Below are 144,179 nucleotides of genomic sequence, written 5' to 3' on the forward strand. Positions count from 1 at the left end.
CAGTGGAGCACCTTCTCTCACAGGCTGCTCCAGCTCCGCTGTCATAGGGACAGATACAAAAAATCTTTCCTGCCACATGCCATCACACTGTACAATAACAAATAATAACCTGGTTCATTACATACTGTCTATGCACTTTATGTGTTTTTATGCACACTGTTCATTGCACCTTATTTGTTTCATAGCACCAACATTTTTATACTGTATGTTCATATTTATTCTGCACTGAAATTCTATTCTACTCCTTCTTAGACACTTTATATTTTATTGTATTTTTGTATTTTATTGCTTGAAGTATGCCTAGGTTGTTATTTTTACTTAATTGTGTTGTTATTGTCTCTGTGTGTAATGCTGCTGCTACACTGTAATTTCCCAGCTTGGGATAAATAAAGTATATCTATCTATCTATCTATCTATCTATCTATCTATCTATCTATCTATCTATCTATCTATCTATCTATCTATCTATCTATCTATCTATCTATCTATCTATCTATCTATTTAGTAGAGGGGTTAAACGATATTCTAACTACCTGTATGTATCCCCCCCCCCCCCCCCCCCCCCCCCATTAGGGGCGGGGCCCCCTCAGGTCTGATCCTAGATTCGCCCCTGACATCTGTGGAGGAGGCGTGTCCTGTTTGCTTATAGGGGCGTGAAATGTTCTTTATATGTGTCCTCCCTGTCGAGATTAAACCCTCTCCGTCTGCTGAAGCATTACGGTAAGGTTGCATATATATTTCTCTGTGTATTAAATGTCCTAGCTGTGCTGTTTCCCTGTGCTACTTTAGCTACGTGCCTCTTTGCTAACTTCACTTTAGCAGTGCGAACTTAGCATGCACTGCGCTTTCCTCCTGCATATTATTCTGCAGAGATAATATCTGAAACTGTTGCTTGCTGTGATTCCTGTTGTGCTTGCAGGTGCCCTGAGTGACAATGGCCCAGTCAATCCTCGACACCATGCCCGGAGCCTCCACAGGGACCGTGGTGGTCTCAGATCATCTGAACTACTGGGGTGGGAAGCGAGTGAAGCCCCGCCAGGAGATAAACAAAGAGCCCGTGTTTGAACCTGCCACGGGTAAATACAGCATATAAAAGTTTTTAACTCCTTATGTCCACATTTGTAAAAAAAAAAAAAAAAAAAAATGTTTTAGCCCAGTTAAAAGGTCACATCTGTGCAGCGGGGTCACATGAGGATAAGCTGTTATGCAACAGATACTCCCCCAGATTCTTCTGTAGTAGGTGGAGTAACTTTGGGATTTAAACTAATGCAGTGGTGGAAAAAGTAGTCTGATAAAATAATAATAATTCCACTGTTAAAATACTCCAATACAAGTAAAAGCCCTGCATTCAAAAAATAAATAAAGCATACTATTATTTTTTTAATTACCTTATTTATTGATTCCACATATCAATATTCCATCAACATTTTTTAACAATATATTAATTGAGTTTTGTTTTACAAAATTGACACAGGTCACAAGAAAAATATAAAACAAGCAAACATACAAGAACATGGCGGCCAAAGGTAGCATAATTTAAGAACAAGAGTCCTTGAGGATCCATTCAAAAATCGTGATAGGGTTGTCACAATACTAAAATTTTCAACTCGATAAAAATATTCGAGACTCGATACTATTTTTGATACCACAAGGAAAAAACAAAGACCCCAAAATTTGACAGAAATATTTTTATGAATATGAAAAATGCAACATATAAAAGTTAACAGAACCACAGGTTAAATATTTATAATAAAAAAACAGTTGTGCAAAAAGAAACTGCAACTATGATAACAAGCTTCAGGTCTGAGGTAGTGCAAAAAATAAATAAATACAATAACAATTACAACAATATTTTCGGCTGTGTGTGTTGCTGTTTGGTTGCAGGTCGACTTTTCTCTGCTTCATTCTGGGACTTCAAGAGAGAAAATAACACTTTTCAGTCACCAACATTTATGTAAACTTCTTAACTCTATGCTTATGGATACTGACACTGTGTCAATTAACAATTACTTTTGAAAATGAGTATCGTATCAGGATACAACGTTTTAGTATCAATACTTTTTTGAGTATCGATACTTTTGACAACCCTACTGGAGATGCATGGTTTTCACTGGACTGGAAGAGTACGTTAAACTTTAAAAGCAAATAAAGGTGTCAGACAAATGTAGTGAAGTAAAAAAGAACAATTATTTCCACATGCAATATATTAGATTAGAAGTCTAAAAGTAGCACAAATAGTAATACTCTAGGAAAGTACACAAAGAGTGCATTAAGTGTATGTTTATGTTGTAGCCAGTCTATAACCTGTCGATCCTGTTCCTGCAGGCCGTGTCTTGTGTCAGATGGTTCCCTGTGGGGCGGAGGAAGTGGACGAGGCCATCGAGAGTGCCCGTGCTGCCTACCTGATATGGAGCAAGATGGCGGGCATGGAGAGGGCTCGGGTGATGTTAGAGGCTGCCCGTATTATCAGGGTGAGAGGGTCAGGCTGTGTCAAAACCATCGAGTCTGGAAACCAGCCCGGTTTATTTCAGTGTTGCGCAACATAAATTGGAGCAGACTGCTGCAAGAATGCAGTTAGCCACTAGTTATTCATTAAAAGCACAAAGATGCCCTCTCCGTCTACTGCTGGCCTACATTTGCACAAAATAATCCTTTTGTGTGTCTTTGTGGCCTCTTCGGGGTTAGGATTTCAAACTCAATTTGTCACTGTCTGGTATAATCTTAACCCATAAGAACCCATGGTGCCACCCGTGTAACAAACACTTTAAGTCTTCTATAATCTCCCATTTTCAGCTTTATGCTTCACATTAACTCATTAAATCCCTAAGCGACGTGTACTCAACACCCTGGTGTGGTGGTCATGTGACTTTGACAAGAAGTGACATTAAGGTAAATAAAGAAAAATAAAAAAAATAAAGAGTAGATATTTACAACACCAGTTGTTGTTAACGTTGATTTCTGATAGTTAATAGGTAGTGGGAGGGTTATTGTGTGGCCATACATATATGCTGATAAGTATTTATAAGTGCTTGTATATATGTGTGGATATTTCAGGGGGGTAAAAAGGGTGTGTTGCAAGTGTGTCTGACTATGTCAAACGTTCATATGAAGTCGCTTTAGCAGTAACAGTGTTTCAGTTTAGATAGTCACATGTTAACTGGTAATTTTGACGGTGCATGAAAGTTATCTATCGTGAAATTTAACTTGTCTGGTGCAAATTATTGCATTCAGCTTTAAAACAGATATTTTTTTTTTTTTTCTGTCAAAGTTTGCATTTCCTTTTTTTCTTTCATTCTGATTAAAACAGGAAAGAAGGGAGAAGATTGCAAAGCTGGAAGTGATCAACAATGGAAAGACCATCACTGAAGCCCTGGTGGATATTGATATTGCCTGGCAGTGCATTGAATACTATGCTGGTCTGGCTGGTACACTTGCAGGTGGGTCCACTCACACCTTTTTGTGATTTTCCAAAAGTTCCAAATCTTAGTGTTGTTGTGGTGTTTAAAACGTGCATGGTGTTTCATTGATTAAAGGCCAGCACGTCCAGCTTCCTGGTGGAGCTTTTGCCTACACCAGGAGGGAGCCCCTCGGTGTGTGTGCGGGAATCGGTGCCTGGAATTACCCCTTTCAGATCGCATCATGGAAATCTGCTCCTGCTCTGGCATGTGGTGAGTGTGTAACATTATTATAAGATGTGAGATGATTATTTCTGCATTTTTGTCCAGCAGTCATGTGGCTCTTGAACATCTCTGTAGTCCAGGGGTCTCAAACTCAAATTGCATGGCGGCCACTGGAGGCAGTATCAAACTGACCAAAAAAAAAGACACAAAATTACTAAAAAAAGACACAAAATTACTAAAAAAGGCACAAAATTATTTTAAAAAGACACAAAATTACTAAAAAAGACACAGAATTACCAAAAAAGACATAGAATTACCAAAAAAGACACAAAATTACTTGAAAAAAACACAAAATGAAAAAAAAAGACACAAAATGACCCAAAAACGACACAAAATTACCAAAGAAGACACAAAATGACAGGAAAGACACAAAATTACAAAAAAGACACAAAATCACCAAAAGAAAAACACTAAATTACTTGGAAAAAGACACAAAATGACCAAAAAAATACACAGAATCACTAAAAAAGACACACAATTATTTTAAAAAAGACACAAAATTACTAAAAAAGAAACAAAATGACCAAAAAAAGACACAAAATTACCAAAAAAAGTAATTAAAGGGGCCTTTCTCACACAACACGGTAAATTGCCATTCATATAAAACTCACATTAAACTTTCATATCAAGGTGAGGGCCACAAAATATCGTCACAAGGGCCACAATTGGCCCGCGGGCTGCGAGTTTGAGACCCCTGCTGTAGACCATAACTTGCAGTGTTACAACCCGGTTGTGTTTAGGGAACGCCATGGTGTTTAAGCCTTCTCCGATGACTCCTGTGACTGCCGTCATCCTGGCTGAGATTTACAAAGAGGCGGGGGCTCCTGATGGGCTCTTCAGTGTGGTACAAGGCGGAGCAGAGACCGGCAGCTTGCTCTGCCATCACCCCAAGGTGGCCAAAGTCTCTTTCACTGGCAGTGTCCCGACAGGCAAAAAGGTACAGAGAGAATGCAATGATTTTCAACATAACGTTATTTAACTTAAATTTAAAAAAAACATTAAGTCGGATATCTAAAATGTTTGTTTTTTTTAACTTTCAAAACATAATCATGCTCTATTTAGAATTTTTAATGTTGCAAATGTGAACACAGGTTGAAAATGTAACATATAAGAGATAAAATTAGGATAATATCTAGTTCTATATTTTTATACTAAATATGATTGACATTATCATCAAACAAAAACTGACATGTAGTTTCAAGGGAAGTTGACAGCAGGGTATGAGAATGTTTGGTTTTTAAGTTATCACAACTCTCAACACTCAGAACTCTCAACACCCACACAGGATAAATTAATTAAAAAGTGCAGTAAAACGGACATCTGCAATATAATTGATATGTGCAAAACATACAGTCTACCTCATTTATAAATTATAGCATTTTCAGTAGCCATTTATTTATTTTTATACTTATTTATTAGGCTACATCACATGTCCTTGTTCTTGTTTTTGTCCTTGTTTAGCTCTCGGTATTTTTAAATGTTTAGTCATGTTGTTTTGTGTTATGATTGTCTTACTATGCACCTTGTGCAGTGGCACTTTCATTTTCATTGTATAGTTGCCTATATAATTACAATAAAGGCTATTTGATTTGATTTGATTTGACATCAGGAACAAATGGTGCTCCACTGCTTTTGTGGACTCCAGGGGGTTAAGTGGTTTATACAGGCAGAATGAAAAGGAGCCCAAACCGACAAGAGCCCAAACTCCAAAGGGTTAACTGTTCTGAGAGGCTTCAGTTGTCCCTGTAACTCCTGCTGTGTTTTCTTTGCCCTCAGGTTATGGAAATGTCTGCAAAGACTGTGAAGCAGGTGACTCTGGAGCTCGGAGGGAAATCTCCCCTCCTGATCTTCAAAGACTGTGAGCTGGAAAACGCAGTGAAGGGAGCACTCATGGCAAACTTCCTGACACAGGGACAGGTGGGTGATTCTCCTGAAGCCACTCTAAGTTATATCTGTGAAGATTATAAGGACATACTTTATTAACCCTTTGACGCACAACATATTGACCCCCCTTCTAATGCACAACATGGGTCAAAAATGACCCGCATTCATTTCCATGTTATTTAATGCTTGCTGTGTGTTTCTGTGCTCTATCTTTTGATATCAACTTATTTTATGATTGAATATTCCAAGTATTCTTTAAATATCTTGTTTTTGATAACAACATATCATTATTTCCATTTAGCCTCTCATACTTTATGAAGAAAAAAGGTTTTGTATTATAACATAGCTAACTACTTGGCTAAGTAGTTTGCTAAACTAACAACTTAGCCAAGAAGTTAGCTAAGTAGTTAGCTTAGCAAAGCTACTTAGCTAAGTACTTAGCCAAGAAGTTAGAGAAGTATTTAGCTTAGCAAGATACTTAGCCAAGAAGTTAGCTAAGTAGTTAGCTTAGCAAACTACTTAACTAAATACTTATGTGTTGTGCATTCATGAAGACCCATGTTGTGCATTAGAAGAGTAGTGACACAAAGGGATTTTATTCAAAAATGAGTAAAGGAAAACATAAAATTAGGATGTATGTGATCATAAACAAACTCTGACAGTTTAAAATATCTCTGTGTGTTGTATAGGTTTGCTGCAATGGCACCAGAGTCTATGTGCAGAGAGAGATTATGCCCCAGTTCCTGGAACAAGTGGTGAAGAGGACTAAGGCCATCCCAGTGGGTGACCCCATGTTGGACGGCACTCGAATGGGAGCATTGATCAGCAAGCCACAGCTGGAGAAGGTCCTGGGATTTGTCAATCAGGCCAAACAACAGGTGTGTTTTTTTTATTCTGCAACCATTAGATTAGAGTAACCTGAAATGATCCCTGTGGAACAATGGGGCAACTGAGGATAGGCATTTATCAGAGAGTGAATCAGCTGCGGTAGCACCAGCAGTACTTTCACTGGACCTCAAAGCAGTTATATGAAGTTTAATTACACTTATCTTAGTTCTCATAAAAGCTTTTCACACCACATAGCCTGAGGATGAGGGAGCAGTTACCCTGGGGCTAGGAAAGTTTTAATAAACCAGGGTTTATATAGGCCAGGGGCTATATTATAAGATTATATAAGACAATATATTATATAAACTATAAGATTCACAATGTACTTGTTACTAGCCTGGGTTAAATGTTAGTTTGAACCAAAGTTATTATAGTTAACGAAAACTAAAATTGAAAAAACATTTTCCTTAACTGAAATAAAAAGTTTTTTTAAAAAAAGGATAACTAACTGAAACTGTATTTTGTGGTTACAAAAGTAACTAAAATTATTGTGAAAATGTCCTTAGTTTTCTTCCTTGTCAACTTTTTTCATACGTAAACCTTTTTGGTTGATATGAAATCTATTTTATCTATTTGGTTTTATGACATAATAAACTTATTGGGGCTGAGATGGATAAGACAAAGGAAATAAAGGCAACATTTATTTTGACATTTTTGAATCTGGCACCCAACAAATACCCCATTACAAAAAATCTAAAACTAACACTAAAACTAATAAAAACTAAACTAAAACTAAACATTTTCCAAAAAATAAAAACTAATTAAAACTAACTGAATTTGAAAACAAAAAATCACAACGAAATTAAAACTAAAACTAATGAAAAATTAAAAACTATTATAACCTTGTCACGAACCAGCAGCTATTTGGTTGGAGCTAAATAAATAGATTTCATATCAACCAAAAAGGTTTATGAATGAAAAAATTGACAAAGACGAAATTGAAGGACATTTTCACTATTATCTTAGTTAGTTTTGTAACTACACAATACAGTTTCAGTTAGTTATCGTTTTTTTTTTAAACATATTTTTATTTCGGTTAACGAAAATGTTTTTTTCAATTCTAGTTTTATTTATTTGGTTAGTTTTTGTTAACTATAATAACCTTGCTCTGGAGAGCTAATAATGATAATAGTAAAATAAATAATCCATTTTATATAGATAGATAGATAGATAGATATTCATTCTTTATTCATCCCAAGCTGGGAAATTACAGTGAAGCAGCAGCATTACACAGAGACAATAACAACGCAATTAAATAAAAAGAACAACCTAGGCATATTCAGGCAATAAAATGCAATAAAAATAAAAATGTCTAAAGAAGGAGTATTGATTGTGGTGCAGAATAAAATATAAATATACAGTATAAAAATAAAGGTGCTGTGAAACAAATAATGTGCAGTGAAAAGTGTGCATAAAAAAGTTTGTAACAAACTTAAAATTTTAAACAAAATCTCAAAATGCTATAGAGAGCTATAGTTATTTGACTGCTGTCTGTTTTATCCAGGGAGCTAAAGTGCTTTGTGGAGGAGAGCCTCTTGTCCCCAGTGACCCCAAATTGAAAGGAGGCTACTTTATGTCACCCTGTGTACTCGGTAAGTCTTCCTGTATTCTCTCCAGGAGTCCCTCAATTGTTCATACTCCAGCTACTGATCTACACCATCACATAACCAGTTTTTTACACCTTTTGTGTCCCAGCCAAGGTTATAATAGCTTTGGATTTTTCATTAGCTTTAGTTTTTATTTCATTGTGAATTTTTGTTTTCAAATTCAGTTCGTTTTAATTCGTTTGCTGAGTTTGCTAGTTTTAGTTTAGTTTTTAGTTTTTGAAAATGCTTCGTTTTAGTTTAGTTTTCATTAGTTTTAGTTTTTTTGTAATGGGCTGTGTTGGGTGCAAGATTCAAAGAGGTGCAGTGTTTCCCCTACATATATTCTGCGGTGGTGCGCTGCTGCTGCTGCTGCTTGATTTTCAGCGCTGCCGCAAAAAAAAGTGATTTGTAACATCATGGTTGAATTGAAGACTTACGGCCAACAAGGTGTCATTACGGTAATTTCACTTGCGCTTCTACCACAAATCAGGAATACACACACTCAGCGGCGGATAAATAGAAACACTGGATCATGTATGAAAAATGGGGAAAAAAAGACGAAAACTAAGGGCATTTTCACTATAATTTTAGTTAGTTTTGTAACCACACAATACAGTTTGTTAGTTATCATTTTTTTTATTTTTTATTTCAGTTAAGTTTCAATTCTAGTTTTCGTTATTTCGTTAGTTTTCGTGAACTATATGAACCCCGGTCCCAGCATATGTTACATCCAGTCCTTTGTCTCCCGACACAGATAACTGCAGAGACGACATGACCTGTGTGAAGGAGGAGATTTTCGGCCCCGTCATGTCTGTGCTGCCTTTCGACACAGAAGAGGAAGTGATCAAGAGAGCCAACAACACCACCTTTGGATTGGCCTCTGGAGTCTTCACCAGGTCAGTTTGTCATTGCTCAGCGTTCTGTTGCAACCACTGATTCACAATGCTGACGGTTTGCTTTTGAAGATAATGAGGGTGTTGCATTCCACTGGCCGCCGGTCACAATGCGGACAATAAAATTTTGCAATTACAAAGTGGAGTTCATTGCACAATAGTAGTCTCTTTGTTTTCAGGGCAGTTGAAGCTGCTTTTTAAGCATTTGTGTGGTCAACTTGCATACAAACTATTGACTTTTTTGTTGTGATTTCCATTAAAAAAACGGTTGGTTTCCTCTTCCTCTGCAGAGACATTTCCCGAGCCCATCGTGTGGCTGCGAACCTGGAGGCAGGGACCTGCTTCATCAACAACTACAACATCAGCCCCGTGGAAGTGCCTTTTGGAGGATACAAGAACTCAGGTAAGCTGTTTTAAGGTAAAAAATGGTCAGTATTACCACTTTTGTCATTGTAAATGCAAAGGAAATCAATTCATAGCAACAAGTGATATGAGTTTTCTTTACTGAATGAAAGTAAATATAAATATAATATATAAAACATTTTTCTGCTCATGCGTCTTAGTGTTACAGCATCTTCTCTTTTATTTATTTATTTGCTACTATTTATTAGTCTCATTTACTTCTAAACTGCCTCTTTGCTGTTGCTGTTCCTTATATATTTTACTTTTATTATTGCTAAAATTGTGTAGGGTTCCATATATATCTATATTTTTTTTTCCATTTTTGTGTGAAGCACATTGAATTGCTACATGTATGAAATGCGCTATACAAATAAAAATGTTATATATATAATTTTTTTTTTATCATGCTCTACTTTTTAATTATGTATTTATTGTTTTCATCTTTTTTATCTAGCTTTTTTACTTTTTATTGTTATTATTTACTTTTGTTTTTTATTTTATCTTACCTTACTTTATTTTTTAATTTATTTTATCTAATTCATTTCTAACCTGCCTCCAGTGTTTCCTCACTGCTCCCTGTTGAGGTGGAGCTTCCTTAGTTTGTGCTTTGTTTTTAATGGGATGGTTGGATGGAGGGTGTTTGCTTGTTTCTATGTTTTCTTCTTATTATTATTATTATTATTCGTGCAGTGCCCGTAGGAAGTACTGTAAGTATTCGTATAGTGGGAGATTAAGTAGATTGATCATTGATATTCGCTGGAAACTATTTGAATATTATTGGAAAATCAAACCTTGTAGCGCACTTTAAATCTCTAAAAGATAGGTAGGCTAATTAGACTTACAGATGAGATGAGTCAGGGTGGAAATCCAGAGTGAATTCTGTTACTGACCAGATGTAGGCCTATCACACAATGGGGCGGAGCTCCCCTGAAAGGCGGCCGATCGGAAACAGTGCAATGCCGCCACACGTCCTACGTAAATAATGATATTTTGAAAAATGAATTCAAAATTCTTCAAAATCGAGGATGCACACCTTCGTGCCATGAGCAAGACACATACGAGATCTGAGGTCGAACGGTCAGAGAGATATGAACTAGACACACACGCACACACACACACACATTCTTGTACTTCTATCTTTGTCAGGGCCCTCATTGGAACAGTGAATTCCCTTGCAAGGTTATAATAGTTTTGGATTTTTCATTAGTTTTGGTTTTAATTTTGTTGTGAATTTTTGTTTTCAAATTCAGTTAGTTTTAGTTATTCTTTAGAGTGGATTTGCTAGTTTTAGTTTAGTATTTCTTTTTTTGAAATGCTTTAGTTTTTGTTAGTTTTAGTTTTTTTGTAATGGGGTATTTGTTGGGTGGGAGATTAAAAGAGGTCACAGTAAATTGTGTCTTTATTTCCTTTGTCTGATCCATCTTCATTATGTATGAAAAAAGTTGAAAATGGAGGAAATCTGAAATCTCAAAAAAGCCTTAAAAGAAGTGAGAACCGGCCGAAATGTCCTCACTTTGTAAAAATGTCCTCACTCTGTTGGTTAAAAACGTGTTCCGGTCCTCACTATGTAGGAAGTACAAGAACACATACACAGACACACACACACACACAGATGCTTCTTGTTTTTATAGTTTTATAGCACTTTGTGTTACATTTCTCGTATGAAAAGTGCTATACAAATAAAGTCTGATTGAAAGTAGGTTGAATCCTTAAAATCGACACAGTCTGTTTACATGATCTCTACTGTGTGTGTGTGTGTGTGTGTGTGTGTGTGTGTGTGTTTTCCAGGCTTTGGCAGAGAGAACGGCCAGGTGACTATCGAGTACTACTCCCAGCTGAAGACCGTGGTTGTAGAAATGGGCGACGTCGACAGCCTCTTCTAAACTCTTCTCACTGAGTTTGCACTGCTTTGCCTTAAATGTTTTTCCCCCAGACAGGAGTACACACAGAATGTTCTTCTTTGCACATGTTTGCATTAAACCTGTGTGCTTGGAGAGACAAGAATGAAAAAATGCCCATGTAAGAACTGAATAAGTGGACCAGTTCACAATAATCTGTCTTTGCCCAACAAGTGGACCTACTTTAGTATTAACCAAATAAATAAACAAACACAAACCTTGATGTCAGTCTAATAGCCGCCTTATTAAAAAGAACACATGCTCGTTGTTGTGTGTGAACTGTGAATCAGCATTAATTGGTACCAGATTTTTATTCTTTATGCTGCTTTACTAACATCTTTTTATCATAATAAACTCCTTTAGATACAGAGTCTCTGTTCCTGGTTGCTTCTGTATAAAATGTTAATTAAGAAAAAAGTCCCTAGCATGTATAAGAATCATCACATTTTTTTATTTTTTTTTACAAATATTCAATAGCTAATTCCACTAATGCATTTCACCTTTTACATTGTAACTAATGCTTGGTGAAGGTGCAGATATAGAACAGCTTATCAGTATTGGACAACTATTCTGCCCTACAAAGCCTAACTGCAGTAACTACATTTTTGGTTGAAATTGAGTGATAACTAAAAAAAAAAAATGGAACTCCTTGATGTCTGTTTTTTCTTGTGACAAAATTTTAGATTTCAATTTTGCTTTATTTCAGCGGAATAATGATATAAAAACCACAAAATCCAACTCAAAACTGAGCAGTAATTGCATTTACCATGGTCTGCTTTGGGTATATATACTAATTTAAACATAAAAATAATAGAAATTTTAAGTTTATTTGATAGGGAAATTAATATAATAATTATAATGTCAAAAAATGTGCAAATATTTGAATAGAGTTGTTAAACACTTAAATACACTGATAAAATAAAATAAGAACTGATAAAATGTTTATAGAACAAAAACAAAATATAAAAGCTGAAAGAAAACAACATTGTAGTTACTGAACTCTGTTTCTGCATTACTATTGAAAGCTTTTACAGCAAAACCAGAGTGTATAGCAACTACATTTTGGGGTCAAAGGTCAAATAAATCAGCATAAAAATTACATCATCAATACATAGAACTACTTAGAAATAAGTGTCATATCGCTTACCTACCTATAACCCATTTGGCTGGCCAGTAAAAAAACTGAGAAAAACTTTAAAGCAGTTTTTCTCAGTTTTACCTTTTGCGTAGTTACTGCAGTTAGACTTTGTAGGGCAGTTTTGCTTAAGAACAATTATTTCCTGCCCTGATTTCTCCTGATAATACTTGGGTCAATTAACCCTCTGGAGTCTCCAAAAGCTCCAAATCATGACTTCTTCATCACATCCAGACTAGAAAACAAAGCAGCGTGGAGCCCTACTGTAAATTTACCTCTAAAGTTCTGGCTGTAAACTCCATGAGGCCAGTTTCAGTTTGATGATGATTTACCAAGTAAAACTGGAGACAAGGTCAAATATATTTAGTTCAGAATGATCGAACTGGATGTAACCCTCTTATATGTTATATTTGCAACATTTCAAATTCTTTATTGAGCATGATAGTGTTTTGAAGTAAAAAAAAAGATTCAAAATCACATTTTATGTTGGACTAAAGGACTAAAAAAATACGCAAAATGACTCAAAAAAAGAAACAAAAAGACATAAATGACCAAAAATGACACAAAATTACTTAAAAAGACATGAAAAGACAGCTTTTATCCCTGCCCAAAACAAGGTTACACACACAGATCTGTGGGATATAAATCATCACTATCACACATTCACCCTTCCATAGTCCCAATCCAAGTGGGGTTTCAAAATCAATCAAATCAAATCAATCAAAGTTACTTTATTTATCCCCAAGAGGAAAATCAGTTAGTCTGTTAGCTCTTGAAGAATTAGACAGCCTGATGGTCTGGGGTCAGAGGAAATTGTAACTAGTCAGAGAGAGTGATATCGTAAAAATGTAATCAACACTAGAGCCATAAAACAATAAACCCCAACACATCTATTTCAAAGAGAAACACAAAAACTCTTTACTCCATTCCAGCTGTGTGACCATGCAATGTGAATGCAATCAGATGGTGTTTTACATGTGAGACATTTTCCCATTATAATTACCATCAATGTACTAACAATACATCATTATAATTTTGGGCATGAGTTTGACATTGGTTCTATGTCATTAAGCATTTATTTATCATCACTAATGAGCTGGCAAATATAAGGTGCTGCTCTAGTATCGTGGTATTATGAATCCAATTCAATCCACTTTATTTATATAGCACAATTTTAGCAAGCACAAGGTTTCCAAAGTGCTGCACAATAATAAATAGATAACACAATACAAAGAAATGTAGAAAACAATAGAACGGTAAAATACAATAAGATAAAATAAATTATAAATAGAATACAATAAAATAAAATAAATAAAATGTACTGCCAAAATAAAATATGCATGTATACAAATAAAAACATAAGATCATAAAATAGACACTCTAGGTGGTGTTAAAAAGTTAAAATGAGACAGTGAGGAGGCCTGTCTAATGTGCAGCGGCAATTCGTTCCAAAGTTTTGGATTAAATTAATATTTCACTTAAATATTGCAGTTGAAAAGCCGTGTACAGTATCATTGTCGCCCCCCTTGGTCCAAACCTTGTTAATTATTTTCAGTGCTGTCAGCAGAGGTTTGATGCACATATGTGTCAGTTCATTTACAGTTATTGTTTCAAATGCATATGGTCATTGATGCTACAAATTGGCAAGATCTCTGTGTGAAAATGCCACATTTATTTGAAAAATATAAGTCTAAAAAAGGTAATTAGTCTGAATTAGTCTCAAATACAGTGGACTAAAACATTATAATGTAGTGGAGTAGAAGTATGAGGTTGCATGAAATAAATGTACACTTGTACGTAAATGTACGTAATCAAATTCCGCCAGTGCATTTTAGGTAATTTGTTTATTTCCATGCAGTGAAAAGAAAAGCAGCGTTTCTTCACAAATTCAAAAACAATGTATGCTTTTATTTTATCAACGTGAACCGGAAGTGTTTCGGTCTTCACTGCTATTTAGTATTTTTCTTTCGGCTTGTAGTTCCACAATGCAGGTAATGTTTAAATGCTCATATATTGTTATTTTTAGTATAATACTTCGGTATAGTATCCATTAATATTAGCATTAATCATTTTCGTGGTGTACGCTTGTATATGTCACTGCTTGTTTACGTATTTGTTAAGGTAGCCTGCTAAAGTAGCAGCTAGCTAACGTTAGCTCACTAATGTTAGGTCATTGTAGCAGTTAAACTAAACTAACGTTAGCTAGTTTCAACTTTTAAAATGAAGTCAATGCAAAAGTGAACTAACAATAATTACTTATCATTGCATAAAAGTTCTGCTACCAACATATTGTCGTCCAGGTTGTTAAGTGTCTTCTTTTTGTGTGTATTTGGTATTTTTGTTTATTTAGACAGTGCTTTCCTTTTTAAAATCTCTTCCAGCAACGAGAAGAAAAGCAGCTAGAAGCGGCGGTGGATTCTCTTATTTCTCGGGTAGCACACGTCAAAAACGCTCTTCACAGTTTCATTTATAAGTTGGAAAATGAATACGAGCGATTGACATGGTAAGTAAAGTATTTGAGTAAACAGTAGCTTGTTCGAATTTGTATTTACATAGCCAACAAAATAACACTTTTATGAGATGGTTGACATTTAGTGTTGTGTAAAGTGTTGAAGCTTTAGGCAATTTTATTGTATTTGAATGAGGTTATTATCCACATTCTAGATAAGATATGACTTTATTTTTCCCCGCAGTAGGGGTAATTTAGTTGTCACAGCAGCTCAAGGTACAGGCACATAGATATAGAAGACAGAATAAAGAATATAAAAAAGAATACATATAGATACATTCTATGCACATTATATACATGCTTTTCTGCTATTTGGCATTTATTATTATATATTTTTTGTCTTTGTTTGTGTTCCTTTAGCATGTTAAATAGGTTAAATAGGTTGTTGCATGTAGTAGTATGAATATCAATGAATGAATGTATTTAACTATATAAGCAGTATATGAGACATATAATATAGAAAAAATACTGAAGGCCTAATGTGGTCTAATTGTCTATGGGGTAGCTTAAACATCCATCCCTGAACAAATCTTCAATCTGTTTCTCTGATCAAAATATCAAGTTAAGATTGAATTATGTTATATTGAATTAACAATAACTCAATGATCGTTAGGGCCCGAGCAGGTCAAGATTGAAAATGAAAAACATGATACATTTAAAAATATTACCCATTTTTAAAAATTAACATTAAAAAAAAATTCACTTAAAAGTTTATTAGGTAGTTAAAATGAGCTGAGTGGAGTCATTTCACAGTGTGGTATTAGTACTTTTACTGAGGTAAAGGATCTGAATACTTCTTCCACCACTGTCCTTTTTACTTTACTTCTTTTTTTTAAACTTTTTTTAAAAACTTTTTTAAACTTTTTTTAAAATTTCAGGTCGAGTACTGCGGCCCCGCTGTTTACTGCACATGCGCGGCCTCCCAGCGCCTAGGTGGCACTGTGGTGACAGTCTAATTTCATATTTGGTACCGTGGCCACACTATAACACTGGCCACACAAGCCAGCACACACCCCGACGGCAGCATGCCCCGACACGCGTGTACTGCGAGGGCCCATTCAATACTGCTTGCAGTCCTAGTTTAGTTTGGAACGCTCCAATTACACTTAAATCTGAAACGTTTTACATATTGTTGTATCTGCCTGTGTGATGGAGGGTAGTGAGATGCTGCACATATATAAAAAAAATAGTTTCTAAATAAATATGTTTGCGCATAGACTGGTCACTCGATTACATTATCTACTCCACAGAAGCAATGAAGTGAAACAACACATTTTACACGTTTCTTTCATGTTTTATCATCAAAATGTGCAGATTTCATTTTTAAATAGCCTCTTTGTGGAGTTTTTTCCCTCTCTGATGGTTTGTGTTTGTGTCCTTCAGGCCTTCTGTTTTGGACAACTTTGCTCTGCTGTCCGGTCAGCTGAATACTATCAACAAACTGCTCAAGAACGAGAAGACACCATCCTTTCGGAACCAGGTTATAATACCGCTACTCCTGTCTCCAGACCGAGATGAGGATTTAGCGGTGAGTAGCAAAGCCTCTAACTGATCTTCAGCTTCTGTGATTCCTTTTTAAACAAAACAGTTTCCGAACTGTCAATTTATATGCTCTGCTCGTTCTTTCTTAGAAACTCACAGAGCAGCGCGTCCCAGTGTTCAGCCATGAGATTGTACCAGACTACTTGCGGACCAAGCCTGACCCAGAGGTGGAGGAGCAGGAGAAACAGCTGAGTACAGAGGCAGCTCGGATTGGCCCAGAGGTGGCACAGGTCAGTTCGTTATTGCATGGACTAAGTGGATCATTGCTGCTTTACGGTATATTCACACCAGAATTAAAGCACATTTTTCGCCCGGCCGATTGTGTACGAAGTCAAAGTTAAGACGCATTTAGAATTTGGTTATGTGTCAGCCAGCTTGATTGATGTGAATTCTGCAAGGAAGTCTCTGCAAGTCAGCATTGAGAATCTCCTAGATAGTACACTGCCCTACAAAGTCTAACTGCAGTAACTACGCAAAAGGTGAAACTTAACTTTAAAACTTTTTAGTCTTAATATAATTTTATCTCACTTATTTACTTAATCACTATCTAGATAATACTTTCCCTTTCAAATAAACTTATAATTTCTATTATTTTTATGTTTAAATTAGTATATATATACGTGGTAAGTGCAATTACTGCTTTGGTTTTGAGTTGGATTTTGTGGTTTTTATATAATTATTTCTCTGAAATAAAGCAAAATTGAAATCTAAAACTTTGTTACAAGATAAAACAGACATCAGGGAGTTCATTTTTAGTTATAACTCAATTTTGACCAAAAATGTAGTTACTGCAGCTTTTGTAGGGCAGTAAAGCTCTTATCAATCCAAACTCTGTTTAAAAAAAACAAGCATTTTAAAAGTGGACTGCTTGTCAGTCTTCTGGACTGAGCTGAGAAAGCATGAATTCAGACATTTTACACAACGGCATCATGAGTTTGTTTTCTTCAGCATACCTTTGATCTGTTTTTGCCAAATCTGTTTATTTTGGCTATCTATTGGCTATGGTTTATCTATTGTCCTATTCTTCATTCAGAAATCAAGCATTCTAAAAGTTGTTTTGTCGTCTTGCAAATCAGACTTTTTACACATTTACATCATGTTGTTATTTCGACATTCTTTTGATCTATTTATTGCAGATAAAACACAGCAGAATCTGTTTATTTTGAGTTCATAGTGCGAACTACGCATGTGTTGTAGAAGGCAGTGAAATTCACTGTCCTGTGTGAACCTCAGATTAATCCAGACATGGTGGTGTATCTGGTACAACAAGTACAGAGAAGCTGTAGTGCAGGGGTCTCAAACTCAAATTACCTGGGAGTAAGTATTAAAATGACCAAAAAAAGACAGAAATGACTGAAAAAAAACGAAATTACCAAAAAAGACACAAAATCATTTTTTTTTTAAAAGACACAAAATTACTCAAAAAAGACACAAAATTATTAAAAAAGACACAAAATTACCAAAAAAAGTAATTAAAGGGACCTTCCACACACAACACCGTAAAGTGCCATTCATATAAAACTCACATTAAACTTTCATATCAAAGTGGGGGCCACAAAATATTGTCACGAGGGCCGCAAGTTTGAGACCCATGTTGTAGTGGTTATTTAGTTAATGATTGTTCGTAAGAAATGATGCCTTTGTTCACACCGGTGCGTCAGTTTTTTAAATAAGACAATAAGCACAAATGGGATCCTGCAGTCAAACTTTTGCAAATAGGTGAAAATCCGCTTTGCATCTGGTGTGAACGCACAATTACTCATACAGTATCTAAAAATAACAGGAAGTTTTACTGCGCTAAAATGTAGAGCAATCATTTTCTGTACATTGCTTCCAGCTGTAGAGTATTTTGCATTGTTTAAGCTCCTCTGGTTATGTTTTCATCAACAGAAACAGATCCAGACGTTGAATAAACTGTGTTCCAATCTGCTAGAGAAGCTCAACAATCCTCGTGATGACAGAGATGCAGAAAGTGCAGGTATGTTTTACTTTGTCTGTCCAGGTAATTCATCTCTTGTACATTTAAATGTGCTGAAAAGAGTTCTTTTCTCCAGCAATACGACAGAACAAACCATCTTTCAACCCCGCTGACACTAACGCACTGGTTGGAGCCGTTGCATTCGGAAAGGGGCTTTCCAAATGTCGGCCTCCGGGTCCAGTGGCCCCTGGACATCCAGGTCAAGGGCCAATGATGAGTGGAGGCCCGACCTTACAGCAGGTCACCATTGGTGGCGGTTCAAGCCAGCAAGCAGGTATGGGAGGACCTGTGCCTCCACAGCAGCAGGGGCAGCCAGGTAGGAGACCTGGAGAGCTGGGTTAGTATTTCAACATTTGTTGAATTTTTAAAATCCATTTGTACTGATGTTAACGTCTTGCTGCTCTTCATCTCCCTCTGTCTGTTTGTACTGTATTGATGCTCAAATGTATCTGTTTTGGGTTTGAGGTGTCCAGGATCCTTTTCTTTAATAGGCTACACATAATGTCTATTCATTCATTCTGTTTGAACTTGGTATTTCTGCATGGTTTCAGAAAAAGATGATGACATCATAAATTGATCACAGACATTCAAAGATGTATTAAAATAACGCAATAGAAGCTTCGAACATTAAATAAAAATACATTCTGTAGCCCAATACTTTATTTATATGCAAAATAATTGAATACAATGTGCAGGTTAAATGATACATTCTTTAATGATTACACCGTGCTTTCACTCACAACATAATTTAAACTGTTATTGGAAAGTAAGAGCTGAGAAGATTGATCTAATGTAGATAATGTATGCCATTCAGTCTGGGTCAAGGTAAATGTTTGTGACTTCCTGTGTAGGTGGTAGTACTGCTGGAAACCAGATGAGATAAAAATGAATCTCAAATAAACCTTAATATTTGGGGCTAATGCTTTTTTTTCAATACTGAATGACATATTTGAAAAAAACTAACCTAGCCCTTATGAGCACATCTCTGATAAACACATATTCGAAGTAGTGTTTGCAGAGAAACTCAGTTCACTGATTTGTCAGTTAACCCTCTGGAGTCTCCAAAAGCTCCAAAGCATGACTTCTTCATGACATCCAGACTAGAAAACAAAGCAGCGTGGAGCCCTACTGTAAATTTACCTCTAAAGTTCTGGCTGTAAACTCCATGAGGCCAGTTTCAGTTTGATGATGATATACCAAGTAAAACTGGAGACAAGCTCAAATATATTTAGTATAAAATTATAGAAATGGATGTAACCCTCTTATATGTTATTGAATTGATTGTTGTTGTAATTGTTTAATGAGCATGATAGTGTTTTGAAAGTAAAAAAAAGATTCAAAATCACATTTTAATGTTTGACTAAAGGATTAAAAAAGACACAAAATGACCAAAAAAGACACAAAATGACCAAAAAAGACACAAAATGACCAAAGAAAGACACAAAATGACAAAAAAAAAACCACAGAAGAACACACAAAATGACACAAAAAAAACACAAAATCGCCAAAAAAAGATACAAAATAACTAAAAAAAGGCACAACAAAAGACACAAAATGACCAAAAAAGACACACAAGGGATACAAAATGACCAAAAAAGACAAAAAATTACAAAAAAAATACACAAAATGACCAAAATTGTTATGCTAAACACACAAGACACAAATAAAATACAGTCACACTAGAATAAAAACCAGAGTTGGATGACAGGATCACACACAATTACAAGATTACATTTATGTTGGTTTTTCTTTGTTTCTTTTTGGTTCAAAATGTTGATAAAAAATATTTTATTATTAGGTCATATAGGTGAAGTTGTGCTGAAAAAATATATACCAACATGGCATTTGAACATTTTTTAAGTGGTGTATACAGGCAGGATGAAAATTATTAAAAAATGGACAAATTGCCCAAGACTCTATAGAGTTAAAGCAGCTCATCAATTTGTTGTCAATATCATACGTGTTTCTTAAACCGATGACAGCCCCGTATCTAACCACACCCTTTTATATGTGCTGATTTCTGAGTACACATGTAAAACATTGTAACCAAACATTGATTCTCTCCTTTATTTCTTTTTTCCACAGGAAAAATGCCAAGCAGCATCAAGACAAACATCAAATCTGCATCTGGTTCAATGCATCCTTACAACCGATGAGCTCCTTCTTTTCTAAGTGTTCACTCAACATTTGTTACGTTTCAGAGACTCACCTACAGCAATAACAACATTCATACCTTTGTAACCCATTGTTTTCATGGAATGGGCCAACTTCTACATTCTATAAAATGTTATATATTTGTGATTTTTGATTTTGATACATCATCTGAGCCACTAGATGGCAGTGTGTCATCATTTATGGGGTGATCATGGCTTGTATTTTGAACTGTGCTATTGACTCTTTTTCAATAAAAGATCTGTTAAAAGAACTGTTTGGTTGTATGATGAATGCATTTTTAATCAGAACTTTGTTTTTATTCTGTGTGTGATTTTGTTAGTGAAAGGTAATAATCCTGCAAATTTAACAATGTATTCAGGCTTTTAAAAAAATCTAAAACAAGTAAACTGTGTGACATTGCTTTGCCAGTAGCTTATTTATTCATTTATTCGTTTATTTAACAGGGACAGTGCATGGCTCTCAGCCGTACCAGAATTAGCTACTAGCTAAATTTCATCTGTAGTCCCTGGGCAGGAACAAATGACATAAATCTAACACAAACAAACAAGCCTTTCAAACAGCAACAACAAAGTTTCACACTCTTAAACCACAATACAAAACAGGTCAACAGCAAGAGTAAAGTCACAGTATTAAGACACAATACAAAACAATGTTAAAATACAACACCTAACTCTGTGGAGTCTTGGGCTATTTTGTCCATCATTTTGATATCTTTTTTGTGTATTTTTTTGGTCATTTTGTGTCTGTTGTGTTTTTTTAGTTATTTTGTGTCTTTTTGGTCATTCTGTCTTCTCATTTTGTGTCTTTTTTAGACTTTGTGTGTCTTCTTTTTTTTTTTTTTTTTCTTACATTTTGTGTCCTTTTTTTTGTCTTTTTGTGTCTTTTATTAGTCATTTTGTGTCTTTTTAGTCCTTCAGAAAGAAATGTTAAGGAGGTGCATGATTGAGTGGATTTAAGCCATGATTTTATTTTAGATTTAAAACCAACGAATGTGCTGATGTCTCTGATCTCATTTGGTACTGAGTTCCAATAATTAGTGGCTCTTCTAGATAGGGTTGTCACGATACTAAAATTTTCAACTCGATACCAATACTCAGGAAAATATTCGATACTCGATACCATTTTCGATACCACAAGGATAAAAACAAAGACCCCAAAATTTAACAGAAATATTTTTATTAAAAAGAAAAATGCAACATGTAAAAATGAACAGAACCACAGGTTAAATATTTATAATAAAAAAACAGTTGTGCAAAAAGAAACTGCAACTATGATAAAAAGCTTCAGGTCTGAGGTAGTGCACAAAATAAATAAATACAATAAACAAAAACAATTAGAACTTAGATACTTTTAAAAATGAGTATCGTATCCGGATACAACGTTTTAGTATCAATACTTTTTTGAGTATCGATACTTTTGACAACCCTACTTCTAGATCAGGTGGTGTTTCCACAGAAATGTTCTGTCAAAACCGACCTTGTTGTAATTGAACATCACTTGTGTTACGTGTCTTGACACGGACGGGACCTCCACCCATCAAATGACCATCCCAACATTTCAGACACGCACCATGATCTGATGTCTGCTCTGTATTTCCTTCTTCTCTTGCTGCTCTTTGCCCATTTTGCTGCAGTACTAAAGGTGAGAATAATGAGGGTGGACGTTGCTCTGTGTGGCCTGATAATGTCAAAGTGTTTAAGGGGCCAAATGAGGAAGTATCGGTGCTGACGTGTGAGGGGGGCCTCTCTCCACGCCGGCTCCCTCTGTCCACTCCAATCCCTGTCCTGCTGCACAGCACAGTGACCGTGCTGCTGTCACAGCATGCGGGCCCATGGCTGACCTACATACACCCTCTGTCCCCAAACAGGCAGACGTCTCGCTGTGTCAGCCACCGTGGTCAGACGCTCTGCTGAGACAGCTCAAAGCTGCACAAGGTCACACTTGCGTCCACAGATGAGAACTAAATTACAAACAAATACTGAGCAGGCAGCATCCTGCGAACCTCAGAAAGCACCTTTAGCGTGGTTTTCTGGCAAACTTTTGACTCTGAGGCTGTTAACCTAATTTTATTTCCTTTCTTCTAAGATGAGATGTTTCAAATTCCAATGATCTGCAAGGGATATTAAATGAAAATGTAACATTTAAGGTACAATTTTTTTTGCATGTTAGATTTTTTAATTTACCTGTAGGCTTCTAACAGTAGCCTTTATGTGCATTTTGGGGGGGGAAAGTGTATTTATTAGAGTGTGGTTTTTTTGCCATAGAGGGGCATTTTGACATGTCTAAGTAGGAAATGAATAATAATCAAATGAATGATGGCTAAATCCCATTTAGCGGCTTCAACTTCAGGGTCCTGGGTACATAATAAAGTTTGGAAAATTATTAAATCTTTGATGCACAACATGGGTCTAAAGTGACCCGATATGTATGAGTTTTTATGTTCTATATCTTTGCAAATTATTTTCATCATTCAGTTTTCCAGGTTTTCCTCAATTAGTTTGTTTTTGATCATCATACATCCTAATTTTATGTTTTCCTTTATTATTATTTTTAAATAAAATCCCTTTTTGTGTCACTACCCTTCAAATGCACAGCATGGGTGAAAAATGACCCATATCCATTTTTTTTTAGCTAAGTAGCTTGCTAAGCTAACTACTTAGCTAACTTCTTGGCTAAGTAGCTTGCTAAGCTAACTACTTAGCTAACTTCTTGGCTAAGTAGTTAGCTTAGCAAGCTACTTAACTATGTAATAATATAAAAACGTTTTTTCTTCATAAAGTATGAGAGGCAAAATGGAAATAATGACCTGCTGTTATCAAAAACAAGATATTTAAACCATACTTGGAATATTCAATCATAAAAGAAGTTGATATCAAAAGATAGAGCACAGACGCACACTCAGCATTAAATAACATGGGGAATGAATGCGGGTCATTTTTGTCCATTGTTGTGCATTAGAATGGGGGTCAATATGTTGTGCATCAAAGGGTTAATTTAAACCATTTCTAGATGGTTGGGAATGTTAGGAAAATGCTTGAATTTGAACCTGGCAAAATGTTTCCAACATAATCTTGTGTTGTATCTACACAATCACATATAAACCAATAAAACACCATACCAGATGAGCTAAGCTAGCTAAAAGCTAAATAAGTCATCAGTTTATTCCTTAAACAGTTGGTAAAGTAACATATTAATATGCATAGATTACTGTAGATTGTGATGTGAGTCTTGGCACTTTTGGTTTAGCCTTGAAAGTGATTGAAGTATTTGAATGTTCCTCCTAAAAAGCTGAACACTGTCATCATGTTGTGAAACATGTAGCCTGTCAGTGCAAAGTGAGAAATCCCAACACCTGGTGGAATTTACAGTGTGAAATAATTTACAGCCTGTCTAAAGTTTTAGAATTGACTATGTTGCATTTTTTTAATGACAGATTATCTGAACTAATCACTTTGTTTAAATCATCGTTTTATTTAGGAAATGTATACACAACATGCAAACGTAGTTGTGCACTGAATAACATATCCCTTTATCATAAAAAACAAAACAAAATAATAAAAAAACAAAAGGTAGGCTAAAGCTGTATTACTATTGAAACAGCTCAATGTATGAAAAAAAAAACAGTGCCTTTTAAAAAAAACAAATTTTATTGATTTCTATCAAAACAAAAACATAAACAACATATAAGTGCTCTCTATATTCACAAAGATATCGCAACAGATAGGAAAATAAACCACCATCCAAACCAAAATGACTTCAAGTACCTCACGACTGACCTCACAAACAAACAAATAAATAAATAAAAGTAAGAAAAGCAGCAATAAAAGAAAAGGGAGAAGAAAAAAGAAAAGAAAAATAAGGGTCTCAGTCTCAGTCACCCCCAGCTGTCATATCGAAGTAAAATTAGAAATTATACAAATACACAAGACAATAACAGGGTGGATGACGCTACTAAGAATGAATTATGAATTAATTAAATGAAAAATAGATAAGATAAAGAGTAAAATTAAATTTCATATACCTAAATAAATTAAATGAAACAATCAGTACAACTTATGTATATATATATATGATTACATATATATATATATATATATATATATATATACATATCCAAACACATACACATACATATACATACACACACATTTATCCACAAATACACATATACATACATATATACACATACATAGTACAACAGTGCCTTTAAAAATATGTAAACATCATAAACATCTCATGTGTACACATACGTATACTGTATATATATATATATATATACATACTTTACTTATACGTTGTTATAGTGTGTATACGTGTATATATATATATATATATATATATATATACACGTATACACACTATAACAACGTATATATATATATATATATATATATACACGTATACACACTATATATACACGTATACACACTATAACAACGTATAAGTAAAGTATATCCTCAGAAATTACATATGTGTAGAAATTTACCATAAACATGTAACAACAATATACTTTCTGTGTAGAAAAATATACTTGCTTTTGATTTGAGTGCATACTTTTACTAACACATGAATACACACATATACACAGAGAAAATATTTGTGTAGGAGTGATGTGACGTCCAGTGGTGTGGAAGCATTTCACTGCAATTCTGAGGTAATTAGCCCAAAAAAATAAATTAATAATTAATCAGATTAAACAAATCATCATCGCACACTTCTTTAAGAGTTCTTACTTTACTGACACTATGATTGAGATCTTTTGAAGTTCGCTGGACGTTTTTTACATGTTCCTTTAATGTTCTGTTGAGTTTCCGGCGTCCTTTAATAAATATTAATGACATGGGCAATAAAGAAAACATTGATTTTCTGATCATCCTTTAAGAACACACTGTAGATGCAGGCAGTGATTTAAATTGCTCTCCACATATCGTAATGTTACACTATCAGTGCCATGACACTGCTGTCACAGCCACATCTGAGCCTCATGACAGTTGTGTCTCTTCTCCATTATGCAATTAGAATATTAATTTACTCCTTGTCATAGAACTAGCATGGTGCATCTGGATCTAAGCCTCAGTGGAATATATTTGGTCAAAATTGAGTAAAGACCACAATCAGACTTTTTTTTTTTTTTTACTTTTATTTAGAAATAATTAATTCATAATAATTATTTTATGAAAAGTGTTCATTACAAGAACTACAAACGTGTGAATAACCAAACCAGAGAGGGACTGTCTATGTCGTCCTAACCCTAGCCCCACCCCAACTCTGACTCTGGCTGAGGGAATATAGGGCCTAATTTGGATGTAAAAAATTATAGCGTCAAGTTTTTGCAGAGGTTTTTCAAATTTTGCAGTTTGTATTAAGCATTTTTAATGCAATATTTTGTCTTTAATTTTTTGTATGTTTCTTTTTTGCGTTTTTTTTAATGTGTATTTTATGTGTGTTTTTTTGTCATTTTTTGAGTGTTTTTTGTAAAAAAAAAAAAAAAAGAAAAGAAAAAGAAGATGTGTTTTCGGTATGTTTTGTGTGTTTTGAGTGGGCTTTTTTTTGTAAAAAAAAAAAGAGAAACATAATAAACAGGTCATTTTGGTGAGGTTGTGCTGAAAACAATACCAACATGGCATGGTGAACACCTTTTAAGTCGTTTATACAGGCAGACTGAAAAGTAGTCAAAAAACCAACAAAATAGTCCCAAACTCCAAAGGGTTAATAATCTGCTTTATTTGAAGGTTTCACAACGACTCTATGTGTTCACACAGACCATGAGGGGTCAGCAGTGTTTCACTGTTGTGAGGCTGCACCGACCTGCCACAGGCTCATTCTGTACAAAACACACACACACACACACACACACACACACACACACACACACACACACACACACACACACAAAAACAGATTTTTCCTAAACCACCTCAGTTTTGAATATTAATTTTAATATTAATTTGAATCCATAAATCAAGATTGTGTTTGTGTGAGATAGAGAGAGATGATATAGTCACACCCAGTGCATTCAGTGTGAGTGTGAGCCGCGCGGTACATACTGGATAATGGGAAAACTCAATATGACAGCTGCCTCCTAAATTACACTATACAGTATATAGCAGGGTACACAGAGCAGGGGGAACTGGGCAGTTTTTACCAGACATAAATCCATCTTGACAACATAATCAGCATTGCTATCTTATGAAAAGACAGGATTTCCCTCTAAAGCGACACACTGCAGTGACCAAATGTGTCAAATGACTTCATGTCCAGAAATGCAGGGAAAACATTTAAGAAGATGAAAACACAGACACAAACTCAAAACAAATTAGCTCACAGCTGCATGAGAATCGACATGAATGCTCGTACTTTTGTTGTCGGACGTGAGTGCGATAATTATTGCAACAGCAGTGTATCTGAATGTCCTTGATCATCAGCGCAAAAATATTGTTTTTGTTTCATTTTTGATTCATGTTTTGCAGAGATAACTTTCTTTAATAAGAGCGTCTCCTGGCACAGTTTTAAAGGTTTAATTGAAGAACGCGATAAGGTCCATATCTTGCTCATTATGGAAGCTTTAGGCAAATATAAAGAACCAGTTTACAGCCTTAAACTCCCACACCCCAAATGCTCAAATTTACTGCAGATTCTAATTCAAATGTTCCACGGTTGAAACAACTTGAAAGGCTACGATGACGCACGCTGATCTGTGAAATCTTTTCCAAATGTCTTCTTTATGAAAGTTGGGATCAGAGGAATTCATTAAAGATCTGTGGGTGGCATAGGCAATACGAGACTGAAGCTTTCCAGTGGCAAGTCTTTGCCAAACTGAAATGTTTCCAAATCTGAAATCTGCAACACTGACTGAAACACACCCACAGTCACTAATCACTTGACCCTATTCCTGCTATTTTATGAGATCCATCAGTGGAGAAGAAGACTTGCTTCATCTTGTTAATGCAGAGGGTTTCTTTGAGACAAAGCCTCTCCATTAAGTCGTGCCCTCAGACCTCAGACCTTGCATCGTCTGCTTCAGTAGCCCTTCCCTCAGGCACATGTGTGTGTAGCCTCGGTGAGTGAGTGAGTGTGTGTGTGTGTATCATGCTGGCAGGCGTTGACATAACTGATGCACATTATGCGTTATGTATAAGGCCGGCCTTAATATGAGCCTTGTTATTGTCATTGATATAATGTGAGCCCTGAGCACCACTGTAAGTGCCACATGTATTGTGGTCTGGTTGAGGATGATTGATATGAAACTCCAGTGATGAGAAGGCTAAGATGTACCAAAGCAACAAACATGAGGTCGACGGAGACGGAAGCCTACTGCTTTGATTTCTTCTGTCATATGAAAGTGAGAGGTCTGAAGTTTGCTTTTGTGTTTTTGGCCAAAATTGTAATTTTAAAATCTAAAATCTGGACAGAAGTATAAAATATTTGGCTTATTTGATGCACATTTTTTCACAAAATTAGATCAATCAGAAAGCATGTACTGCTGTTTTTTATCCATAGCAGTGCAGCATGTTGTTGTTTGTGATCTGAGTGAACTTATAATTTATCATTTTTATGTTTAAATGAGTATATATATCCAAAGCAGACCGTGATAAGTGCAATTACTGCTTGATTTTAAGTTGGATTTTGTGGTTTTTACATCATTATTTGTCTGAAATAAAGCAAAATTGAGATCTAAAACTTTGTCAAAAGATAAAACAGACATCAAGGGGTTTATTTTTAGTTATAACTCAATTTCGACCAAAAATGTAGCTACTGCAGTTAGGCTTTATAGGGCAGTATAGACCCCAAGTATGTCAGGATATTGTATATACAAAATTATGCAAAGTTAAGCCATTTTGGCGATTTTTAAAGCGGCCATGTGACCTCTGATGTCATGCTATCTCAATAAAAAAATAGGCTCTCTGGGTTCCAAGTCCCCTCTTTACATACATGCCTACTTTTTGCTGTAAACATGCACTTTAAGGCAAAAAACACATCATTTTTCTCATTTAGTGCAAATTTGGTATTTCCGCCTGCAATATATGATTTTTGACAGATTGAGGTAATCAGAAACAAGCTGCAAACATTTGCAACATTGGCATTAATTTGGAGTCATGTATATATATATATATATATATATATATATATATATATGGGTCTGAAAAGTGAAGCCAATGTGGAAGTGCCTAAAACCTGCGTTATTTTTAATTGACAGCAGGGGGCGGCTCCACTGGCTGCAAAAAAGAAGTCAGTTTGTTTAGAAGTCTATGAGAAAATGACCCTACTTCTCATTTATGAAATACCTCTGTTAACATTGTCATAATGAGTTTATGGTCTAAATCACTAGTTTCAAGTCTTCATGAATACAGCATGACGGTGTTTATTTAGTAAATGATGATGATGTTTGGTGTTTTTCAAAGTAGATCAATCAGAAATCACATACTGCTGTTTTAGCCTGTTGTTGTGTGTGCTCTGAGTGAATCTATTAGAAGGGCCCTGATAGCTGTGGGCCCCCTGTCTCCAAATTGACTGCTTAAAAGGAGTGGACGTAGCTTCTGGGTCTGAAAAGTGAAGCCAATATGGAAACTGCATTCTTTTTAATCGACAACAAGGGGCGACTCCATTGACTGCAAAAGTTTTGTCAGTTTGTATAGAACCCTATGACCCTACTTCTCACTGATTAAATACCTCTGTAAACATTCTCATAATGAGTCTATGGTCTCAATCACCTTGCAGTGATGTCTTGCAATGCAGCATGATGTTGTTTATTTAGTAAATGATGGTCCCATTTAGAGTAAAATCGGTGATAAAGCAGGGTATGCATTAGGGCGGGGCTTACTTGTCAATCAGGCGTAGCCATGTGTATCCATGGCACTGTGTACATTTAAATAGCACTGAACTTTTGGTTTGTTTTCGCTTTCTTTTCTGTTTCTGTTGTTTTCATCTTACAACGTTGGGCCTTTCGCAGTGTGTTTTCGGTTTTTGAAAGTTAATTGTAACATTTTGGTCTTCTAAAAATATCTTGTTCAGCATTCGGCTGTACTAAAAGACAAGGAGTCAGCTGTTAATGTTTTCCTTTTAGGTTTGGGCTAAAAATCTACTTGGTCATAGCCTGAAAACCGGACAAATCTACTGCGTTCATTTAGCAAATTGGCTTGGCTTGGCTTAAAAGAAGTGCTTTTTTAACATAAACATGAACTTTTTTGAGTTGGGACACAAACTAAGGTTTCCTGGATGAAAGTCCCATGGTTGTTTGACCCAAACATCCAGACATTAGAATCATAATTGTGATATGTCAAAAACAAACAAGGAGAATGTTCCTTGAAACATAATTGAGTGTGCTTGTAAGAGCACACTATATACTATCCACCGGGATTCTTCCGTTTCTTCCGTGTTTTTTTCGGTCAACTACTCCTCCTACTCCAGTTTTGGTCTCACATACACTAAAAAAGGTATCAAATCGACCGGCTCTGCCATGACAAGTGTGCTATGACTTTTCTAAGGGTTTCGGCAAACGGTTTTCAAATTATTCGGCAAAACACACCAAAAAAATCCCCCCAATCAATGTTACCCTATGGAGAGGCTAGAGTGGATGACATCATCGCAGAGGGAGGAAAAAATTTGTCAAAAAATAAATTTGGAAACTGCAATCGAGGCGGCAGATGCCACTCTACAGAAATAATTTATACATAGAAACGTAGGAAAATTCGTGTTGAAAGCATGGCCATACCAAACCGGACAGAGTTAAGTACACTCAAAATTTCTTTTTAACAATGCACTCTATGTTCAACAAAGGACTGAAAGCACAATCAATTACTTGTGCTTGGGCCTTTTTCTTTAAACCAAGAGTGCCATCTAGTGGGCTCAGAAAATAAAGAAAATGCTTCATGAGGCTTCATTGGCACATCACTAATTTACGGTGTTTCATGGTACCTGAAACTGAATTAATCCAATTATCATTTTACGGTCTTTTACTGTCATGGTTTAGCAGTTTTTCCACCATAAAATCTACAGACATTTTTTTTTTCACAGTGTATCACCTAAAGAATATATCAAGGATTGAAGGACTTCTGTCTCAGCAGGATTTGGAAAAACTAGTCCAATCGTTGAACTTCAGCAGGCGTGACTACTGTAACAGTGTCTTTAGTGGATCAGACAGCTGCAGCTCATTCAGAACGCTGCTGCTCGAGTCCTCACTGAGACCAAAAAAGTAGATTATATTACTCCAGGTCGTTACACTGGCTTCCTATCTGTCAAAGAATTGATTTCAAAATACTATTGTTGGTGTTCAGAGCACTGAATGATTTAGGGCCGAAATACATTTATGATCTTCTGCTTAGCTGCGAACCATCCAGAACTCTCAGATCATCTGGGACCCAGAGTCAGAACTAAACACGGAGAGGCAGCGTTCAGTTTTTATGCTCCACATATCTGGAACAAACTCCCAGAAAACCGCAGGTCTGCTGAAACTCTCAAGTCTTTTAAATCAAGACTGAAGACTTTTCTTTTTGCCCCTGCCTTTCAGTGATACTGCACTGTAAAATGTATTCCTTTAATATTTGATATTGATATTTAATCAGCTCGCTTTCAATCTTTCAATATTATATTTGAATGTACTTTAATATTTTTTCTTAAATATTTGATCTGCTCTTTTTCAGTCTTAAAATGCTATATTTGAATGTCATTTTATAAATGTCTTTTTCTATTGCTTTTGATTAACTTAACTTCTTGGTCAGGTCTCTCTTGGAAAAGAGATTTTTTTTTATTAATCTCAACAAGACTTTTACCTGGTTAAATAAAGGATATATATATATATATATATATATATATATATATATATATATATTGTTTAAAGCACTTTGAATTGCTGTTCTTGTAAGGTGCTGTTGTTGTAAGGTGCTATACAAATATTCTTGCCTTGCAAATTTATTCTTGTCATCATTATTTTTATTATAATAACCTACTTAGCATTCATTTAGTTGAGACATACAGTTGACTGCTGTTTACACTTCATGAAAATTATTTTTGTTTTCAATGTGAACCAGTTTCTAAATACATCTTGAAACATTTACAAAAAAACAGGTTCATGATTTTTCAGGTTTTGATTTCCAGCCAAATGTACGAGGTTTAAAACCGAGACAAATCATCAGATCAGGGATTTCTGGGAATGGTTTGCACTTCTTATAGTATATTAAACATAATGACACATCTGAATACCTGATTCTCAGTCATTTTAAAATGTGTATAAGCCAGTTGAGTTTTTAGAATGAATGAGTTTTAATATAATGCCAGAAAAAGATAATATCCTATTATTTGTTAATGGATAAAAGACTTGAGTTAGTCCTGATTTGGTTTCTGATTGGTTTTGCATCTCTTCACCGTGTAAAATGGATAATGATCAGTCCCTTAAAATCCTGCACAGCATTAGTCACGCTGTAGCATGTTATCCAGCCCGTTTGTTAAAGGAATCACAAATTCAAAAGAACGTACAGTGATTTTACTCCGAATGGGATTTACACCTTTTCACCATGTAATGACTGAATCAGCCTCACAATGCCTTTTGGTTTTTAGGAGCACATGAATAAATTAAACACGTCCAGCAGCTTCTTGCCTTTCATGCCTCAAACAGTGGCCCTTTGATAGAAACAAGGAGGCTCCTCCATGTAATTACACTTGATCATGTTTGCATATGTCACTCCCACAGTCTCTGTCACGCTCTCTGATTTCGGATGCTCCTGGGAACCTCTTTCCTAATCCACAAGTTAACGTTTCAACCCCTTCCTCCTTTCTTCCCAGGGACGAATGAATCGGAGGAGCGGAATCAGACATCCTGTCTGGTTTATCTGGAGGAGAGAGATAAGTGTGGATTCCGCCTCTTTCAGGGAACGCACATTAACCGTGCCTCGGAGGGAGCTGGGTGTGGGGAGGAGAGGGAGAGGAGGGGGTGTGTGTCTGTCTGCCGGGAGCGCACAGCTTTCACTCACTTCGAAAACTGTGAAAATGTCCCCTTCACACCCTCGGCAGCTCGGCCCAGCTCCGGCGCTACGCGAATGGTGATAAAATGCCTGCGTGCAGGAGCGTAGTTGGAAGTGAGACGTGCAATGCTATCCAGAGGTGTTGTGCTGACAAGTCTACAACGTGTAAACTTGTATCCTACAGTGACTCCTGACCCTGACCCTGTTACAAAAGTCTGGAGGAGAAAGCACACATAAGTTTGACACAAAATTCAGCCGTGCATTCGTGGAAAAACTTCACAAAAGCACATGAAAAACGACAAAAATGCAGCTTATGCAACAAAAGAGACTATTTATTTGGGATACACATTGCCAGTACAAATTAAGAGACCATAAAACCTACACCTGTTTTCAATTTCAGAGTTTTTAGAGTGAGTTTGCTAGTTTTAGTTTAGTATATTTATTATTATATATATATATATATATATATATATAAATATATATATATATATATTTAGTTTATTAGTTTTAGTTTTTTCTAAAGGGGTATTTGTTGGGTGGGAGATTAAAAGAGTACAGTCAATTTTGCCTTTATTTTATCCATCTTCATTATGTGTGGAAAAAGAATGAACGAAGGACATTTTCACTATAATTTTAGTTAGTTTTGTAACCAGACATAAGTTTGACACAAAATTCAGCCGTGCATTTGTGGAAAAACTTCACAAAAGCACATGAAAAACGACAAAAGTGCAGTTTATGCAACAAAATAAACTATTTATTTGGGATACGCATTGCCAGTACAAATTAAGAGACCATAAAACCTACACCTGTTTTCAATTTCAGTTACTTTTAATGAGTTTTTAGAGTGAGTTTGCTAGTTTTAGTTTAGTATATTTATTATTAAATATATATTTAGTTTATTAGTTTTAGTATTTTGTAAAGGGGTATTTGTTGGGTGGGAGATTAAAAGAGTACAGTCAATTTTGCCTTTATTTCCTTTGCCTTATCCATCTTCATTATGTATGGAAAAAGAATGAATGAAGGACATTTTCACTATAATTCTAGTTAGTTTTGTAACCAGACATAAGTTTGACACAAAATTCAGCCGTGCATTCGTGGAAAAACTTCACAAAAGCACATGAAAAACGACAACACTGCAGTTTATGCAACAAAAGAAACTATTTATTTGGGATACGCATTGCCAGTACAAATTAAGAGACCATAAAACCTACACCTTTCAGCTATTTTTCTGCACAGAAAAAACAGGTTTTGAATTGGAATTAAAAAGACAATAGTTTTTTCCATTTGATAACCTTTTTACATAGATCTTAAAAGTTAAAACCTGTCAAGAAAAAGGCTCCACGATTTCACTCTGAAATCCTTTATAAAAAAGAAGTTAACATTCAAAACACTGCAGTACGTTATTTTATTGAAGAACAAAAAGACATGCAACAAATAAAACATTTTATGTTTTACAAATTGTTCATTTTTCTTTTCATGTCTCTTTTCCTTTTATAGTCAAAAACTAAAAAGCATCATTACATGAAGCTTCGATAATATTTGACAGGCAATGTGAAAAGTAGAGTTAAGCCTTTTTTTTTTTTATCCGAAGGGGTGCGGAAAACAATCCTGGTGTTTGCCTTGCATGGCCGGTGCTGTCAGTTCACTCCAATGACTTGAGAAGACACGACTGAGGCTTCTGAGGTTCTGTGTATCACTTCAATGGTGCTCGGCCCCGCTGCTGTAATACCGAGCAGGGAGCCGACGAGGGGCCGCTTTCAATGATCCAAATGAGTTTGTTTGGTGGAATCATGCCGTGGTTGACCTCCAGACAGTAGCTCTGAAACATCCATGATTTCATACATGTGTAATAAATACAAACACACTGACAACTGTTCAAAAAATTGTGGTTTTCAGGCTGATTTGTGACCGGTTGGGATTTAAAATTCAGGGTTCAGTTAAGCTAAAAACAAAGCCAGAGTTGGCGATTTTAACACTGACTTTTCACGTCACCTTCATTCAGACAGTAGCCAAAATAATTAATATTTCACCTTAAATCCAACAGGAACTCCATCACAATGCGTTAAAATGCCTACTGTCCAAATTCAAAGATGCAAAAAAAGAGTAAAGGTGCATATCTACATACTGTATATAGAGCATTCTTGGGCTAATTCACATATAATGGTAGCATTAAAAAAGAAAAGCAAAATAATATCAAATGAAAACAAAACAAAAAAGGAGTTATTCACAAAATGGAGACAAAAATATATCCAAACATTATCTGGATTTGTGTGCCATCAGGGTATTTGTTTCCGTTTTACTTCATATAAACACTACTGTATTCCAACTGTGTTTTTTGGCTTTGAATACAGAGTACTGGAGCACTATGGGATGCTCACTAGTACCGTAGATAATAAAAAGAGGAAAAAAAGAAAGTGTCAATAAAGCTGATCCCAATGTAGAGGATAAAAATTCTGCCTTTTTTTTGGTATCAAAGTATGTAAATGCTGATATCTCATGAGGACTACTGTAATCATGTATACATGTTAGACCACAGACTATACTGTACATACAACAAAGGTCACAAATTTAATTTCACATTTTGGATCGGGTTGGTGTGGATGGATGGGGATGTGTTTTTAGTGTCATTTCAAACAAAAAGCGAAGGGACTTTTGAACGCTGCTGAAACATTGCCTTTCTCTTTCAAATATTATTTTATCAGAGGGCAGTTTGTTCAGCGCTGACTGCATATGGAGTTATATTTGTGATCCTGCGTGAAAAAGGGACATTTTGAGCACAGAAAATTATCTTTTTGCTCGTACACATAATATGACAGAAGAGCTATCTGCAGCTGTAATTGTTTGTGTTAGGGAAAGTAGCTTTACCTAACACATACAATGATATGGCTTATGTTATGAGTTGATTGGTGAGTGTATAGGTGAGTATATGTATTCATAATTTATTAAAAGCCAATCAGTCAACATCTAGTTTATAACATGAGTCTCCATAAGCAGAGGTGGACTCTGACAAAGTACATTTACTTGAGAACATTATTTAAGTGCATGTGTCTAGTTTTTTTGAAAACTTTTCACTTTTAGACCACTAAATTTTGAATTTTTTACTTTCTACGAAGGCTCTCAGTATTTTGAAGTCAGCTGATGAATTTTGTTTCTAAAATATGATATGTTGTATAGGTGTGGGGACCAAAAAACAGGGCTAAATTATTACAGATTGTAGTATTGATAAGCTCCGCATTACTGGTTCTTTTCTCTATTTTTTATCTACTTTTTTACACTTTGATGGCAATTTCTATCAGGCTGCAGCCTCCACTGCTCTCTGTGTTGGAGGATGAGCTCCTCACACACACACACACACACACACACACACACACACACACGCACACGCACACACACACACACACACACACACACACACACACACACTGAGCTCAGTCAGAGCACAGAAGAGAGCGTGAGGTGAACCAAGTGAAGTGAAGATAACTCGAGGATTACTTGAGTTCACTGCAACTCGACTCGTTAGCATAAATAAGTGGAATAAAAAGTGAATACTATAGATTATACTTCAGTCAGTGCATTCGGTCATTAAGTTCTGTTAATGCACTGTGGAAACAATACAAGAAACAGTGCAGCGACATTAGCAAGAAAACTTACTTTCAAACAGTGGTGGAAAGTAACTAAGTACATTTACTCAAGTACTGTACTAATGACTTTATATATTAAGAATGTTGTATACAAAATATACAAAAGTCACTTTATAGAAAATGAATTGGCAACTTGTTTAATAAATGTATCATTTCATTACATTTTATTATTCCAGCTTCCAAATATTAAGATCTGCTGCTTTTCCCTTTCGTAATTATATTTACATTTATTTTGTTGCTGTGTCTAGTTACTTTTTATATTGTTATTAATTAATAGTTGATTAATCTACCCAACAGTATATAAAGTAATTTTACCGCCATCATAATTATAATTACATTATATATATATATATATATATATATATATATTCTGAAATGTCTCCATAATCTTTACACTGTGGTCATTTTACTCAAATAAAAGATTCAAATACTTTCCACCTCTGCTTCTGAATACTAAAATACTTTTAAAACTAAGTATTAAAGTACTTCATTGAGTATCTATACGTTAAGTATGTAGTAATGGAAATGTGTTTGTTGTCCACCACTCAAATTTTTAAATAATTTTACCTATATTTTTTCGTTACTGTTGATATAGTGCATCAGAAAGCATAATGTGTATTTATGCGTGTTGTCATGAAGCATTTTCAATTAATTATAATTCACTATAAATAATGCACTATAGATTAAATTTAAGAAGAGCCAAAAATGTGATCTGTGCTCAAAACGTCCCATCACTTTCAGGATCATCCACAAAGAAAAAAAAAAGTGAATTATGAGAAAAGACCTGCAACATGTTGAGTGTTTGGATTTGGTTCCCAGCAGTATTTGGCTCTGATGATGTCACCGACACACCCTGACGATGTCTGATCATGTACTGTATGTACATCTTCCATATATGTTCAATCCTAAAGTTTCTCTGACATTTACAAATGTGAAGTTAAATCATTAGGTGTTATTATTGTGCTTTAATACATATTAATGTTATGTAATCGCTGCTAATGCTGTAATCGATTTAGTGTTTCAAGTCAATTTTTCTTTGAACGTTGCAGATGTGAACTTCAACTCTCTTCCTACTCCGTTTGTTAATTGCTTGCGTAAAAATTGTTTGCATTATTGTAACTGCATATGAGCAGAAAACCTGCTTCTCTGGCAATAAAATAATAAATGCCTTATATGTCATTGCCTGCTGTAGAAGTTGTGAATACAAACTATATAAATCAAGGCTGGATATTACCTGGATTAACGTAATGAGAAATAATGGCATGAGATATGGAAGGACATGACATGAATATGTTATCAAAATTCACCTCCAGGGTTGAACTTTGGCACTATATAGACCAGGGATGGGCAACTGGAGGCCCGGGGGCCGCATACACCCCGCACCCTCACTTGAAGTGGCCCTCAGTTCAACTACATGCATTTGAGCATGAAATCTTAAAAGTGCAGTGTAAAAATGCACAAAATGACTTCTTGCAATTAATATTGGTCTGCTGTTCTTGCACTGATAAAAAAATAAATCACAATAAGTGGTTATTTTTTATTTGCTTCAAACCTTTTGTATTCCTGTTAATATTGTTATATATGCATTTGAGCATGAAATATGTTAAGTTCCTGCACTGTAAACATATTTAAAATTGCAGTTTCATCATATCTGGTTAAGTGCACGGTCCTATATGTGGCCCTGTGGTAGTGTCCATGAAAAATTGTGGCCCCCTCCAGCATTTCTAGTTGCCCATCCCTGATATAGATGAAGAGAATAATAAAGACAGAGGTGTTATGACAGGGCAGGGTGTGGCGTACAGGAGAATTCCAATAATTATAAAAAATTTGTAAAACCAAAGCTTTTTGAAATGTTTTCTCTGTTGTTGTTATTATTTCGAATAGAGGTAGTGTGGAAGCATCTCAATTTACAAGACGTGGGGCGTTACGCTGCTAACTGTGTGCCTACTGTGTGGATATATAATGTAAGAGAAATACAAAGAGGCAACATGGACATCAAGTGGAAACTGTACAAACTGTGAAGTGTGGATATGAGTCCCCTACGCAGGCTGCTAACCGTAGTCCAGATAGGAAAAGTGAAATATTTGTCCGTAAATGTCATCCCGGACCCCAGCTGTGTCCGCACATCACATCACGTCCAGTCCCGACGGGGGTAAGTTTGAGGAGATGTGGCTGTGGGGAGCAGTGGTGGAGGAAGTTCGGAAGCAGAGGACGAGGGAGCGAGAGTGGAGAATCAGTTGGAGGTGTCGGAGTGAACGCTTCCGGGTCCTTCTGTGGGTGAAGTCACTGATGAGGGGGTCGGAGCATCCTGCCAGCCGCCGTTTGCCTGAGAGAAGGAGAGAGGAAAAAAGAAAAATTTGAGAAAAATTAATCCATGCATTTATAACGAGTAGATTAGATTACTGTAATGATTTATTCACTGGAATCTCCAAATCAAGTATTCAAAGGTTACAACTAATTCAAAATGCAGCTACACGTATTCTCACTGGCACCAAGAAATATCAACACATCACACCCATTCTTAAATCTTTGCACTGATTACCCGTTAGAACAAGAATCGATTTCAAAATACTGCTCCTGGTTTATAAAGTACTACACGGCCTTGCACCTCAGTACATCACAGATATTTTCATCACTTACACCCCAGCAAGAACACTTCGGTCAACAGGCAGTGGCAACTTACTCATCCCTCACACCAGATCCAAAGAAGGAGAAGCAGCTTTTAGTGTTTATGCCCCGCGGAAGTGGCCTGACACAGTTAAACATGCCACATCAGTAGCCATTTTTAAAAACAGATTAAAAACTTTTTTCAACAGCATTCGGTTGAACTGTGTGCGTGCGTGTGTGCGTGTGTGGTTGTGGGAGTGGGTCCACATGTGTGAGTAAGTATGTGTGTATGTGGTGAATATGGCATAGCTTGTCTACCTGCACTCTTCAATTAACTCGTTATTGATATTTTAAAATTGTTTGTTTGTTTTCTTCTTTTTTTTTAACTGTAATTATGTATATCCATTGTGAAGCACATTGAGTCTGCCTTGTGCATGAAATGCGCTCTATAAATAAAGTTGAATTGAATTGAATATTCATTAGTCCATGCAGCTGGGTCAAACACAGCGAGGTACAACGGATGGAAGTCCTCAGGGCACCGCGGTGTATGAGCCGGGATACTTTACCACACAGTCGCACAATGCCTAAAGCCAAATTGCCTCCTGGATTGGAGGGAAAAGCTAACCTTGCTCAAATTACAGCCAATATTTCAGAATAAGACTGACATAAAAAAAATATATAAAATCATGTTTTCAACCGAGCAGAAATGGAGTGAATTACAGTCTCTCCTCCGCCCCCATCGTCATACACTGCACATTCAAATTCATATAATGAAGAAAATACACAGAAGAGAAGCTGTGCGAGATTTTGTCTTGAAATAAGTTCCTGTCACTTTCATTTTCAACAATATGAATAATATATGTAAATTGTATGAAAAGACCTCTGAAACAAAACAAGTACAATCAACGTCATAATGACGCTGACAGCAGGAATTAACATACAATCAGAGCGATGGAGGGCCTTTCCTCCCGCAGACAGGCCTGTTAAAGAGCATTTAGGATATTAATAGTAAGTTTAAAGCCATCAGAAAAGTGGAAATGGTCCTCGACAGCCTTTCATTTCAAAACGCTGTTATTTGAGTCGGCAGACAGTAGTGTGTAATCAAAAGTGGAGGGGTCAGGCTTTATAATGTCTGACTTTGGTGGCGCTCTGCTTGTTTCAAAATTGTAATTATGGCTGTAATCATCCACAGCATGCATTATGTGTCTGCTCAGTCATTATCCAATCTGTGAATTTTACATGAGATATTTCCTTTAAGTCTCTCATTGTGTCTTGAGATTACAGCCTGACCGATATGGGATTTTTTCAGACCAATTTTAGACGGCCAAAATTCAAAAATCCTAATATAGCTCCCAATATAGTGAATTGGAATGAAAGCAGACCATGTCTATGTGGGTCTATGTGGGTCGACCCAGAAGCATAATGTGGTTCCCCCTCAGGTTACACTGTGAGATTTGTCAACATTATTGCTGTTTTTAGGGCTGTACGTGGTGTCATTAGCTGTTAGCTAGCGGCTCAGCTATCACTAGTGATGTGCCAATGAAGCCTCATTTTCTTTATTTTCTGCAGTCTATGTTTAACAAAGGACTAAACGCACAATTAATTACTATTGCTTGAGCCTTTTCCTTTAAACCAAGAGCACCAGACTCAGAAAATAGAGAAAATGCTTCGTGAGGCTTCATTGGCACATCACTAGCTATCACCACGCTGAGAGCAGGCAAAACCGGCAAAACTTGTCTTAAGCCTGCAGTCTACCAAAAAATCCAACAGGGGGCGCTGATATCGCTTGCCGAAGCATTTGGGTCCTATCTATCTCAATACAAAATTAGTCAACTTCTCACTTGATTTATTACCTCATTTTTTTTAGGACAACACTATGGTCTCAGTTGCTAGGAAAAATATTCTTCAAGAGAATATGATGTTAAATGTGTAAATAATGGCCCCATTTAGAAGAAATTAGAAGATAAAGAATTTTAAGATTTGGGGCTGTATATTAATATACAGTCTATGGTTGAGAGCCATGTGAATGCCATACACTGTTTACACACTTACAGTCTGAAAAATAAAATCTTGAAGCACCACAATACTTCAGTCAGAGAGCTTCATGCATGTTGCGGTTTCAATAAAAATTCAATTATTTGTGCATTCAGAATCATTAATACAGAATTTCCCTCCTTCTGGGTTGAGCCCCAACATGGGTATGTTTGAGACCGGCTGATGTTTTTGCCTTTTCAGATAAACACTCAACAGCCACTTTATTAGGTACACATGTTCATTCTCGTGAGATCCAGTCTATAAATACTCTATAAATTCTGCCTTCATGAAGATAATATAGTTCAGTTTTGGCCGACACTGTCAGAGACTTATATTATTTTATATAACAAATAATGCATATAATAATAAAATATAATAATAATAATAATAATAAAATGTAATAATAAAAATACAATATAATAATAATAATAATAATAATAATAATGATAATAATAATAATAAAGTCAAATATCGTGACAGCATCAACACACAAAAACAGGTAAGGTAATTTTGACTTGTGGGTACCGATAGAACCATAGAACCATAGAACCATAGGCCCCATTCACAAAGGTCAAAGAACCCATTTGAAAATGACAATGCCAGCGTTATTAAATCTCCATATGATTCCAGTATTTCACTGTATCTTTAAAACTCAGCCTGCTACAGCCCAGACCTTTGCTTTTTACACAATTCATGTGTTGTAGTTGTGTGCTGATTTGAAATTAACTGCGATAAAGTATGTGTTCATTCTGACAACACAAAAAAAACTTCCATCTGGATCTCCTCTGCACTCTGCATTTTAGAGCTAAAAAAGGCCAGAAGAGCTGGAGCACACACCGTACAAGATTAACAACTTTGACAGAAAATACCACTGCTTCGAAAAAAACATCATTATCAAAGAAAACTGCGGCGCACGGTATAAAAATGCAAGTGAAGAGCCAAAATTGGTAACTTACTAGCCTTAGCTACATAAATCACAGGCAAACAGCCTGGCAGACAGATATCCTGCTCTTACATTATGCATCGCGGGGCTTCTTTACAGGGTATAAAAGTGAATAACACAGCATATTGTGGCAGTGTAAGATGTGGTAGAGCAAGCAGGCGTCCAAGGAGAACCGTATCTGTGAGGTCAAAGGACTGAGAAAGAACAGGGCCTGAATACGTTAGCGGCCTCTCAGGGTTAGCACAGCTGGCTGTGGGATGCGCTCGGAGCGGCCGGGAAGCCTATTTGAATACACATACATGTTTTTATACGGGAGACATTTCATCTGATTATCATATGGCCACTGAGGCACGACGACGACAGCGGAGGAACCCAGCCGCGGCTGTGACCGTCCTCGTCCTCTGAGCGCGGCTCGCTGTCAGGGCCATTAGTGTGGCAGGAACATGATCTGAGCAATGCGCTTGGATTGCTGTCCCAAGTCCACACTCTGCTCTCCTTGTGTCTGTCTTATCGATTTTCCCCTTTACGACATGGCTTGTCGCTGTGAATTTCCCTACTGTTTGCAGCCGCCAGCGAGCAATCCCCCCCCAACCCCCCCCACTCCACAAACCCCCACTTCTACCCCTGAACTCTGCTGCAAAATAAGACAAACATGAGGGGAACACACCCCTATGGCACATGAGGAGTTGTTTCCAGTGGCGTGAGGTTTTATTTTTAGCGGGACTGCTGTCTCTCGGAGGCTTTAATGGGGAGCTTCTGGCCCCGGGGGGGGGGCAGCTAATCACAGGTCAGGTGGTCAGAGGGATTTGAAGTCCGGTGCAGGAGGTGTCACCTGTTTGTGCAGTTGGCTCACGGCTGACTGTACGTGGCTGCAGGTGCTACGCCAGGCCTGATCCGACATGACAGGCTCAGACGGCGGCTCTGCATGTGTGCGGCCGGCCACACGCCTGCGTACGCTGGGCATCGTGCTGCCCGTGGCGCGAGCGATACAGAAGCAATCAACTAGGTGACCATGGAGCAGAGACAAGTCCTACTAAGTGGCATTCTGAGCCCTATGGCTTTGAAATAATTGGTAGGGAGAGAAAGGAAGAAGAAGGAGAGAAAAAAAGAATCCTTACATTGATGCCCTGCGGACTGTACATCTGGTTGGCTGTGAGTCCTTCACTGTATCCGCCTGTCTGACTGATAACATGGCGAAGGGTATCCACCTGAAACATTCAGAAACAACAAACAAAGCAAGGTCAGAGTCAACACAAGAGAAAAGACAGAGGGATGACAAGACGATGAGAGAGACAACAAGACTACACTGCTGCAAGTACATCCTTGGAGACAATAAGGTCCAATCAAACAAACAAAAAAGAAATTCAGAATAAAAAAAAACACAACTTTGGGTTTTTGCTCGTTAAAATAAAAACTTTGAACATGGTGAACACATTGTGAGAAATATTCTGCCCCTTGAGACTGTGAAGAAAGAGCCAGTTCAAGCCTGTATAGTCATTTTTCACAACACACATTAGAATTTGCCAAAGCAGGACACACAGCAGGTAGAATTAGTAACATTTGTGATAGATCTGTTACATTAGTTCCCAGTAAGCTGGTGGTTTTATATAGAAGGACTGCAATGGAGGAGTACATGACCGGGGTAAAACATATGTAATGGACATGAAGTTGAATCAATCTGTTTCATATGGTAAACAATAAACAATCAAGAGTGCTTCATGACGGCAAAGCTTGCAATATTTAGGTTGGCAAGATATTTTCAGACAGCAATATTAAATGTTAAATGTATATAAATATAAAAGGGGACATATTATGCTCCTTTTCAGATTCATACTTGTATTTTGGGTTTTTACCAAAACATGTTTACATGCTTTAATGTTTAAAAAAAACGCCATCATTTTTCTCATACTGTCTGTCTGAATGTACCCTCCGTCCGAAACACTCCATTTTGGCGCCTGTCTGTTTCTCCCCCAAAAAGCCCAGTTTGCTTGTTTATCTTGTTAGAAAAATATGGCACAGCTTTGCAAAGATAGATCCGTGGGAGGAGAAACTCAGATGGGAGGGGCAGTTTTTTTCTAATAAGCATGCTAAGACATAGGAAGGAGAGCCAAATCTGAATGGCTTGCTGAATCCATGGATGTAGAAAAAAGAGAGGTGGACTGTGTTTATTCCTATGAAAGTTGCTCAGTGTTCAGCTAGAGACTTTCCTAATGTTATTGGAACAAACTTATCAAATTCTAGGAGTAGATAGTGAATTTTGCTGGGGTTGTTCTGGTCAAAATACAAAAAACCCCTTTCTGGTGATTTAAAAATGCCTCTTTCCCAATTTAAGTCCACAGGAAAAAGCCTTTTTGGGCCCGATAGCATCAAGTGACAGACCTGGGAGTTTTCCAGAGCTTATCCCTTTTTCTGACCTCGGCAGCACACATAAAATTAATGTCTTGTCTTATTTTAGTTTGTGGGTAGGTAGGTAGGCACTCTAGATACTAATGAAGGGAAAACGAAGCTTTGTGAACTATTTGCTTTATTTTTTGACCCCACTAGATGGCGGTCTTGGCTTTAAAAAAAAAGGCTCTAGCAATGGTAATTGAGTGTGTTTTCAGCCCTTTGTTGAACAAAGAGCACCATCTAGTCGGCTCAGACAATAAATGGTTCACAAAGCTTCGTTGTCTCTTCAATACTGGATACCCTAATGTAGTGATGTGCCAATGAAGCCTCATGAAGCATTTTCTGTATTTTCTGAGCCCACTAGATGGCGCTCTATGTTCAACAAAGGACTAAAAGCACAATTATGCTTGAGCCTTTTTCTTCAAACCAAGAGCATGAGATAGTGGGCTCAGAAAACAGAGAAAATGCTTCATGAGGCTTCATTGGCACATCACTACCCTAATGTATGTGCACAAGCAAGCAGTTTAGTTTTTACTAGTTTTTCATAATATGTCCCCTTTAAGTAAAATTAAAAAAATCAAACATGACTAATTCTGCATTCACGAAAGGTTTGAATGGGGGAAACAAGAACACTTGCCATTATTCCGACTTGGGAGTGTTCACACACTGCTCCAAGACGGTTACTAACATTGCTAGTCTTGCAGTAACACCTTATTTAGTTTTTAAAAAAAAGGCCACATTAGCTTGATTAATATGTTACATTTGTAGTTGTAGTCTGCATTAAAAACGAGTTAACTGAAGTTAGGAGTTAGGATATTGCTTGAATAAGACATTAGTCTCATTAATAATAGTTACGCCTATGCATGACAAGTCAAAATATCTACTGGGAAGTGAGGTGAGTCTGCCCCTATATTATCTGCTGTGCAGCTCGCGGCCCTACCTGTGACTGCACGTTGGCTCCCACCTGAGCCCCCTGGTACGAGTCCCCATTGAGAGACTGCACGCTCATGAACAAGTCCCCGGAGTTTGACATGTTAAAAGAGCCAGCAGAACCTGAAAGGAGAGAGGGAGCAGTCGCATCACAGAGAGACAGAGAGCAAGCAGGGTAAGCAAGTTAGCCAGTCCAGGCAGCAGCCTGGAGGAGCACCATGCAGAGGTTAGCTAGCAGCCAGACAGGCTCTGTTAGATGAAAGGAATGGAGCCAAGAGAAAACTAACAGACACATGAGGACACAGGAGATACAGCTGTATCCTGACACAAGAGGTGTTTGTTAGTGATGTGCCAATGAAGCCTCATGAAGCATTTTCTTTATTTTCTGAGCCCACTAGATGGCACTCTATGTTTCGTTTCCGTTTATTTCGGTCAATACATGTCATGAAAACAGAAGAAACAAACCAGAAAAAAAACATTGATAAAAAGTAAACAATAAGTAAACAGAGAAAGAAAATTGATGATAGACATTTGGACCGAAAAGGCGTCAGGCTGAAGCATAGCTTATTACGCCTACCCTGTTACAACTCAAGTTAATTTAAAAATGACAAAATGTACAATCTGTTAATTTAATTTATTAATAAAAGAAATAAGCAGTCACGAAAGAGAGAAAAGAAAGAAGCTGCTTGATTTTTCTTTTTTCTTTTCTTCTATGTTCAACAAAGGACTAAAAGAACAGTTATTTAGCCTACTGTTGCTTGAGCCTTTTTCTTTAAACTAAGAGCACCATCTAGTGGGATCAGAAAATAGAGAAAATACTTCATGAGGCTTCATTGGCACATCACTAGTGTTTGTGTCAAGTATATGTTTTACCTCTAAAGATAAAAGTAAGAAAGTAATTTGTATATTAGTGTTGTTAAGAGGTTATTCATGGCTAAGCTACAACCAGGGGGGGGACTGAAAAGGCAGTCACAATGCCCTTTCTTGCTGTCTATTCCAATGTGAAATCATCAGTATAATTTCGTTTTCTCTAAAAAATAATTTTCATTTTAGAGTTATGTACGTATGTATGTTTAGCAGTGGTGAAAGAAGTATCCCTTACTTAAGTAAAAGTACAAATACCACACTGTGAAATTACTTCACTACAAGTAAAAGTCCTGCATTCAAAACTTACTGAAGTAAAAGTACAAAAGTATCAGCATCAAAATGTACTTAAAGTATTAAAAGTAAAGTTACTCGTTATGCAGTATGGCCCCATTCAGATTGTTTTATATATTCCAAATATATTCTTAGATTATTTGTATTGATCACCATTTTAATTTTGTAAAGATAGGGCTCATTTTAACTACTTAATATACTGTTTTGAGGTTTAATTAAAAAAAAAAAAAAGTCTAATAACTTTAAACTGATCATGTTTTTATGTTAAATCTTGACCTGAAAAGTAACTAAAGCTGTCAGCTAAATGTAGTTGAGTAAAACGTATAAAGTTACATAAAATGGAAATACTCAAGTAAAGTACAAGAACGTCAAAATTGTACTTAAGTACAGTACTTGAGTAAATGTGCTTAGTTACATCCCACCACCGTTATTTAGTTTTACTGTTAGCTTACTGTTATGCTAGGGGGGAATAGCTAACTTTAGCCTTACATTAGCTCTGTCAAATATGACAAAATGCACATTCCAACAAAACTTGTGTGACTTTTTAATGTATCTCATGACTACTTGGTACAATAGGATATACCATGTAAATAAATAAGCTTTGGAATGTTCTAACAATATATTTGTTAACTTTTTTTTACGTATCTAAGCTAGCTGTTAGCATCTGCTTCCCATACTTGTTCTAAGCTAGGTTAACATTTCTCCTGAAAAGACAGAAAATACACAAATTCCCAAAATAATGTTTAGTGTGTAGGTTTGAAAGATAAGGCAAGCAATATTCTATTTTTTTATTGTCAACAAGTCTCTTAAAAAGACAAATTTAATGTTGCTACACAGTGACAAGCCATTCGTTTCTACTGAAGATTTAAAATCTTGGGTCATAAATAGGCCTATAGGCTATGGTTTCAGTTAAAAATATATATTTTCTAAAAGCAAAAAGCCAATTGTGCAAAAGCAAATTGTGCATATTTGAGGGACTATTGGTACAGATTTGGTGATAATGAGTATTTACAAGGGAGCTCATTGATTTGTTTTTACAATTTTTTTTGGACAACAATAGAACTCTATGGCTCCGAGGAATACATTTATTGTTAATTTTGTCTTTTTATGTGATTTGTTGACAACAGGAAAGAAGTATAGAATATCAGGAGACCAATCCTTTCAATGTCAATACAGCAGAACATGATGAATACAGAGTTAAATAGTCATACATGATGAATATGATTAATTGAGATGAAGACAAAAGGACAGTAAGCATAGGGAGACTTGGCATGGGGCTCAGGTTGGCTAATCTCTGACACAGCTTTGCTGTAGAGGGGTGGTTGTTCTTGTTAAGGTGAAACGTTTAACCTGTTCGATATAGTAATGGTGCATTACCAGGTGATAGGCAAGTCCCTTGTAGAAGAAATGCCTTTTTGTTAGTCCTAATTCCTTCATTCCTTACAAATCACCAGCACCAGCATTAAAATAGCCTCAGACTGATATATTGCAATAGTGTTTTAGTTGTAGTAATGCACAGAGAGGAGGTACATGTCTATTAGCTGAGCAGAGCCAGGGACTTCCTGTCTCACCTGCAGAGTTTGGAGTTGAGGGTGAATTTGCTTGGCTTCCATGTGAGGATGCATTAGCCGCATTCACGGCAGTTCTCGCAGCGTACATGTTGGCTTCTTCTTGGAACTTACCAATGTTTTTCTTGTATCTGATTCTTTTATTCCCAAACCAGTTGGAAACCTGGGGCAGACAAAGAAGAGAATGTAGTTTAATGCTCATGCAATCTTAACACACAGAGCCTCGGCACATTTGAGGGCAAAGACATTCAAAGATATCAGGGTAGTCTTTAGCTTGCATGGCCTTAATGGCATGTGTAACACTGCAGAGAGCCTTTGTCAGAGGTAGGGGCTACATAGACTGGTGCTGTGAATCCGCATTAGTGCCAGAATGGAATGATTGCCAATAACAGTCTCATTATGTCACCATGACTGCTGCTATCATCAGAACTCACGCAAGCACCAATCAGTCAACATCCGCTAACACCCATTACTGCTAATGGACTCCCAGATGAAGCCAGGGGGGTAATCCCAGCGCTAATGATAAACAACATTAAAATGAAAACCAAATCAATCCTGCAAAGTTTCCAATACACAGCGTAGGTAAACATTCCCCTTTATTATGGCCAAGAAACGGAAACTCTACAAATCATTCAGCCGCTGAGCAGCTTCCACAATCAGGCCCAGATGCATCCTCAAATCATTTGGTATAAATTAATGAAACCAATTGAGAAAACAATCCATTCCCAAATGATGGATTCAAAACACAAACTGCTGTTTACCTTGGCGGTGCTTTCCTTATTATCAATTCTCACAGGATTGAAACAAGTTGAGCGCTAGAATGCAAAGATGAAAAAACAAACTGCCTAAATATTTGACTCTTTTCGCTCGTCAGCAGGATTGGCACAAACATCTCAAGTGTCTTTAGATGTTTGGTAAATTACTGTGAGATTTATACTAAATCATCATTGCACTTTACATGCCTCAAATGATTGCAGGGCTAATTTTCAGAGGCTAATGGTCTTGCTAATTACTTCCATATACTGTAGGGCTGAAATTATTATTTTCACAGTTGATTAACCTATTGATCTTTTTCTGATTGGGGCAAATGTTTGATGAAAAACATTAATTTAATCATATAATATAATAATATAATATAATCATATGAGACAAAGAAAAGGAAAGTAAAAAATTGAAAAATATCAATTATAAAAGTGATTAAATCTACAACCCCGATTCCAAAAGCAGACAGAATGCAATAATGACTTTTACTTTTACTTAAATAACTTTTTTTATATATATTCAATTGAAAACTGTACAAGGACAATATACTTTATATTTTACCTTATCAACTACATTGATTTTTTAGTTTTATGCCAGCAACAGATTTAAAGAAAAGTTGGGACAGGGCGAACAAAAGACTTATGGTCGCTCAAAAACAACAGGTTCACTGGTAACAGGTGATAGTATCATGATTGGGTATGAAAGGGGCATCCTCTTTGGGGCCGAGGTTCACCTCTTTGTGAAAAACTGTGTGAGCAAATAATCCAACATTTCTCAACACACAATTGCAACAATCTTCAGTTCATAATATCATTAACCCTCTGGGGTCTGAGCCTATTTTGGCTGTTTTTGAATACTTTTGATTTTGCCCTTCATGTACCACAGAAAAATGTTTACTATACCCATATTTAGTATCCATAATAATATTTTCCTCACCTATATGCTCTGACAATTTTTTTCTCACTTTAACCTACTTCATCAACATACTGAGCCCAAAAATCATGAAATCCGAATTGAAAAACTATACTATTTACTACAATAAAAACCACAAATATGCTCAATGAACTGTTTTGGAACTTGAAAATGTAAACATAGGATACAAATATGAACATATAAAAAGGTAAAAATAAAATATAATAAAACTTTATACAAAAAAGTCCCATAAAAACATGTCTATTTATAGGCCTTTTTTTTTCCTTGTTAGCTTCAACTCTTCAAAACAAACTATGTGTGAAATTACACAGAGAGCTACACCAATGCTCAAATATTACTATCAATTTAATCATATCTTTGGTTTTACGTGACCTAGGAATGTCAAACAAAAACTGGGAGAAAGTTTCAAGTCTGTACTTTGGAGTGAAGTTGGTAGCAGCGCTCCATGTGACCTAGTTTTGTTGTTAAACGTCACATGATCTGATCAGGACGGCACGATCATAGACCCCAGAGGGTTAAAAGATGCAGAGAATCTAAACATTTTTTTCTGAAAACAAACACTGGATACCCTTCGATTCCAGGGACGTCTCTGCTTATTTCAGCAGGACAATGCCAAGCCACATTCTGCATGTGTTACAACAGAATGGCTTCACAGGAAAAGACTTCAGGTACTGTCTGCAGTCCAGACCTGTCTCCCAGTGATAATGTGTGGTGCATTATGATGTCTTTATATGACAACAGAGACCCTGGACTGCAACTGAAGTCGTATATCAAGCAAGAATGGGAAAGAATTTCACTTTCATAACTTCAACAATCAGTGTCCTCGGTCCCTAAACGCTTACTGAGTATTGTTAAAAGAAAAGATGATGTAACACAGAGGTAAACCCTGTCCCGGCTTTTTTAGAACGTGATGCAGGCAACAAATTCTGAATCCATTTACAACAATAAAGTTTATGAGTCTGAACATTAAATATAGTTTATCTGTACAGTGCTTGAATTGAGTACATGTCAAAAAAGAATAATCAAATGATTATACTTTGTTTTATTCACATTTTTTAGACAGCATCAACTCTTTTGCAATGGGGGTTGTACTTCTATCGCAGCTCCTGTAAGTCCTTTTGCTGACTCTGGACTTTTTTTTATATTTTGTGTATTTTAAGAAAACATGTTCCACTATATGATTAGATAAGAACTATGACAGCAGTGTTGTCTTACTTCAATAAAAACAAAGTCATCGGTCAAAAATAGCTGTCTGGTTTGAATTACAAGACAACAAAGTTATGACATGGCATATTTATACTTTGAGTCCTTTGTTGTCTCAATGAGAGGTACTGTAAAAGATTAGAGGAGCTGTCGGTACTCATGACAGTCAGAAAACTTAGGTTACTTGCCAAGACGCTCACAGCTGCTTCAGATTAGAAATCATGTTTGTCTCACTCGTCTGTGTGCTGTAGTATTTCCTACAGGTGGTGCAGTGTGGGGTGCACTGATCTGTGGTGTACCTGGGCAACTGTGATGGCACACTTCTTTGCCAGCTCTTCTTTAGCCTCTTCGCTTGGGTAGGGGTTACTGAGGTGCGAGTAGAAATACTCGTTCAGGATCTCTGTTGCCTGCTTGTTGAAGTTTCGTCTTTTCCGTCTGCAAAGAGATCATCGGAAGGTAAAACAGAATGTTATGTTTATCACAACAGCTTAGTGGGGATAGCAGTGTGCATCGCTATCCAACAAAGTCTCTAAATAGTCAGGAGGCTTAGGACCAGATTTAAGAATAAAGGGGACATGCCGGACAAAAGCACCAACATTTTTCGACATGCTCTCTATCACTATAGGTTTACATTTTTGGTAGGAGCCACTTCATTAAGATTGTGGATCGGAGATGGCAGCCATATAAAGTCTATGAGAACCAATATATCTTCCAATCCAATTAAAAGGTCAATCTTGGTGTCAAAATATGCATTTTCTGGGTCAAGGAATCATTTAAAGCTATTGAGAATATCACTAGAGATCTGACATGAGATTAAAGCATTCCCTTGATTTTTTTTGAGCAGTGTACATGGCAGCTAATCCGCACTCTCCCGTGAACATTGATTCATTTTCAGCTCAGGATTCCATGCTGCAGCACGTGAAGACCTACCAGTCTGGGTGAAAATGAACATTTCTATTTGATAAAAAATCATCTAGTGATATTCTCAATAGTTTTAAATGATTCCTTGACCCAGAAAATGTATATTTTGACACCAAGATTGACCTTCTAATTGGCTTGGAAGATATAGCATTTCTCATAGACTTTATATGGCTGCCATGTCCGATCCACAATCTTGATGAAGTGGCTCCTACCAAAAATTGAAACCTATAGTGATAGAGAGCATGTGGAAAAAAATTGGTGCTTTTGTCCGACGTGTCCCCTTTATTTGGCTAAGCCGCCTGACTAAAACTTTAAACCAGAATTGATAGAAATGCCTCTGTAAGAAATAGAGTTCAGATGACTCTTTATCTTGTAAACTCGAGCCCAGCATTCATGTTAACGTGATAGTATATAGACTTCAAATAAAATGCTCTCTTATGGTCTCCCCGGTCTTGTTTTGGATGAACATTACTTGCTTTGTGAAAAGCTCCGCCACAACTTTCAATTTAGCTGCAGTTTTGCTCTGACACACTTTGTCAGGACCCAAGAGAACAATTTGGCCCAAAACTGCTTTACTACAGCTCTGTTTATGGGCAACTGAAAACAGAATTGGCAGTAACAATAATAGCACATTGAGGGCCATTATGATCTACTCAAAATCTATTAGTTGTTGAAAAACTAAAAACTAATAATAGTTTTGGAAAAAAATGACTTCAATGACAGTTAGTTAATCAGATATATAATAATAATACAGAAGATTTGATAAAGGATAAGATCAGCCAATGGCGGGGCTGGGTATCAAGCCACAATACGGAACAAAATGTGTTTACATCACAAAGTATCTTTCATGAGATGTAATAATGTAATAATAGTTAACAGATTTGGTAAAGTTAGATTTAAAATTTTGTTTAGGTATAAGTTATTTGACTTTGTTTAAAAAAATGTTTTTTTATATTCTTTAAACCTTTTGGGCCCTCAAAAAGATACATAGCTTGAGGTCCATTTATAAAAACTATCAGAAATGAGAATACAGTCGGAGTCCCCCAAGCTACATTCTACATTAATGTACCCCCCAGGGTGAAGTATTGGACCCTAGCTAACTACGTGTACTTTTTGAGGCCCAAAAAAGCACAAACAGAATATGTTCCCAAGACAAAGTCAAGGGTAGAACGGCTGTACCTTAAAGGGTCCTGCCCCAGTGACAAGCCATTGAACCCATAAAGGTACAATTTCAGCACATTAACTCTGACAGTGAAAAAACATGAAACAAGGCTGCGTTGATAAAAACATGAAATAGAAGCATACACTTTTCAAAGCCTCTGTATGGGAATTAACACATATATCATATGCTGATGCCCATGAGTAGACTGACCCTTTATCTCCTGCACCTATCAGGTCATGTCTGCATGTGCCACATCTAAAGAGGGCTTTACATAAGCTGCAGGGGAACCCTGTAAAATCTCTATGCATGCATCCACCGGTGAGGAGATTTGTGCTAAAATCTCTGTCCCGCACTCCAAAGCCTGCTTGAGAATATGTAAATGTGCACAGCATGAGCTCCAGCAGCCAGTAGATTAATCAGCGGCGCCGAGCATGGCAGTGCCTCTCAACCAGTGAAAGCTTTCCTCTTCCTCTCCCTTCCCCTTCCCCTCTGCACCACCACAATCATTTGCAAGAGAATAGATAGGGAGCTTTGTAAGGGAGCGCATGCCTCATTTAAATGTTATGCCTCCAACTCAGACTTTGAGTGACATTTATCCTTGGAGAAATGTATGCAAATCCAAAGCACGCATCAAAAGGAACAAGCGATTACATTAAAAAAGGGAAACAGTTAGCGTTATGGAGCACGCAGGGAACTCTTATTGGCCAGTTTTGCTGGGTATGCTGGTCCAAATGGCATCCAGAGATGCAAACCAGCCCAGTGTGTGTGGTAAGCGGCAAAGCAGCATGTGTTACAGCATGTTTATAGCATGATAGGCCTCCTACATCAGCCATTCATATGGATATCAGGCTGAGAGGGAAGCACATGATGATTTGCAATGTTGTTAAATTGGGAGGTTATTTGCAGCACGGAGCGTGGTGTGTATGGAAATGTGCACACGGACGCCGAGTGTATACAAAGACACACACCTGGCATCGAGGAAGCGGGAGCGCAGGATCATGACGGCCTCGCAGGTGCTCTGTTTGAGCTGCATCTGGATGGAGCTGAACTTGCGGTGGATGATGTTCACCATGCGCTCGATCTCTTTGGGCGAAATTGGTCGCGTGCGTGACTGCTCCCGCAACAGGTTCATGACGTGGGTGGTGAACTCGTTACATGCCTGTAAGGTGAACACAGGAAGACATATAAAAAAGACTTTCCCCGAGGTTAAAAAAAATCTAAAATAAGACTCAAATTCATTGCAGGAACACACATGTGCACACAGTGTGTACAGTACTGAACCCTTGTGCATCCTTAGGAACAGTTCTAGGTTTTCATTTCTCAATAATTGTGTCTATGTTAATGCATATGGCATACATTTTGGAAAATGTGTGAGTTTTTCATGCTCAGCTTCTATAGAAAGTCAAACATAAAAAACTGTCTATCCAGAATACAGACACCCTAAAGGACGAAACTGTCCCATTGAAACCACATTTCCCCCATAACCATAACAACATAAAACCATTCATTCTATTGTAAAAGTGACATTATGGAAACAAACTGGCATTTAAATAGTTAAAATTCAGAAAATTGATGAATATTCTGTCATTATGAGCGGTCTTGAACTTTTCAGTGAAAGTGGAAAATAATACTTTTTAAATAATTTTATGGCATTTTTTTTATGGCAGGCATTTTTGTGCACTACGGTTACACGAGAACGTTTTTTAAAGTGATGCACAAAGGCTAAAAGTCACAGATGCAACAAATCTAACGAAAATAATAATAAGAAAAAAAGCCCCAGTTGTTTGGTAAGTGTAGTTCTGGGGCAAGCTCTCTCACGGAGCCAAGGGGGAATATAAGCGCCGTTATATATTTCATATTTAACAGAAGTGGTGATGGCAGTGTGTTGAGAGCGACCAATGACAGCTGTTCCCTTCCCAGACACACACTTTCACAGCATAGCCACCCAGAGAGACGAACATGCCACGACGTTTCATTCATCCCCCTGTGTGACACCAGGCGTGAATCTGCCACGATATTACACTCCGACTCTGCGTCTCTTACTGTCTCCTCTTCTTTATTTCTTCTCCTCCCGTCGATCTCTCTCTGGATTTAGCCGTGTCAGGCTTTGTCTGTGTCTGTCTATCTGCGTGTTCATCTGTCTTACTCACATTCATCTGAAAGGGATGCTATTGTCATGAATGCATCGGTTATCAAGGCAATGAGAGGAAATCACCCCCCCCCACCCCCCTTCCAACAGACGTTACTTGGAATACACACAGAGACACACAACATGCTGTATATGCTGGACTATTCTGGGCGGAAACACAATCTAAAGTGAATTCTTACTGAGAGCGAGATATATTATTGAGGAAACATTTGAATCTACAAGGTTTTTCACCTGATTTAAGGCTGAAGTGAAGAGTAAAAGTCTGTATTAAAGAAGAGCAAGATGGAGATGGAGCAGCAATATGAAAATGTAAACACAGCCTTTAACTGACATTGTGTTTTCTGTCTTGTACCTGCATGTTCTGGCTGTGTAGAGCAGAAAAGTATTGCAAAACATATGTAAAAAGTCAGTGAAAAAGTTGTGAAATATGAGCATCACAATTCCCAAAATGCCAGAAAGATATCATCAAAAGGTCTTGTTTTTGTCCTGGTTATTTATCTGTTGATCAACTCATCAAATAATTGACTTATTGTTTCAGAATGCATCCACATTTGTGCCCTAATGGCTACCAAGGTAGCCAAGAATCAAATAGTGATGCTGATTTATTAATTCAATTCAATTCAATTCAATTCAATTCAACTTTATTTATAGAGCGCATTTCATGCACAAGGCAGACTCAATGTGCTTCACAATGGATATACATAATTACAGTTAAAAAACAAAACAAAACAAAAGAAAAACAAATAAACAATTAAAAAATCAATTACGAATTAATTGAAGAGTGCAGGTTGACAAGCTATGCCATATTCACCACATACACAAAATTAAAGGTATAATATGAAACTTTTACGCATTAAAACGTCTCAAAATGACTAGACGTATGTTATATAATTTTATGTTTAGTTGGGTTCTTAGGTTATCCCAGATGTTTCTAGCAGTTTTCAAACAAACAAAAAAAATCTTAATTTTATCAAGTAATGGTCCGGTTCATTATCTATCAATGGAGTCCTGTCATTGAGCTTGTGTTAGTTGTCATAATCTGAACTTTTAAGTTTTACGCCACAATTTACAATACATCTTGATCTTTTTTAACTATATATTTTGACCACAAGAAGGGTTTTAGTCATCATCTTCCAAGACGTCCTGCATCAACCAAACTGCTTCAGAGAAACACAGACTTTTGACATGAAAGTGCTTTACTCAGTGTTTTTTTTTTTTTTTTTTTTTACTGCTTTTAATCAGCAGTTCCATTTGTTTAGGAGAAGAGGCCTCTGTGGATAATTCAGCTCCCGGTAAATACGCCCTGAACAATGAAAAAACTGGGGTTGGGGGAAATTGTGATAAGCATTTAATGTTACCATGTCACAGGGGTTATCTCAGCTCGAGCTTGGAGAATACACATTTCTTTTTTTTTTTTAGCTTGTATTAAAATCTCAGGTGTGGAGTTTGAAAGACAAGGTTGTTTACTTGACAAAGAGGGTCTAACAAAAAGATGCGAACGAGTTGAATCATGGAAAAAGTGAGCTCCAATGACCCAAACAAACCCACTAAAAACCACAGTTTTCTATTATTACAGGCTTTTAATCGAGAAAAAAGTAAAAGTACAAAACACATGCTGTTTTCCAAGGTTCCACTGGGCTTGTTGCTGCTTAAGTATGCTTATATACTTATAACTTATACGTATATTTTTGAAAAAATGCACCAAAATCTACATTGGTACGAATCACTGACATATCTCAGAAGTGAAAAAAATACCCTAGCATTAAACATATTATTATAATAGAGTAAATAATTACACTTTTGTGTATTTATCATAAAAAACAACAGTGGCATGTTGTAAATAAACTGGCGTTTAGAGGGTTAAAATCTTAAAATGAATGAATATTTGGTAGTTATGATCAGGACTGATGTTGGAAAAAAAATAATAACTCAGTGAAAGTGGAAAATAATATTAATATAAAGTATTTTTTAAGTATTTTTTCATCAGAAGGACTTTTGTTTTCTTTGAATTTTTAAAACCTTAACCCTTACCTGCCCTTGATCCTGCCCTGTAGAACCTGACAATGTAATAAATTCCCGATAATGTAATAAAAATCTGCACTTGAGTCCATTGTAAATGTAATAAAACCTGATAATGTAATAACTTCCCGATAATGTAATAAAGTGCATTTCCCAATAATGTAATACACTTTTTACCAAAAATGTAATAAAGTATAACATTAGAGCTCTAGCGCCACCAACAGGTCAAAGTTGAATGTTTATTAACTTTTGACCCCTTCATCCGTTTTTCACAAACGAGGTATCACTGGAACCCTTGGGCCAATCTGAGCTCAATGGGGTTTTTCGGCCATATTGGATTTTCCGCCATCTTTGATTTGATCAAAAACCTTCCATTAATGTTATACTTTATTACATTATTGGGAAATGCACTTTATTACTTTATCGGGGTTATTACATTATCGGGAATCTATTACATTATCAGGTTCTACAAGCCCTAAATAAAGATTATCTTTATACCATTACAATTCTGATGATTATTTGTGATTTTAATCCCATTCTAAGATCTCAGGTGTGGTGTTCTCACCTGTTCATACTTCTCCAGCTCCGTGTGGTAGATCTGTCTGATCTGGGTCAGTTTGGCCCTGTAGTCCGAGTGCTCTGCCGAGTTGTCGGCCCCCACCGCCCCCGAGGCCGCCGCTGCAGCCGCTGCCGCCGCCGAGCCTCCTCCTTTCTCCGGACCGGACACGCCCTCCGCCAGCAGCATGTTGTCCAGGCGCATCAGCTGGGGATCCGGGGGCTCCTCCTCCTGGGCGCCGCGGATACTCAGCACTGCAATGACAGCAGGAGGTCAAAGGTCAGTCAAAAAGGTCACACCTACAGCGTTGGATGCACCGTAACAAGCTGTCAGCTGGAGAGCCGGGCTGCACGGCTGACACACACACACACACACACACACACACACACACACACACACACACACACACCAGTGATGCAGAGTGTGAGTGTGTGGACAATAAAGAAGGTGGATAAATACTTAAACAGCACTGCACTAGGGCTGGGCGATATGGACTAAAAGTCATATCCTGATATATTCAGGGTGATTATCGGTATACGATATATATCCCCATATTTTTATCGCAAAGTGAGAGCAAATGTTCAGTCAAAGTCAAAACCAAATATGACATGTCACAAGTTAATCAAAGCTCCAAAAAGTGACATGGCCTGTGAAATAAAATAGGCCAATCTTTTTCTGAAATAAATATATTTATATGAGAAAAGAAAATCAAACTATATCGATATATGCGATATGGTCTAATTCAATATCACATTTTAAAATATATCGATATATCTTTTATATCGATATATTGCCCAGCCCTACACTGCACAATGTTAAACTCATTTTCAATATTATGACATAAAACAGGAATTGTGGAATAAGGGAATATGTTTCGTCCAAACTTCGTCCAGAAACCAGCATAAAAATTAATGTTAACAACAAAGAAACTGTGTGTGTTTATGTCTGATAGACAGGACCGGCAGGCTGATTTGGACCACAGGTATGTGATGATTTTTTTCCCCAACTTTGTTTTCTTTCTGCAGATATATTTTTCATTCCCTATCCAAAGCACTGGATTCATTAATTAACCCTAAAAAGTGAGCATAAAGCACTCCGGTCTCCATGACAATACTTTAATAAGACAGACGGTTGATTCTCTAAAAATTGGAAATCAAGTCATACATCCTCTATTATTAACCGGATGGCTGATTTAATTAGTGCTGCAACAATTAATTGATTATTTGATCCATAGAAAAATACATTTTGACAAGCTATTGATCAGTGAAGTCAATTTTTTTATAGCAAAAATGCCAAACACAGTTCCAGCTTCCCAGTTGTGAGGAGTTGCTTCTTTTTCTCATTGTTAATTGAATATTTTGGGGGGTTTTCAAACAAAACAAAACATTTTGCAGATGTTGTTTTAGATGACCAAGCCATTGACTAAAAAAACAAACAGATTCATTATAATGAAAATAACGGTTAGTTTCAGCCTGAGATGTAATGAGTTACAGTAGGTAGGGATGAAAAAAAAGTAATTTTCTGTCACTGTGCTGCTGGCGTCTCCCCAAATTATTATTTTTCCCACCTTTTCTTCTTATTTCCAAGTCCTTTATAATTATAACTATTATCATTAAAGTTATTACATCTAAGATCTATTATTTATGATGTTTGCATGTAGTATATGTTTGAGTGTCATTTTCCTGTAAATACTTGAACCTTAGGCTGTCTTTTTAATTTTTTCCCATTTTTTGTGCATCTCTTGTAGTCAATTTGAATAGTGAATATAAAAACAAGCGTCTGTAAAACCTCGTTCAACGTTACTAGTGGAACGCGGACACCTTGTGCAGTTTAAACTTGTTTCTTTGTGTAAATTACATACAGTAAACATTAAATTGCACATAGTGGAAAGACATAAAATGTAAGTCTAAAACAGCGCAGTATGCTGTGGGCTTAATATGATGAGACCTGATATGATCTGATGAAAGAAAATGCTCCTTATCCCTCTCACACAGAGCAGTCAGTGGTAATGTCGGCTGATCAACAACAACAATCTGGATGGATCCCTCTGCTTTCCACTAGAGGTCTCCCTTGCCATTCTTTAAAAGGTTCAAGTCCCACCTTCCATTTTCTGAGGTGAAAACACTCCCAGGCTCTGACTCGTCCTCCTCCATCTGAGAACCATCCATTTCAATATAAACCACCTTCTCCTGTTGTGGAGCGCGGTGCCGCTAGGATCCAAATTGATCCCAGAGTGGACATCCAAAGTGCATCGACTGCGGCCGGCATTATCGTTACGGGGCCTCGGCCGCGGTGCCAACACGAGCTGTGACTCTGTGACTTTACGCCCCGCGTGTGTCGATAGCCATTTAAAACGTTACCATTTGTCATTTGTCTTGTTGTCATTGAATGAGAAGGGACAGGCAGGGAGCACTTCATTAATTCAGAGACAATGGGAGTGCTTGGTGCATTAACCCCAGACTGCTGTCCGGGTTGGTAGGCCCGAGCGGGGGGTCACGGGGATGAGAATGAGGCCTGCTGTACGAGCAGAGGAAGAGGAGGGGGCTCCCTCAGTCACCCCTTCTGTCTTTAAGTGGACTGGAAATGCAAATATGGCAACTGTTGGCGAGTGGAAGAGGTCAGGGGTTCAGGCCACAGGCTCAGCGGGAGGTAGATTGAGTGTGGGCGGATGGGGGGGGGGGTCTCTTGGGATGGCAGGACTGTACAAACATCCTGTCTCATTACCCAGACTCCTTCATCACTCCTGTAATGTATGGACGGGCTTGGAGGGGGAAACCTCGGATGGCTTCACACCCGCCTCACCTCGGCACCGCCAGGGCTGCAGCCGCGTTGTGACCCGATCAAACCTGCTCCATCAGAAACCCTAAACCCGCCTGTCCGCTCTAGTTAACGTACATCAGCAGAGGCCCCCGCTGCTCCCCGGCTCCTGAACACTCAGCAGCATGGAGAGGCAGTTTTTCTCTATAGTTACCACCTCATAAATACCAGACTAAAGTGGGTGTTAAAATGAGAGCGAACCACAATATCCCATGGAAGAAAACGAGCTGCACTTTCTGGAAGTCATTTTCAGTCGGAAAACAATACAGAGCAGTCCATAGTAAAAGACGAAGAAGAAGGGAAACTGACAGTTTAGATCAGGGATGGGCAACTTAAATGCTGGAGGGGGCCACAATTTTTCATGGACACTACCACAGGGCCACATATAGGACCGTGCACTTAACCAGATATGATGAAACTGCAATTTAAAATATATTTACAGTGCAGTAACTTAACATATTTCATGCTCAAATGCATGTACACTGCAAAAAAGGTGTGTCTAAAAACAAGATAAAAACACTAAATCTGTTTCACTTGACAAGATTTCTTAAATTAAGATTCTTAACTCTAGAAATCTAAATCTAAATCTAAGTTTGTTTTATCTTAAGAACCAAATCCTTTGCAGTGTATAACAGTATAAATAGGAATAGAAAAGGTTTGAAGCAAATAAAAAATAACCACTTACTGGGATTTATTTTGTTTTCAGTGCAAGAACAGCAGACCAACATTAATAGCAAGAAGTAATTTTGTGCATTTTTACACTGTACTTTTAAGATTTCATGCTCAAATGCATGTAGATGTACTGAGAGCCACTTCAAGTGAGGCTGCGGGCCGTATGTGGCCCCCGGGCCTCCAGTTGCCCATCCCTGGTTTAGATGAAAGCACACAATAGGAAGCTACATTTAGTCTCCCAGGCTGGATTGAACATGAGATTCAGAAGGATCAGATTGTGTTTATTTTCAAATTTTGATTTAAATTCCGCCTATTGCTTTGGACAACTCACCTGACCCTACAACTTGAATACATGCATGGATACAAAAATGTCACAAAATACTAAATAAAAGCCTCCCACCACTAAAAAAAATTTGTTTTTCTTCTGTTTATGGCCCCTGAAATGTCAAACCTTGACTATTTAAAACGTACGCCGAGCAAGCTAGATTAGGTATGACACAACTTCAAGAAGCCAATAAAAGGGCATAAAGAAACCTAAATTTTGTAATTTTATTTATTTCAAAACAGGGACAGCGCACAATAACACATTAATCTTGTATAACAAGAGAATATGCATTGTGCCAGGTTCTAGCAAATTGCTATTGTCCACCTGTAATCTGTAGTCTGTAAAGCCTCCAGCACGGTGAAAATACACTGTAACATCATAGCAGATATCACTCTATGTTGAACAAACCACAAATGCTCAGCCACTGTCAGCTACAAGCTAGAAAAAAAGCCAACTACACTTAATATTCTGATGCGTACACTAGTAACCGATTTGGCACACAACACACTCAAACATTGAGCTTGCGCTGCTCTGTCACTGGTCAACCTAGCACAAGTGCTGTTGGATGAGGGAGAAAGAGTAGCTTTCAGCATTTGTTTTTTTTACTTTTTATGTGAAAAAATCATGTTAAACAGAATATTAATCACAGCAGAGTATTTTTTAAACATAGTTTAAAACATGTCTGGAGGGGGACTTTAAAGGGGCGCCAGCACACAAATGTAAGGGAGGAAGCTGTTGTCAGACGTTTCTAGCAAAAAAAAAAAAAAAACCAAGGCCAGATTTCTTCCCGAACTCATAAAACGTCTAGACTGTCAAATGAAAATGGAACACAAAAAAATTCCGTGTCCAAAAAAACGTTTGTCTGCCAAGTTCCAACTTAACATTCACAAAGTGTTTATTTTACTTGGCTGGAAGCACCTCCAACATCAGTCTTATAAGAACGGCTGTTGCAGAAGAAGGTCATTTCTTCTGAGCTCTCTCTGAAGGCAAAGAGAAAAAACACTAGTAGGCTGTTTTATTTTAGAGAGATGGAATAAAAAAAGGTCAAACATTCAACAGGGCTGGGTATTCAAAGCCCAGCATTGTGCTCAAAATAAATAGGTAAACGCGTCTTTAACTGACAATTAACAGAAATTCCGACATGATCCCCAGGCCTCGCTTGTTGACACGTGTATACCCTCGCTAATCAGCCGCATATCACATCCTCTCCTCGCACGCAGCCCAGATTCCAGCTCCATTCTTGCTGCTGATCCAGCTGTCTTGGAGAGCATCTGTCAGGAGGGACCCAGGAAGGAACAATGCATTACGCCATGTTGGCTGTGTACTGTCATCCCTCATTGACAGCACATTGTCACACTTACACAGTGTCCTCTGAGCTGGGAACAAGCTAAGTAGCTGCTGCCTATAATATCAGCTCTTCCTGCCGCCTCTTATCATACAATCTGATGGGAACCTGCTCCGAGTGGGGTTAATGTGGATTCGGCAAAAAAGGATGCGACATTGTTCGTTTTTTAATTTAAACGACTAATCAGTTTGATCCTTATAATGATGACAGACATAACAATCTCTCATCTTGCGGTGGGTAGTTTCCCCTACATGGTGAAAACCTGCAGTGATGGAAGCAAATGATGATTTATTTATTCCACCCTGAACCTAAAGCACATAATTAAAACCATGGAGGGATTATCTCAAACAAATAAAATTAATAAAGAAAAGAAAGGGATAATGTGCTTCCATAAAATTGGCTTTGCTGTGGGTCATAATTACACGACTCAGTGAGGGCCACTTTATTGGCTAATGGCAGCCTAATTGATTCATCCTAATGTTTTTCGAGCCTTGGGTCTGCTGGGCACTCCCTGTCCAATAGTGCTGGTGAACTTACTTAGCCACCCGCAGACAAACATTGAAGGTTCTCCCAGGGATAAACAATTATCTGTGTGTCTGTGTGATTTGGACCCCCCTCCCCCTCCGCAAACACACATTTTCTGTATGTCTCTAATGGATGCCATTTCCCTCTTGGAGGCGTTTCAAAGATGGCTTGTTGTCAGACGATGCCTTATTCCTCCATCCTGTTGTTGACAAGCAATTCTCACAAGGAGGCATGCACTGGGCTTTATAGCTTCACTTTATTCTTTACGTTAATAGGACTAAAAACATGGGTTTCTTGCATTGGCTCTGGTGGCTGATGAGTTTACTAAAAGCAGAAAGAATGTGGTGCAAAAAAGCATCTCTGCATGAATGGACTGGGTCAAGATGGTCGCTGGTTTTACTGCTTTGTGTACACAGAGCAAGACAAAATGTCACGGACGGAAAAAGACAAGAGAAGTAAACTGGAATGGCAGAACATGACATTTATTTAACCCCACAACATCTGGCCTTTTAGAAATCAAATCGATATTTAATAAAAGCCCAGGGCAATTGGCTTTTGGAGAGGTGGATGTTTAACTGTCTGCTTGTTTATCTGGGAATATTTATTTCATTTCCACACTGAGGGGGAAAAAGCTCTTTGAGGATAAGCTCAGAAAGAATATCATGCTCGGAGATGATTTACGTCCCTATTTGGGGGAAAGCAGCTTGCCTAAACCCCCGTCTTCTCCCCCCTCATTGCTTGTTTTCAGCAAGCACATGTGTAACATTCTCTGTTCCCCATATATTAGTCATTCGAGAAGATTGGCTCGCGGTCTCATATGAAGATGGGTGTGGGTATTAAAATATTAATTGAACTACTAGCAACAGAGATACATCATTTGAGAGCAGCTCTGAGTTTGGGGTTGAGTCTTAATTGAAGAAAGACCAGAGAATAAAGTGTGTCTTCTCTCTGAAGGGGAATGAACCGTGGCAAAATAAAAGTGGGTTGGCAGCCTGAGGCTAGCATCATAACTAGCCTCTTTGGAGAAATGTTATCACTGGGGAAGGACACAGGTCCGTTACAGATTGGCACATCATCTCGCCATACATGACAGAAGTTCAGAAATGTGAGAAATATTAAAATTGACAGCAAATACAAGCAAGATCCAGGTCTAAAAATAAGCTTTTGAGTCAGTGACAATATTTGGGATGGTATCAAAAGCTTGTCAGGGGATTAAGATTTCTTCCAGGACACTGCTTGCATCTTCAAAATGATTCAGTTTTTTCATGGCATAACAATATCAGACTCAAAGAGTTACAGAACACCATGCTCTGCAGTCCAGATATCTTATCCTATCAGATTAACAGAGGCAAATGGCAGCCTGTCAAAAACCATTACCATATGTAATCCCCTTCTAGATTTCGAAGGCATGTCGACAGGGACTGTTGGCATGGCAGCCTGTCGTGGCGATTGGGTGATTGGAGGGGGGAAAGCCTGATGTTTAATTAATGATGTTGGGCCGTTCTGTCACAGTTAGCAAGATGGACGGTCAAACATAAAAGCCTCTGACAGAGATTGGGTGCCTTAGTTCAAACCAGCAGACACCTTTGGAGGCCCTCCGTTCTGCACCCAGACGCTGAAATGTGACCCGCAGTGTTACATCACAGGTGGCGGCATGGGGAGAGTCGGCCAAAAGAGACACGCGATGCCGGTCAGGTGACAACAGCATGTCCGGGCACATCAACAACGATTGGCCTGACATTTCTAAGATCACTTTGAGTGGAAAGGCAAAGGGCACAAGACTTTAAAGTGACAACCTGTGATGTTTGGTGCCACGTCATTGTTCCAATGTCCATTCAGTCCGATGGTCCAAAATCCCAAAGAAATTATCTTTCTCTGACCCCAAAACCCATGCCATTAAATATAATTATTCCTTAACCCTTAATAGGGCACTCATTGAAATACTTGCAAATTCCAAATTTCAACCCTAGAGAATATTGGAGGATATTACATACTGCCAGAATGTGAAAAAAAAACCCATACGGACCCAAGGGGAGGGGGGTAATATTTTGAGAAAAAAGTTTATGAGATTAAAGTGGCAAATCTACGAGATAAAAATGTGCAGATTTATGAGATTTAAAGTGGTGAATCTGCGAGAAAAAAGCTGCTTTCCCCCCACTTTTTCCTCGTAAATCTGTGACTTTTTTTCTTGTAGATTTGCCACTTTAATCTAGTAAATTTGCAACTTTTTTTCTCTAAATATTAATTATTATTATTACAAGTCACTGAAGAATAACTCTGTTTGTACGACTATTTCTTGCAGATTTTTATTCAAAATTTTTCATTTTTACATTGGAGGTCAAGGTCAATCAAGTTAATATTATTATATTATTATCATACTGATTGGTCACATGTCATAGTGTCACCGTCTGTGACGTAGCCTGATCTTTACTGATTAGCTGGAAGAAATCCATGTGGCTCTACGACCAAACAGAGAGACATGTGGACCCAGTTTTGATATCCACTGAAGTTACCAAATATGGTTCTTCGCCTGATAAAGGGTAAGATGCTTGTCAACAGTCTGTCAATCAGACTGTATTTTTACACTATAGACCAATCAGATCGCAACAATGGCCGTTTCCTGTGATATTTTCATACCAGTTATTCTGTTCTGTTGCTGAGCCAAAAGTAACTCAGCTTATTAAAATGTATGCTGTGTCAGGTTGGTCTTTCCTGAGAAAGAACTCATCTGGCACACAGGAAGTAAAGCTTCCTGAGTTTGTAGCAGCAGCTAAAGTGTTTTGCTAGTAAGTTGTTAGCATTAGCAGTGAAGAAAATAAATACAAACAGGGCTGTACCTTGTCATTTGACATTCAAAGTACTGTTTAAACAAAGGGAAAATTAATATTCAATCTAAAATGATCTGTGTGACTTCAAACTTTGCAGTGTACAAGCTAGGCTCTGCAATTTTGAACACTAGCAAGTCATGCTAATGTGAGTTAGCATTCATGTCCTCATAACCTAAATGACAGATTTGGCTTTTTGCTAATTGGTTGGTGTTTGTGCTAAGCAACAGAACTACTTTTTTAGGTTTAGGAAAAGACAACATGATGTTGTTAGACGTCATGAAACGTGACAACCTAACAAACCACCTAACAAAACTAATGTTTTGCTAGCAAGTTGTTAGCATTGGCACTGAAGAAAATAAATGCAAACAGGGCTGTACCTTGTCATTTGACATTCAAAGTACTGTTTAAACAGTATTCAATCTAAAATGCTCTGTATGACTCGGCTGTTTTCTTGGGTGAGGACAATCTACACTATTGTAACTGAAACTGAATTAACCCATTTATCATTTCACTGTCTTTTTCTGTCATGGTTAAGCAGTTTTTCACTGTAAAATCTACAGACTTTTAAAAATGTTTTTTTTACAGTGTATGGTAAGGCTTTTAGCTGCTAGCTGTTAGCTACCTTTGTAGTTATTATCAAATGTATTTTAATAATAATACCATTACAGAAGTCACAATCAGCTGTGGTACTGATCAGTGTTGAGTGAAACGACCAGGGACATGCATTTGTTTTTGAATTATTCTGTTATGCAGTTGGCTTTACATTATTTTGGAATTTGGAAAAATAAAATTGGTAAAATATCATATTTCACATAGCTGTGAAAAATCTTGCTTCACCAGTTCTATGCCTGTTTATCAAAATTGAATAATATATTTAAATCATTGCTGAGTAATATATATTCTGGAGTTGCCAAATAAAATCCGGATATCTGATCTCAAATATTTACAGTGATATTCAGCATGTAGTCACGGCTTTGACCAACCAGAGCCATGATATAATCCTGCCTGGAATAATCAGTCCATCCTTAAAATCAGTCCAGTGGGTCTGATGAAAGCCAAATGCTTTTGCATAATTAACCCTTTCTGGTCAGGCTGCGGTTGGCCTGTCTACTTGAATTTACATTGACAGCCCTGGCCCTATTTGTTTGCATTGGTGCTTCAGTGGGCACACTTCATTGTGGCTTCAGCAGTTAATAAATCACAGTAGAAGCCCCCTCTCTCGACGCCAGCCTGTGCTACGGTGGTCCTGTCACAAGGCAGGCACCAGCGCCGAAGCGACAGCTACATGCTAATTCAACATCGGCATAATTCATTATACAGTCGCAAGTGTACTGGAATGGAAAGAGAACCAACATACACCAGGAGGAAGACGACAGGCATCAAACTGTTAAATCCTGCTCCCCTTAAGTCCCCTCTGTTTGCCTTTGTAAAACTCAAGTCTTTAAACTCCTGCCAGCACTATAAAATTATACATTAGTTATTAGATATGCACAAAAAGGGCTTTAGGATGTGTAAAGAATACAATTATTTTACTGCATTTACTTTGAAAGCGTAGACACAAAGTCATGTAATTCATTCTAAAGGAAAAAGGTTAACAGAGAATATCAAAGAGGTTAATGGACAATGAAAACAATTAAGAAGCAACCGAGCTCCTTCACAGTGTTGTTAAGAAGAAATGTGCCTTTTTTTTATGAATTATGCTAATCTATACAGCCACTTCCTGTAAGTCATGCAAAAGCCAATGTAAAATGACATATCAAAAGGTAGAACGGGAGCTATTGCACTAAAGGGGAAATTAACAAAAAGATAAAGAGTCAATTAAAGCGATAAGGCCGTGTGCTCTTCAGAGGGTGAAAACCAAGGGGAGTGGAGCTGACAGCCTTCACATTAAAGCTCTGTGCTGCCTTCTCATCCTCTATGTGGCCCCTCCGCTTTGTAGCCACCAGTTCAGGAGAGAAAGAAGCAGCATAGTCTTTGTTGAGAAGTACTAATCACACACACTGTCATCTGCAGATACCACTAATGAAGGTAATTAGAATCCACCAAGACCTAAGGGCCACTGATAACAACATAGTCTTTGGTACAGTGGGTGTACACCTACTGTTGAAATGGACATGCTTTGTATTTGTTTTCATGTATTTCTGTCGGACACTTGTTTAAGTGAACTTTTGACTGTAGAAGAATGATATGCTTAACCGAATCTCAGTTAAACCTCTGAAGTCCAGGAGATTCTGGTTCAAATGTGTCAACTTCCTATGCATTCTGTCTCTGTTTAGCATCTTTCAGTCTGTCCTTACATCACATGCATGGCTCCTTTTTCTCCACACAAACTTGGCTATCAGTCAGATTTTTCATTTTATTTTAATTAAAGTATAAATCTGCCGAAAATACAAACAAAAGACACAGGTGTCTATGTACCATTTTTAAAAAAACATTTATACTCACAAAAATAGTAGTTTTCATTGTAGAAAGAAAATTCACATTTTAAAAATGGTATAGAAACATAAGTGGCACACTGTGAAAGCGCCTATGATTGAACTTTCAACGGGCTTTCTCAGCTTGTCTACATATCATACATAAATAAAGTTATTACTGTAAAACATGTGTATTTTCAATAAATAGATGGACTCCAGAGGGTTAAACAGTGAGATCATGTTTCAAAAATTTTAAGGACAAACATCACTAGACTTAAATACAATTGGGCATTGGTCGTCCCTTCCCTGTTCTATCCTGTTCATCATCTTTATCAAAAACATGTACGAGCCATGGGCCTTTCAAGCTGATTAAGGGTATAAACAGTGTAACCCTTATACTAATAAAACTCAAAATTGAATAAATGTCATGCAGTCAGACTGGGATTTGGAATCCAACTAAATTATGGATGAATCTGCCATGTTGTGGACATGTCTGTTGGTGGACCAAGTAGCATCTGTCAATGTCAAATTGTCTTCCTGAGTTTATTGGCGATCATGATATGATGCAACACCAGCAGCAAAAGTTTGACTGCTGTGCTGTGTGACAGGCACTCTGCCCTGGCTATGGACAAGACCCGTTGGAATACAAAGGAGATGGTCTGTTGTTTTCTGCATAGCTAGAGTCCATGTTTTTGCCTTCCTGCAGTCTGTTTCACAGTGTTCTCTATATTCTACCACAGCGGTTAACAGCCCAAACTTTTTTACCCGTGCACCCCCTTTTACACTTTAATAAATTATTCTGTAGTCATTTCATTTTACTTAATATATTTGATAAAATGTATTAAATATAAATGCGCCCTTGATTTTGAGGCAGTTGTTTAAGTAACTTTAATATAAAAATGTTTGAGATAGAATCTACTTATTTTGACCACATTAAATATAATATTTATGTGTACGTAATTCTAAATCAAGAGAATTTTGAATGAATGCAGCACAATAGAATTAGTCCGAATTTTTGGTATTAACTCAACTTGTAACTTTTTTTGATTGATTTTAATCAATAATATTGCGTGCAATCTGTTGCCTCAATTTTATTGCGTAGCTATTGTTTATCTTTTTTTACGGTGTATGTCCCAACCGGGTTGACGCACCCCCAATCCCCCACACCTTCAAAAAACCTGTTGCATGTTGAATCCTGCTCAAATGACCAGAACATACATATAATTAAATAATGGTTTAATTGTGTAATTATCAGACTGCGATTACATTTTTCATCTCGCGCACCCCCTAGCAGCAGCTCGTGCACCCCTGGGGGCCCACGCACCACCCTTTGGGAATCCCTGTTCTACCACAATCATATACTGCGGGGGATGTTCTTCATCACAACCAACCCTCTGTTGAATGAATATGATGCAGGAGTGAAATTATCCACTCTGATAATAAGTTTGGATAATTTCATTCCTGTCAGTCTCCACTCTGAACTCCAATCTGTTCCTGAATGCAATGCTGTACCGAATCAGCAACCTTTGGGCCTGAAATGTGAAGTCATGAGGAGGTGCCTTAAATTGGCATTCTGTCTAATGGCCAGCAGGGGGCGACTCCACTGGCTGCAAAAAAGAAGTCAGATTATAAACAATTCTATGAGAAAATGACCTGACTTCCCATTTGATTTATTGCCACAGTGAACATTTTCATAATAAGCTTATGGTCTAAATCAGTAGTTGTAAGTCTTCTTCAAAACAGCATGATTTTCATTTTGTAATTTATGGTTCCATTTAGAGTAAAATTGACGATAAAGCAGGGTTTCCTTTAAGGCGTGACTACCTTGTGACTGACAGGTTGCTACCACAGTGTTGTGTGTTTTCGGTTCATGAAAGTCAGCTGTTAATGTTTAACGACAGCCAAAATATGAAACTCAAGGCGTCTAAACAGTAGTCCTCAAACCAATGGGTGACATCACTATGGCAGTGTCCACTTCCTTATATAGTCAGACACCTTATAGGTGTTGCTGACCAATTTTGCATTTCTAACAATGCCCAATATTAAAATGCATCCTCAAGTTTATTCACAGTCAAGCAAGAGGTTTCTGTTATTCTGCATGGACTAAAATGCAGCATAATGAAGTAAAACCAGCTCATCTCTCAGGCGGGATTGGGTTGATTCCACTGTGCAACTTCTCAGCCCACATACAGGATGGGTAGCAGTTAAAGAGCATCCAGACGAGTGTCCTGCGTGTCCCACATGAGATAGCGAGCGTCCAGCAGCATGCACCAGACTGGGGCCATCCATGGCCCCGGGCTCTGTGTTGACTGGGCCTGCCATGTCATTAACAGTCGCCTTGATCTGCTCTACCTTATTAAAGCCATTCCTTCAGGAGAGCAGACGAGCATGTCACAGTGTGAAACCAGGCCAAGGAGGGAAGGTGACCACACTGCCACCCTCAGCTTGTGGAGGGGGCAGGGGGGAGGGGGGGTGGGGGCACAGTGCAGTGGCTTTGTTGTCAGCCTCATCCCGGACCCCCTGATGTCCCTGTGATTCCCTTGTCAGTCTGTGTTAATGGAACTCACAGTGGTTTATGCTCCTTCACATTCTTATCTGCTGCAGCAGGACAGTCACACAGCCCAGCAGTGTCTGTTTAGCCCCGGCTGACCAGGAGACAACTGCTGTGTTGAATATTGACAGTGTCTGTCCTGTCAGGAAGGAATATGTCCCAAAATGACTTATTTAAGAAGTCTGAAACCCAACCAATCTACACATACCTTCACCACAAATTGGCCTTACGAGTACTATCTGACCAGTACCAGGCGAAGAACTACATTTGGTTACTTCAGTGGATATCATCAATATTTCGAGAAAAAAGTGGCAAATTTACTAGATTAAAGTGGCAAATCTACAAGAAAAAAAGTCGCAGATTTAAAAGATTTAAAGTGGCAATTCTGCACGAAAAAAGTTGCAGATTTACAAGAAAAAAGTGTGGAAAAACAACTTTTTTCTCGCAGATTCACCACTTTAAATCTCATAAAATCTCACCAATTTTAATCTCCTAAAATCTGCACGTTTTTTTCTCGTAAATTTGCCACTTGAACCTCGTCAACTTTTTTCTCAAAATATGAAAAAATTTGCAGATTTATGAGATTTAAAGTGGTGAATCTCCACACTTTTTCCTCGTAAATCTGCGACTTCGCACAGATTTGCCACTTAAATCTCTTAAATCTGTGACTTTTTTTCTTGTAGATTTGCCACTTCAATCTAGTAAATTTTTAACTTTTTTCTCAAAATATTAGTTATCAAATATAGTTCTTCGCCCAATAAAGGGTTAAGTGACGCAGAGAATTATTAGAGGTTAACTTCATTTGACTGGTGTGGTCATGAGTAAAAAAGCTCCAGCATGAACTCAGAGAAACGGCTCCCAGCTCCGTCCCATTCCATCTATCTGACTACACACACTTGTGTGGCATTTTTCAGAGCACAGCTTCTCCCACTGCCAACCAGTTTATGTAAAAGTGATTAACAGTAATTAATCCTTAATCACCATGATTAGCCAAGTCGCAGTAAATTAAGCCACATCTGGAGCAGCTGAGGGCTCGAGAGTGGCAGCAGGCATGCTGAGTGTGAATGCCACTGTTGACTACCTGGAACATCTGAAGGAAAACAGCACCAGGATCATCTCAGACGCTTCGTCTGGACTTTGTGCTGTGAAGTGGCACGTCATCGGTTAGTTCCCCTCCGAAGAGCAGAACATCATTTTACGGATGTGAAACAAATATCCAAAAACAGTAAATAAAACTCAAACAGTCATAAATGTTTGTGCAGTTGTTCTTAATAATTATTTATGCAACTACTCATACTGTGCAAAGCTTAGCTGTGCAATTACACCTTCAGGGTCCCTGACAGCAAACAGGGAGAACTCTCATCACAGTGCTGCAGCAAAGTGACTCAAGTCCGACTGGACACTTTACAATAACCATCATTTATAAATGGTAAACAGAAACAGGTTTATTAATGTTTAATCATCATTTATAAACCGTTTATAGGCCATTTACAATGGTAAATACAACATTTATTAATGTTTAACTAACTAGATTATTTATAAATGGCAAATAGATGGTATATTAATGTAAGTTTATAGTTACTTTACCATTAATAAACAGTTAAATTATAATTAATAGTTTATTAAAAGTTTTAGTTGCACTCATTATAACATTTTTAACACCATATTAAGTATGTTAATGATTTTGAAATTATTCATAAACCTTTAAGGAATTGGTTGAAAACATTTAAAGATTAAATATGTATAGCACTTTGTAAATGGTTAATAATTGGTTTATAAACCATCTATAAACATCACTTAGTTGTTATTGTAAAGTGTTACTGATAACTTTTATTGATCGATCACAGATGCATCAGTATCTATTGGTATCTGCATCTAAGTCGTCATGGAAGTTGTTTTTACAGAACATATATAATGTAAAAACAGTGCTTGGAGTGGGTAGAAATTGTGTGGTTGATTGTGTGGTTTTCTTGATAATGATTTTGGTTATGATCAAGACAGGCATTAAAATGAACAAGAAATTGAAAACAATGGTCTAATATTTTTTTCCATGACTATATATATATATATATATATATATATATATATGACCAGTGGCAGTTAAACAGAAGGCATCATTAAAGGAACAGATGGTTCGTTTTTTTTCTATTATTATTTTTTTTACATTCTGTAAATAATCACCGAATAATTACTTAATGCATCCAGTTAATTGTATATTTACCCAAAAATGGATCCGTTTTCAATTGAATATATGAGAGTAAGGATCATCGAAACATCACACTCTGTTAGATGACGTCCCAACTTTTTGTAACGAGGGCTGTAGGAAAATATTGGGTGCTGATAGACACTACGTCTCTATCCCTTATCTATGTTATAAATATCCCTATTTATGTTGATGTACAACAATATCACAAAATACAATTACTATGAAAATGAAGAGCCTTGGCCTTGTTACAATAATTATAAGATGAATGAATAAGTGATTTCTGAACACTTACACTTTCATATCTACATTTTAAGGGAATCTGTTTCGACTAAACAGCGATCCAAAAAACAAGAGGCTGACCTTCAGAATCTACAGTAAACAGACACCAGAGCACCCCCCCCCACACACACACACACATTCTTGTCCTTCTATCTTTGTGAGGACCCTCATTGGAATAGTGAATTCCCTTGCAAGGTTATAATAGTTTTTATTTTTTTCATTAGTTTTATTTTTAATTGGGTTGTGAATTCTTTTTTCCAAATTCAGTCAGTTTTACTTTGTTTTTAGAGTGAGTTTGCTAGTTTTAGTTTAGTATTTATTTTTTAGAAACCAGTAGTTTTTATTAGTTTTAGTTTTTTGTAATGAGGTATGTGTTGGGTGGGAGATTAAAAGAGGTCACAGTAAATTTAGCCTTTATTTCCTTTGCCTTATCCATTTTCATTATGTATGAAAAAAGCTGACAAAGACGAAAACCAAGGACATTTTCACTATAATTTTAGTTAGTTAACCACACAATACAGTTTCAGTTAATTATCTTTTTTTTTAATTATAAAACTCACTCTTTATTTTTATTTCAGTTGACAAAAATGTTTTTTCAATTCTAGTTTTCGTTATTTCGTTTTGTTTTCGTCAGCTATAATAACCTTGTTCCCTAGCCCCTTACCCTAACCATCAACCTAACCTTCACCATCACAACTAAATGCCTAACCCTAACCCTAACATGAACCTAATTGTAACCTTTAACCCTTAAAACAAAGTCTGAAATCTCAAAAAAGCCTTTAAAGAAGTGAGGACCGGCCGAAATGTCCTCACTTTGTAAAAATGTCCTCACTCTGTTGGTTAAAAAAGTGCCCCTTTCCTCACTATGTAGGAAGTACAAGAACAAACGCACACACACACACACACACACACACACACACACACACACACACACAAAGTCCCAGTGCCCTGTGTGTGCCACGCTGCATTGTTGATTGGCTGAGTTGCCTGAAGATGTCTCGTGTGTAGCGGCAGCAGCAGCGGCGTCTCTCTGTAGCTTTTTCCTGCCAGATAAATGATGCAGGAGGACTGGTTGTGTGCCGGGGAACTGGTTCCATCACAGCGGGTGTGCTGTTTCTCTTAGCCCAATGTTTCTCTTGTGCCCCCCCTGGAGAGTTTCCTCCCTGCGCCCCAGTCTCTCCCTGTTACACAGCTCCAGATTAATTACACACTTTAATGAGCTGAATTATTAATGGGGCTCTTACTTGGCAGTTTAAGGAAATGCAGAAGAGAAGACGGCGTTGAGCATCGGGAATCGGGGCTCTCATTAAAACATCACACAACGCCTTTGGGACTGGTGTTATTTAGCCGGAGAAATAATAGGATTTGGTATTTTTTATATATCAGGAAGCTGCTTGAGTATGAATCCACAGCGAGAGCTGGAGAGAAGAGCCCTGCAGAGGCTCGTGCACAACATTATGTCATTATGATTGCAGGCCCAAGGAAAATGAAAGGCCATCTAATGCAGCCGCTAGAAAAAGCTTTCCTTTCTGATTGTTCAGCACAGATGGGAGCAATATTATCTGAAATGAGGTGGACTAAAGCAGGAGTGGAATGAATGAAAAGAAAGACCATTTCTAGGCCAATATGTCTCATTCCCTTCTCCCTCAAAAGGGAGCGTTTTTATCTCTCGCACAACTGTAACACTTACTGCGGCAAGGATGTTCATCAAAATCAGGAATATGGGGAAATTGTCATTATGAAAGCTGGGGGAAAAAGCTGCATGGAAATTAGATTATTCACATAATATCACAAGTGCTGATAAGTGAAAATCACACAGTGAAGAGACAGGAAATGAAACCAGGAAACAAGTTCCACAGTTGTTCCTGTGAGTCTAAATTTATATTTCTGCCGGAGCAGAATTCAATCTCTTCTCCACGTTTATGTGTGTATATGCATGTGTGTGTGTGTGTGTGTGTGTGTGTGTGTGTGTGTATGTGTGATGTATTCAATATGAATGCTGGGAACATGTCCAACACTGAAGCATTGTTAAAGCTCACACATATGATCTGACAGAGTTGTAAAAAGAACAGAAAAAGGCGATTTGTTCGGTAAATTCGCTTTAATGTGTCAGAGAACAGAACTATCTCCTCTTTTTTCTCATCTTTATCAAGAAGCTGCTCATATTTCCGGTGTGATGATTGTTTGTCACACAGGTTTTTCGCTGTGATGGCTGCCGCACTAACACGAGCTACATGTCTTGAGAGCACCAAACGGCTTTCACGCTCGCTTGTGGAATCCACAGTGGGATCCCAGGGGATCTCTCTCTCTCTCTCTCTCTCTATTTGTGTACAAGCTGCCGCCAGTGCCGACTGTTCCTGGTGTTTGGGAGGAAACAATAACGGCCTCGTTGCACAGTCAGATTACATTACAGCCTAGACGCTCTGCACGCCCAGGACTCTGAATGGATTCTGGCTTTATTGCCATATTTGGGAAGACACTTCAGGAGAAGTGATGACACAGCGGCTGACAAATAAGATTGAAATCTGACTGATGATTTCGCCTCTGTGCCTCGGTGATACAGCACATTAACACAAGCGGCTGATTAGTAATCGCCGTGAAGAGTAATCAGATGACCTAGAATGGCCGGGGTGTCCCTGGATGGGACGGTGTCTTTGTGCAGCCCTGCAGCTCCAGACACAAAGCCCCGGGGACACCGCTAGCGCTGCAACGCTAAGCTAAGCTACCCCCTGTAGCCAGGAGGAGAACCACACCACCAAGTTCTCACTGCTCTAAGAAAACAAATAGCCAAGCGGCTCATTACGGTGGTCCTATTTGGGTCAGGGAGCAGATGCAAATGTAGGTCAGAAGGAACCCCTGTTGTCAATCAAGAAGGAAGAAAGAAAGTGGATGGAGTACAGGAGGAGGATGAGAGGGTGCAGAGGGTGGGTGTTCCTTAGAGGTGTAAATAAGCAAAGGCCCCACAATACGATTTTATCACCATACTTGAGTCACGATACAATATTATGGCAATTTTAAGAATTGTGCGATATGGAGAGTATTGTGATCCTGTAGATTTGCCACTTTTTTCTCAAAATATTACACCCCTCCCCCGGGTCCGTATTTTTTTTATTTTTTTATATACTTGGCCCTAATACGCCGTCGTACAACTGAATATGTATCTGTCCTGATCTCATGTTTTAAAATAGGGGCAGGCTATTATTTGAAGGTGGCTTTTATTAAAAAAAAGAAAATCAGAGCAGCTCTGACCGGCACTTTTTAGAGTGTTTTACACAGCGCATTGTAGCCAGTTACCCGGATGTCGGCCATATTGGAAGTACTCGGATGTAAACAAACAATGAACAGCACGCTGAATGTACATTTTAAGCAGGATTTAACGATATTTACCTACAGTACTAACTCGTGTGGCCAAACTTCAAAATACAGGTGTTGTGTGGAAATCTGTTACCCGTCAAATGTTTCCTGAATGGTGTTCTCCGTAGCATCACCTCCGCGGTTGGAGTAAGGATTTAAGTTTAAGGTTAGGCCTTGTAGAGATAACTGTTTGGGGTTAAGGTAAACTTGGGCTCATGTTAAGCAACTTAAAGGAGGACTGGTTGGGGTCAGGGGTCAGGTTGGTGCAGGTTAAGGTAAGGGGGACACATATCGACGGGGGAACAGATTTTGACATAACACCGGTAAGACACCCGGCTTATAAAAGAGGCCGGCTTTTATTTACTAAAAAATGTATTAACACCTGGTTACTAAATGAGGCCGGTCAATAATAGGGGCCCGGCTTTATATTGAGGAAATACGGTATATATTTTCCTGAAATAAGGTCCCATGCAGGACAGGATGGGGCGGGACTTTGCCTCTCTGAGTGTCTCCCCTGGTGAAAGATCACACTGCTGCTCTCCTCAGCCCGTCCCTGAGGACAGAGGCTATGAAATCATATGCAGCGGAGGGGAGTGGTGCTAAGCTTCAATGAGGAAACTTAATTAGACTCATGCTTGTGAGGTTAATTTGAGCTAACTGACGCGAGTGAAAAAAAGCATTTACATTTTTTAATTTTTTTATATCTGTAGCAGGACGGATCCAACATCCGGCCCTGTTTTCAGTCTCGACCGCACATCAATAAAGCCGATCCTGCATGTTTTGCAGTGGGATGATGAGGTCGTTGTGACCTACATGCTGCAGACCTCCAGAGGATCCAACTCCTCCACCGGCCTGAAAGGGAGTACAGTTATAAACAGTACACGTCGAGTCACCTTGAAGCAACATGCGCTGTCACATTCCCATGCTTGAATTCCTTTAAGATGACTTGTGTTTTTTTTTTTAAGTGCAGAAATGTTGAAGTGCATCATCTTTTCCTATACTTGCACTTTTGGCCAATTCCGTCTCCTCTCTGAAAATCTCAGCAGTGCGGCTCCTCCAACTCTGTAGCACTTCATTTCACCTCACACTGAGCTTAGATGCAGCGCTAACTGCCTAGAGGTTGACACTTGTCTGAATAATGTTATGCTAATGCTCTAGTCTACCTGTATTTACCCCTAAGTGCAGCAAGCAATCTGTTGATTGCGAGAAAGCAATTTTCCTGAGAGAGGGGGAGAGCGGGTTGCGAGAAAGACTGAATGAGAGGGTAACAAGAGATCTTCTTTAAGCTGCGGCAAAAGCAATTTACAGAGGACGACAATTTTCTCTGGCTGTGAAAGGAGCGCTCTCTCTAATTGTGCCTACGCAGAGCCATCAAGATGGGGATACAGAAAATAGCAGAGCAGGCTCACACGTATCCCAGAGCAACTTAGAGGTATAAGCAGGAAAACAGCTATAAAACCTTCCTTTTATTTAGTCGGGGGTATATTTTTGAGAATAAACTGAGATGCCCATTCATTCTGAGGAGTATACAAAAAAGGAAAAAGCTCACACAAACACAGGAACAGCTTGGGTACATTGTGTTTTTTCAGCTCAGGCTAATTACCTTTACATTATATGTAACAAAGTACAACCAAACATAATGACATGTATACGAGAGAATGGCCCGCTCCTGTTTCTTTCTTTTCTCATGCACAGAACTCCAAATGCTAAAATGATGAATGAGGACATTGTCCTTTTAATTTGTTTGTTGGTCCTTGTGTTACCGAGAAGAAGGCAGATGTAGAAATTAATTGCTCTTTCTGACAAGGAGTGGAGCTGGTGTTTGCGTACATGTGTGTGTGTGTTAGTGTGTGTGTGTGTGTGTTTGATGGGGTGACAAGGCTTCTAAAAATAAAGCAGCAGAACCGTGTGTGTGGTGCCAGATTGGGCTCAGTGCTGTGCTCGTCTCGCTCTGGCTCGACTTCTATCTGCCCGTGTGATAAAGCTGCTAACAGGCCTTTATCGGGGAGCAAGGGGAAATATGCTCCTGCCAGATTAGGCCCCAGACTCTGCCAAGGTTATAAACAGCCTGTTATCTGTGTCCCAAACAGAGTAATCCACGCTCTATCAGCACCCAAACATATGGGCCACACAGAGCAGAGATAGCCTCTGATGGACACTTGGTTTTAATTGCAATGAGAGCCAGCGGAGCATCTCTGGGAGAGAAAAAGGACATAAAAAGGTCTGTTATTGTGGACGTGTCCCAGCCCCGGTGTAGCTGGCCAACATTCACAAAGACTAACCTCGACCTTTCTGCAGTGCTGCACCTGCTCCTTCCTGTGCGCTCAGGCGATAGCATGAATGAGCAGGGCAGCGTCAATGTTACATTTCCAGGAATCTATTAAAGCCCCGCTGGATATTTGTTTCCCACTCAAATTAATATTTTCCCTTTTCATCCGATGTCATTTGGTGTCTTTGTGCATTCCGCCAGCATGCTTAATTAGATCTTGGCAGCAGTAAGTATGCATTAATTTGATTAGGCGCTGATGGGCTATTTTCAGTTCTCAACACAACACGGCTATTCTTCAGACGCTGCTTCACAAAACATCAGTTCTCAGATGCACTCTGGCTCTCTAATCAATAACAAACTTAAACTTCCTCAGACATTCTTCTTAGTAAACAAGAGCCACTCAGACGCTCACAGTAAAAGTCTGAGTGAAGTGAGGACAGCAGACGGAGATGATGGAGGGTGAAGCGAGACTTTCAGCCCTGCAGGAACTGTGGAGTGCCATAAATATTATCAATATTGTATTTATATATCAGCGTTACAGCTTGAGCCAAGCAATACCTCATCTTATTGTTCAAACTACTTTTAATAAGCTTTGAAACCTGTATGCCTGTATTCATTGATTTTCCTTGTGTTTGGCCACTTGGGGGCAGCAGAACAAGTTGTAAACACAACACTGACATATAATTATCTTATAAAGTACAAAGATACATATTATAAATACAAACATAGATATTAGCATTAATTTAAAGTCCTTCTTTTGTCCACCTGATAAATATAAGTCCAGTATTTACTCTACTTTAGCCACTGGTTTGGTCTCCACCAGCTGCTCATGCATCCCTTTCCTATAGCTTGGCTTGACTCAGTTTGACTCGTTTTAGCCCAGCTCGGCAGGAATTGGGATCTCCATTACAACAGGGTTACCCACTTGAAAATTTGTCAGTAACTGACTATGCATTTTTCTTGCGTTTCATTGTTTACTATTGCCCCATGTAATGGTTGTTGATTTTTTTTGTGTGTTTTTCTTTCTTTATCAACCGCATATTGCTTGAAAAACTGAGATGGGCTGTCCAAATGGGACTAGAAGACAAAAATAATGAAGTATCTGTCCAACAATGGCAGCCAAGACTATTTAAACATGTCGCTAAATTGTCTCTAAATGATGTTTAAACCCATGTGATAAATAACCTGCTGGGAGGTGGTCGGGCGTGATTTGACCTGACTCGTGGTTTGTCTCAGTGTAGAGGTCGACCAAAACATCGGCCTGCCGATATATCGGGCCGATATTTGCGTCTTTTACTTGTATCGGCATCAGCCGATACGTGCATGCGTTTGCCGATCAATTAGCGCATTGAGCAGCCATGCGTTGAGGTAAAAAAAAATGTATGCTACCATAATTGAGATGATTGCCACAGACAATCAACCATTTACAGTTGTTTCTCATGTTGGTTTTCAACGGTTGGTGGCATTGCTAATATTTAAATGTTTATAATTTTCAAGATCAGATTTTATGTTTTCCTTTGTTTCTTTTGGGTTCAACATTATTTTCAAGTAAGTCAAAGTTAAAAATTAATGATCAGGACATATAGGTGAGGTAACGCTGAAAAAACTGATACCAACATGGCATGGTGAAGTTTTTTAACAGATTTTTTTAAAGGACATAATAGCCCAAGATTTCAGAGGGTTAAGACTGATGTCAAAATAATCGGTATCAGCATCGGCCTTAAAAAACCCGTATCAGTCGACCTCTATCTCAGTGCCAGAATTGTCAACTTGTTACACTTTGTTTCCATCCTCAGTCCGACATTGCCTTCATTTTATCAATATCCACTGGGGAGGGGGATTAGCTTTTCCCTAACCTCTCATGAGAGACCAAAATATTCAGTTCAAACTTTTTAGTTGATTTTCGGATTAGCCAAAGCTTTATTTTCATTCTTCTGAAACCTACAGGTGATTATGCCCATGATTTATTCGATCTAGTTTGACAATGTTTTTAGTCCTGCTCATGGTGCTGATTGGCTAATCGTTGATTCCCCTGCGGCACCCATTGGATTGATTGCTTTTTAACAGAGAAATCCCTGTTTTATGTCATGATGCTAGACTAATTGGTCAACTTGGACGTGGACTGATTCAAAGGTCTGGACCCAGACAAAAAAAGGACAGCTGAACCTCCTTACTGTTTGTGCAGTGATGGATTACTGCTGATATTTTGGGGTGTGCTAACTCTCAGGTTTACCTCAGTTTGAGTTTGTGCTTTACATGATCTTAGTAAACTGTTGGCTTGTTCAAAACAGGACATCACATTTCTGGCCCCATCTGACTTTGTTGAAATAATGTAGCTGTGTTCCTAGAAATCAGAGCACTTCTGAGAATACAGTGTTACATGAAGCTGCAACTGTAGTCAAGTAATCAATGATTTGATCCACAGAAAATTCATTAGCAAGTCTTTTTTTAAAATAATGGATTAATCTTTTTTTTTAAACAAAAATGCCAAACATTCCTTTGATCTAGCTTCTAAACTGAGAATTTTCTGTTTTTCCTTTTCTTAACCCTGACAGAAAAGTGAATATCTTTTTGGTTTAGTACTGTTGGTTCGACAAAACACACAATTTCAACACCTTAAGTTTTTATTTTTGAGTGTAACCGGGCAATCTTCATATTCTTTTGACATGTTACAGACCACATGATTAAATGATTAATTGAGAGAGCGGGGATGAGCGTGTACAAACAAATCTGTATCTGTATTAGGGTTGTCAAAAGTATCGATACTCAAAAAAGTATCGATACCAAAACGTTGTATCCGGATACAATACTCATTTTCAAAAGTATCGAGTATCTGAAGCTTGTTATCATAGTTGCAGTTTCTTTTTGCACAACTGTATTTTATTATAAATATTTAACCTGTGGTTCTGTTAATTTTTACATGTTGCATTTTTCTTGTTAATAAAAATATTTCTGTTAAATTTTGGGGTCTTTGTGTTTATCCTTGTGGTATCGAAAATGGTATCGAGTATTGAATATTTTCCTGAGTATCGGTATCAAGTTGAAAATTTTAGTATCGTGACAACCCTAATCTGTATACATACTTGAAATGGGCGGAGTTTAAACCACAAGTGGGTGGGGCTTATTGAAAGTGGGCGGAGTGTAACAGGACATTGATATTTTAAGCCTGATATTGATATGGGTTGATCAGAAGTCGCAATATTTAATTTGTAATAGAAAACGTTTCTACCCAGCGGAGATTTCCACCCACAGTACGGATAGTGACACATTTTATTGGGATGATCTGTACCAAAATGATCCAGCACATTGTGTTTGTTCGTGACATCCAACTAACACAAATACAACAGCAGCATACACTCAGTGCTTATTACTGTGACACCATTTCTTGTCTTCCATCACAGTGTTAGACTGTACAATCCCAACATTCACCTCTTCCTCAGTGAAGCACGAGCCGTAACGAGCAGCGGCTCCTGCATTAATGAGGATTGAGGTAAATCAGGGAGAGATTTAGACCCTCTACTACTCTCTGTCTCCTCATATAAGCAGCAGGCTGCTCTTTTCTGTCGACAGAGCTGTGATCTGAATACCTCTGCCTTCATAAAAGATTCAGGCCTTATTGACTTCCTACTTTGGTTTCCCTGCAGAGCCTACCTCCCCGACTCCTTTTAAATTCTGCTCTCGTGGCTGAGGATGCGCACCTGCCTCGGGAAAAAAGTCTCCGGCTTAACACGGCGCTTTTATAGCCTTCCCTGAACAGAGCAACATATCACTCTCTGTGCAGGAAACGTACACCTCGTCGCAGTGCATTATCACAAGATGACCCTGGAAATAAAAATAAAACCCTGCATATATCTGATCAACCGGAATAATAAACGTAAAAGAAGCATTGTTTTGTTAAATGAACTAATCACTCAGCTGTTAGGTCAGTTGGGGATTATTGGCATTATAAAACGCCACATCACATCTGCTATGCTAAATATTGATATATCATGTTCTTTTTACTTCAGCATCTGTTACCTGCTCTTTACTGCACATCATTACCGACTGCAGCCTGCAGCATTAAAACCACACAGGCTGAGCTCATCTGTCTGTCCATACAATATTTCAAACACAACCTACACAAAAGGCCACAAAGTCTAATAAATTCCTCATTTTATATACTGCCCCCAGATTTCCAAGTCCTGTCCAATAAAGTTTTAAATGTCATGAAGGACCTATAATATAGATAGTATAAACCAGAGCCAAGAAAACCATACAGTGCTCTGTCCCTTATCTTTTTATCCGATAAAGTTTTATATCTTTGAATCAACTATAAAATGGTTTGGAAACTGTCAACAAGGGGATAATTGACCAACTTTATTGCTATGGTGATATGTCCCAACAGGCTCATTTCTCTTTTCTGACAGTAAATGAGAAAACTGTACACTACACAATGCTTTACAGTAAGCCTGAATGAATCATATTAATATATATTTTTCAATGTTTAAAAAAACCCTAATAACTGCCATTTAAAAGAGGATAAAATTATCGACTTGATTGTAAAACTCATTCTTTTTTCATTTAGAGACATCAAGTTTGATTTATACTGAACTAAATAAACGTCCTAAGGACCCAAAACAAAGTTTTTGATTTCTCTCAAGTTTTTTTTCTTTTTCATGACCTGCAGGAAATACTTTTAGCTTGAGTCGAAATCACTGCGCACTGCACAGTCAGACCGTGTATGAAATATGTTGCATATAGTTCATATGTTAAAGATTAATAAATACATTTAATATAATCTGTTGGCCAAGTGTCTTTTTATAGAGTTTATAAGGTGGGAAACAAAAATTAGTTAAGTCAAATAGAATGTGAAAAATAGAGTTTGGGTATATGTAAATAAATTAACTGTGTCAATGCAAACATTAATTCAGTTAAAAGTGAATATATTAGGTTGGTTCAATTTAAATGTATTAGTTTGGTTCAATAACTAAAATGTTAAGAAAATAAGTTGAATCAAGGCAAAGAATTAAGGTTGAGTCAAGTGCAGTATTATTGTTTACATCAGGGATGGGCAACTGGAGGCCCGGGGGCACATACGGCCCTCACCATCACTTGAAGTGGCCCTCAGTACAACTTCATGCGTTTGAGCATGAAATCTTAAAAGTGCAGTGTAAAAATGCACAAAATTACTTCTCGCAACTAATGTTGGTCTGCTGTTCTTGCACTGAAAAAATCACAGTAAGTGGTTATTTTTTAATTGCTTCAAACCTTTTGTATTCCTATTTATACTGTTCTACATGCATTTGAGCATGAGATATGTTAAGTTACTGCACTGTAAACATATTAAAATAGCAGTTATATTATATTGCATCATATCTGGTGAAGTGCACGGTCCTATATGTGGCCCTGTGGAAGTGTCCATGAAAAATTGTGGCCCCCTCCAGCATTTAAGTTGCCCATCCCTGATTTACATCAACATAAAATAATCAGTTCATAAGAAGTTACTCAATTTAGATTCTATGAAGTCAAATATTTGAGATCTGATATCTGGACATAATTTTTTGTTTGTTTGAGCAAGGCTATACTTTTTTCAGTGTATGATATATATACATATATATACTCTTAGGTTGTTGCTTGTGTAAAAAAACCCAGAAGAAATATCCAAAAGCTTTTCAGTAAGCCTGAATGAATCATATTAATATATAGTTTTGGATGTTTCTAAATAAAAAAAGGAAAGTATGATATATATACATATATATACTCTTAGGTTGTTGCTTGTGTAAAAAAAACAGAAGAAATATCCAAAAGAAATCACAAAGCGTGGCATGTTCCTGACCTCCAAAAGCAGCACTGACCTTCTGCCGAGGATTTCCGAGTTGCGACAAACTGGTCGAACAAACAAAAGCAGACCAGCATCTCCAAGGCGCAGCATTTCACACTTGGGTAGAGGCAGAGGACGGGCCTTTAATGACACACAGTCCCCCCAGTCACCTAGAATGAACACGCAGCGCTGGAAATAGACCGGAAACTCAGCTTCCACGCGGGCCAGAAACCTGGTGATGCCTGCCTGCCTGCCTGCCAAACAAACCCTACCACTGCACAGAGACACAAACCCCCCAACCACGTCTCAATCATACAAAGCAAACATGATCGAAGCATGTTATTCACTGAGTTATAATGCTGACACCATCACTGAGCGAAGTGTGCAGATACTGCAGCACGCATCAGTCAGCTGACGTGCTGTCCACTGATGTGTGATAACACTGGAGATGGCACAAAGCCCACCCTTGGATTTTCTGTCCGTGTTGTGTGCGGCTAACAGCAAAACACTACACTCGCTGTACAACAGAATCCTCATCAAACTGAGTAATATTTCTGCAGCGGGAGGTGAGGTGTACAGTTACAGTAAACGATAGGGCTGGTAGTGAAATTTTGGGATGCTAGTGCTGCACATTTTTCACTGCTTGTGACATTTAGGGTTGTCCTCCACCAAAGAAATAACATTCTGTAGTCATTTCATTTTACTTAATATATTTGATAAAATGTATTAAATATAAATGCGTCCTTGATTTTGAGGCAGTTGTTTAAGTAACTTTAATATAAAAATGTTTGAGATAGAATCTTCTTATTTTGATCACATTAAATATAATCTTTATGTGTATGAAATTTTAAATCAAGAGAATTTTGAATGAATCCAACACAATAGAATTAGTCCATTTTTAATTAACAGGCACTTCCTGTTAAGTTGTTATTAACTCAACTTGTAATGTAGTTAGATTTAGTGAATAATATTGCGTGCAATCTGTTGCCTCAATTTTATTGAGTAGCTATTGTTTATCTTTTTTTACAGTGTAGGGTTGTCCTCCACCAAAGAAATAACACTCACAAACAATAGTGAGTGTTTAAGTGCTAATGCTAATGTTTGCTATTGTTTTCCAATCTTTTAGCTCTTACTGTGAATTCACAAAGGGTCAAGGAATGTCTTATTTTTATTTTCATGGAGCTACGGTTGTGAATTAATCTTGGGAACCATCAGTTAAAGAGTCGACCGTCATTCAGCCAGGGATGCTACATCACAAAGCACAACTTCAGTGCTCTGCCTGAACCGACACTAACATTTGTTAATACAAGACCTTTGCCTTGAAAGTATAATATGTAATATTTTAATATTTCCAAATTAAAATGTCTAAAATCAACTGGACCTTACCTTACCCTAACCCTGTTCTATGCATCCTGTAGATTTATATCATCATCGTTCATTCTGTTAATCTATCCTGTCAATGTCAAGTTTTTGGTTGTCTGCAAAGAAGCTGTCATAAATATACTATTTATCCAGTTTTATATTTTAAATAGATGATGGATCTTACATAAGAGAAACAAGTTGAGCAAACGTTAGCAGCTTCTGGACATCCTGTGTCCACTGAACAGCATTGAAGAAATGCAGATTTTTAACCTGAAACCATTTTATTCAGTGTTTTTTCTGGTTTTAATCACTGGGTCAATTTGGGGAGAGGAGAAGACCTCTGCAGAGAATTCGGCTTTTGGTAAAAAAACTGTTACATTGAAGGGGAAAATCGTTATGGTGGGGAAGATCCCACAATCCCACCAAACTCCAACTTCTGTTATGTTCTGATTGGGAAACCTAACAGCAGGAAATTACACAGTTAAGGTGAGGGTAAAAATTGATACAGCGTAGTATTACGGTAATTTTGCGTGGCAATGTTATGTAATTATCTGTCCATGCAACAAGATAATTTCCCTCAGATTTAGTGTTTTTATCTTGTTTTTAGTCACACCTTTTTTGCAGTGCACCATATCGCAAAATATATATGTAAAGTGTAATATCGTATCGTGACCCAAGTATCGGGATAAAATCGTATCGTGGGGTACATATGTGTATTAGAATTAGACAGTATAAAATTGGTTGCATTGATTTTTTCTTTAACTCCTGAACCATGAAAGAATCAAAAGTGGCCCCTTAAAGTTGGCGTTATGGAGACATTTTGGTTGGTACCAAGAAAATATGAAGGTTCAACATAAGCACTTGTTTTTAGGATTTAGTTTTGAATGACTCTTGCCTTTGACTTTTCTACACAATGAACATGACATATAGGTCACTAACATAGTATTAATACTGAGTGCTTTCCTATTGATTGTGCTTGGTTGCCAGTGGAAGCGACATGGCTGGTTTGCTGCTTGGAGACAGGCCATTTCATACATAAAGTAACTCACCTGTGCCTCTGTGCTAAGACTCCCAGTATTGAATTCCATCTCCCAAAATGGATTCCCCCCCTCCAGCACTAAATTCCCAGGCTTCCACCAGTCTGCTATGACAAAGGGAGTAAAGGCAAGCAGCAGTGGGGTTAAGGCTCCAGTCTCCTAATGAGCTTCTCTGTTCCAGTATGTTGCATAAACCCATTACCTCCCAGCACATTACCTCATTCATTTCTTATATGTGGATAGCTTCCCTCTCCTGAGAGCATGGCATTTCAGACACGGCTCGCACTATACTGTATGCACATATACACTCTGGCTCTATAATGTTTCTATTTCACATAGCCAATGAGTTGACCCTGAGATATCAGGCAAACACTGAGGGAGAAAAAAAATAAGAAACTGTGCTGGCAGGAGATCTATTATTTGGAGAAAAGACAAAGAGAGAAAAACAGAAAGAGAGAAGGAAAGAAAATGTCTCCTCTCACAGTAGTATTATCTCAGTATGTGGCAACTATTGTAGCGTAGGATGAAAGACGCAGGTGGTAGTGAGCTCTGCGGTGCCTCAAGCTAATCTGCGGATGCAATCCAGAATGATGGCGTCCCCATATTCTCTCTCTATTTGCCTGATGGTTGAGTACAGTACATTGTCAAATAAATGCATGGATTCAAATAATGACCAAGTCTCTTTTTAGTCAATTATTAGTCAATACAGGAATGGTAGGAATAAATAAATACATTAAAAAAACACTGGTGTTGCACATGGTAAATTCTGAATAACAGCATGACCATCAAATGATTGTTTCTCCTCAAGAAAATAATTTAAAATCTGGTTTTCAACAAACTGACTCAACTGATAAAGTTGTGATTTTGTTTTCATGGTTGAATGAAAACAGAGAGTGTTTCATAACCAGTATTCTTTGTTGCTATTTCCCAATCATATATATATATAATACATATATCGCAGAACTCAACATGTCCTGCACTTTCCTTCCACAGTAAAATTTGTGCCTTATGCCTTTTGAGAAGCTGGAATGCTTTTAATTTGAAGTATCCGAGCAGGAAGTTTTGTGTTACATCGACAATATCTTAACAAAAACAGAGCAAAGAAGTAATGACTACAATTTATTTTTTTCCAGCAAATACAGTTCTCATTCAGAGATGATTACACTTGCTCCTACTTTGCTGCCTCATATCACACTGTAAAACACAATGTTGCTTGTTTGTTATCATAACTAATTTTTCCTTTTCAATACAACAGAGATTTGTCAAAAAAAACTCATTTTAACCTAAAATATTGAATGAAATATCAAGATTAATTTGAGTTAACTCCATTGTCTTTTGTTGTCTTGACTTCAAAATTATTTCGCAGCATCAACACTCAAATATTTAAGTTGAAACAACAAGTTGGGTTTACAGTGTGGAAGGCTTTTAATTTGAAGTATCCAAGCAGGAAGTTTTGTGTTTTATTGACAATATCTTAACAGCAATAACAAAAACAGAGCAAAGAAGTAATGACTACAATTTCTTTTTTCAGCAAATACAGTTCTCATTCAGAGATGATTACACTTGCTTCTACTTTGCTGCCTCATATCACTAACTGCCATCAGTGAAGCTCAGCAGCCTCTGCTCTGCCTGCTTCATGCTGACACAAAACAGGGAAAACATTGCATTTTTATGCACTGGTCAGTTTTGTGATTTTCTGGTTAGTTTGTCTCCATTACATGTTCAGACTTGTGGAAAGAAAGAAAAACACATTTAGGTGATAATTATACTACACTTTGTCTATTTGTTTCTGTAGTTGTGTCCTGAATTCACCAAAAGTTATTGTTAGATAATGCCTCATTTGCTGGGGTAAACCACAGAAGAGGCAAACCAGGCAAATGTTTGGGATTCTCCCAAGAAATATGGGAAAAAGGGGTATTCATGTTAGCACAGTTTGCAATGATTAGTAGTACAAATCCCCTTGAAAACCTCCCATAAAGGCACTATACTGTCAGCTAGCTACCTGTACCTGCAATTACCTTTTTACATGTTTATACAACTTTTCATTTAAAAGATATTGTCTTAGAAGGATACTTTGCCAATTTTCAACCTTTTCAACCAAAGCTTTGTGGTGTGCATATGAATGCTATGAAGGCTTCCCTCTGCTAGCAGAAGATGATGCTAGCTGAGGGCGCTAGCCACAGGTAGGAAATTACTGTTCATGTGTACACACTGTGGTGACAAAAGCTGGTTGAAATCTAGTTTCACACTAATGTAATGGAAGTCATCAACTAGGGAAGTTCCACAGTGATCTATTAGTTAAAACTAGGGGTGCACCGATTGGAATTTTCTGGCCGATCACCGATTTTTAAAAAGCCTGACCTGCCGATTCCGGTTTTGGCCGATACCGATTATTTTATAACTCACAGCATACACCTTCAATGTTTGAATCTTATAATATTGAAAAACAATAACACAGCAGTATTTTTCTTTAACAAATAAAGGAAATCACAATGTCTGAGGTAGCTAACGAAATATTCAACTTAAAATAAATAGCAACAATTTACAGCACAAGCTAACAATAGAACTGCGACCATAAATAAAGTGTCCTTAGTTTTTGGTTTCGTTATAGTACAACAAACATACAACACAGTCATGCAGAAGTACGCGTACATGCAGACCGATCACCAATCCCGCAAAATTAAAGAAATCGGTGCCGATCGATCGGTGCACCCCTAGTTAAAATCTTTATCCCATTAACCTGTGGTGTCTGCTCTTATCTGCTCCTGTGTATATATATATATATATATATGTGTGTGTGTGTTTTTAATCGCATGATTGTCTATAGTTAACTCACGATTAATCGCACATTTTTTATATTTTCTAAATGTACCGTAAAGGGATAATTAAGTTACATTTTTTAATACTCACTTATCAACTTGGGAGTGTATAAATATGCTTGCTTTATGCAAATATGTTTATTATTGTCCAGAAAATTCTCCAAAATATTCTCCAGAATAACTTCATAGGTGCTGCATGCTCAAAAAAATATGCTAAAAGCATAACAAGGCAAATCGGAGTAACAAAATGAGGAAGTCGTGTTGTTATCTTGTTGTTATGCCGTTAACTTTGACAGCCCAAATATCTACAAAAAAAAAGGAAAAATCAAGAACAATCCCCGTTAGTTCTCGCTGAGCTTGTTAATAATTCACAGTTTATAGGAGAATTTATAATATTTGTATTACGGCACACAATCAGAACTCATATTTACCTTTGAGCTGGCTGTAAGTAATGAATGTACACATCCTTCAATATCTCTATTCACAAGCGTGTCGAGCACACTTCGGCCCACACACGTGCAAATCAAATAATCAAAGATACGACTGGCTTTCATGTAACAAACCACTTCACAGAGTGTTGTGTTGATTGATTGTGGATGCTGAATAAATCTTGTCAATTATCAATTAGGCTGTACTAATCCTCTGCCTTTTCCCAACCAGACAATATTTATGCGTGTGGAAGACAATATTAAATTACTGCGACAGCCGCCGCCGTTAGCAGCAGCTTCATGTGTGTCGCAGAAGCGAGGACATACGTGTTAGCCCGCGCCCGCAGAAGGATTTATTCAAATTCATGACACCTTAGTTGGAAATCGGTTGGGCTTTAATTCCAGCTCGGTGTCAGAACACTTTATTTTGTCACCATAAATCAACAGTGAGCCCAGAAACAATGGGCCTATTTCTCAAGCAAGCAGCAGCTCATTCCACACTGCGGAGGGAGACTGTGACTCTGAATAAAGTACTCAATATGGCACGAGTGTTTACATGGGTATCAATATTTAATCAGAGTTAAAGGCAGCCGCAATTCACTGAGACAATGCATGGAGTTTATATGGAACGCCGTCGCCATCAGACAAACAGTTTGTGGAGTTCGCATGACTTCGTTGGCACTTAAAATGAAAAAAATAAACAATGACATCAAATCAAGGCCAAGTGGGAGACTAAACCTCCTTACAAGTGATGATGAGAATAACGTGAGATCCTGTCTCGCGTTTAGTTGATTCATCACTCACTTCTCCCACTTCTATGGCAACCAGCGCCGAGGACACTGATGTCTGTTGTTGATGTTATTGTTTGTCAGGCTGAGTCAATATGTGACGTTTCAATCCCAGCCATTTGGACTTGGTTAGAGCTGCGACCACAGCCCTCACACATCAATCAAAGGAAACATTGTGAGCAAATGTGTCCCTTGTTATAATTGGATGCAGCCCCCTTTTTTCCCCTTCTATCACGCAGTGACAGCGTATGCAGCGCTGGGAAACTGTAATGCGACCCGCGGTGAATCATTCTGTTTGAAGAGGCAATGTCTGCAATATGAAATCCATATGAATGTTTCAAAACCTACTCCAAGTTTCCATTAAAAAAAAAAAAAGAATCTCTTCCTTCAGGGGAGGGATGTGAGGCTTGGCTCGGCTACTGTCCTCTGCATGTGGCTCCCTTCTCTCCTCTGCTCTTCCAAGGCTAAAGTTAAAACAGAGCATCAAAATCCCAGCTTTAATAATTGAGGGAGAGACTGCAGGGTACTCTGCCCAGGCCTTCTTGAAGTGAAGAGTCCTTAAAAGATGCATGGATGCCTCCCCAGAGGGAGATGGAAGGGTTTCATGGAGCCGAGGCTCTGTACACTTAAAGATTATGTGTGCATCCGCTAAAGCAAGATGACCAGAAAAATGCTCAGAGGACCATTATTCTGCAGCGAGTGGTTTGAGGGATGGGCACCGAGCTGATAAGATACTATCAATATTCATGCCTCTAAATCAATTATATCCCCATGTACTTCAAATGCAAATCATTTGGCAAGCTAGACATTTTCAGAGTGACTCTGCAGACTGCAATAATTGAATGCAGGATATACAAAGCTAGGTAAACAAGCACTTAGACACAGACTTAGCTTTAGAGGAAGAGCGATAAGGATTCCAGTAAACATAAATGTGTCAGCTGTTTACAGCAAACACATTCAGGGGTTTCTAGTTAACTCCGGCTGGAGCTCGGCCTGCGCCTTTAAAATGCAATCTCTGACTCAGATGTATCGCTTTCTCCTCACTCCACCATTAAGGCTAGAGCCTAAATTATTGATCCCCCGCCTTCATCAGCATAGCAGTCACGTCCGAGCGCAGGGGGATCTAACTCCGGCTGTGTCCCCACGCTCCAGCCACTGAAATAATTAGGAGGAGTTCTCATTAAGGGAGAATGAAAGGTTGAGAAAGAGAGGAGGGGAGAGCAGCCTGAGGGGCATTCTGGGTGTTTAATGTCTTCCCGTGGGCCCTTCGAGATCATTCTGATCAAATCCGGAGGCTGTGTCTAAAGACGACAGGCCGCGCTGCAGGAAAATACGCACGCTGTGTGGACACACAAATAATACATCAAGACATCAAGACGGAGGAGCGCTGCATAAATAAAGATGCTGCACTGTGCAACCAAATTAATAATAAATTGTGAGGATTGGGATCAATAGCATCAGTGCATAACCTCCGCTGTATAAATAAAGCAAAAAGCAGTATGTTTAGCAAATGTAGCAGAGTGAATGAAGTGGAGCAATCCCTGCTCAGCTTGTTTTATTTGAGCTGCTGAGGGAATCCACAGGGCTTTGGTGCCCCAAGGTAGTTTCCTTCTTAACGCTTAGTGAATCATACAGCCAAAAACTACACTGTGTCAGCGTGTGTGTGTGTGTGTGTGTGTGTGTGTGTGTGTGTGCGCGCGTGTGTGTACACGGAATGCAAAAGTTGACTCTGAACAGAGAGCTAAAAAATGAATAAATAGACAATGGCAGCATAATGAATATTTGATTTGTAACTATTTATGGAAGCCGAAGACATTTTAGAATGTATCTGCCAGAAATAACAGCGTGCTATATGTGCCAACACTACACAGGAGCAACAAAACACCTTTGATTCGACTCGGCCCAAGACTAAATTAGACCACAGAGCCAGCAATATGGAGATTTCTTCATTCATTTTTCAAGATATATGCACACTACAAAGAAATTGCATTGTCATGTCCCTGTGTGGACGGGAACACTGAGCTCAGGCTGTAAACGGAGTTTGCAAAGACACCAACTGAGGAATTTGCATGCTACAGTTACATTGGTGCCAAAATGGCTTTCGCAACGACTAGTGAAGTCCATGAATCTTTTTGTCACATTGTGCTTTCACTGTCGGCTCGCCTCACGCTGCGACTCCTGAGCTTTCTAAGTAGCTCAGTGTCGAGGCCACACCCCTCGTTAGTGGGGAGGGTTCATTATGCAAATGATCCTGCTGGAGCGGTATCAACGAGGCGCACGCTCCGTTATCATTTTCTGCCGCCGGGGCTCTTCTTCTCCCCGATCGCTCATACGGAATCATGGCCTAATAGCATCCCATTAACATAATTGCCAGCACAACTAGTGTTCCGTGTCTCAGAGCCACTCTGCTGCTCTGCCAGCCGAAAAAGAGAGAAGAGGATGGGTGAGGGTGAAGATGAGGAGGGGGGTGGAAAAAAAATTTAATTAAGCCAAAGCGTTGGCCACTCCCTCTCACAGTAAATGTCTGTTTTCTTTTTTTTTTCTCTTCAAAGAGGGCTGGTGAGGGCAGAGCTTTTGTTTTCTAGAGACCTTGAGAGTCTCCCTGTGCTCCTGAGAAGCAGGCGAGGTGCTCAATATTCCACTGATGAGCTCACAGCAGACGCCAGAATCATGTCCAAATCCAGTCTGCCAGGCAAAATAAAATCCCCATTATTTTTTAATTAATCCGTAATTAAAATATATTACAGAGCCGATTCCGCAAATCTTTCCTAATGTGAAGATGCGGCTCATTCAAGCATATTTACACATCTTTAATTAACGCAGCACATTCTTTTAGGCTAACAAGCCGTGGACTTTGAGTGCCATGTGGTCCAAAACACGGCAGGGACTGTGGAGTATGCAGAGGCCCCCCTTCAGACACTCCCACAACACATTTCCACTGTGGTCACTAAGGACGCTCTGCAGGAATCCTTTGTAGCCGTGGACAGACGCGTGTACAGTCGGTCAGTCCATTAAGGCACTGCAGCATCAGCTACAGCGGTGAGGGGAAATAGTTGCAGCAGGGAGCCATAATCATGTGCTGCGCTCCTCCTGCACGCTGCCATTACCACGCCCCCAGCTCTCCTCTCTGCACAGCCACCCGTGTTGCTCTGATGAATTGATTGACACCATTTTCCATCTTCCGGTGCTGTCAGAGAAAGAGAGAGAGAGCCACACAGGGAGGCCTCTGACACTCAGCAGCAGCAGCAGCAGCAGCAGCAGCAGCACTGTGGTCACTTCTGAAGGCTCTGCACTTACAAGTGGTACATATACTGTAAGACAGCACTGGCCTCGCTTAACCTCACTACGCACCCTGTACAGTAAGAACGTACACTGCTATTACACTGCTTAAACAATATGTAATTTTTTTTAAACCAATGCTGATATTAGAGGATCATATTTGGCCGATTACCAGACAACATTTTTTTCCTGCAAAATTAGGCTATTTTTTTTTTATCTTTCTGGTGATTTTCAAAGCCGTCATGTGACCTCTGATGTCATGCTATCTTTTTTTTATTTTTTATTTTTATTTATTGTGCAATAATACAATACAGTGATATGGACAGACAGTGCAATAATATGTGTGTGTGTGTGTGTGTGTGTGTGTGTGTGTGTGCATGCATGCATGCGTGTGTGTTTCAGTTATAGATCTAGCAGTTAAGTATTAATATATGATAATAAATATTATGAAAGCGGTACTACTAAAATGTAAAAAGAATTTAAAAAATATATAATAATAATGTATTTTTTTTAAAAGGAGCATGCATGAGTAACAATAATACTAATAATGATAATTCCAGGAGAGAGGATAAAAATAAGACAAAAAAAAAATACAATATTGTACACATTACAAAATGACAAAAAAAGACACAAAATGACAAAAAAAATACACAGAATTACCAAAAAAGGCACAAAATTATTTTAAAAAAGACACAAAATGACCCAGAAAGACACAAAATGACCAAAAAATTATACAAAATGACCAAAAAATTACTAAAAAAATACACAAAATTATTTTAAAAAGACACAAAATTATTAAAAAAGACACAAAATTACCCAAAAAAAGTAATTAAAGGGACCTTCCACACACAACACGGTGCCATTCATATAAAACTCAAAACTTAAACTTTCATATCAAGGTGGGGGCCACAAAATATCGTCACGAGGGCCATAATTGGCCTGCGGGCCGCAAGTTTGAGACCCCTGGTTTATACCGTTCATCTCTAATACCAATATGTCTGTGATAGGCCATTATCGGCTGACTGATAAATCAAGTGGCTTCTAACTGCTATTCAAACAAAAGCGTGCTTGCTATAAATGCTTCAACATAAAAACTCTGCCCATTTCCCAGAAACATAACTGCTCGTCACAAAGGCTCCATCAATGTGGGGTAAATGTGAGAAATCTGCTTCCCCACTGCAGCCTCACAGCTCAATAACACGTCTGGCCTCGTTACGCTTCTCACAATGACAACTAAATAAGCACAATTAGCAGTCACCCAGGCATCCTCACTGCTGCTGATTTCATTCCCCAAATTATCGCGGAGATCCCAAATGTTAAACGCAACAATTCCTCATCAAGTGACGCATGATAATCACAAACCAAAGGGAAGGTTAAAGCTGCATGTTGACATCAGAGACGGAGACGGATCAAACTCATTTCTACAGCAGAGAGATGCTTTTTGTTGTTGTTGTTGACTCATTTTCTAATTGAAAGATTAAAAGTTCATTTGGCTCATTTTGTTCTTGAAGGTCCGGGACACAAAAGCAACACTCTCTCTTTCTCTCTCAGTCCTAACCACTTAAAACAAATTGCTGCCCCAAACAAACTAAATAATGCAACAGTGGGACGTACAATGCAATGAAACAAACATACACAAACAAGAGCGGCTTCCTCTCTCTTTTCCCAGGCTGTTTTAATTTGACACCTTGAGCTGGGGTAACTAGGTGGGGAGTGAGGAGCCGCAGAGGAATTCATTAGGCGCGCCACTGCAGGGTCCTGGCTCCGAGCGTTAATGACATTGGAGGATAGGGAAACGAGACAGCCCAGACGCAAAATGAAATAAACATGAGGACTGTCAGTTCTGACAGCACCAGCAAAGGGGACAGAGTCATTTGGGCCGGAGACCTTCAGCCTGTAAGATCACACCAGACGGCTTATGGACCAAAACAATATTAGTGTGGGAGCACAATCATCCTCACTAGGCCCTTAGATTCACATTGACAACCATTGTGTGTGTGTGTGTGTGTGTGTGGCTGGGTATACATGTGTGTGTGTGCATTGATCTTTCCGGGCTTCACTCTTCATATCATTAAAAATATCCATCACATGGCGCTCCTGCAGCATTCAGATACACGACTGCAATTAAATTATTAATGTCACAGCACCCCCCCCCACCCACCCACCCACCACACAACCCCTCCCATTCATACTGCACTCTTAATGTGGCTGCTGAAAGACATTAAATATACAGCAATCTTTGTCTGGCTTCACCGTGGATCAATTTAGATGACTACAAAAATAACATGCAGGGAGAAAATAGGGATGCTAGCCACAGAGTATGAAGACACAGGGACAAGAGAGAGAGAGAGAGAGATAGAAGAGGGTACATTAGTCATTTGGCTTTCACTATTTCATGTTTTTTTCTTTGAATAAAAATAAAAATGTCATGAACTGGCAGGTAGAGCGGGAGCGAAACATTGGCAAATTTACTCCATAAATGACGGAGCTTTAGCATGTGTCTGTTGGCCTTTCTTTCTCTTTGTCTCTCTTTAAGTATATGTCAGTTCAAAAGTGGAGTTGTAAAATTAAAATGACTTGAATTTGAAAAATCCAAAAGCCATTTATGGTTTTGAAGAGTAGTGAAGCGAAGTGACTATGCTAGCTACTAGAAACCCATCATTTTAAATGCTTCCCGAAACATAGCTTGGTGCAGCTAGCTACTTTTTTTCAAAACTTGGAAATTAATCTGTGTTTTTTTTGTAGTTTTGTATACATTTGTCTAACAGAAATCAGCCTCTCTTATGCTTTCCATACAGTCATATCTGAGCTGTATTTGCTATGTCAGCCTACATTACTGCTAATGCTAGCTAAAAACATTCTCTCTACTGCTGCTTTATATTAAAAGACTTTTAAAAAGTAGAAACACCAACACAAAATTAAATTAATGAGCACTATAACAGACTTGTGCTGAACAAAACACATTGTGGGGATTTGCTGCAACTACATTACTTAGCCGAGTATGACCATTAGTTTACGATTGCTAATGTTGCTAACTAGCAGTTCAGGTCCCTAACTTAAAGGGGACATATTATGCTAATTTTCAGGTTCAGACTTGTGTTTCAGGTTTTTGCTAAAACATGTTTACATGCTTTAATGTTAAAAAAAATACATTATTTTGCTCACTCTGCATGTCTGAATATACCCGGATTTACCCTCTGTCTGAAACGCTCCGTTTTGCTGTCCCTCCTGAAAAAACCTAGTCAACATCTGTGCTCTCTTGGTCTCTGCAACATCATTGCAGCTGGGGAATGACTGAAAGAGCACTGTAGTGGCACTTTTTATAGTATAGTTGTGAAATCATAACCTTACTGAAGTCCCCTTAAAGGTAGTTTCTGAATATGGGCTGTGTGTATTTCTTCATGGATTGAACATTTTGATATTTTTTTTTACAGTTTTCGTATAGCATGTGGACCTGCTTTATAATAAAAAAAGACATGGGAAATTCACTTGTTTCTATACTTTTCTTGTGTCCATGTTTCACTTTATACACCTATAACAGTGATCCTATAGTAGTAGTTTCAGCAAAAGTTGCAAATGCTCATAAAAAAAAGGTTTAGATAAAGCAGCTTTGGTAAATGCAATATATTTGTAACTGAGATTAGTAATGATTTATTAGCAGTGCAGTTGCTCAATAAAGACACGTCTACGCAACAACACATGTTTAGTTGTATTTTCTCAGTGAATCCATACATATGGTTGCTAAAACTGTAGCTTGCCTCAGCGCTGGTGTCCCCTCCATATGGAAAACATCAACTGCACTATCATTACACTGCTTTGATCTCGAATAAGATAAGCTAATAAGAATTCCTCGTGAAATTCCTGATTCCCGAGTCCTTGGGGCTGAAGCTTTGTAGTCAGAATACAACATGTCAGACTCCTCCATGGCTGCTTTTGTACAATTAGAAAAAGAGTGTTGTCAGCTAAAAGACGTGGACTCTATACAAAGAAACAACAATGCATACAAAGGAACAAGTAATTCTTCCCGAGCACGGCTGAGTATGGTCTGTGTTTGTGAGGCCTCTTCATGAGAGCCTTTCATCCCCGTTCCTCAAAGGACACAATAAAGCTGTCAGTCAGTGTGTCAGTCAGTCAGGACGCAGCCCCAGTCTGTAATGCTCTTGGACTGGGACAGTCTCCTCTGGTGGGTGCTCCATATCTGACATGAGCGCTCTCACACGCTGATGGAGCTCGGGTCTCTTGCGATGTGGCGACTGTGAATGGGTGGCAGAGATGACCCTTCTTTCTGAGTTGCTCAGCTTCAAATATGTGGCTCCGTCGCAGCAGGCATCTGCCTGGACGGGCGCGAGGAGGAGGGGCGGCGGGTTGCTGACACCTGTCTCTCCTAGGACGAGCCCGCCTTTGTGACGCGGGAGTCCGGGTTGGCTGTCGGGACGGGCCCGAGACAGATATGACAGGGCCGCTGACAAGGGCCAGGCTGCACGCTGGGAGCAACACTGCAGTCCAACACAAACAAGACTTCTGCTCTTCCACTGGGCCTGCAGTGAGACCCACAGCTGGCAGCTGAGAAGCCTCAGGCAGCGTGCACTGAAAGCAACACTGTGAGCCACTGGCTTCTCGACAACGCTAATCACTGTTGCATGGTTGGACCTTGTAGAACCTGATAATGTAATAAATTCCCGATACTGTAATAACCCCGATAATGTAATAAAAATCTGCACTTGAGTCCATTGAAAATGTAATAAAACCCGATAATGTAATAACTTCCTGATAATGTAATAAGGTGCTTTCCCCAATAATGTAATACACTTTTTTAAGTTTAATAACGTAATAAAGTATAACACCAAGCACGTTTAGATTTCAAGAAGCTGTTGAATGCATTCGTGTGTCATGGATACCTCGTTTGTGAAAAACGGATGAACGGGTCAAAAGTTAATAAACATTCAACTTTGACCAGTTGGTGGCGCTAGAGAGCTAGAACTCAAGTAATGGGTGGTCTGCTGTTAAATTATTACAATATTGGGGAATTATTACATTATCAGGACTTGCGAAATGAAGGCTAACCTGATAATGTAATAACCTCCCATTAATGTTATACTTTATGACATTTTTGGTAATAAGTGTATTACATTATTGGGAAATGCACTTTATTACACTATCGGGAAGTTATTACATTATCAGCTTTTATTACATTTTCAATGGACTCAAGTGCAGATTTTTATTACATTATCGGGGTTATTACATTATCGGGAATTTATTACATTATCAGGTTCTACAGACCTCCAAAACACAAACAGAAAATCAAATGCAGCTTTAACTGTACGTTAGTGGCAAAAGCCTCCGTGCTTCTCTAAGACTTCAAACTCAACAGAGAGAGAAGCGCGCTCGATCTGTTCATTATGTCAACCTCGCTTGGCACGCTCATATTTCTAAGCCCCGTTCCAAAGCAGATGCCGCCTAATTGTTATCAGGTCTGTGTTGAGACAGTCGGAGCTGAGAGAGAAGCTGATAAAAACTCCCCCGGAGCTGATGAGACTTCTCACAAATAGCTGCAGAAGCCAACACGTTATGGATGTCTAGGTACGGTGGAGGCAACTCCACTTGCTCACTGACCACAGTTAGAACAATATGACTAATTGGCCTAGTTTCCCTTTTAATTAATCATGCCTTGCTGACAGCTACCTGTGCCACACATCATCATTAGTCAAGAGGAGAGCATGTCGCAGCTACATGTGATAAGAGAGGAGGATACACCTCATCAACTCATTTCCCTCCATTTATTTTTTACAGCTACAAAACAATCACAGAAGAAATATTTCACACCTGCGTCTCTGCCTTGTGTTACAGAACACACTCAGGGTAGTGTTCGGTGATATCATAATATACACTGTAGGGATGTCCCGATCACGTGGTTTCAGACTCGATCGGAATCGGACATTATGTCCCGATCAGGGATCAGATATATGTATATTCAGCATGATATCATTTTATTTCAGGCTGCATGTCAATAAGCGAAGCAGAAGTTCACACACTCCAACCTAGGTGGCGCTAATGCACCATAAAGTAGGTGCCGCCGCCATTACAAGAAGAAGAAGAAGAAGAAGAAGAACAAGAAAACCAACAACATGCCAGCAGTTTAAACCGACTCGTGAGTATGTCTGCAGTCTGGAAGTATATTAAAGTGAACGAAAATAACAATCGATTGCAAACTGTGAGGTATGTAAACTGGGAAGGTGAAATTTTTTATTTGTAATTATTACTTGATTGTTCAAGCTACCTCAAAGAAGAGCTCAAAGAATGTGTGTTAAATGATAAAATAAAAAAGGCACATCCTGGATCTGTTTCTTTGCTCTTCTTCATTTTTTTAATGTATTATAGAAGTATCGGATCGGGACTTGGAATCGGCAGATACTCAAAATCAAATGACTCGGACTTGGACTCGGGGGCAAGAAAACCTGATTGGGACATCCCTAATATACTGTGAGACTAAATAGATTTTTGTCATAATTTTGTCAACCTCCAGTCTGAAAAGTGAAGCTAATTTGGAATTACCTTAAACCTACATTCTTTCTAAGACGGTTGCAAATAAGAAGTCAGACTGTAAAGAAGTCTATGAGAAAATGACCCTACTTCTCACTTGATTTATTACATCAGTAAATGTTACCATAATGAGTTTATGGTCTCAATCGCTAGTTTCAAGACTTCTTTAATACAGCATGAGTAAAATATGGTCCCATTTAAAGTCAAATAGACAATGAAACAGGGCATTCTTTACGGCTACCTAATGACTGCCAGGCTACAGTGTTGTCACAGTGTGTTTTCAGTTCATGACAGTTAACTGTAACATTTTGGTCGCCCAAAAATGTCTTTTTTAGAATATACAGTTTTACTAAGACACTCGCTATTGCTAAGCAGTCCAGCCATCTAGCACTAGTGCAGCTGATAACAACCTCAAGATAGGGATGTCAATTTGACCAGGGGTCTCAAACTCAAATTACCTGGGGGCCGTTGGAGGCAGGAATGACCAAAAAAAGACACAAAATGACTAAAAATAATACACAAAATGACAGAAAAAGACACAAAATGACCAAAAAAAGACACAAAATGACCAAAAAAACCCTAAATTACTTAAAAATGAAACAACATGACCAAAAGAAGACAAAGAATTACCAAAAAGACACAAAATTATTAAAAAAGACACAAAATGACAAAAAAAGACACAAAACGACCAAAAAAGGACGCAAAATTATTTTAAAAAGACACAAAATTATTTAAAAAAAACCCCCAAATGCCAAAAAAGACCCTCTGCCAAAGCCAATCTTTATCTCGTGAAAAATAATTAGTGTATTTGCCCTGCCATTTAGATCCACTCCAATAATTTAATGGGTATTTCTTTTGCTTATGTTACACCCTTCCACAAAATGTCCTTTCTTTTTTTGTAAATCTGCAAACAAAAAGCAAACCAAAACCAAAACATAACCTCCTTGTTGGAGCTAATGAAGTACAAAACCAGGAAAATAAGACTCAAGTTATAATGAACTGAAACTATCCTTTAAAACCATTTAACCCAAATCACAGGCCTCTCTAAATGACCTCTCTCTGCATCACTATATTTGATCGTTTCAATTATTTGGACAACCATCTGTGCGCCTCCCCTCGGCTTCATTCAGAACGAAAGGATGAATTTAATTAAAGGGTAACACACTGTCCACAGAATGCTCAACAGAAATGCACAACAAAAGTCATTGTTCCAGTCCCTCACTGGGAACTGATGCTGCCTCTCAGGAGTCAGGATGCCTGCAGATGATTGACAGCTCCATATTTATAGGGGCCATCCAACAAAAAGGCAGAAAGAGAGAGGCCACCCCTGCCCACTGAGCTGAATATAGACCAGTGGTTAAAAGAGATGCAAAATAAACCATCTTAAAAACAAATGAGAGAAAAAAATTATGTCTTTAAGACACACATTTATGTTGAGAGGCAACTTCTAATTGGACTCATTGTTTATCACAGTCAGTTCAGGTTTTACCTTCCATGCAGCCGTTTTAACAACTATCCATATGTTGTTTAATGCAACGTATTTGGTCTTATCTTACTCGTAAAGGGATAATCACCACTTTCATAAGGCAATAAACACCTTGTTACATTCAGGATATTGTACCCGGAGATCATGCAGCAGGATGAGGTAGTTACAAATAAACACACTGGAATATTGTTTCGCTTCCATTTGCAGAGGCAGGAGATTGGAGGTGAGATAGACTACATGCATGTGGAAAGAGGGGTGATGGATATCTGAAACGTGCAAAAAAAAAAAAGCTGGTAGGGTAATAGCCTGCCTGAACTCACACAAATAAATGTTCCACAGCCTGTGCTGACATAGTTAAAAATGAAGAGAAATGTAGCAATGTAAAATTCTCTACAAGCTGTTAATATTTCATGAGTAGCCAGTCTGACACTGACAGTATATACCTAATTTGTATGGCATGCAAGCAGAGGAGGAGGAGGCGAAGAGATGGGGAGGGGGAGAAAAAAGGGAGAAGAGTGGAATAAATGGGAGAAGGTATAGGATAAAGGTGGAAAAGTGTCTCCAAAAAGACTTCAGCATGAGCCGAGCTGGCTGACAGTGAATTTTTTGGAAGTCAGCATAGTACAAAGAACATTTGAAATGGCCCATTTAACAGCACTGTACTCCACTCCCAGCCGATGCCACCATTTGCATACTTCATATCAGATGAAGATGGATGGTGAAAATCAATGTCACTGAGATGAGCGTTTTATCAAGGTTACGCTATCCTCCAAACTCCTAAAACCTCTTTATCTCATCTCTGTTGTCGGAATATTAACTTATCAACACAATCTCTTTACAGCGGAGGCAGGAGCGATGTGAATTTATCAGCAGGGAGAGCGGTGACAGGCTGGCCAGCTGGCTTTTAGAACGCCAACTAATGATTACTTTGACTATCAATTAAACTCCCAATTATTATTTTTGATTGATTCATAATCGTTTAGTGTGTAAATTGTCAGAAAATAGTACCCATCGCTATGGTGAGGCTTTTGAATGGCTCATCTTGTCTGAACAAAAACACAACATTTTACAACCAGAAGGGCTCTCAGAGAGCACAGACCTCTTGCTAATCTGCAAGTGCAACCACTATATATTCTTGAGATGTTCCGATACCATTTTTTTCTTCCTGATACCGATTCCGATACTTGTGCTGTGGGTATCGGCCGATACCGAAACACACATATGAAACATATGAAAGTAAATTGATGTTTGAATCACATCGTTTACTTTTGTTTTCTCATGGGACACAAACAACGTTGTTTTGTGTGAAAGTCCTGGGTTTGTTTGACCCACTTACACACGCAACTTTTATGCTTTATACTCAGCTTCGGCTTCATTCATAATAACTTTGGCCGATATAGAGCGCCACTAACTCCAAGCTTAAACATGGGGAAGGATTGGCGTATCATATGTAGGCAAAACTGGATTTGGCATATGCATTTCACGTCATTTGAAGCTCTAAAGTCATATTCATTTTCACACAGATTTAAGAGGATAGGCTGGATTTTATACTTTCCTTAAAATTCTCATTTGCATAGTGCAATAAAAAATGAAACTAGTTATTCTTTCAGCATGATTTTTCAACAGTATTGCTACATTTCCTCACTTGGATGGAGCAGCGACCCCGTAGAAAAGTCATAATGGACCCATTTCACCCCTCCTAGACAACGCAGAGTCTAACACTGTTCCAATCACAACCTCTCCAGCTCTGCAGTCCGTGTTTAGTGAAACATCATTATACCTCTTGCTGTCAGGCTGCAGAATCCTTCCCTTTGTCTGCATGATTAGCTACTGGTTCCTCATTATGGAGGTGAGGGCTGAACTTCCATTTCAAGCCTTTGTGACTCCCACCTTTACTTCAGTCCACTAGTCATAAAAATGTCATGGCAGCTCCGGAACACACAGGCCACGCTGAGATCTAACAGGAATCACACGCTCAGGGCCAAATCGCCAAATCCAGCAGGGCAGACACGGCCACTGGTTACAGTTTGGAGGTCGCCAAGGCGTCTCTGCATGTGACTTTCCCAACATGGTCTCACAGGAATTCGTGAAATAGCCACGGAATCACTCAAATGTCAGTGAAACTGACATGGATTTCGCTACAATGCAAGTTAATGACAGTCATATCCCGTAGCTATTCCAACATAAAAAAGTGATTAAGTACATTCACTGAGTGAATATTTAGAAAATAAAACATATATTTCTCGCTAGAAATTTGATCAAAATCCATTTTTATGCAGAAACTAAGTCAAAATATTAATTTTTTCACTAAAAATGAGAGAACTGTCCGCCATGTTTTTTGTTCTGACTGCCTGGACCTTGAAAGTCACGTGACTTGGAACAAACCAATAGGAAAAATATGACTGTCATTAACTTGCATTGTAGCGAAATCCGTGTCAGTTTCATGGAAATTTAAGTGATTCCGTGGCTATTCCACGGATTTTGAGTTAAGCGAATCCGTGGCTATTTCACGGATTCCTGTGAGACCAGGTACGACTTTCCACATGCTCACCCTCTCTGACCTCCTGACATCAGCCTGAGAGTGACTTCAACCAAGTGCACATCCTCCGTTAACTCTCCTGGTGTAATGTTGCACCGCAGAGAGAAAATGACAGACCATTTATAAAACAGGAAGAGGAGCTAACTACAGTAAGCATAAGCTATTTCTGGAGGAGGATGTCTGCGAATAACAAAGAGCTGTCAAACTCTAACAGGTCCACAGTGAAATAAAATCACTTAAAAAATAAATGAAAGAGAAGCTCTAAGTTTTTGCGTCTGTGATCCCACCCGCTGTGACCCCTGCTGATGCTGCAGACGATCACACTGCACGCTTTAAGTTCCCCACCATGTCGCTGGTGTCTGCGCTGGGAAGGCGTCCAAACCCACAATACATTTCTGCTATGGAACATTTGTTTCCTTTCAGGGGGGCGCGGGGCCCCAACATGCTCCTACATTTTTCTGTCCTGCCACATTGCATGACAGTTTATTTTGGGAAGCGCAGGTTGGCACCTGAGACACAAAGCTCACAAAGCACTCGGTGTCACTTCAATGAGGCCAGTTGGTGCCATGACAATGCCTCTGGCCGTGCAATGCTACAAGATGGACAACACTGCGCTGAATATCTTGGCAAAGTAGGGAAAGAGGCATCAGCTGTTTGCACAGTTTCATCTGCAACATGCAATCTCTAAATGTGTGGCTGCTGCAGGAGGGAATCCACCTCTGATTACTGGACCTTAATAAAATCTGAGCTGCTGTGATGGACTGTTCGCCAGTTCAGGGTGTTTCCCTGGCTTCTGCCCAATGCATGCTGGGAATAGATCCAGCACATCTAGCTCCCGTAATAAGAGGGTAGAACAATAGCTGGATGAATGCAAAACTGAAAGTAAATAGTAGAGTCCTTGAAACTCATTTTCATTCATCATTTTCTTACTATCAGAAAGGAATGGATACATATAAAATCATGCTTTTTCCATTAAAAAAAAAAAAAAAAGCTGGAAAGTTTTCCCTCCTGTGTTTATGACTTAAAAACAGGCGGAAAAGGTTTTTATAAGTTACTTTTTCCATCTGTGAAAACAGGTTATGTTTTGGCAGGTGATGTTTTATTGATTTATTTTATTGTCTGGAACATTTTTTAAGCCTTTGTTGTTGTAGTACTCATTTTGGCCACAAGGGGCTGAAGTGCACCACAACCCCATGTTCTCAATTCGACTAAAAGTATTCATGTTTTCTTCCAGATGATTTTTAATTTCTGACAAGTTAAAGTTAAACTGAAAGATTATCTTGACAGAGAAAAATCACCAGCATCTTCCTTTTTTTTTTCTTTTTTTTACATGTTTTTGCAGATGAAAATTAGTAAAATTTTTTCTTTTTTTCAACTTAGAAGGATTTTCCTGGCAAAAACGTCATCACCTGTTCTTTATCACACTAGAGAGAAAACTATTTAGATCAGACTAAATGGAACAGACATTTTTTTTCTCACTTGCCCTCAGGGCTTCCATACTTGTTTGGACATCGGCACAAAATTGTAAATAAGAATATATGACAAAAAGCACCAAATGCAGTTGTTTTTCTTGAGCTATACGAATAGTATAGAGTAGATTTAGGAAATAGACATTTACGGCATGCTTGTTGAGTGTGTTTTTATCACAGCAGTTGTTAATGGCGGCCTATTAGGAGCCTCCAAGGGATGTTTCTGTTTCTCTGTGAGGAGGGAGTCAGCAGACCTGTGGATCCCACCACTGCCAGTCACAAATATCAAAAGAACATTTACGACACACCAAGAGTGAACATTGCATACTTTTAGAATATCGGTGCATATCTGTTAACAAACACACCATTAGATACCGATATATTTACGATGGGCCGATATCAGGATATTTTGGTGTTGCTCTAGAACATGGGTCTCAAACTCGCCGCCCTCGTGACGATATTTTGTGGCCCCCACCTTGATATGAAAGTTTAATGTGAGTTTTATATGAATGCCACTTTACCGTGTTGTGTGTGGAAGGTCCCTTTATTGCGCAAGCTGGAGTTTTGTTTCACTTGTTTCTATGACGACGTTTACAAAAAGAAAGGCAGCTGTTATGTAATGTAATTTTGTGTCTTTTTTTGGTAATTTGTGTCTCTTTTTAATAATTATGTACCTTTTTTTTTTTGGTAATTTTGTGTCTGTTTTCTAATTTTGTGTCATTTTCTAATAATTTAGTGTCCTTTTTAGTATTTTTTTTGTCTTTTTTTGGTAATTTTGTGTCTTTTTCTAATAATTTTGTGTCTTTTTTGGTCATTTTGTGACTTTTTTTGGTCATTTTGTGTCTTTTTTTTGTGGTCATTTTGTGACTTTTTTTTGTAATTTTGTGTCTTTTTTTGGTCGTTTTGATACTGCTTCCAGCGGCCCCCAGGTAATTTGACTTTTTCGACCCCTGCTCTAGATACTCATGTGATAACTTTGTCTTCTGGTGCAACCTTGGTCTTCCCAGTAGTGGGTATTTTAAAATGCTACTTTCCAGAAAATGAAGTGTTGTATAAATACACTACCTGACAAACTCACAGAAGTGAATGCATATCCTGTTTCTCATAATGCAGTGGAGACTGAGTGCAGATAAGATTACAGGCTGGAACCACTGTTTCAAAAACACACACGAACAAAACATCCATACCCACACACACACACACACACACACACACACACACATACTTGTACTGTAAAGTGACAGAGCAACTGCTTTGCTGTGTTAAATATCAGATGCAAATGAAAAGAGAAAATCTATCATGACTCTAATGTGGCCTGATAGGAGGGGGCGCACTCTCCTCTGAGGAGCCGAGCGGTGTGAGGAGGGTGATGTATGGAGGAGCTGGATGAGAGGTGAAAAGCGTAGCGAGACGGACGAAGGGAGGGGTGGATTGCTGGGAGGGAAGAAGAGGAGGAGGGGGGGGGGGGCACGCAGTCCTGCCAGACTCCTGAGAGCCCAGGGCAAAAGTGGAATAAATGTTGATTAGTGTTGATTTTGTCCAACGAGCACCCGGCAACTGACAGTGGGACTAAGCTGCAGCGAAAGGGAACCATTAATCTTGGTCTGGTTTAAGTAGTGTATATTAATTTGTGTCATTTCCACTACGTGGAGAGAGGCCTCTCTCTCCCTCTCTCCTTTCTTTCTCCCTCCCTCCAGTGTTTGAAAGCCGTGGCAGCCGAGCCTCTTTTCATAGTGAACGTACAGTGGAAGCCTGGAGGTGGCGTCTGCAAGTAGCAGCGGGGGAAAGTGGAGGAAATGAGATTCCAAACACTACATTATGGAAAATGAACTCCTGGGGGGGTTGGTATGGCAACCACATCCAAATGTGCCATTGCATGTTCAATTTAACGTGCATAACAAATTTGCAGACTTGATTAAATTGGTAACATATTAAGAAAAGGCCTGTGTGAAGAACGGCAGAGCAAACCTGCAGGGACTGAGATTGCAAAGAGAGCCTCGAACAAGGGGAAATGGCAGAACGGTGATATTTAAGCAACGAGCTGAGCACACGAGTCGACATTCAGGTAAGAAGATTGAGGCCCGCGCTCTTTTACGAGTCGACTTGGATCTTGCCTTCGCTCTGTAATCTCCACACTGGCAGGGCTGCTCGGAGCTAAATGTAATTTTTTTTATACATTCCAGTGGACTTCAGCCAAGAAGGGGGAAAAATCATTCATCATTTGAGGAAAAAATTCTGAAAATATACCAGTTAAAAATATAAAAACAATAAAGTGGTGGAGAATGAGAGGAGGCTATCATAGTTAGAGAAAAAAAAAATAGATCACTTTCCTTGTACATGTGATGTCAGTGTTAATTAACAAATGGCAGCACAGTAAGATTCCTATAATTAAGCTCCTTAATATGATTAACATGTATCAATTAGGCGAGTGACAATTTGCATAATGTATAATGTAAGCACATTGTTCCATACTGTAATGGTATTAACACACCATTTACAATGCTGTCACTCACTGATGATTCTGTGATTATGATTCTGCATCAGTAAAAAGTCATACATGCCTTCTGCTGGTTAATCAAAACACATTTCTCCCCAGTTGTCTACATCCTCGGAGCAGAATTAGACTTCAGATCTTCCTCTCTCTTTCTCTCTCTCTCGGTGGATGATTAAGCAGAGAGATTGGGGAAACAGCTGTGGCGGCGAGCTTGGCATTTCTCTCCCCCTGAATGCTGCTGTATCAGCATGGAGGAGGAAGGATGAGAGGGAGACAAAAGATGCACGTATCAGAGTCGTCTCTCTGTCCGCCGAGAGACGGGCGGGAGAGGGGAGGCGCAGCCCCCGTGACACAACGCTCGCTATCACAGCACACATCTACATCGCCGCGTGAGCCAACGTACACTTTTACTACCTGCTGGTTTACACCTACAGCCAGTCAGGAAACCTCAAAACGCACGCTCACTCTTTGATAGTAGCGCCAGTTCAAGATGAACCCGCCAAAATGAATTCCCCTTTGTCTTAACATTACACAATAAATGAACGGGTAAGGACAATAATAGTTGTTGCTGCCCTTTTTATTCTTATTCTTAATATTATTTAAGTTGTTTGTAAGTTTTTGGATCATCAATCGCTTGGTCGACAAAATGTGAATGTCAATCACAAATGTGTTGTTTTTTCTCACACAAAATTACAAAAAAAGAGCCAAAATGACCAAAAAAAGAGCCAAAATGACCAAAAAAGACACAAAATGACAAAAAAAATACACAGAATTACCAAAAAAGACACAAAATTATTTAAAAAAAGACACAAAATATGACTTAATTAGTTGATAGACTGAAAATGTATAATTAATATTGTTATTGATTGATATGTCATCTTAAAAGCAAAAACATAATTGGATCGTTGGACAAACAAGACATTTTATGTGGGCTTTAGGATAATGCACCAGACATATTTAAATGTTTTATGATATCTAATAGACTAAACGATGCATTGATTAGCGGAGAAAATATCTGGCAGATCAATCAATAACAAAACAAATTTTTTATTGCAGCCCTAGTTTTGTGGATCGGTCCCTAATGGTGCTGTGCCAGACGTCCCATTGGACCAACGGACTCAACAGTCCAAATAAAAGATCTTTCTCTAACACTAACCAAGTGGTTTTTGTGCCTAAACAAAAGCAAGTCACATCATTATTTTTCCTAAGAAGCATATCAGGCAATCACTGGACTCCAGAGTGTATATTTGGACTATAAGATCTCTGTATAATGTGTATAATATCTCTGTATCTGACTGATGGGATGGTGTCAAGGCTTCGGTAGGAATCAAGAGTGAATATTCAAAACATCACCCATATAAACATAGTACAACAATTAACCTACATCTAGAAAACCAAAGCAAAAAAACATCTGAATCCCAGAATTGGAAACAGACTACCAGCCCAAAACAGATATTCACTTTATAATGAGATGAAATAGGGCTGGGCGATATGGTCAAAATCTCATTATTGGCAATTTAGAGTATATTTTCTGGTAAATCAGTAAATCAATAAATCAATACTCTGTATTCACATAACCACATGGTAAATATTCTTACAGTATACTCCTGTGTGAATTAAATACTTAAGAACATAACAATTTAAGTGAAAATATCAAACTTTATAATGAGATAAAAATAGGGCTGGGCGATAGTGTCAAAATGTCATTATTGGCAATTTAGAGTATATTTTCTGTTAAATCAATAAATAAATTCTCTGTATTCACATAACCACATGGTAAAGACTCTTACAGTATACTTCTGTGTGAATGAAATACTTAAGAACATAACAATTTAAGTGAAAATATCAAACTTTATGATAACAATAGGGATAAAATAGGGCTGGGCGATAGTGTCAAAAATCTTCTATCCCACGATTGGCAATTATAGTATATTTTCTGGTAAATCAGTAAAGACATAGAGACAAAGACAACTGAGTACTTGAGAATTTTAGTATGGTGACAACCCTACGCTGTGCTACGCTCAGGTAGAGCGCCATGAAGGCTGCCTGGAAGTGTTTACACAGTGACATGTAGGGCTGAGCTGCGTTCAGACGCTGTAATACAAATAGGCAGATGCCAAGTATGTGAATGGACTGACAAGTCAATGTAGTGTAGGCTTCCATGCACCTTCCATAATCAGACCTCTGGCTCATTTCATCCTGTCAAACACTCCTCGGCTGCCCTCTGTAAAACACCCTATTTTCACCCTTCAAAAAATAACATTACATCACTCGGCTAGTCATTTTTATAAATGGAGGATCCCCTAGGCTTGAAACCTTACACTATACAAACACGGGCCACAAGAAGCTGGCCTTTTGTCGAGGTTGAGAGGAAAAAAATTAAACAGCAAGTCAGAGCAGCACATTTACTGAGCAGCTCAGTCAAGGAGTGGTTTTGTTTGACACTGCCAGAGATTTATGATGTTAGTGAAGTGTTTACAGAGGTCAAGGCGGCTCATTTTCCAAATCAGTTTGTCAAGCATTTGCTTATCTAAAGAGGCCTTTTCATCCATCATAAAAACTGATGCTGAAGAGAAAACGGTGAGAAATATATCTGTATATCTGCACAGATAGATAGATTACATATCGAAAAGTGAAAACTCTGACTAGGTTGTGTCGTGCTGTTTCATATCCCACCTGTTCACTTACATTCAGTTAGTGGAAGGATAAGGTTTCATGAGCCAATAGCAGAAGAGTAAAACTGTTTGGATATATTATTGGAAAGTCTCTGTGAGAACCTCGGTGCTGCTGTTTTTACATTTTTGCTCCACATGTTGGACACATCGGGTACAATAATTAATATACCTTATATATTTTACGCTCCGGCTCTTCTTAGGAATGCCACACACACACACACACACACACACACACACAATCATGCACGGAGTCAGAACAGTATTCCTTTGAAGTAAAAAAGACAACCCAAATATGCCTGGAATGAAACTGGGTGAAGATGAAGCAGTAAAAAAAAAAAAAAAAAAAATCGGAGGCACTGGTTTAAATAAAGTGTTCCTTCCTTGTCCTTTCCTCTCGGGTGTTGCTGCACCATTGTGCTTGTTTATACTGCACAATATTTCTGTTGGCCATCCCTCACTTCAGCCCCAGTAAAAATACACAGAGTAGGTCACAAGTTCAGGCCCTAGATCAACACTGGCATTGTGTCCTGCAGGTGCTGTCAGCTGCTCCGGGGACAGCCAGCGTTGGAAAATACACACAAGCAAACAGCAGCAGTGTCTCTGCACTCACACGCTGCTCGGGACAAAGAACTTACAGCGGCTCAACTGCAGCTCCAGCTGCTGGACTCGGCTGCTTTACATGCACTCTGAAGTATTTAAAGGTGGAAGTTAGAAAGTTCGGCCGCTGGCACACAAGGGAAGAGACAGAGAGGGTTGTTTCCTCAGGTCAGTTTCATCACTAAAACACTGAAATAATGAAATAAAATGTATTCTCTCAACTTTATCATGAGATAAAATAGGGCTGGGCGATAGTGTAAAAAATCTTCTATCCCACTATTGGCAATTATAGTATATTTTCTGGTAAATCAATCAATAAATACATATTCTGTATTGACATAACCACATGGTAATTACTCTTTTTGTATACTTCTGTGTGAATTAAATACTTCAGAACATAACAATTTAAGTGAAAATATCAAACTTTATAATGAGATAAAAAATAGGGCTGGGCGATAGTGTCAAAATCTTCTATCCTACTATTGGCAATTATAGTATATTTTCTAGTAAATCAGAAAAGGAATATTCTGTATTAAAATGACCCACATGGTAAAGACTCTTCAGCCTTCTGTATAGAGACAACTTCAAAACTACAAATACCATAATATTTCCAACTTGACAACTTTATAAAGGTAAAATGGCCAGTTACCATCACAGCTTTAATTTAATTTCTATAAATGTATAAAGGGAAGTAAAAAGTAGAATATAATTAGTAATTTATTGGGTGGAAATCATATTTTAAAGCTTGAAAGCTTGTCACTTTAATGCTGCAGCGCTACAGTGATTATACGACTAATTTATATGTCACATGACACAAAAATGATCTAAAATAACTGTTTTGATGATTAATTAATCATTAAAGTAATTTTTCATGCAAAAATTGCAGAAAAAGCTTTTTTTTTTCCAGCCTCTCAAATATTTTAGTTCAAAACAAGATATTTAAAGAAATGGACTTTGAGAAACTGGGGCGGACATTTTCTGTTTTTTTCCCCCTGATACTTCATAGACTAAACGATTAATTGATTAATGCAGAAAATAATCAGCGGATTGATCAAAAATGGAAAAAAATGTTCGTCTACACTTAAATAGTCGAACCACTAGAGGGAGCAACAAGTTGCGACATTTTTAAACATTTTAGATAACACAGTTCATTCTGAACTGGTGTGTTTACAGCAAAATAATACTGACGATGTGCAAATCAGGACTGTTTGGTGAGCGGACTTGAACTTCACAACACTGACGGTTCACCAGCAGGGTAAAATATTATGCAACGTATCATTTATTAATTATTACGCCCCTGTTCTAAATTTGACAAGTCGACCTACTGAAGCCAGAGTAAATAAAAAATATTCATAATTACTTTTATTCCTTCTTTCTCTGTGCAAATAAAATGTTATCAGCATGTGGAAATGGATCTTTTTAACACTCATTCACACAGTCAGTAAAGCAGACAGCACTGCCGAGGTGTTGAGACTGACGAAGGTTAAATAGTGTTTCAAGCACTAACACTTGAGGATTTTTACACAATAGCAACAAGAAAAGCACCACGAAAGCAAATAAACCTAATAGAAGGCTTTTTGGTTTGTGAAGCTTTGAGTTGTGTAAATTTAAAGTAACAAACTTAAAATTCGACCAGAATAAGAGAAGCAGTTTAAACCGTAATGAGTGTTTCTCAGGAAAACTTAGAACAAAGCTAAGTGGATAAAATGAGAGTCTACACAAACAAGACAAGCAGCAGATCTCCTGTGTAAAGCTCCGTAAGCTGCACCTTGTATTTATAGGTTGCCAGCTGAAAGAGAGAAGAATGGATGTGCAGGCAGGAAGAGGTCCAAGTTACTTTGTACTCTCAGCAGAGCCGAACTTTGGATGAACTCCTAGAAGCGCCAGGGAGTAAAACACTATGCATAACTGTGTCACTCCCCCTCCAAAAAAACCTACCAAGACAACAAAAAAGAGGAACGAGCCAGCAGGCTTCAAAAGGCCCCCCCTGCTCTCTCCTGAGGCGAGTGGCCGATTCAAGATAAACTGCCGGGGTTTGGGGGGGTTGGGGGGGGTTAGGCTGCGAGGTGAACTTCAATGAAAACAGCCATGAAAGCACCAGGCGAGGGTGGGATCACACACCAGAAACAGTATAAACAGCGGCAGACGCCGCCGCCACAAAGGTCAAGTATGAGCAAGTGCAACTTCGGAGACAATGAAAACAATATCTTCTTCATCCTCCATCCATTCCACCTGATTTCATGCACTAATGAGTGTGAAACACGCAGAGTAAAAGCGGCATGCTTTTGCTCAGCAGTGTAAGTTTTGAAGAGTCCTACAGCACATGGAAAAAATAAAAGATGAGATGAACGCTATCAGTCTGAAGTGCACTGAATTCTATCTGTGCCAATTTCAAAAATGTCACGGGGAAAATGATTTGGAAACATGACTTACGCCTCCTATGTTACGTTATTTCTCTCCTAGCAATTATTCTGCTGACATGCTCTCTCACAACCGCTTTAATAGAGAGACACAATACAGAATAGAAAGAGACGTATTCACCAGACTTGACAGTTAACTCACAAGGGGAGACATCAACGTGCTTGTGACAATTTTGCTCAATACTCTCTATTATTCCACAATAGCATCAAAAAACCTCATTCATATTTTGACACCATAATTGATAAGGACTGCTCGAGGTAATTGTCCACAGTTCCTATTGTGAAATAGTTAAAACGCGTAGACTTTATAGCTACAGGAGGAAACACATGTCTTACATGTCAGTGAAATTTATATGGTGAATTGTGTTGTGACTGAATATCCAACATCAGGTTCTCCTATGTGAATGTGAGGCTGAATAGCAAATTACCCTTTGATGATAAAATAGCCCACACAGAGCTGGTGCCTTGCATTTTTTTTTTTTTTTGCAACATGCTCCATTAGTGAAAATGACTGTGTGCAGTAGTGTTTTCATTTAACCTGGATAAGGAGAGTATTTCACATTATAGAGACACCAACAGTGCAGTGTTTAGTGCAGAATGAATATTAACGTACCTGTTTTTTCTTTGATTTCACACAAGACATTGAAAAGAGCTGGCTTCATTCTGTGACAGTTCAGAGCGTGTTTCCTGCAACAGAAAAGTGGCTCCATGATCAAACCACAGAAACATTATATTACATCTAAAACAACCTTTAAATTATTCAGGTTGCCTACTATCATTTCTATTTTTAGATAAATGCACAATAACAGGCACAATTATAATAATCTCACAAGTTTGATTTAACACCTGTATGTACACATGTGCACAACCTTTAATCCATTTACCTAAATACAAAAAAACTGCTCTAATATTTTACTTAGCTGCATCCTGTCCTGATTATAAAATTATATAATTCATATATTAATTTATTTATTTTTTAAAACTGTATTTTTTCACTTTTTCAGCTTTAGTGGATTTAAAGTGGATCTTGAATTATGTATCAAAAGTAAGCAAGTTATACTACATTTCTTCGCCGCGCTGTAAGTCACTTTTTATTTTAATTTAAAAATAATATTTTTTTAATTTTTGCTCTCGCTGCACATTGACTGTATTACGATTTAAAGTGCTTTAAAAATACTCTCCGTGTGCGACACGTTGGCATGTCACAGTGACATTCACACACTTTTATTTCAGGAGCGACTTATTTCTATGTGAAGCCAACTAGTGTTTTGCAGGCATGCCATCGTTGTTTTGTCGGCTTTTGCACACGACTGTGCACAGCCTTTACATTTATAGTGCCATCTCTGCTGCGCTGTATTGTAAATTTACAATTTTAAATACAATTTTTCTTATTTTTCTTATTATTTTTTTTTAAATCGACTTTGCCGCCTCCTTTTCCTGGCAGTGCGAGATGAGCAGATCGTTACCTGGCTTGGGCTTCGTCCAGACTTTGATCCGTGATGGTCATAATTTGCTGTAAAATGTCTCCAATGTCCTGTTTTCTTCCGTCGCCGTCCGTTCCTCCGGTGCCTTCCTGCATATGCTGCGGCAGGCCGGGGTGCCCTGCCATGCCTACCCCCGTGTGAGAGTGCATCAACCTCGTCTGCTCGTCCATCTCTTCTTCTTCTTCTCTCTATCTAATTCTCTGTGGCGCTCGAGCTGCTGAAATCCTGCAAAAATACATAAAAGAAAAAAAAAGGAGGGTGGAAAAAAATCCCGGTGGTGTTTTGGTTTGTTTTTTTTACGCGCCGCGCACCCGGTTCCTTCCTCGCAGGGGCTTCTTTTTTTTCTGGCGGGGGTATCGGAGGGGAAAGCGGAGATACGAGCCCTCCTGCTCTCTCTGGCTGTCTCTCTCAGCTGGTCGGAGCTGAATGTGAAATCTGATCTGAGCTGCTGTTGCCTTCACTGGAGTAGGCTGTGCGTAAAAAGAGATAGGCTGCTGATTTCTACTACTAACATGAACTAGGACACGTTTTCTTTTTAATGTGGCGCAGTGATCCAAAACCCCCTCTTGCTGTCAAAAAAAAAGTGGCTGTGAGAAATAAGAAGTGTGGATTTATTTCACTCACTCCATCCCCCTTTGCTTTTGTCATATACAGTACAGGCTGGGCAGGCAGCAGCATAGCAAAGAGCATGAGAGTCAGACTCCGCCTACGCGACATGATTGGGAATATAAGACCATTTAGCCCCACCTTGAGGTGCCTCTCATGAAACGTCGATCATTGGACTGTAAAGGTGGGGTGCAGAGGAGAAGCTGGGAGATGTGGCTGCTGCCTTCCAAGCAGGGGGAGACGGTACGGAGTGGCAACAGGGTGATGAATAGAGCCTGAACTCCAAATAAATAACAGTGGCTGACACAGAAGGTCTGCTTTAGTCTCCCCTTCTGACCTCAGCGAGAGCACCCACGGGCTCCACAGGACACCATTTCATTTCCCGCCTGTGCCAAGATATAAGGTACACTCATCAAAACTGTTGGCCAGCCCTTTCATTTGTTATAATCATTAGAAAGATAATGTGATTGAAGATTTATGGCTGGAAAAAAAAATCCATCCACTGATGAGACACCTTGTGTAAAAGCAACCTTTGTGATATTAATATTTCATTTTTTGACATCACATAACAGAATCTCACAATCAGACATGCTTGTTTTGTTGCAGTAGGCAGAGGAGCATCGACATTCATTTTCAGGTATGTTGCAGGGCTCCGCTTGGCTGACTTTGGCAGGGTCCTCCTAATGTAAGGCGGTGACCCATGTTGCGCAGCCAAGCAGCAAGGCCCGAGTGTGTCTGGCCAGGCTGAAAAGTGCCCTTCAGGCCCAGTGCTGCCTCACTGCCACTGAGAGCCATTCAGAGGGAAGAGAGGAGGAGGTGGAGGAGGAGGGGCAAATAATAAAAAAAAAGCTCCAATGTGGAACTAAAGTATGAACAGTGCTGTGCAAATCATCAGCCTGGATGTGTACATGTGTGACACACATAATAAGGAACGTATGTAAATGCTTAAGAGTGCCACAGTGTTTTACCGTGAGCAGCTTCAAATCCAACCACAGTTAAACGAGATGTTAATAATTGCTACCTGCGACCTTATTTTGCCTGATATGAATTCATTTTGACACGGACATTTTACTCTGTAAACGATGCCATCTGCACCAATGCATGGGTCACAAATGAAATGACAAACACATTTAACGTAAGATTTAAATCCCCTGAAAATCTGGTTTTAAATTTTGCCTGTTTCTTAAAAACGTTCAAGGTGCACCATTGTTATGAAAACATTAATAAAACTGTGTTTTACATCAATGTCATACCACCACCTGTAGACCTCTAGGCCTGAACAAGTCAAGTAAGTATGAAAGTGCCTTAAACTTGCATTCTTCCCAATGACCAGCAGGGGGCGACTCCACTGGTTACAAAAAGAAGTCACATTGTATAGAAGTCTATAAAAAATAACCCTGCTTTTCATTCTATTTATCACCTCAGTAAACATTTTCATAATATGTTTATGGTCTCAGAGGTTGGCTTCAAGTCACCTTCAATACAGCATGATGGTCATTTTGTAAATGATGGTCCCATTTAGAGTAATATAGACAACAAAACATATATAGGATATGCTTTAAGGTTTTACAATTGTCAAGTCATTACCACAATGTTGTCCAGTTTGGCTTGTGTTTTTGATTTAGACCTTTGACCCTAAGACACAAAATTACCAAAAAAAACCCCAAAAAATTATTTGAAAAAGACACAAAATTACCAAAAAAAAGTAATTAAAAAGGGACCTTCCACACACAACACAGTAAAGTGCCATTCATATAAAACTCACATTAAACTTTCATATCAAGGTGGGGGCCACAAAATATCGTCACAAGGGCCGCAATTGGACCACGGGCTGCGAGTTTGAGACCCCTGTTCTAAGGCACTCGAATCATTGTGACTTGGAGTCAACTCAAGTCAGTGACAGAAATGAGTGGCTTGAGACTTGAATTGGACTTAGAAGATATTGAAAATGTTCAAATTTGACATTACGTGTGTCTGTGTAACGTTACCAGTTACTACAACATAAAACTTTGATTGTCATTTGAAGACTCCTTTGGATCGTCAAGTGTCTGTGATAGCTAATGCTAGCTGATGCTAGCTTATGATAGCCAGGTACAATCAGCTCTCTCATGACTCTGAAGCTAGCTTGCATTAGCTTGCATTATTTATAACGATTCTTATCAGTAATCAACCCAATTGATAGAATTAAACATCGCTATTGTAACGTTAGGTCTCTGCACCGTTGAAAACCAATCTCTAAGTTAAGTTACATTCAAATGTTGATAACAAATTACTCAGGACTTACTTGAAACTTGGACAATATGATTTTAGGTATGTCTGCTTTAACCCTTTGTAGTTTGGGGATATTTAGATGGGTTTTGACTCTTTTTCATTCTGTCTGTATAAACGACTTAAAAAATGTTTAGCATTCCATAATGGTATCATTTTTTTTCAACACAACCTCACCTGATTATTATTTTGTAATTTTTTCTTACTGGATCAACATTTTGAACACAAAAAACCTCAACATAAAACACACAAAAAACATACAAAAAACACATAAAAACACAAAAAACACAAAAAATGACAAAAAACTGAAAAACACAAAAAATACACAAACACAAAAAACACACGCAATAAAATACAAAAAACACAAAAACAAAAAAATACAAATACACAAAAAACACAAAAATGACAAAAAACTGGAAAACACAAAAAATACACAAACACAAAAAACACACATAAAAACACAAAAAATACAAAAAACACACAAAAACAAAAAAATACAAATACACAAAAAACATAAAAAAACACAAAAAACAAAAAATGACAAAAAAACTGGAAAACACAAAAAATACACAAACACAAAAAACACAAAAACAAAAAAAAATACAAAAAACATAAAAAAACACAATACAAACACATATAAAAACACAAAAATCACACAAAAAACATTAAGCACAAAAGATTGCATTAAATATGCTGAATGCACACTGCAAAATTCAATAATAATTTAGTCATATCATGTTACACTTGGTCGAGGGGGTTTTAACCTTTGCTGAAAAAGAGTTGACGTGCTAAATGGGACATCTGGAAAAGCCAAAACTTTAGAGAGAAGTTGACAGCAGGGCTGCTTCGTTTTCACGTTGCTACGTCATGAGGTGTCATGCTCCGGCGCTAAGGAGTCAGTTATTCATTGTTGCATCTTTCTACCCAAACAAGCTGCCTAGCACTAGTGCTAGCTGTTACTAAATAATTCCACTCTCTGGTCCAAATATGGTCACTTCTGCCAAACTCTCAGCTTCAAAACAGAAGTCCACTAACCAATGGATGACGTCATGGTGGCTCCGTCCACTTCTTTTCTACAGTCTCTGGTATTGTGTCCACTTTGTAGTTATCTTCATGCATCAAGTCCCCAGAAAGAGTGCTGGGCTCTTAAGCCATTTCGACATAGTGGCCAAACCATGACATTACAACTTCAGGTCCATCACATCAGTGGTTCCAAACCTTTTTCTTGAGGGACCTACATTTTTACCATTGTAAACTTTGGCGACCCACCATTGTCCGTTGCTTCTATGAAGCCGAACTCAATGTGACTTTCATGGTACCCTCTCTTTTTCTTTTTGAGATATTCAGCATTTTCCTCTCCCTGACGCTTCGCCATTCTTCCATTAGCTCTGTGTTTCGATTGTTAGATGAGGTTACCGCTAGGCGAGATTACCACTAGGTGAGGTTACCGCTAGCTGAGGTTACAGCTAGGTGAGGTTACCGCTAGGTGAGGTTACCACTAGGCGAGATTACCGCTAGGCGAAGTTACCGCTAGGTGATGTTACCGCTAGGTGAGGTTACCGCTAGGCGAGGTTACCGCTATGTGAGGTTACCGCTAGGCGAGGTTACTGCTAGATGAGGTTACCGCTAGGTGAGGTTACCGCTAGGTGAAGTTACCGCTAGGTGAGGTTACCGCTAGGCGAGATTACCGCTAGGTGAAGTTACCGCTAGGTGAGGTTACCGCTAGATGAGGTTACCGCTAGGTGAGGTTACCGCTTGGTGAGGTTACCTGTGTATACTGCAGGAGGGATGTTACACATGTCCTTATTCTCGCGACATAGCCTTTATTTTTAAACTTTTCTATAGTGATTTCTCTATTTAAAGAAATGAATAAACGTTTAATGTAGCCCTTATTTAGTTGTTTTTGTCCTACTAATGAAGTAAATGCTGACTCATCTGTATTTAACACATTCGATTTATTACACCCCTTAAAATCAAGAGGGATTCGCGACCCCACAGGGATCTTTGGTGCCCCCCCGTTGGGAATCACTGCATCTTTTTTTCCATAGACTTACATTACATTGGGAAAGAGACATCTGAAAATCAGGGGGTACTGTTTTTTATTTAACAAACCCCGCAAAATTACTTTCTTTACTATCAGAATTCAATCCATTCAGTGTGATGACATTTAGAAAGTCTAATAGAGCTGCACAGTTGATTTTACTTCTTCCCCATTTAAGTAAACAGAACCCTAAACTGGAAATTAGCCAGTTCAACCAGCAGAAGTCTTTGGTGCACATGCTGTATATTCCCAACCCTCTTCTGGAGTACATTTTGTCCTGCATGGTTTAGATCTCTCCCTGCTCCAACATCCAACACAGCTGATTCACATGATCAACTCATTATGAACCCCTGAAGCTGATTAAATAACAAGATGATAGTTTTTATCAGATGTGTTGGAGCAGGGAGCGATCAAAGCCACGCAGGACAAATGGTTCTCCAGGAGAGCTTTGGGTTGCTCCATGGGCCACACAGTGCGAATGTTCATTGGTGATCTGGTTCATTTTATTCCCCGAAGTTGAACCTTCTGGGCTTCATGCTCCACTGCAACAAATAAAACAGGGACCAATTCATAAGAAACACTGCTCCGTAGTGCTACTACCTTTAAAACCCCCACAAACTATCTTTAACCCTCTGGAGTCCATGAAAGCGCCGGAGCACGACTTCTTCATGACGTCATGACGAAGCACGAAGCACCATGGAGCCTTGCTGTCAGCTTTTCTCTAAAGTTTTGGCTTTTCCAGAAGTTTTCAAGTCCAATGTAATGCATAACCCCCAAAAAGCAAAGTTTTAAAGAAAACACAAGTGTATTAACATGATTTTACTTTTTTTTTTTTTTTGCAGATTTTTCTAATTTAGCTTTGTGCATTTAGCATTTGTAATGCAATCTTTTGTGTTTACTATTGGTTTTTTTTTTTTAATTTCTGTGTGTTTTTTATGTGTGTTTATTGAAATTTTTGTGTGTTTTTTGTATTTTTATTATGTTGTTGGTGTGTTTTTAGTGTGTTTGTATGTGTTTTTTGTAATTTTGTGTGTTTCTTTCATAATGTATGTGTTTTTTTTGTGTTCAAAATGTTGATCCAGTAAGTCAAAATGAGAAAAATAATCAGGTCATATAGGTGAGGATGTCTTGAAAACAATGATACCAACACATCATGGTAAAGATTTTAAGTGGTTTATACAGGCAGAATGAAAAGGAGTCCAAAACCGACAAAATAGCCCCAAACTCCAAAGAGTTAAGTAATGTGAATGCTTAGACTTCTAAGGATTAAATATTCACAACATAAAGAACCATGAAAGGTTTTGGGGAAAGTATTTATTAAGAGTTTGAAAACTCAAAACGTCTTCCAAAGCTGATGCAAGAGTTTGGTGTAGATGTTGCTGAGTCCTGATTGGTGCACTGTAGCACATGATGTCATCTTGTTCCACTTCAAGAGGAGCACAGACAAAAACACAAATACAAAGAAGTCTGATTTAAAACAACCAGAAAGAGTTCCAACTCTGGTAGAGATGTGTGGCTCACAGTAAGAAGTTGGTAAAGCAGAGAGAGAAAAATATATTTTCAGGGTCTTTGAGGTACACTTTGCAGCAATTTTCTGAAATGCCAGCACATGTAAATGTATGAATTCATAAAGTTGAGGTGCTGATAAGTGACGGACTGTATATGCAACAACTTCAGAATATAATAAAAGCCACTATTTTATCATCTTATTAAGGCAGTTTCATAATAAAACATGTCCTGAATGATATTAAACTATTTAAAAATCATCGAGCTGCAGATTTCGCTTCCTCACAATTCAAAATATACAACTGGGATGGGACCCATTGGAATTCCTCAGTACAACTATTAGCATATTTGAGTTTGAGGTGTAGTGGCAGTGACATCTCAGACTGTCTTCCTAAGCCTCAGGTGGAGCTGCAGTGCAATCCTGGAGCTAGGTACTCTCCCTGTAGGAGCTCCGGTGAAGCACCGGCTATGTAAATTGGGAGCAGAATATGTATGATGGATAATGGTAAGTGTGGTAAGTTTCTGTGCCATCTGCTCAGTAGTAGAATAATGAGAATACCTGAGGGGGTCTCTGTTACACCAACATCCATATGACTCCCCAACATCTGCTAAGTTACGTTAGCAGGGCATTTAGAAATCTAAATATATGCTGATACTTTGAGGCTACATGGCAAGGCATACAAATCACAGAGCTGGCAGTGATCTCCATCCATTCATTACCAGGCTGATGTATGATCAGCCACTCACTAGTGATAAAACATTAGATGCTTATAGTGGTGCTGTTAAATGCTTAATTTGCAGTGGAGAAGTAAGCTATATATTATGTAGCGTGGTGCTGAATACTTAGATTTCCCATGCCAAGGTACTATTCACATTAGTGAGATTCTGTTATACAGTCACAGTTATTAAAAGTAACAAAGGCACACTCGAACAGCAGTGGCAAATATAACATCCAGGTGTAGCACAGAACAGCAGATTTGGCCCTCACACCTCTGTACTGTAGATCCTCCAGGGCACTATACTGCGCAGTGGGAAACCTGACTGGAAATAAAACATAACAACAACATAAAAACAATAATAAATAATGAATGAATTAACAAAAATACTATGTATGTATATATTTTTAACTTAATGCATCCAAACCTTTCCAAACTTTATTACTGGCTGAGTCACAGCATAGTAAACATGAGGGAAATGGATCCTTCTGAAGGAAAGTGAAGCCTAGTTGTGGTTCTTGATTTCTGGATTTACTGATAAAAATGTATTTATACATTGATGTATTTGTTTATGTCAGTTAAGTTTTCTAAACATTTTGTAGAGTTGCCAGGGGCCTGGAGCCTGTTCCAGTGTGCACTGGGCAAGCGGTCAGGTACACCATGGACTTGTTGCCAGTCTATCACAGGACACTTAGGCCCCATTTACACTTGTCATTTTTATTGTCATATATCTGGCTAAAATCCAGATGCAATTTAATAAACTTTTGTTTACATTTAGCCACATAAATGTGTCTCTGCATAAATCTGTTTTGGTTTTCCCAGACTGCATGCAAAGCCGGTTCAGCCTAATCCAGGGATGGGCAACCCGAGGCCCGGGGGCTGCAGAATGAAAAAGGAGTCAAAAACTGACAAAATAGCCCCAAACTCCAAAGGGTTAAGTAATGTGAATGCAGCAAAATATGACTCATATTTACGGTCTTGATTGTCCTTCACCGCCATCTTGCTGATGTAGTGATTGACACTCAGTGGGAGTTGGATGGGTCGAGCAAACGGCAGACTTTCACCCAGGAGAACGGGGCTTCTTGTCCCATGAGAAAACAAGGGACAACTTTTTACGTAACTGACGTTTTTTACGAAACGTCACGTCACCCTCATTACTACTTCACTGCCAGCATTTACATACATTTATTTACTGTTTAAACTGTCTTTTATAACACCTAACCAGGAAGTTTTTTGTTCTAAACCTAGGTCAGTGGTTTTGTAGTCAAAATTAATTGAAACTGCAGCCTTTTTTACAACCGTGAACCGTACATGTATGTATAAATGTGTGCTGTTTTTGGAACGTTTCGCTCTGTACCGTGAGCCGCTTTTGACTAACACTCATACATATACGTTTTGGGTGGTATTGACGAACAGTCTATTCTGTCGTTTAGGTTGGAGATCTTGTTGGTGGATAAAATCGCTATATAAGTGCAGTCCATTTACCATTTATCTGCTGACAGCTAAATAATACCAGAAGAAGAATAACCTTTGCTCTTTAGTTACAACTAGTTAGCTGACAACTATGCATCAATGAACACAAAAACTTTGGTGAAGTCCATGAATGGACCTGAACTCCTCCATCACATACAGATCATTCAATGGTTGCGTTGATCGTGGATCAGGTTGGGTACTAGCCAATTCATCTAGCCTGCATATCTTTCAATATGTATTTCTGAATTTATTTGGACTATATTTATGGACTTTACTCACCAATCCATGTTTGACCCTCCATACACGGATCATGGTTTTAACCCTTTGGAGTTTGGGGCTATTTTGTTGGTTTTTGACTCCCTTTCATTCCAACCTGGTCTCACAGAAATCCGTGAAATAGCCATGGATTTCGCTTAACTCAAAATCCGTGGAATAGCCACGGAATCGCTCAAATTTCCGTGAAACTGACACAGATTTTGCTACAATGCAAGTTAATGACAGTCATATCCCGTGGCTATTGGTTTGTTCCAAGTCACGTGACTTTCAAGATCCCAGCAGTCAGAACAAAAAACATGGCGGACAGTTCTCTCATTTTTAGTGAAAAATCAATATTTTGACGTAGTTTCTGCATAAAAATGGATTTTGATCACATTTCTAGCAATATATGTTTTATTTTCTAAATCTTCACTCAGTGAATGTACATAATCACTTTGTGGTGAAGATCTCGCCAGAAAAATATGACTGTTATTAACTTGCATTGTAGCGAAATCCGTGTCAGTTTCACGGAAATTTGAGCGATTCCGTGGCTATTCCACACACATGAACACTTTAACACAGTGGAGACAGAGCTGACTTCCAAAATTATTTGGCGACCCCCAGAAATCATCTTGCGACCCCAATTGGGGACGGGACCCCAAGGTTGAGAATAGCTGCTGTGGGGCATCATTAGAAGCACGAGTTGTCGCAGTTTGGGAATAATCTCTTTGATAACTAACTGCACATTCAACAGGCCTGAGAATCGTCTTCGAAGCCAGATATCTATACAGAACAAGCACAGAGGGCAACTGGAGGACGACGGGACACGCAGCCACTGGTGGGCTGGTTTCCATGGCACCTGAGAGAAAGACCTTTCTACTCCAGGCCCCAGGTCACACCATGTGATGAGGCTGTGCAGATAAATCCTTCCTTTCATCTTGCACGGCTTCTGGCCTGTGTGGAGGCAGCGCTAATGGAACGGATTCATACACATAACCCTCTCTTTGATTCTAATACGTTTGGACTGAGCAACAAATGTATGTGAGCTCCATGTCCACTCTGTTTTCAAACAGAGACACTTCCTTTTTATATCAGAATATAGAGTGAAAGTTAAAGACTTGACCTCCTTAAAAATCCTTTAAGATTTTTTTTATATATATATATATATTGGAGCAGGGGTTCTCAACCCTGTTGTAACTTAAAACCCATTTCTGATAGTTAAAAAAAATCCAGAACCATCTTCTGAAATTATTAAGAAAAAAAAAAACATGGGACATGAACAAAAGAAGAAAAATAATAGTTATCTGTGTGCCAAGCCACTTCCAGCTGAATATAAATTAATTATAAATAAATTGAATTTAAATGTATACAGGGTCATGTTTCCTAACCAAACGTTTTTTGGCAGTGCATCTGCGTGAATGTTAGCAAGCTAACAGTTGCAAAACACATCTCTACTGTCTTGTGATAATATTCAAAGGTAACTGGTCATTGCAATTATGCATTTTATTTGATGTTTTTTATTAATGTGAATTCTTTACGTGTTTCACACCTGTGAGTTTTAGTCGAGTTAAATCAGACTCTGGTTTGTTTTACTCATTATCAGCTAACGTTAGTGCTAGCTAGCTGACTCCTTAGAGTGCATTTTAATACAACTGAACACTGAACAAGACATTTATAATCAACCAAAATGTTATAGTTAACTTTGATGAAGTGAAAACACACTGTGAAAGGGTCAAAGTTGTAAAAGACAAAACACACTGTGGTAGTAACCCATCAACTAGCTATACGTTAGCCGTGTCCTAAAGCATACCCTGCTTTATCGTCTTTTTAACTGTAATTGTGACCATAATTTACAAAATAAGCATTAAGAAGACTTGAAACTGAACTTATGAGAGATAGTTTACGTAGGGTGACCAAGCGTCCTCTTTTGCCCGGACATGTCCACTTTTTACGTCCTGTCCGGGGCGTCCGGCCGGGTTTTATAAATTCACGAAAATGTCCGGTGTTCACTGTTTTTCATAGGACCAGTACACGTGCACGCGCTTTGCACACAATTTTGCGAGACGTAATTACCAAGAGGCTGCCTTGTGGGCGGGTCAGCGCCGCGCACACACACAGAGAGAGACAGAGAGCAGAGCAGACAGAGGGCAGATCAAACAGCGGAGCAACATTGCACGGGAAATGCCGAAGCGTAAGTGCAGCTTCACAGACTGCAAAAAAATTTTCCGACGTACCGTACTGGCCGGGACAGGTGGGAGGCGGAGTGCACCGTGTGCAATGCTGGCACCATAGACTGTATATAAATAATGGACGTAGTCACCGTGACGTCACCCATTGGTTTGTGGACTGCCCGTTGGAAGCCTCGAGTTCAGCGTTACACTCGTCGCCATCTTGCGTCGCCATCATGTTTCCGATACGCGGAGCAGACCATAATTGGACTGTGGCGGAGCGCGAGGGATCTGATGACACTGACTACACGCATCTCTACACCGGCAACCCGACTGAGAGAAGCCGCTGCTAATTCATGTTAGCATTAACTGGAGCATTAACTGGGATGTTAGTTTTGGCTAGCAAAAAAACCAAAACAAAATGTATCTTTCTTACCTCAGAAAACTGAGCAGCGACTCCTTGGAGTGTCTGTTAGTCCAACCAAACACTGAACAAGACATTTTACTGAACAAAACGTTCAAATAAACTGTCATTAAGTGAAAATACAGTGTGAAAGGGTCAAAGTTATGAGACCAAACCGCTAAACGTCCTCTTTTCTATCTATATAACGTTATATATCACTTTATTGACACGTTTATTGCCGTTACGCTCTGCTTCTCTCCTGGTGACGGCTCGCCTTGTCAGTGACCTGTCAATCAAAGCTAGAAACGCCCCAAATCATACGATTCTTTATCTTCTATTTTCTTCTAAATGGGGCCATTATTAGAACTATTGACATCAAATTGTCTTGAAGAAGATTTTTTACTAGCGATTGAGACCATAATGTTGTCCCTGAAAATTTTTTCTGAGGTAATAAATCAAGTGAGAAGTTTTCAAATTTAGCACTGAAATGAATGGGCAGATTTCTTTTGCAGCCAAACTTAGCACCCCCTACTGGAATTTTCGGTGAATTGCAGGCTTTATGCACTTCCTGGTGGCTTCCATGCTCAGGCACGGAGATTGCCGCCTGGCTGGCACATATGTCTCAGTGTCTAATAAAGGTGCTGGAGATCTCAAAGCTCAAAGACAACTAAAGATGAAAAGTATAGATCCTTTTTGTTTGTTAAGTTAGTATCTTTGTGAGACTCTTCAATTATTTATCTTATTGCAGTTATTAAGAGATATATTGTTGAAGCTAGATTTTCTAACAGAAGAGTTCATATTTAGAACATTATTTCATATTATTTATTCATTTATTTGAAAAGAGTCTACGAGAGCTATTATTTTGTTAGTTTTAAGTTTTAACAGATTTCATTTTATTTTATTACAGAAGTTAATTTTGCACCATTGAAGCATAATAAAGCATGTTCATCAACCTCCGAGAAGCCTGTCTGAATTTGTGTCTCGAGGCCGTGCCGATTGTCCTCTTTTTTGGAAATCAAAATATGGTCACCCTAGTTTACGAACACCTTTTTTTCGACCAAAGCAATTCCAGGGCTTGTTTGGAGTCGGTGCCTAATCTTGAACCAGCTCCTCACTTTTTGACTGCCAAAGAACCGATTCTGGGCCAGGAAAACTGTTTCTAGAGCTGATGCTGGTCTGGCACCATGAACCCCTTACGTCAGGGCGGGATAATCTGACCAACAAGACCAACTAAAACGTGTAGCATTCATTTAATTTTATTTGTTTAACTGCAGTGTGATTAATATGGAGTAATGTTAGCAGGCTAGCAATAGCGGGCTAGCGTTAGCTTACAAGAAAGGCTAACACCAACATCTTACGTTCAGTGTTAATAAGAATGTATAATTGCCATCCATTCAAGATGAGCAGCATAAATGTGTTGTATCAGTCGTGTTTGGATGCCAATGAAGGCTCGCAAGGCCATGAGCAACATATGTAGAGAGACGATGTAGTCCACCATTGTTGTTATTATGCTTGCCAATAGCGGAGACATACACAGACATATACAGTGATGTAATGACGGGGCTTTCGAGCCAGTAGAAAAGCAAACGGGTTTTGACCATGCTGCAATTTGAACCAACACGCACCAGCACCAAATCAGGAAAATAACTTTTGCATTGGTCGAAAAGGGGTATGAGTAGTGTTGGGACAACAAAGCTTCGTGAAGCATTTGCTTTATTTTTAGAGCCCAAGAGATGGCGCTTTTTGTTTAACAAAGGGCTGAAAACACACTCAGTTACCATTGCTGAAGCCTTTTTTTAAGCCAAGACCGCGGGGGCGGGGTCAAAAAATAAAGCAAATGCTTCACAAAGCATTGTTGTCCCCACACTAGGTATGAGGTAATAAATCAAGTGAGAAGTAGGGTCATATTCCTACTGATTTACAGATTACATACAAACTGACTCCTCTTTACAACCAGTGGAGTCGCCCCCTGCTGGCCATTAGATAGAATGCAGGTTTAAGGCACATCCGCATTGGCTTCACTGTCCAGGCCCAGAGGTTGCCTTTTTGTCCAGAGGACAGGACCTTCTTCTAGTATTTGCTTTCTTTCTCCTGCCCCAGACACATCTGACTCTGACCGATAAGCAAAGTGAACATTCTCTTGTGAGTTGTAGTGATGCATTTTATGTATATGTGTGTGCAAAAAAACAGAACCAAGGGGAAAACGCTTCAAGTGTACAAAATCATCAACTGATTCCAACCAGTGCAAATTTACTTTAGGGTAGAAAACACCATTCAATTTTTAAAAAATAGCAACAATTTTCTATTTTTAATTGAATCCAACAAGTACATGTTTGTAAGTAGATCTGCAGCCCACTAGATGGCGCTCTTAAGAATAGCTGTATTAGAGTATAAAACATTCCTGTGGAGACATTGAATAGACAATGAATTGATCTGCCTGCACAGTCATTCTTCCAAACATCCATTAAGCCTTTAAGGATGCAGATGATATAACAGACAGGAAAAAGTTTTGATAGCAAAAAATAATACATAGAAACGCAGGCTGAGTAGAAAATAAAGTCTTTGAAGGCTGGATTTTCTGGCTGCTCAGTTTCTTGCTGCGGTGTGTGAGTGAGCATTACATGGAGATCCATGGCACAGGCTGGTTTGAGCAAAAGCGAGCACCAGTGGAGTACATTTGGGAGGAGGTCTGAATGGATCAATACATCACAGAACAAAGAGGAACTGTGCTTCAGCAGGGGCCCCAGAACAAGACAGGCCCATTGCTCAACCACTGTCACAGCAGTGTATTCCAGGCATCTCACATGCATCTCACAGAACGAGGATAAAGACAGATGTGAGAACGAGTGGATAAACTGAGGAGACTTGGGACATAACCAAGAGATAGACAGATAAAGTACTCCTGAGGAACTGAGCCACTGAGGCTAACACAATTACTTTATTATATAACAGTGTTTTTAAGGGTCGTATTAGAAGTGAAGGTTGGGCAGTCACATCCTACTTAATGTAATGTTGCATTGCCATTGTTGCATTTCCACTGCAGAGTACGCCACAGCTCCACTCGACTCACTTGGAACTAGGGCTGGGCGATATATCAATATAAAAAATATATTGATATATTTTCAAATGTGATATGGAATTAGACCATATCGCATATATCGATATAGTTCCATTGAATTTCTTTCTTTATATATGAATGCTGCCCTTACTAGGGTTTGTCATATTTAGTTCTTTTGTAATGTTCCTTAGTCTTTTCTCATATAAATATATCTATTTCAGAAAAAGACTGGCCTATATTATTTCATAGGCTACCTGTTATACAGTATTTATGTTTGGTATGTATGGTTTAAATAAAACTATATGTGACATGTCATATTTGGCTTTGACTGAACATTTGCTCTCACTTTGCGCTAAAAATATCGGGATATATATCGTATATCGATATTCAGCCTAAATATATCGGGATATGACTTTTGGTCCATATTGCTCAGCCCTACTTGGACCCTTTCTTTTTTGGTATTTCCATTGGCTAAAGTTGTGGATGGTACATGGTCATCTTTTTGGTAACCTCTGGTCGAGGTTTCGAATGAGCTGAGTCGATCCTAAAAGGTGGTGTTAAAGCACTACAGACTACTGACTAGACAGAGAATGTTTTACTAGAATCGACATGTTATTTCACAGGACAGATTCTGCACACACACATTTTACACAATTTATCGCCAATACCTATGCCAATTTTTTATCCAATCTATCAAGATTTAAAAAAAATGGTAGCCCACCAAACAATGCCATGGTCAATGGGCACAAAGTACAGAAGCACTTCTTTATATCCCTAACCCTGTCCTTTTTTCCTAACCTTAACAAAGTAGTTTTTCGTGATGAAACCTAATGAAATACTTCCATTCACAATGTTGACATGTTTAAAAGGTCTTGTGTTTTAAGTGTGAAGTAATTCAATTAAGAGTTGCTGGGAATAGGATTTATACCATTGGACCAAGCTAGGCTAGCTGTTTCCCCTTGTTTCCAGTCTCTGTGCTAAGCTAGGCTAACTGCCATACATACAGATTTCAAGCCAGCCTAGTTGGTACGTTTTTATCGTATACGGCGAGATTGATAGGACTACTTCTGTAGCGCAACTCACAAAACTCAGATCAAACTGTTAAACAAAAAACAGATATCACTGTACTGTTTAGTTGTAATAGCTGTAAAGTTTGTGACCAGTCCGCCATGTTTTTCCTGCTTGTAAACAGAAGTAAACAGAAGTGTAGAAGTAATGGCCAAACACACGATTCGTTGCTCCAATTGGTTGGGGGTCAATTCAGAGGCATTTTGGTCTGTCCCTCTTGATAACGGCCCTGACAATGGCAGGCTAATAAAAAAATTTAAATAAAAAAACCAACAACCAAATAATGTACTAGCCCTTTAATAAGCGAGGGTTCACATTCTGTTGGACAATTTGACAATCACTTTTTTTTTAAAAACCTACCAAGACCATAAACTGTCTCAAACTGCAGAATCCAGAAACCTCAGGTCTCAGGGAATACCTGAAAACTGAATTCCTCTTTTTTGAGGCAGACATTAAGCTGTGCCTAATCAGTGCTTTTCCACCTGACCAATCCTTAATGTGAAAGATACAATGTCAACCCATCACATAAAGGTTACTGACAGTCTAGTTACCCTTCACACACCAGTAGCTGCATGCCCTTTCTCTCATTCATTCACTCTTTTTTTTAGCCACCTGTCATATTTCTTACAATCTTGTTTACCTCCCATGTCTGTGCAGGGCTGGCACAATACCTTATACTCTAACCAGCGAGGTATTATAAAAGAGAAAAGGACTCTTAACTGAACTTTGACGAGACCCCTCCTTTCTTTTACATACAACCTGTTTAATGTTTGTGCTGGTGGGTTGTCGGAGACTTAAATGAAGCTATAATCAAACCCCAAGATAAATTAAGAGGCAAGCGTTGACTCAGCATTTTGTTGCCCTAGCGATCCATTGACCCTGAGGGCCGGCAGCGAGAAAATTGAGAAATGCTCGTTTTAATGCCTATCCAATATATACGGCATCTACCTCGAGATGGGGCTGTGCAATCAACCACTAATCCATTAGACAGAGATGTTTTTCAAAGATTGACGCGTTATTGTGCTGCTGTCTGCACTGGCTCACGTTCAAGGTTAACCTTTTAGAGACGCCTGATTGTTGCTAGAAGGTTAAACAACACATTAACATGCATTAAAATATTAAATTATGGCTCCATTTACTATATGAGAGAAAAACAACAACATAAAAAAGGCTTTTAAAATTATGAAGGCAATTGATAAAGTGGGTGGCTTGCACAGGCGTTTACTCTGGGGGGGAAAAACGGGGTTGTGGAAGTGAGATGGTTTTCAAATGGGCAGAGCGGGTGCAGTTCCGGCAGAATGAGGGCTTCTTTTATTGCCGGGTTAATGAACTGATGGTGAGGTCAAGTATTGAAGCCAATTGCAATTAAGGTGACTTTTCCCATAAGAGGTGGCCAGTGCATGGGATAAAAACAAATTGGAACAGCCACCTCTCTCGCTGACATTTTATTCTGATTTCTGCAGCACAGTGTGAGCCGCAGTGGAGCCTCTCAGAAATAGCTACAGTCTGTGGTGGTTACATATGGGCTACATCTATCTTCCAGCAAAAGTAAACCCACTCTGCAGGAGGCCAGAGAGAAGCTTCTCTCTGTTACAGCATATTGACAGTGGGAGGACTCTGAATAAGTGATGCCTCCTGTCTGCTTGAGTGAAATACAACCTCTACAAGAGGATAAGCAATTAACTAATCTAAGCGTTACAGTAGAGCTACAGTGGCAGCACGCGCTCCTTCCCTATCTGGTCCATTTAAGTAATTTAAGGATTGGAAAGGCCATCCCATTTTAAACAATATAAGGGAGCAATCCCATCATGCATGTCTTCACCCTCGCCGTCCCATCTTGTGCTGTCTCCCGTCAAATGCCTCTGACTGACAGCATTTCCTTTTTAAGGGTCCCACAGCACAGCAGCTTCAATTTACTATGTGCAGTGCCAATAGTGGCCGGGGTTAGGATGCACATAGTGAGGTCTGGAGGAGAAAGAAAGACGAGCTAAGAGGGGGGGATGGAACGAGAGAAGCAGAGATGGAGGGAAGGGGGAGAAAGGACAGACAGAAAGACAGAGGAAGGAAGAGAGAGAAGAGACCCTGTCACTCGGAATCACCATCACGGAGCAGGTGAAGAGAGATAAATGTCAAAGGACTCTCGGCGAAATAAAACAACAACTCGCCTGCACTCATCCAGGCGAGCACAAGTCAGCCACAGTTCGTGAGTCTCCTGGCCTCTGGTCTAAATAGACACACAGAGACACACACACACACACACACACACAAATCATAAATCCAAATGCAAGAAGATTCAAAAATAGAGGGCAGTGGGTTTGACTAATATGGACTCATTTAAAGGGACAGTTCACCCCAAAATAAAAAAAAAAACAATACACATTTTTTCCTCCTTTTTTACCTGTAGTGCTATTTATCTTTCTAGATTGTTTTGGTCTGAGTTGCAAAGGACATAAATGAAATAAAACCCTCAACAGCAATGTCTCTTTTCAGAAATCATGTTTCTCAACATAATCCACAGATCTAGTTGTGAGCAGTTTCAAGTAAAGATATAATAAATTAGTAGTTTTATTTTATTTTTAGTCTCTTTTTTTCTATTTAAACTATTTTGCGAGCTATTTTTTTTTTAATTACATTTGTGTCAAATATCCCTAGTCAACCTCATTGTCCTCATTGCATTTTTATTGATGATCTCTGTCAATCTAGTTTAGCCAAAACCATTTTTTAAAATTTTGTTTAATTTATTTCATATATGGTTATATGTTATCATGATGAAAAACACGTTGAATGATTAGGAATGCAAATAAATATAAATAAACCAAATAAAAAGAGGTTTCGGTAAAATTTTAATTCTATAAATTACATTTCAGTCATGTCTTTTTTTGTCGATATTGCAGGTTAGTGCAATTATCATTCTAATGATGGCATCGTTGTTATGTCATCTTCACTGTCTCATCTTTGAATAGATAATAGATAATAGAATTATCTTGAATAACATGATCTCTGAAAAGAGACACTGATGTTGAGTTTTCCAATTTTAGCTTTAAACACCACAAGCAAATCAACATAGTCTTTGAGAGCAGACAAGACCAACCAATACCTATGGAGTAAGATAGCTATCATAAAGATGTGTGCATGATTCTAACCATTCGCATTCGTAATGTTAAACATTAAAAAATAGGTGGAAAAAACTACAAATACTACAAAATGACATATCCGCTTTCCCGGCTTTAATGGTAGAATAACGCAACAGCGCCCCCGGTTTTAATGTTAGAAATGCGATAATGCTTTCCCGCCTTAAATGGGTTAATCATTTCATATTTTGCAGGTAAGTGCTAATTAACTAGCACAAGCCAACTTCTAATGCTAGTAACACTAGCACTAACTTAGCGTCAGCGGCATGTCAATAGCTTGCAAGCTAAAGAAGTAAGTCTGTAAGTCCATGAACTGTATATTATTAAAAACAGTACAATTTTATAAGATAAATATTGGATATACACATTATTGACTTTGCCTGAGATGCTTGACCTGAGCTGGCAGCTCATCATCTTTGGCTTTAACGCATGTGCGTTTGGAGAAATCGAATGGTTAGAATCATGCACACATCTTTATAATAGCTATCTTACTTCATAAATATCTCCAACATTAAGCATCTCACAGCAAAACAATCTAGATCGATAAATAGCACAACAGGTAAGAATAAAAATATGTTTATTTGATTTTGGAGTGAAGTGTCCCTTTAATATTAGCACATTTCTTAACCCTATTTAATGTTTGCATGCTGTGAGTGAATATAAAACTGTAAAGCGTGCATTAGGATTTTAATCTTCGGGGGTTCTGGTATTTAATAAGAAGCAGAGTTGGAATGTAAGTAATACTCATTGTGATGTGTGATATTATACCTGGAGAGGACACCTAAAAGTGCAGGAAAGACTCCAAAATTTGGTCTAGGTCCCATGTGTGTGGAGAGTGTCACAGCTGCGGTGTGACAGGTCCTCCTGAAGGCCCTATTCCCACAAACACTCCGAGGCTGCTTTTATTAACACTACCACCCCCCCACCCACCCCCTAAAAAAATAACAGAGAGTGGAGCCAGGGCTCTGGAGCCAAGTAGCTGTTGCTGGAATTTTTCTGGCCTAATTTGCATTAATAAAGAGGCTGTTCCTTGTCGGAATGTGTTTTATCCAGCTCAAAAAATCCCTGGGCGATCCCTCTCCGTAGAGCACTGGGAGAATCCGACTGTCAGAGCCGACAAGACAAATGAATCCTGGTGTCAGCGCCGAGTGGCTCCGCGTTGACAGATTGAGAAGAACTGTCCCTCTGTCGACAGGCATGCTTCATTTTCAAATTAATAAATCTGAATAAAATATTTTACCCTTCATTATGAGTGCTGCCGCTGTGACAGCTTTGCTGAACAGGGCTGGGATGGGGATGTGGGGGGGAGAGGGGAGGGGGAGCTTGCTGCCAGTGGAAACAGCTTGCACCAAATCCACCTGGGCTTATGCTGTGTATTTATAATGTTTGCATGTGTGTGTGTGCTTATGATGTGTAGGTGTGTGTGTTTTTTTTGTTTGCGGTTTGTCTTCTTTTATGCACATGCACATTTTATGCGTTTTTCCATTGATCCTCTCTTCGCACATTTTCCGCTCAGCGCGTTCCCCGAGCCCCCCGTGTTCCACCAAAGAGGACGGGACAAACAAAAATAACTAGTGCCGCTGCGGTACAGTAGTGATAGATTCCTCACATATTCTCCCCTCACACCTGTACAGCCATATGGAGACACGTCAACATGGCAAAAAATAACTCTTCAATGAGACTGTGGAGCATGATATAAATGCTGAATGTAGCTTTTGGCTAATAGCAACAAAAGAGTTTCTTTACTTTTTCAGCAGTGTGCTGTACGCTGCAACCTGAGAACAAAAAAGTTTGGATGCTGTGTAAAATGTAAATTAATCAGAATGTCTAATACTTTTTGGCATATATTCCACTAAAAACTGTACAAAGACAACATGATTAATGTTAACCATATCAACTTCATGGATTTATGTAAACATATGCTTATTCTGAATGGAAATGCACCAACGCATTTCAAAATAGTGCGAACAGGGCCAACAAAAATCACCTGTTTGGAACATTCCTAGGGTAAACAGGTTAATTGGAAACAGGTGATAGTAACATGCTTGTATCATGAAAGGGGCATCATTGAAAGATCAATTATTCATGTAAGACTGGAGCGAGGTTCACCACTTTGTGAAAAACTGTTTGGTCAAATGATCCAGTAGTTTACAAACAGCTTCTTGAAGCGTTATTGGGAGGAATTTGGAGATTTCAGCATGTAAAATTGGCTACACAATGATGTAGTGGTTGCCACCAACAAGAGGCATATTTCAAAATAGTGGGGACAGGGCCAACAAAAATCACCTGTTTGAAACATTCCTAAAGTGAACAGGTTAATTGGTAACAGGTGATAATATCATCATTCATGTATCATGAAAGGGGCATCATCGATGGTTTAGTTGTTCACAAGTAAGGATGGAGGTCAAACAATCCAGCAGTTTACGAACAGCTTTTCTCAATGCAGAATTGGTAGGAATTTAGAGATTTTACAATCTACAATCCATCATCATTAAAGGATTCATGATAGTATAAAGGACATTACTACATGGACTATTGAACACAAACCTGACTGACTGTACAATTAATTCCTTTGCCAGGTATGCTTTGTGTATTATTTTATGTTTATGTTGAAAATAATTAAGCAACAGTCGGACCTTCATGGCTCACTGATGTGCATGTGTGTGAGAGAGAGCAAAAACCTGACTGGCTGTACAATTAATTCCTGTGCTAGTGTCCGAAATAAACGTCTGGATGCCAAATGAGATGGTCGTCTTCGTCTTCGTCTTGTCTTGTCGTAAATTACACAGCGCCAGAGAGAGTACCAAGCCTCTACACATCTACAAATGCAAGTTAAGCCTCTACAATGGAAAGTGAAAGGCATTTATAAACAACATGCAGTAACGTCGCCTACTACTCTGGGCCCGAGCTCATCTGAGGGAAAGAATTCCACTCTACACTGTAAAAAATGTTTGTAGAAATTACAGTTAAACACTATCAAATTACATCAGCAATAGGGCGTAAAATAAAAAATTGTATATCACCGTAATAGACACTTTTAATTACCATAAATCAAAGAATAGCAGGAAACTTTAACTTTTACTGTCATCATCTGTGAAACACACAGTTTTGCTGTAAAAATGTAACATTTTCATGTAAAGCTAATGGAGAAATACAATGGTGTCACAATGACACAATTACCCTTAAAATAACGGGAATATTCAGTCTTAATTACAGTTTTTGCTGATATTTACATTTAAATTTACAGTACAAAACCCACTCACTGTATTTTTTTACGGTGAAGTTCTGGCAACCAATGCTGCCGGGATTTTACCATATATTAAAAAGATTACTTTTTACAGTGTAAAAACTTCAGTTGGTGTCCTCAGTTCCTAAACACTCACTGGGTGTTGTTAACAGAAAAGGTGATGTAACACAGAGGTAAACATGCCCCTGTCCCATATTTTTTGGAACATGTTGCAGGCATCAAATTCAGAATGAGTGCATATTTTACAATTTAACGTTTATCAGTTTGAGTATGAAATAAATTGTCTTTTCAATTGAATATATGTTAATAAATAAACTGGCAATTGGGAAGTTATGGCATTCTGTTTTATTTACATTTTAGCATACCAACTTTTTTGTAATCTGGGATTGTAAATATGATTTCATTTTAATGACTTCCACTTAACAATCCTCTCTTCGCTCTCTGCATTCTCTCCAAACAGACGACCACGTGCAGCAACGTAAATGAGGATTGATCAAAAAGTCAAGTGTTTAGCGTTGAATGAGCAGACGAGTCTCCCGGCAAAACGGCTTGGTAGGTATAAGTAGATGTGGAGTGACAGATTGATGGGGTGGAAGACGTAATTGCTTGAGATGAAAAGGAGTAGAAAGAGGGAGAAGTATAAATATAACACACAGGACTCATAATCTTGCAATATTACCCCTCCAGGGCAAGCGAAGAAGGCATAAAGGAGCATGGTGGGTTGTATCCAGTCAGTCATTCTGGATGCTAAATTAATATGCAACAGCAAACACTAATATGCCCTTTGAGGAGGCCCGGCATATTGTGAGAGACTTTAAGCTCGTGAAGTTGCCTGAGGCCAAATTCCTATGAATAACATAAAATACAATATCAAGCTCTGTAAATTGTGGATTTTTTTATGGTGCTGTGTACCCTGTCAGATGCCTTTTGCTCTCTTCTGCTGCCTAACATTTACTACAGTAGTCAATATTTGGTGGTAAGAAAAAATTAAATGCTCATAATTTAGCCAAAACCCCTTAACCTGAGACTGCCAGATGGTTTTATACACAGAACCATCTGAGGAGCTGTCATTGGAACAGGCACTTTTAAAAACAACAACACTTTGGCAGGTGATTGGATGAACCATCTGTCAATCAGCATCTCGTCACATGGCCCTCAGAGCTCCTCACAGCCGCTGATTTTGAGATATCAGCAAATCCAGCTGCCTTGTGTTTAAGGACCTGTTTAGACGGAGACGATCTGGAAAAGAAAACGCAAAAGTGGCGTTGCGTTCTCACTTCTTATTCCGCGTTTTAGACGAGCGTCTTTAGGGGGAAATCTGCGTGCATACGGTGACTAGGGTGGCCATCAGGCCGGATTTAGACCAGACAGTCTGGCTTTTAAATGCCCTGTATGGCTGCAGGCGCAAGCAAAAGAAGTCCGCCTTTTGACACGTTACCTTGTTAGTTGAATAATTATTGGCTAAAAATGTGTGTCAAAAAAGCTGTGTCAAAATAAGCAATTTCATTGGTTACATTTTCGTGTTGTGACCTATCAACATTTGTTGATTCGCCACAACACATGCTAACCAATCAAGCTCTCAGACTGAAGGTCTCAAAATGCCAAATGAAAGACCTCTTTTAACCCAGAATGGGCAAGAGAACATGGGTTTGTTACAAGAAGTAAGAGGGAGTTTCATTTTTTTTGTACATTATGTTGAAGTGATGTAGATGTGAGCAGCAAAGGAAAAGCAGCTATTGAAAGACATGCTAGCACTGACTAGCATCGAGTTAATCGGAGTACAACTCTGCTTAAAACCGGATCATACCAAGCAAATATCTGCTTGCGTGTCCTGTGTATGCAAAAGTGTCCTCCTTTGTGATGTGAAGGAAATTGCCACCCTACCGGTGACGTCAAACTCGATGTAGTATGCAATTCAGGTGGCTAGGTGGTACTGTGAAGAACTGCCTCACAACACAACACCACCGCACATGTGTAGACACTTCTTCTCTCATACTTCTTCTCCTACTTCTCTTTCTGGTTCTCCCGGGTCTTGTCCAAAGCTGTCGGTTTTGCCTCCGCCGAATTGGTGCATCGAAAAAATTGCCCTAGGTAATTGATTCTCTGTTCTGTTCTATTATCTGTGATAATTCTGCTTACCTGCTGAAATGACTCCTGGATAGTTATCAGAGCTACAAGGGCAACTTGAATGTCTAACTGATGGAAATAGTCCGACATGTTTGCTGTCGTTTGCCTGGACGCCACATGGATGTTACATAAACGCGTACGCGGTGAGAGCCAGTGTGAGCTGATCAGAGATTTTTTAACCCTTTAGACCAGGGATGGACAACTGGAGGCCCAAGGGCCGCATACGGCCCGCACCCTCACTTGAAGTGGCTCTCAGTACAACTACATGCATTTGAGCATGAAATCTTAAAAGTGCAGTGTAAAAAAGCACAAAATTACTTCTTGCAATTAATGTTGGTCTGCTGTTCTTGCACTGAAAATAAAAATCTGGTTATTTTTTATTTGCTTCAAACCTTTTGTATTCCTATTTATACTGTTATACATGCATTTGAGCATGAAATATGTTACTGCACTGTAAACATATTTAAAATTGCAGTTTCATCATATCTGGTTAAGTGCACGGTCCTATATGTGGCCCTGTGGTAGTGTTGATGAAAAATGGTGGCCCCCTCCAGCATTTAAGTTGCCCATCCCTGATTTAGACGGAAACGCAGCGGTGTTGGATATTAAGATTTAAAAACGAGTGTCCCTTTTACAGACAAATACCAAAAATTACCAGCTAAGGTCTTAAGACAAAAATAAATAAATAATGGTGATTAATCACGGCAAATTGTGTGATTAATTAGTTGTTATTTTTTAATTGATTGGCAGCACTACATTAAACCAATGCAAAATGAAGCAGAGGACACAAGGATCTGTTTAATATCAGTGTGTTTCTAGGAAACCGTAACAGCTACACAGGAGCCCTATCTGAAAGGTAACCCATTTCCTTTAATCAGCATACAAAGAAAGAGTGCTATCCAGCCAATTAATTTACACCAGCCGACATGTGTATAATACTGACAGGCAGCACAAAGGACTCCATGTTCCTCCTTATGTAGGCCTTCAATATTTAAAGAAGAGTGCACGTTTTTGGCAAGGCTACGGCGATGCGTGTCAGTTAAACTTCTTAGACGCCAGCCTTCCCTGTGAACATCACATCATCAAAGATGACATTTCATCAACTAACTCAATAAATAATAGAACACAGTGCCTGCCATTTGAACCTTGGGTGACAGCATCTGAGGAAATTGTCACCCGGTAATTTGTTTTCTTATGTCTTCTGTCATTTTTTATTAGTTACCACCTGTATTTGTAATGTCCCAAGTACAGTCTGTGTTACTGTAAAAAACTCAGGGTGGATATACATTTAATCCAGTGGTGTTTAAAGTATATCATTAGGGACAAGAAAAGGAAGCAGCCCTCCTTAGAAATGTTGAATAAAGTAAAAACTATGATATTTAAAAGACATCTATAGAGGCTGACGTGATTTGACATGCTTGCTTTGACCATAGATAGATAGAAATCAAGTAAACAGAGCGGACAGACAGTGACAGCACAGTATTTGTGATCTCTTTCCAGTGGACGGGGATTGTTAGGGAGGGGAGCGGGAGAAATGTGCCAGCCCTAATGCCTTATGGCAACTCATGCCCAGCTGATAAGACAATATTTCATGTAGGGTCAGGGCCAATAAGGAGCCTTTTCAACACCACAGAGATGAATAGGGCCCGACTGCCATGATCAAAATGCCAGCTCAGACACACACACACACACACACACACACACACACACACACACACACACACACACGGTCCTGACAATGTAAAATACACACACACTGACTGTGAGGGTGTAATCAGGTCAGTGATGCTGAAAGTTGACTGACAGACTACCTCTCTGTTGGCACTGTGCCTCAGATAAATGTAATGATGCTGTTTCATGGGATTGTTTGAGTAATGCCTTTTTTATTTAACCCTCTGGAGTCCATCTATTTATTGAAAATACACCTTTTATTTACCGTAATAACTTTATTTATATATGATATGTAGACAAGCTTAGAAAGCCAGTTGAAAGTGCAATCATAGGAGCTTTCACAGTGTGCCATTTATGTTTCTAGACCATTTTTAAAATGTGAATTTTCTTTCTACAATGAAAACTATTACTATTTTTAATTTACATGCAAATAGACTGTTTTGTAGTTTTATTGTTTATTATTTTTTCTGCTGTTTTTGTGTGTATAAATGGTTAAAACAAAAAAGAAGGTACATTTCCATAGACACCTGTGTCTTTTGTTTGTATCTTGGGTTCCTGGCAGCTTTATACTTTGGTAATTAAAATAAAATGACAGATCAGACTGATAGCCAAATTTGTGTCAAGAAAAAGGAGAGACAGCAATTAATGAATAGGGAGTTGACAAATTTGAACCAAAATCTCCTGGACTTCAGAGGTTTAAGCCTGCTGTTGATTTAGATTAAGAAAAACACAGGTCATAGTGAGGCATAAAGTCTTTTTATATGACTGTCTATATACTGTATATTGCAAATAATTCGAAATGGCACAGTGCATTTAAATAGCTGAACACTGCCAATAGCCATTCAGTGATTAAACTGTCTTTAAATCACATCTATAAAATTATACTTAAAGAGTAACTTAACACCATACTAAAAAGAATTGGGGTCTTATTATGCTCATATTCAGGTTCATAATAAACATGTTTATGTGCTTTAATGTTTAAATACTATTTATATTTCTCATACAGTCTGTCTGAATATACCTGAAACATTCCTTCTGAAAAAGCCCAATCTGCTCTGATTGTTCAGTGTTTCTGGGTCCATCAAATCTGCACTTTCAGGGTTTCTGCACCATCATTGCAGATAATGAATGCAATGACACTGCAGCGGCACTTTCTACCTGCGTGGTTTAGTTGTGACATCACCATGTTACGGAAGTCCTGATGGCTGATTTTAAAGGCGCAGTTTGTGAATACGAGCTGTCTTTGGATTGAGTGTTTTCATACTATTAAAGTATTTATGTAGCAATGCTTTATGACAATAACAATAAAAGAAACATGGAAATATCACCTACAACCACATTGAACCTTTAAGGTTGCAGTTTTAGTAATTATTGGTTGGAAAGTTGATGGTGATAAATAATAAACATGGAAATCAACAAGGCAACATGAAGCTCCTTTAATTGGGTCGGATTATGTTCACAGTGCAAACGAACTGCACTAGGGTTCGATTTAAAACGAACTGAGACTCCTTGTTGCAAGTAGTCTGGGACCGGTTGTTTTGGTCCGCACCAGAATACGATTGGAGCAATCACAGTCGACCAGCGACCCGTAACAAGGTTTATACCACACCAGAGTTTGAATGAAACGGACTAAACTTTGGCTTGTGAAAGCGGCCTGAGATGGCCGGCTCGTTTTGTCTTTTTTTGTGATATAACAAAAGTTGGCTTTACTCACTTGACAATTGAATGGAAACACATCTAATGAGCTGAATGATGTAAACACTTAAACGCACCACAGGGCTGAGGGGAACTCCAGTCTGCTGTTAACTCTCTGTGGGTTTGTCTGTATAACTATGCCCTTTATTTTATTTATCATCACTTGAGCAATACAGAAATTGAGTAGTGCAACTTTAAAATTACTTAATATAGTTCAGTGTCATACTTAGAAATGCCAACATGTTTAGTGAAATGCAAAAAAATATAAAGAACAAATAAATCTGACAGTACATGATGACCATTATAACTGGTGTCATGGGAATTTAAGGAATTCAATTGCTATAGAATATTAGATTACAGCTAGATTAGATTATATTTGCAATGTGACTCTGAGCCTGCTTTACAGTAAACAAATGTCTGCTGTATTCATTACTGATGATCAA

General features: G+C 38.4%; 3 protein-coding genes and 1 long non-coding RNA gene across 5 annotated transcripts; 3 read left to right on the forward strand and 1 right to left on the reverse strand.

Moving 5' to 3' along the window:
• Positions 1–626: 626 nt before the first annotated feature.
• aldh9a1a.1 (aldehyde dehydrogenase 9 family, member A1a, tandem duplicate 1) lies at positions 627–11,602 on the forward strand. Its single transcript, XM_059340604.1, has 12 exons — positions 627–720; positions 920–1,076; positions 2,326–2,471; positions 3,308–3,437; positions 3,534–3,668; positions 4,421–4,617; positions 5,457–5,597; positions 6,254–6,442; positions 7,957–8,044; positions 8,793–8,934; positions 9,222–9,334; positions 11,122–11,602. The coding sequence occupies exons 2-12, from the start codon at positions 935–937 to the stop codon at positions 11,214–11,216; spliced, it is 1,518 nt and encodes a 505-aa protein (XP_059196587.1). The 5' UTR covers positions 627–720; positions 920–934; the 3' UTR covers positions 11,217–11,602.
• A 2,603-nt stretch (positions 11,603–14,205) lies between these two features.
• Positions 14,206–20,820, forward strand: med8 (mediator complex subunit 8). 2 transcript variants are annotated; one of them, XM_059340606.1, is made up of 7 exons: positions 14,206–14,357; positions 14,748–14,869; positions 16,259–16,403; positions 16,507–16,647; positions 18,308–18,395; positions 18,472–18,732; positions 20,481–20,820. In XM_059340606.1, the coding sequence occupies exons 1-7, from the start codon at positions 14,268–14,270 to the stop codon at positions 20,549–20,551; spliced, it is 918 nt and encodes a 305-aa protein (XP_059196589.1). In that variant the 5' UTR covers positions 14,206–14,267; the 3' UTR covers positions 20,552–20,820. The 2 variants fall into 2 exon arrangements, with proteins under 2 accessions (XP_059196589.1, XP_059196590.1); XM_059340607.1 differs by having other exon boundaries at positions 14,207–14,357; positions 18,472–18,711.
• A 13,034-nt stretch (positions 20,821–33,854) lies between these two features.
• On the reverse strand, positions 33,855–116,744 carry LOC131977351 (pre-B-cell leukemia transcription factor 1-like). Its single transcript, XM_059340605.1, has 9 exons — positions 116,286–116,744; positions 115,433–115,506; positions 57,511–57,755; positions 53,746–53,936; positions 50,994–51,129; positions 47,800–47,959; positions 45,081–45,193; positions 42,871–42,960; positions 33,855–38,494 (listed from the first exon to the last, which is right to left on the reverse strand). Exons 1-9 carry the CDS (start codon positions 116,471–116,473, stop codon positions 38,402–38,404), a joined length of 1,290 nt encoding a protein of 429 aa, XP_059196588.1. The 5' UTR covers positions 116,474–116,744; the 3' UTR covers positions 33,855–38,401.
• Positions 57,686–59,606, forward strand: LOC131977358 (uncharacterized). The gene is made up of 3 exons (XR_009394884.1): positions 57,686–57,780; positions 58,454–58,483; positions 59,496–59,606. It is a non-coding gene; the product is annotated as an uncharacterized LOC131977358 (long non-coding RNA).
• Positions 116,745–144,179: the final 27,435 nt, after the last annotated feature.

Source organism: Centropristis striata, chromosome 9, assembly GCF_030273125.1.
Source record: "Centropristis striata isolate RG_2023a ecotype Rhode Island chromosome 9, C.striata_1.0, whole genome shotgun sequence".
Taxonomy (NCBI): Eukaryota; Metazoa; Chordata; class Actinopteri; order Perciformes; family Serranidae; genus Centropristis; species Centropristis striata.

What these genes read in the sequence shown, in the direction of transcription:
- aldh9a1a.1 (XM_059340604.1), top strand. Translation starts at nt 935, where the DNA reads ATGGCCCAGTCAATCCTCGACACCATGCCCGGAGCCTCCACAGGGACC. An exon ending in GTGTCCCGACAGGCAAAAAG is followed by an intron (nt 4,618 to 5,456) that starts GTACAGAGAGAA and finishes CTTTGCCCTCAG; the next exon opens with GTTATGGAAATGTCTGCAAA. An exon ending in GCCTCTGGAGTCTTCACCAG is followed by an intron (nt 8,935 to 9,221) that starts GTCAGTTTGTCA and finishes CTTCCTCTGCAG; the next exon opens with AGACATTTCCCGAGCCCATC.
- med8 (XM_059340606.1), top strand. Translation starts at nt 14,268, where the DNA reads ATGCTTTTATTTTATCAACGTGAACCGGAAGTGTTTCGGTCTTCACTG. An exon ending in GAATACGAGCGATTGACATG is followed by an intron (nt 14,870 to 16,258) that starts GTAAGTAAAGTA and finishes TGTGTCCTTCAG; the next exon opens with GCCTTCTGTTTTGGACAACT. An exon ending in CAGAGATGCAGAAAGTGCAG is followed by an intron (nt 18,396 to 18,471) that starts GTATGTTTTACT and finishes TCTTTTCTCCAG; the next exon opens with CAATACGACAGAACAAACCA.
- LOC131977351 (XM_059340605.1), bottom strand. Translation starts at nt 116,473, where the DNA reads ATGGACGAGCAGACGAGGTTGATGCACTCTCACACGGGGGTAGGCATG. An exon ending in TGAAATCAAAGAAAAAACAG is followed by an intron (nt 57,756 to 115,432) that starts GTACGTTAATAT and finishes CTGTCATTGCAG; the next exon opens with TGCTGAGTATCCGCGGCGCC. An exon ending in ACAGTCCGCAGGGCATCAAT is followed by an intron (nt 38,495 to 42,870) that starts GTAAGGATTCTT and finishes TCCTTCTCTCAG; the next exon opens with GCAAACGGCGGCTGGCAGGA.